Here is a 144,179-nt window from a genome sequence, read left to right as displayed (position 1 = left end):
TACCATTGCAACAAAAAGAATAAAATACCTAGGAATAAACCTACCCAGGAAGACAAAAGACCTGTATGCAGAAAACTGTAAGACACTGATGAAAGAAATTAAAGATGATACCAGCAGATGGAGAGATATACCATGTTCTTGGATTGGAAGAATCAATATTGTGAAAATGACTATACTACCCAAAGCAGTCTACAGATTCAATGCAATCCCTATTAAATTACCAATGGCATTTTTTATGGAACTAGAACAAATCATCTTAAAATTTGTATGGAGACACAAAAGACCCTGAATAGCCAAAGCAGTCTTGAAGGAAAAAAACGGAGCTGGAGGAATCAGACTCCCTGACTTCAGACTATACTACAAAGCTGCAGTAATCAAGACAATATGATACTGGCACAAAAACAGAAACACAGATCAATGGAACAAGATAGAAAGCCCAGAGATAAATTCACACACCTATGGTCAAGTAATCTATGACAAAGGAGGCAAAGACATACAATGGAGGAAATACAGTCTCTTCAGTAAGTGGTACTGGGAAAACTGGAGAGCTACATGTAAAAGAATGAAATTAGAACACTCCCTAACACCATACACAAAAATAAACTCAAAATGGATTCAAGACCTAAATGTAAGACCAGACACTACAAAACTCTTAGAGGAAAACATAGGAAGAACACTCTTTGACATAGATCACAGCAAGATCTTTTTTGATCCACCTCCTAGAGTAATGGAAATAAAAGCAAAAATCAACAAATGGGACCTAATGAAATTTCAAAGCTTTTGCCCAGCAAAGGAAACCATAAACAAGTTGAAAAGACAACCCTCAGAATGGGAGAAAATATTTGCAAATGAATCAACAGACAAAGGATTAATCTCCAAAATATATAAACAGTTCGTGCTGCTCAATATTAAAGAAACAAACAACCCAATCCAAAAATTGGCAGAAGACCTAAATAGACATTTCTCCAAAGAAGACTTACTGATGGCCAAGAGGCACATGAAAAGCTGCTCAACATCACTAATTATTAGAGAAACGCAAATCAAAACTACAATGAGGTATCACCGCACACCAGTTAGAATGGGCATCATCAAAAAATCTACAAACAACAAATGCTGGAGAGGGCGCGGAGAAAAGGGAACCCTCTTGCACTGTTGGTGGGAATGTAAATTGATACAGGCACTTTGGAGAACAGTATGGAGGTTCCTTAAAAAACTAAAAATAGAATTATCATATGATCCAGCAATCCCACTACTGGGCATACACCCAGAGAAAACCATAATTCAAAATACACATGCACCCCAATGTTCATTGCAGCACTATTTACAATAGCCAGGTCATGGAAGCAACCTAAATGCCCATCGACAGACGAATGGATAAAGAAGGTGTGGTACATATATACAATGGAATATTATTCAGCCATAAAAAGGAATGAAATTGGGTCATTTGTTGAGACGTGGATGGATCTAGAGACTGTCATACAGAGCGAAGTAAGTCAGAAAGAGAAAAACAAATATCGTATATTAACGCATGTATGTGGAACCTAGAAAAATGGTACAGATGAACTGGTTTGCAGGGCAGAGTTGAGACACAGATGTAGAGGACAAACGTATGGACACCAAGGGGGGAAAACCACTGTGGGGTGGGGATGGTGGTGTGCTGAATTGGGTGATTGGGATTGACATGTATACACTGATGTGTATTAAATTGATGACTAATAAGAACCTGCAGTATAAACAAACAAACAAACAAAAAACAACCAATACTAAACTTTCTTTGGGTTATTTGTATGGAAATATGTTAATATAAATGTTTCAGACATTACATGAAATTTCTATAAATCTTATATGTTCTGGTATAATGTTATAAGTCATAATTCTAGTTATTACTTTAAAATATATATCTCAGAAATAACTACATTTCCTTGTCAATTGCATTATTATGAACTTTCATCAAATCTTTAACCGTGGTCATTTTTAAGTCTTTTGTCATTTACAGACAGTTCTGGGTGTACTCTGATGCTTTTGCAAATATGTTCCTGTAAAAGTGTTTCATCTTCAAGGAATTCATGGAAAAGACTCTGACAAGTACAGGTTTCTGGTAACTGACTATACTGCTGAACTGAATGAATAAGCATTTTCAGAACTCTACTGGAAAACTGATGAATTCATAAAAGTGCTAACAAAGGGCTTCCCTGGCGCAGTGGTTGAGAGTCCGCCTGCCGATGCAGGGGACGCGGGTTTGTGCCCCAAACCGGGAAGATCCCACATGCCACAGAGCGGCTGGGCCCGTGAGCCATGGCCGCTGAGCCTGCGCGTCCGGAGCCTGTGCTCCGCAACGGGAGAGGCCACAACAGTGAGAGGCCCGCGTACCAAAAAAAAAAATAAAAAAAGTGCTAACAAAATATCAAGATGAAAACAAATTAATTACATGGGACTGAGTGAACTGATGAGGATGATTATAATTTTTGTGACTTTCTGTTTGAAGAAAAATAAAATCCCACAAGGACTCAGAGGAAAAAAATGTAGAAATCAATTTTCACTGCAAAGTAAAGGAGCTGTTACAGTGGAGGATTACTGGACTGAATGTCAATATTATGACATAGTATGAGTGTGTTTCATGTTTGGTAATTGCAATCATTGTTGCTTTTGTTGTTGCCATCCATTTACAATGCTTGGTGTCAGTTTATTTATCTCTTGTAAAAGTAAAATACAGTGTGTGTGTGTGTGTGTGAAAAAAAAAGAAATTAGAAAAACATAAGAAAACAATCCTAGTGTTATAAAAATTAATGAATTAAAGATAAAAGCAAAATTAATAACTTTTAAAAAAGTGTCAGATCTGAGAAATAAATCCAAAACTGAATTCTTCAAAAAGTAAAGCAAGATTAATGAACTGTTTTTTAATTTAATTGAGGTTAAAGAGTGAAATCATAAGTACATAAAATAAGAATTTATATGAGGGAATTAGATATAGATGTTGGAGAAATTAATAGATTCAGGAGAGACTACCTTGTATATCACTAGAAAAGAAGTTTGAGAACCTGGTTCAAATGAGGGATTGCCAAAACTGACCTTAGACGGGATAGAAAATATAAATAGACTGATTACCATAGAAAAATGGGGGGAAATATTAAAGAGCTATTCCCTCAAAACCACCCTGGCACAAATATTTTCACTGAACTTCTACCAAACCTTTAAGAAATAATGACTCTGTGCTGCTATGTTCTAAAGTATGGAAGGAATAGACTTCTAAATTTTTAATGAAGTGAATATAACCACAAAGATAATACCAAAAAATAAAACTATAGCTCAATATCACTTATGAATATTTATATAAAAATTCAAAACTGCATATTAGCAAACAAGGAGTACATTAAAAGAATAACACAACTTCACTGAGTGCTATCTACTCCAGGAATTTGAAGACTGTTCAATAACTCACCATTCACTACAGAAAAAGTGGGAAAATCATATCATTTCCACAAGTGCTGAAAAGCATTTGATGAAATACGACATTCATTTTTTATAATAGCTATTAATAAGATAGGAATAACAAGGTGGATTATTTAATAAATTATATTGAGATTACTGGCTATTCATCTGAGAAAAAGAGAACTGGATTTTTTCTTCTCATATTAAACCAAAACAAATTACAGACACATTAGATTAAATGAAAAGAAAAAAAGTTAAATTCATAAAATTATTAGAAGAAAATGTGGGAGAATTTCCAAAATCATTTGAACCAGGGAAGAACTTGCCCAGTAACACAAAAATCAAGAACCATGAAACAACAGGTTTATATATTCAACTACCTAAAAACAACAATAACAAAGAATTCTGCATAGCACTGAAACTTCATAAACAAAAGAAAAGGATAAATAATAAACTTGGAAAAAATATTTATGTCACAGAGTTAATTTTTCTTAAATATAGAGTGCCTATAAATTAAACAGCAAAATCCAATATAAAAATGGAAAAGAACATAAATAGTGCACAGAAAAGGAAATACAAATGGCTCTTAAATGTATAAATATATGCATAATCTCATTCATTATAAAAGATACCATTTTTTACATGTCAGATTGGCAAATATAAAACATATGGCTCTACATCATGTTGGTGAGTGTTGGAGAAAACAGCCATTCCCATATATTTTCAGTGGTAGTGAAAACTGATTTAACTTCTGTGGAAAGCACTTCAGCAATATCTGCCAAAATACAAATGCATGTACACTTTGACCCAGAAATTCCACTAATAGGAAATTATCCTACAAAAATATTCATGTTATGATATTTCACACAAACAAGGATTCACCGTAGCATTGCTGTATATATTTATTTAATAGCTAAACTTTGGAAACAACCTACATGTCCATAATTAGGAGACCAATTTCCTAATTACAGTAGATACATACAACAGAATACTGAACAGCTTTCACAAATGAAACAGCACTGTGTATACTGGTTAGGAACTACCTCCAAGATACATTATCAAATAAAAAGGCAAAACAGTGATAGTGGATGATACCATTTGTTTATATAAAACAAAAATAAACCCACAAACATGCATATTTCATATATCTATTTTATATTTACATGTTATATATATATATTTTAATATTTCTGTTAGTTTACCCAAGACACTGGCAACCCTGGTTACTTCTTATGAGTGAAATGGGTGCCTGAAGGGAAGATGCAGGAAGGAAGCTTACTATTCACTCTATCCTCTTGTCTTACGTCAGGTTCCCTAGATGCAGAGATAGGGATTCTTGAGTATGTGCTTTCAGGAAAAAGGGCATGCAGGAAGCAAGATAGGGCAGGGATCAAAAGCTAAGCAAGAATGTGTCTTACCTGGAGTCTAGCTTCTGCCTGACACCTTGAGGGGCTCTGGAGTGTTAACTGTGCCTTGAGACAGAGGGTACAGGCTTTTGTATCCTTATCAGTCAGTCACTGGTTGTGAGCTGCCTTCAGGAGGAGGAAATATCCTCTCAGGAGAAGTGGCTCGTATTGGCCGAAGGCAATTCTCCAGAAAAAGGGCCACTCTAAGCAATTCACAATCAATCTTTAGAGCGGCCAAGGAACTAGACAAGAAAAAGGGATCTAGGCCCAATAGGTGTCTACTACAAACTCATTGTACTGCCTCAGATCTGTAGAGTATGTATTTACCTCCTCAAGAAAAAAAAAATCAATTAAAAAATCAATATTACAGAAGGGTCTCTTATTGTGGTTTGTCTAGATTCTAAATCCATCATGAATGCCAAAATTTAAACAGTAATATATAGCCTTAGAAATCCTTAGCAAGTCTCCAATTTCAGACAACATGTTAGTCAATTTTCCCACTAGTATTGGAACAAACTGTTTTTCTGGACGAGCACCACATGAAATAGTTGGCTTGCATTTAGCTGACCTTCTGTTTGAAAAACCCACAGCTTTAAACACTGGACTCATATTCATTGACCAGAGTCACCAGCATACAAAGAGGAACTGAGGGAAGAGTAGATTTTTATCTCCTTTCCCAGGCTCACCCCAGGACGAATGGTAGGGGAACCAAGCATATCATTTGTCTCTATCCTTTAGTTTTCCATACTAAATATAGTTATGAATGTAGTAGATGTTGCACAGAAAAAAATTATTCGGAAATTGGACAAAAGGCAAGACAGTTAGGGACCTTTTAATATCATGTTAGAGCGTTTTCTAATAGACTCACGTGAGATCATGTCTCTCAGAAAGTGTAACTTTTTTGGCTAGCAATTGATTAGGGCCTAGATGTCTCACAACTCTGTAAGGTTAGATGTTAACTTGCAAAAACTGGTAAGATATGCTTTTTTCCCCCATCTGGTAGAGAAGACAATCCAAAGGCTTTGGTTTTATTGCTTCGTAGGAGATAAACCAGCTCCATATCTAACTCAGCAATCTGATCTCAGCATTCCTTTTCCCACTGACATTTACACCCCGGGTTCTCATATCCTTATCCAACTATTTTCTCTGTCTTCTGATTCCTTCATTAGTGAGTTAAATAAAACTTTGACATGACATGTGCTCACTATTTATATGAGGATCATGCTTTTTAAATAATTTGAGAAAATATGCTTTTTCAGTGTAAATTAATATAGTGTAAAATTATATGGTTAAATGCACAGTGTAGCTTACTATAAAATAATACATCAAGTGATAGTGAATCCCTGTGGAATAAAATGCTACCAGATTCATTTTCCATTATCTTCTCTCTTGAGGGCAGGATTGTATTTGTGTTTAAATCTGGGGTTGTGACTGTTAACCTGGCTGCTGAAATACTTAACATACTGATATAGGTAGTGCTTTGAAAAATGGTTCACCAGGAAAGAGAATAAAAATAAAAAATCTTCATATATTTTTTCCTGGTGCATTTCTCCCCCAAATCTCCTTGGCAGAGCCCTGGGGCTAGGGTTGCCAAATTTAGCAAATACAAATACAAGATAGCTAGTTAAATTCGAACTTCAGATAAACATTTAGCAATTTTTAAATATGTTCCAAATATTATAAGTATTTTCTGTGAAGAGCCTACCTGGAGCATCTCAAAGTACAGGGGTTGTAGGAAGCAGGTAAGTTGTTTCCATAGTGCCAGAAATGCAAAGGATCATAGGCAGAGTTTGAGTCCTGTGCTAGGGAATCCCAAAAGCCAGACCCAGCAAGTGGAATCCTGTTGTCAATTCCAAGGAGTGAAAGTTGAAGCCTTGGGTCAGAAGCTGGGTGGCACTGTAATAGGGCAAACAGCTAGAGCCAGGAATGGGGCCAGTCAGGGGAACTGACAAAGCTGCTTTGAAGGTTAATGTGTTTAAAGTGGGTTTTTACTGCTCAAGGACTCTGGACAGTCCATCCAGATGAGTGAGTTGACTACACATATTTTAAAAATTCAGACTCAAAGAGGACATATTTTTTAAATTGTGGTAAAATGTACATAACATAAAATTTATATGATGCCAACCATTCTTAAATGTACAGCTCAGGAGCAATAAGTACATTGACAGTGTTGCACAACCACCACCACTATCTATTTCCAGAACTTTTTCACCTTCCCAGATAGAAACTCTCTACTCATAAACAATAATTCCCTAGCCCCTGGTAACCTCTATTATACTTTCTGTCTCTATGAATTTGCCTATTCTAGGTAGCTCATATAAGAGGAATCATACAATGTTTGTTCTTTTGTGTCTGGTTTATCTCACTAAGCATAACATTTTCAAGTTTTATCCATGTTGTAGCATGTATTAGAATTTCATTCCTTTTTAAGGCTGAATGACATTCCATTTGTGTGTGTGTGTGTGTGTGTGTGTGTGTGTGTACACCGCATTTTGTTTATCCATAAAGAGGACATATTTTTGTGGACATTTCATTTTTTCAATTTGTCTATGCAGTAAGTCTCCTACGTACAATCTTTCAAGTTATGAACCTTCAAAGATGAGAACATGCGTTCGTATGTCCAATCACATAAATTAGTTCTCATGTCTGGTGTACATTGACACGTGCAGGCATCCTCTACAAGTGGTTGTGCTTTTGTGTACTTTACTGTACAGTACTGTATAGAATACAGTAGTACAGTATCTTTATTTCAAGCCCAGGATGTCTGGAAGCAAGTGTAGAAGCAGTGGTGATGAAGCTGGTACAGCTAGGAAGCACCAGGAATTGGAGGCCCAGAGAAAGGACGAAGAGAGACAAGAGGAAGAAGATGTAACTGAAGAACCAGAGAGATTCACAATGCAGGAAATGGCAAGGGGATTTTCATTCGAGGAGGCACTGTTAGTTTTTGAGGCACAGGACCCGAACGTAGAACGGTACATAAAGGTTGCAGCAGCCGTTCAGAAGGCAGTCCAGTGCTACCATGTCATCTATGATGAGAAAAAAGGATCTACTACCCAGACATCACTGGATCATTTTTTCAAGAGGGTAGACAGAATTGAATCCAGCAAGGAACCAGAACCTGTGCCATCAACATCAGGATTGAGTGAAATTGCAGCTTGCCCTCCTCCTATTGCTGATGATCCTTCAGCTCTACCATCTCCCACCTCCTCTCCCTCCTCCAGTCAGTAACTCTTCTTGCCTGCTCACCTGATGCCTGCCCTTGTATGCCTGCCGTTGTACTGTACTACTGTACTTTTCAAGATACTGGACTGTAAGATGTAAAATGTTTTCTTTATTTTTTTGTGTGTGTTTTTTATGTATTATTTTTGTGAAAAGTATTATAAATCTATTACAATACAGTACTACATAGCCAATTGTGTTAGTTGGGTACCTAGGTGAACTTTGTTGGACTTACGAACATATTGGACTTATGAACGCACTCTTGGAACGGAACTCGTTCGTATGTAGGGGACTTACTATAAAGAGTTATTTATTGCTATATACAAAAATCACACCATAATTAAGTGTATTAAAATAACAACTTAAAAACAATTGCTCTTGAGTCTTTGGATAGAGTGGGCAGTTCTGCTGATTTGGGCTAGGCTTCAGTGATCTCAGCTGGCTTGCCTGTCATATCTGCAATACCTTCTAGGTTGGCTGGGAGCTGGCTGGTCTGGAACAGCCTCATCTGGGTGGTCTGTCTCTGCTCCATGTGCTTTCTCATCCTCCATCAGGCTAGCCTGGGCTTGTTCACATGGTAGTAGAATAAGAACTGTACAAGGTATCTTTAAGCCTAGCACAATGTCACTCTTACCTCATTCTTTTTGGTCAAAGTAAGTCAAAAGGCCAGCCTGAATTCAAGTGGTGGGAAATAGATTCCACCATTTGATGGAAGGAACTAAAATATCATAGCATCTATCCATAGGTATGGGAAAGAGTATAACTGTGGCTATCTTTGCAAACAGTCTGCCATGGCCTATTAAGCTAGAGTAAAGTTATTTTAAAATTTTGTTTTGTATTCCCCAAATTGATCTACAGATTCAATGCAATCCCTATCAAAATTCTGTTTTTCTTTTTTTGCAGAAATGGACAAGTTGATTCTAAGATTCATATAAAATTTCAAGGGACCCAGAATAGACAAAAGAATCTTGAAAAAGAAGAATAAAGTTGGAGGACTCACACTTCCCAATTTAAAAACCATAGCCAAGACAGTATGGTATCGGCATAAGGACAGACATAGAGAACAATGGAATAGAATTGAGACCCAGAAATAAACATATACATCATTGGTTGATTGAAATTTGACAAGCATGCCAAGACTATTCAATGGGAAAAAAAAGTGTTTTCGACAACTGGTGCTGAGACACCTGGACATCCACATGCAAAAGAATGAAGTTGGATCCCTATCTCACATCACTTACAAAAATTAATTCAAAATGGATCAAAGACCTAAATGTAAGAGCTGTAACTACAATGCTCTTAGAAAACATAGTAGTAAATTTTCATAACAACAGATTTAGCAATGGATTCTTAGATATGACACAAAAAGCATGAGCGACAAAAGAAAAGATAGATTTCATCAAAATTAAAAACTTCTAGTGTCATGCTTCAAATGACACTACCAAGAAAGTGAAAAGACAACCCACAGAATGGGAGCATACACTTGTAAATCATATGTCTAATTAGGGATTTATGTCTAGAATATATAAAGAACTCTTAAAACTCAATAATAAAGACATAAAACCCATTTTTATTTATTTATTTATTTTTTTGCGGTACGCGGGCCTCTCACTGTTGTGTTCTCTCCCGTTGCGGAGCACAGGCTCCGGACGTGCAGGCTCAGCGGCCACGGCTCATGGGTCCAGCCGCTCCGCGGCACGTGGGATCTTCCCAGACCGGGCCACGAACCCGTGTCCCCTGCATCGGCAGGCGGACTCTCAACCACTGAGCTACCAGGGAAGTCCATAAAACCCATTTTTAAAAACGGCAATGAGTCTGAATAGACATCCAAAGAAGATATTCAAATGGCCGATAAGCTCATGAAAAGATACTCAACATAATTAGTCATCAGGGAAACGCAAATCAAAACCACTAGGATGGCTATAATAAAAAAAAGTCAGATAATAACATGTAGGTGACAGAAAATAGTCACAAAAGATCACATATTGTATGATGCCATTTATATGAAATGTCCAGAATAGGCAAATCTACAGGGACAGAAGATAGATTGTTGATTGTTTGGGCTGGGAGGAATAGTTGGATAGGAGGATCATAGCTAAAAGGTACAGAATCTCTTCTGGGGCTGATGAAAATATTCTAAGATTAACCTTTAGGATGGTTACATATATCTGTAAATATACTAAAAACCATTAAATTCTACACTTTAAATATGTGAATTGTATGGTATTTCAATTATGTATCAGTAAAGCTGTTATTTTTAAAAGGTCATATATTGTATGATTCCATGTACATGAAATGTCCAGATAGGCAAATACATAGAGATAGAAAGTAGATTAGTGGTTGCCAGGGACCAAGGGAAGAGGGAACCAAGATTAACTATTAAAAGGCAAGGAGTTTCTTTTGGGGATGATTTAAATGTTCTGGAATTAGACAGTGAGGATGGTTGCACAACATGTGAATATACTCCACTGAACTGTACACTTTCATATAATGAATTTTATGTCATAGGAATTTTATCTTAATAAAAAAATTGTAGCTTGTTTTGTTTGTGACACAGAAAGACTAATGATTCATATGCTTCTATTTAAGGTGAGCTATTGAGTAATTGATTCATTCATTAAATTGAAACAAATCTCAAAAAGTTTAAGTAAATCACTGTAGTTTTCTAACTTTCTGACTTAAACTGATTATAATTTGCATCACTATACATTCTTTTTTTTAAACATCTTTATTGGAGTATAATTGCTTTACAATGGTGTGTTAGGCTCTGCTTTATAACAAAGTGAATCAGCTATACATATACATATATCCCCATATCTCCTCCCTCTTGCATCTCCCTCCCACCCTCCCGATCCCACCTCTGTAGGTGGTCACAAAGCACTGAGCTGATCTCCCTGTGCCATGCGGCTGCTTCCCACTAGCTATCTGTTTTACATTTGGTAATATTTGTAAATCCATGACACTCTCTCACTTCGTCCCAGCTTACCCTTCCCCCACCCCGTGTCCTCAAGTCTATTCTCTACGTCTGCGTCTTTATTCCTGTCCTGCCCCTAGGTTCTTCAACACCCTTTTTTTTTTTTAAGATCCAATATATATGTGTTAGCATATGGTATTTTTCTCTTCCTGACTTACTTCACTCTGTGTGACAGACTCTAGGTCCATTCACCTCACTACAAATACCTCAATTTCGTTTCTTTTTATGGCTGAATAATATTCCATTATATATATGTGCCACATCTTCTTTATCCATTCATCTGTCGATGGACACTTAGGTTGCTTCCATGTCCTGGCTATTGTAAATAGAGCTGCCATGAACATGGTGGTACATGACTCTTTTTGAATTGTGGTTTTCTCAGGGTATATACCCAGTAGTGGGATTGCTGGGTCATATGGTAGTTCTATTTTTAGTTTTTTAAGGAACATCCATACGGTTCTCCATAGTGGCTGTATCAATATACATTCCCATCAACAGTGCAAGAGGGTTTCCTTTTCTCCACACCCTCTCCAGCATTTATTGTTTGTAGATTTTTTGATGATGGCCATTATGATTGGTGTGCGGTGATACCTCATGGTAGTTTTGATTTGCATTTCTCTAACGATTAGTGATGTTGAGCATTATTTCATGTGTTTGTTGGCAATCTGTATATCTTCTTTGGAGAAATGTCTATTTAGGTCTTCTGCCCATTTTTGGATTGGGTTGTTTGTTTCTTTGAGATTGAGTTGCACGAGCTGCTTGTAAATTTTGGAGTTGCTTTGTCAGTTGCTCCATTTGCAAATATTTTCTCCCAGTCTGAGGATTGTCTTCTTGTTTACGGTTTTCTTTGCTGTGCAAAAGCTTTTAAGTTTCATTAGGTCCCACGTGTTTATTTTTGTTTTTATTTCCATTTCTCAAGGAGGTGGGTCAAAAAGGATCTTGCTGTGATTTATGTCATAGAGTGTTCTGCCTATGTTTTCCTCTAAGAGTTTGATAGTGTCTGGCCTTACATTTAGGTCTTTATTCCACTTTGAATTTATTTTGGTGTATGGTGTTAGGGAGTGTTCCAATTTCGTTCTTTTACATGTAGCTCTCCAGTTTTCCCAGCACCACTTATTGAAGAGGCTGTCTTTTCTCCATTGTATATTCTTGCCTCCTCTGTCAAAAATAAGGTGACCATATGTGCATGGGTTTGTCTCTGGGCTTTCTATCCTGTTCCATTGATCTATAGTTCTGTTTTTGGGCCAGTACCATACTGTCTTGATTACTGTAGCGTTGTAGTATAGTTTGAAATCTGGGAGCCTGATTCCTCCAGCTCCATGTTTCTTTTCAAGATTGTGTTGGCTATTTGGGGTCTTTTGTGTTTCCATACAAATTGTGAAATTTTTGTTCTAGCTCTGTGAAAAGTGCCATTGGTAGTTTGATAGGGATTGCATTGAATCTGATAGTAGATTGCTTTGGGTAGTACAGTCATTTTCACAATGTCGGTTCCACCAATCCAAGAACATGGTATATCTCTCCATCTGTTTGTATCATCTTTAATTTCTTTCATCAGTGTCTTATAGTTTTCTACATACAGGTCTTTTGTTTCCTTAGGTAGGTTTATTCCTAGGTATTTTATTCTTTTTGTTGCAATGGCAAATGGGAGTGTTTCCTTAATTTCTCTTTCAGATTTTTCATCATTAGTGTATAGGCATGCAAGAGATTCCTGTGTATTAATTTTGTATCCTGCTACTCTACCAAATTCATTGATTAGCTCTAGTAGTTTTCTGGTGGCATCTTTAGGATTCTCTATGTATAGTACCATGTCATCTGCAAACAGTGACAGTTTTACTTCTTTTCCGATTTGGATTCCTTTTATTTCTTTTTCTTCTCTCATTGCTGTGTTTAGAAGCTCCAAGACTATGTTGAATAATAGTGGTGAGAGTGGGCAACCTTGCCTTGTTCCTGATCTGAGAGGAAATGGTTTCAGTTTTTCACCATTGAGAATGATGTTGGCGGTGGGTTTGTCATATATGGCCTTTATTATGTTGAGGTAGGTTCCCTCTATGCCTACTTTCTGGAGAGTTTTTATCATAAATGGGTGTTGAATTTTGTCAAAAGCTTTTTCTGCATCTATTGAGATGATCATATGGGTTTTTTGTTTGTTTTTTGTTTTGTTTTTGTGTTACGTGGGCCTCTCACTGTTGTGGCCTCCCCCCCCACCCCACGGAGCACAGGCTCTGGACACACAGGCTCAGCAGCCATGGCTCATGGGCCCAGCCGCTCCACGGCACATGGGATCCCCCTGGACCAGGGCACGAACCCACATCCCCTGCATCAGCAGGCGGACCCCAACCACTGCGCCACCAGGGAAGCCCGATCATATGGTTTTTCTCCTTCAATTTGTTAATATGGTGTATCACATTGTTTGATTTGTGCATATTGAGGAATCTTTGCATTCCTGGGATAAACTCCACTTGATCATGGTGTATGATCCTTTTAATGTGTTGTTGGATTCTATTTGCTAGTATTTTGTTGAAGATTTTTGCATCTATGTTCATCAGTGATATTGGCCTGTAGTTTTATTTTGTTGTGATATCCTTCTCTGGTTTTGGTATCAGGGTGATAGTGGCCTCATAGAATGAGTTTGAGAGTGTTCCTCCTTCTGCTACATTTTGGAAGAGTTTGAGAAGGATAGGTGTTAGCTCGTCTCTAAATGCTTGATAGAATTCACCTGTGAAGCCATCTGATCTTGGGCTTTTGTCTGTTGTTAGATTTTAAATCACAGATTCAATTTCAGTGCTTGTGATTGGTCTGTTTATATTTTCTAGTTCTTCCTTGTTCAGTCTCGTAAGGTCATGCTTTTCTAAGAATTTGTCCATTTCTTCCAGGTTGTCCATTTTATTGGCATATAGTTTCTTCTAGTAATCTCTCATGATCCTTTGTATTTCTGCAGTGTTGGTTGTTACTTCTCCTTTTTCATTTCTAATTCTGTCGATTTGAGGTTTCTCCCTTTTTTTCTTGATGAGTCTGGTGAATGGTTTATCACTTCTGTTTATCTTCTCAAAGAACCAGCTTTTAGTTTTATTGATCTTTGCTATTGTTTCCTCCATTTCTTCTTCATTTATTTCTGATATGGTCTTTATGATTTCTTTCCTTCTGCTACTTTGGGTGTTTTTGTTCGTCTTTCTCAATTGCTTTAGGTGTAAGGTTAGGTTGTTTATTTGAGTTTTTTTTTGTTTCTTGAGGTAGGACTGTATTGCTATAAACATCCCTCTTAGAACTGCTTTTGCTGTGTCTGATAGGTTTTGGGTTGTAGTGTTTTCACTGTCATTTGTTTCTAGGTATTTTTTGATTTCCTCTTTGATTTCTTCAGTGATCTCTTGGTTGTTAAGTAGCATATTGTTTAACCTCCATGTGTTTGTATTTTTTACAGATTTTTTCCTGTAATTGATATCTAGTCTCATAGTGTTGTGGTCGGAAAAGATACTTGATACAATTTCAATTTTCTTAAATTTACCAAGGCTTGATTTGTGACCCAAGATACAATCTATCCTGGAGAATGTTCCATGAGCCCTTGAGAAGAAAGTGTATTCTGTTGATTTTGGATGGAATGTCCTATAAATATCAATTAAGTCCATCTTGTTTAATGAATCATTTAAAGCTTGTGTTTCCGTATTTATTTTCATATTGAATGATCTGTCCACTGGTGAAAGTGGGGTGTTAGAGTCCCCTACTATGATTGTATTACTGTCAATTTCCTCCTTTATGGCTGTTAGCATTTGCCTTATGTATTGAGGTCCTCCTATGTTGGGTGCATAAATATTTACAATTGTTACATGGTCTTCTTGGATTGATCCCTTGATCATTATGTAGTGTTCCTCTTTGTCTCTTGTAATAGTCTTTATTTTAAAGTCTATTTTGTCTGAGAATTGCTACTTCAGCTTTCCTTTGATCTCTATTTGCCTGGAATATCATTTTCCATCCCCTCACTTTAGGTCTGTATGTGTCCCTAGGTGTGAAGTGGGTCTTTTGTAGACAGCATATACACTGATCTTGTTTTTGTATCCATTCAGCCAGTCTATGTGTTTTGGTTGGAACATTTAATCCATTTACCTTTAAGGTAATTTTCGATATGTATGTTCCTATTACCATTTTCTTAATTGTTTTGGGTTTGTTATTGTAGGTCTTTTCCTTCTCTTGTGTTTCCTACCTAGAGAAGTTCCTTTAGCATTTGTCATAAAGCTGGTTTGGTGGTGCTGAATTCTCTTAGCTTTTGCTTGTCTGTAAAGATTTTAATTTCTCCATCAAATCTGAATGAGATCCTTTGTGGGAGAGTAATCTTGGTTGTAGGTTTTTCCCTTTCATCACTTTAAATATGTCCTGCCACTCCCTTCTGGCTTGCAGAGTTTCTGCTGAAAGATCAGCTGTTTACCTTATGGGGATTCCCTTGTATGTTATTTGTTGTTTTTCCCTTGCTGCTTTTAATATTTTTTCTTTGTATTTAATTTTTGATAGTTTGATTGATATGTGTCTTGGTGTGTTTCTCCTTGGATTTATCCTGCATGGGACTCTGCGCTTCCTGGACTTGATTGACTATTTTCTTTCCCATGTTAGGGAAGTTTTCAACTCTAATCTCTTCAAATATTTTCTCAGTCCCTTTCTTTTTCTCTTCTTCTTCTGGGACCCCTATAGTTCGAATGTTGGTGTATTCAATGTTGTCCCAGAGGTCTCTAAGACTGTCCTCAATTCTCTTCATTCTTTTTTCTTTATTCTGCTCTGCAGGAGTTATTTCCACTATTTTATCTTCCAGGTCACTTATCCGTTCTTCTGCCTCAGTTATTCTGTTATTGATTCCTTCTAGAGAACTTTTAATTTCATTTATTGTGTTCTTCATCATTGTTTGTTTGCTCTTTAGTTCTTCTAGATCCTTGTTAAATGTTTCTTGTAGTTTCTCCATTCTATTTCCAAGATTTTGGATCATCTTTACTATCATTATTCCGAATTCTTTTTCAGGTAGACTCCGTATTTCCTCTTCATTTGTTTGGTCTGGGGGGGTTTTACCCTGCCTCTTCATCTGTTGTGTGTTTCCCTGTCTTCTCATTTTGCTTAACTTACTGTGTTTGGGGTCTCCTTTTTGCAGGCTGTATGTTTGTAGTTCCCATTGTTTTTGGCGTCTGCCCCCAGTGACTAAGGTTGGTTCAGTGGGTTGTGTAGGCTTCCTGGTGGAGGAGACTAGTGCCTGTGTTCTGGCGGATGAGGCTGGATCTTGTCTTTCTGGTGGGCAGGACCATGTGTGGTGGTGTGTTTTGGGGTGTCTGTGACCTTATTATGATTTGAAGCGGCCTCTCTGCTAATGGGTGGGGTTGTGTTCCTATCTTGCCAGTTGTTTGGCATAGGGTGTCCAGCACTGTAGCTTGCTGGTCGTTGAGTGGAGCTGGGTCTTAGCGTTGAGATGGAGATCTCTTGGAGAGCTTTCGCCATTTGATATTACATGGGGTTGGGAGGTCTCTGGTGGACCAATGTCCTGAACTCGGCTCTCCCACCTCAGAGCCACAGACCTGACACCTGGCTGGAGCACAAAGACCCTGTTAGCCCCATGGCTCAGAAGAAAAGGGAGAAAAAAAGAACGAACGAAAGAAAAATAAAATAAAATAAAATAAGGTTATTAAAATAAGAAATAAAAAAATAATTATTAAAAATTTAAAAAATTTTAAAGTAATAAAAAAAAGAAAGAAAGAAGAGAGCAACCAAACCAAAAAATAAATCCACCAATGATAACAAACATTAAAAATTGTAGTTAAAAATAAAAAAGGACAGACAGAACCCCAGGACAAATGGTAAAAGCAAAGCTATACAGACAAAATCACACTAAGAAGCATACACATACACACTCACAAAAAGAGAAAAAGGAAAAAATATATATATCTATATATAAAAAAAAAGGAAAAAGAGAGCAACCAAATCAATAAACAAATCTACCAATGATAATAAACTCTAAATACTAAACTAAGATAAACATAAAGCCAGGAACAAATTAGATGCAGAAAGCAAACCCCAAGTCTACAGTTGCTCCCAAACTGTACCGCCTTAATTTTGTGATGATTCGTCACCTATTCAGATATTCCAGAGATGCAGGGTACCTCAAGTTGATTTTGGAGATATAATCCACTGCTTCTGAGGCTGCTAGGAGAGATTTTCGGTTCTCTTCTTTGTTCCCACAACTCCTGGGGTTCAGCTTTGGATTTGGCCCCACCTTTGTGTGTAGGTCACCTGAGGGTGTCTGTTCTTCGCTCAGACCGGAGGGAGTTAAAGTAGCAGCTGATTAGGGGGCTCTGGCTCACTCAGGCCTGGGGAAGGGAGGGGTGCGGAATGCGGGGCAAGCCTGTAGCGGCAGAGGGCGGTGTGACGTTGCAACAGCCTGAGGCACGCTATGTGTTCTCCCGGGGAAGTCGTCCCTGGATCACGGGACTCTGGCATTGGCGGGCTGCACAGGCTCCCAGGAGGGGAGGTGTGGAGAGTGACCTGTGCTCGCACACAGGCTTCTTGGTGGCGGCAGCAGCAGCCTTAGTGTCTCATGCCCGTCTCTGTGGTCCGCGCTGTTAGCCGCGGCTCGCGCCCATCACTGGAGCTCCTTTAAGCAGTGTTCTCCTCGCGCACCAGGAAACGAAGAGGGAAGAAAAAGTCTCTTGTCTCTTGTCTCTTCGGCAGCTCCAGACTTTTCCCGGACTCCCTCCCAGCTAGCTGTGGCGCACTAGCCCCCTTCAGGCTGTGTTCTCGCCGCCAACCCCAGTCCTCTCCCAGCGATCCAACTGAAGCCGGAGCCTCAGCTCCCAGCCCCTGCCCGCCCCGGCCGGTGAGCAGACAACAAGCCTCTAGGGCTGGTGAGTCCTGGTCGTCACCGATCCTCTGTGCGGGAATTTCTCTGCTTTGTCCTCCACACCCCTGTTGCTGTGCTCTCCTCCGCGGTTCCAAAGCTTCCCTGCCGCCCACCCCCCGTCTCCACCTGCGAAGGGGCTTCCTAGTGTGTGGAAACTTTCCCTCCTTCACAGCTCCCTCCCAGTGGTGCAGGTCCCGTCGCTATTCTTTTGTCTCTGTTTTTCTTTTTTCTTTTGCCTTACCCAGTTATGTGGGGAGTTTCTTGCCTTTTGGGAAGTCTGAGGTCTTCTGCCAGCATTCAGTAGGTGTTCTGTAGGAGTTGTTCCACATGTAGATGTATTTCTGATGTATTTGTGGGGAGGAAGGTGATCTCTGCGTCTTACTCTTCCACCAGCTTCCCCCTTCCCGGGAAGGAATTTATTAATGAAGACAAATGAGATGTGATTTGCTTATACAGATCCAATGTCTCCCTAAGATCAGAAACCTTCAGTTCATTCCACTTATACATCACCTTCATTTACACTCAGGACAGGTTGTAAAGGCCTCTATATAAAAAAGCTTATTGCAGTAATTATATACTAAATCATAGACATTAGTCTGCAGGCTACAAAATTAGAATCTTATTGACTTGGATTTTCTTCCTTGGAGAAAAACAAGCAACTAAAATAGAATTGTACATGTGTGTGTGTTCTTCAGCCAAAGACTTTGCAACAGGTATGGAGTGACTACACCTGGGAGGGGTGCCAACTGTGGTTTCTGTGCCCAGGTATTCAAGTATGCGTAAGAAACTAACTTAGACCGGAAGTATCACAACCAGACGTTCAGTGGTGAAGGGACATCCTTTACCTCTGTGAATTGTTGACAGTCCAGGATTCTGGATCTAGCTGCTCTTACTTTTGCCACTTGGTCTCATGTAACCCTTGCCCTTCACAACCAGCTGCCTGATTCCTCAACTGCTCTTTTAAGCAGGAAAAATAATATTCACCTCCTCTCCCCGACAAGAGGAAAGGACCTTCATTTTGGTACCTGCTTATCTCAACCCAACCACCATTCTAGGCACGTGGTTTTAATTAATGTAATTACATCAATCTGAGACAGTTTTGAAAAAGCATTTACTGGACATTAAAGTGGGTGTTAATAGTTATAATTTTCAGATTTAATCATTTGGCCTAAATATCTACTTACTTTTTTTTCTAAGTGTTTAAAAATTTTTTAAATTTATTATTTATTTTTGGCTGCATTGGGTCTTCATTGCTGCATGTGGGCTTTCTCTAGTTGCGGTGAGCGGGAGCTACTCTTCATTGCAGTGTGCGGGCTTCTCATTGTAGTGGCTTCTCTTGTTGCAGAGCACAGGCTCTAGGCGCGTGGGCTTCAGTAGCCGTGGCACGTGGGCTCAGTAATTGTGGTGGGCTTAGTTGCTCTGCGGCATGTGGAATCTTCCTGGACCAGGGATCTAACCTGTGTCCCCTGCATTGGCAGGCAGATTCTTAACCACTGCCTCACAAGGGAAGTCTCTCTACTTACTTTTTACATATATAAACTACCAAAAAGAAAGAACAAATTATAGTTATTTCTGTTTTTGGAGTCCTTTCCTGGGTCCACATTTTGACAAAGTTCTTTTGTATTTAGAACAAAGAAGATCAATATAGAGTGGCTCAATACCAAATTGCTCTTGAATTACAAGTATTGTCATAGTTACTTTACAGCTAACATTACAGAGTAATAGCATACCCTGCTTTGTGTGAGAGGTTATGCAAATAAAATTTTAACTTGTTACTTTTTCCTTAACTAAAGCTTATTGTCTGAGAATTGCGTCTATTGAAACTTACCTTGCTGAATGTTTGAGCAACTATTTTATATATTTTTTAGTTCTTTTTTTAAAATTGAAGTATAGTTGACTTACAAAGTTGTGTTAGTTTCAGTTGTACAGCAAAGTGATTCAGTTACATATATGTAAGTATATATTTATCCTTTTTTAAAAAAGTATCACTGGTATCTGGGACTGGGAAGATTCTTAACATTTTGAGTAAGAAATGAATTTGTTAATTTAAAAAAATGATAATACCCAGAATTAATTATGATGTGGAAAAAATAGACACTGTTAATACTTTGTTGCTCAAATATAAATTGGTACTAAACTCCTGGAGAACAACTTGGTAGTAAGCATTAAGATTCTAAAAATTTCTGTAATCTTTGACCCAACAATTCCAATTTTAGAAATATATCCTAAGAAAATAATTGAATTAGTGTGCAACGTTCGATGTTCATTGTATCACTGTTCTATACAAAAAGTCTCTGCAAGCAATCTACGTTTCTATCAAGAGGCATTAAGTTAAGTTTGACATATTTACAAAAGGAAATACTATGTGGCCATAGATTGATATTCATTATCATGAAAAGATGTCCAGAATATATTATGATGAAAAAAGCGGGTTATCAATCAGTATTTGTCAACTAATCCCATTAAAATGCTACACAGAGTTTATACTTTTCTATTATTTTCTGAATTTTTGCAATGAGCATGTGTTACATTTACAATTCTAAATCAGTAAACTAATTGTTATCTGAAGAAAAAGATGCCTTTCTTTGCCTTATCCTCTTTAACTACTAGACACCATTTATATTCTGGGACTTCTCTGAGCTTCCCCACTACACTGCCCTTCCAGGAAGGTAAAGTAGTATCTCCCTCCTCCATGACATCTTAAGAGATGCCAAGATCAGGCCAAAGGTCACACCAGAGAAGGGCAACGATGGCCAATTCCAGGGTCAATTAGCCAGCTGCCCCATTCAGCGTTCTTCAGTAGAAGGTTGCTGCAGTGTTTCACAATTAAGTGTGGGTGACACCCTCTCAGGAACTTTAAGAAGCTAAACACAGGTCATCACACTGACCTCACCAAATCCTATGCCTCCCTCAGCCTTGGGGACTCTCTGCATCCCCCTACATCACTCTCTACTAAACTGGTCCATCCCATCCCTCCTGTTCTCCCTCCAGGGGAATCCTGCATAAGCTTCCTTCAAGGAGCCTTTAATAACAGTGTTGGCTTCATTTTGGGGTTGGGGGGGTGTAAGAGCAGACAACTCTGTTTCCATCATGCTAAGTACCAGGTATACCAAAACCACATATTAAATGCATTTGGTCACCTGGATAAAAAGTTCATTTCACCTGGCTACTCTCAGGAAGAGAAAATCCTATCCCTATGATTTTGTTCTATAAACTTAAGCATGATTTATAAAATGTAAAAGGATAGGATATTCCCAAGTTTGACATAGCTGTATTAGTCATAGCTGTCCCTCCACCCAGAAAGAAAAAAAAAAACCCAACAGAAAAGAAAAAAAAGAAGGGGGATAGTAGGGAGCAGATAGATCAGACTCAGAAATGCCATTTGTGCAACAATTGTGTGCAAGTCATCACTGTTCTTATACACTGTGGTACCCCCACTGTTTACTTTCAGTGAATGTCTATTAAATATAAATGGAGGTAACATTTCACAGAGACTTAAGATGTATTTTACATATTCAGTTGTGCACCACAGTTGGATCTTGATATGCTGAATGTTTGCAAAAAGGGCTCTACTGTAACCAAGTCAGATCCAAATCTGTAAACAGACTGACAAAATTTCTATTTATTAAGAAGAAAATTGCATCCTACAGAAAAAGACCAAGTCCATAATTCTGCAATTAAAAGCAGAATTTAGATAAGAGAGAAAAGTTTTAGTGATCAGGAGACATGAAAAAAGTGTAAAATTTGTTTGTCTCAAAATAGCCAAGCTTGGGCATATTTCACAAAGCTTCCACCAAAAATGGGTTAGAAAGCTGAAAATTAATGCAATTGAGTCCTAGATTATAAAAATGAGGCAAATCTCAGTTTTTAATGAACTATTATAAGCAGTGTCTAAGTGTGATTTTTCATGCTTACTCTGGGGCAGTCTGAAATAGGTAGTGTCTCCCTTGGGCTCCTCTAGTTTGCCCACCCAGGTATTTTCCCAGGACTGCACTCTTCATATGACCTGTGATGCACTCTTTTCCTATTGCCTTTCCTGGATAACCTGATAAACAGCCCCAGGTTAATGGAGAGTAGACTTCTTTCACCTAGTGATTAAGTGCATTTTAAGCAGATGATTGTTCTTGTCAATGATACTTTGAAGTTTGTTACTTTCAGTTTGTTTCTGGACATGGGCTCCCTATTGTGGTTCATAGGATAGGACTATGACATACAAGATATAGGAAACTATATCTTCATTTTTGCGGCTGCAAAGATTACTTGGGCTCTGATAGAGAAATGATTATAGCTGAATAGATCAATAATTTTTAAGGAAACATTGTAAAGACCTAAGTTAACTTATTTCATCCAGAATTATACATGTATAAAGACCCAGTGTGTAAGAAATTAAACCACTTGAATAAAGAAAAATCTGGCTTGTTCATCCTTCCAAAAATAATAACCAGCATTTATTGACTGTTTACTATGTTCCAGGTACTGCTATAAACATTTTATGTAAAAAATTATGTAACTTTTTATTATGGGAAATTTTAAACTTAAGAAATAAAGATCATTATGAATAAACAACAAGATCCTCCTGTATAGTACAGGGAACTATATTCAATATCCTGTGATAAACCATAATGGAAAAGAATCTGAAAAATAATATATATATCTATAACTGAGTCACCTTGCTGTACAGCAGAAATTAACACAACATTGCAAATCAACTATACATCAATAAAATTTTTTAAAAATTAAAGATCATTAAAAAACCTTTATATATGCATTGCCCACTTTATTTATTTATTTATTTTTAACACCTTTATTGGAGTATAATTGCTTGACAATGTTGTGTTAGTTTCTGCTGTACAGCAAAGTGAATCAGTTATATGTATACATATATCCCCATATCCCCTCCCTCTTGCATCTCCCTCCCACCCCTCTAGGTGGTCACAAAGCACCGAGGTGATCTCCCTGTGCATTGTCCACTTTAAATCATTACCATCAACATTTTGCCATATATGTTTTATCTACCACCATCATTCTCCTCCCTCAATTTTTTTTTCTGGAGTATTTAAAGCAAATGCCAAATGTCCTATAATTCACTCATAAATATCTTAAATACATTCTTAACTTTTAAAATATATTAGCTATTTTAGTCGTCAAAAGTAGATACTATTATTATTCCCATTTTACATATGTATAAACTGAGGCAAAGGTTATTGAGTGATTCAAACCCTGGAGTCTGATGGCCAGCCTCCAAGGTGGCCCCTGCCCCTGGCCTCCTGGTATCTATATGTTGCATACGTGCCCTCACACGTTACACCAGGGTGGGTCTGGGAGACCAATGGCGTATGGTGGAAGAGATGCTATGTCACTTCTGAGATTGGACTTGGGTGCCTCTCCCTGTTTTGCTGTGTCCCGCAGCCCCACGGCGGGGTCGCACATGGTGAAGAATGCAGGCGTCCAGCCAACAGCCAGCAAGGAGCTCAGGTTTGCCAACAACCACAGCAGAGAACTCGGAGGCAGATTCTTCAGCCCTAGTTGAGCCTTGAAATGACCGCAGCCAGAGCTGACAGTTTGACTGTATCCTCATGAGAGACTCTGAACCAGGACCATCCAGCTAAACCGCTCCTAGATTTCCGATCCACAGAAATTGTGAGATAATAAATATTCATTGTTGAAGTTGCTATATTTTGGGGTAATTTGTTATGTAGCAACAGATAACTAACACATCCTGTATTCTCAATCACTGTGGTATTCTGTCCCCAAATACAAGTCTGGGATGGCTTTTGCTTTGCCAGTACTCTGATACTTAAATGACAATGCTGAGGCAATGAACTGAAAGGATATATTTAGGGAGTTTAATATCACACACTCATTTAACTGTTATTCTAATCTGTGAGTGGTGAATGTAATAAGGGGACTAGTTAATTAAACCAAATATCCCACTTGCATATAATTTCCATATCAGCACAAACTACTTCATACTTTAAATTAAAAAAAAAAAAAAAAGGGCTTCCCTGGTGGCGCAGTGGTTGAGAGTCCGCCTGCTGATGCAGGAGACACGGGTTCGTGCCCCGGTCCGGGAGGATCCCACATGCCGCGGAGCGGTTGGGCCCGTGAGCCATGGCCGCTGAGCCTGCGCTCTGCAACAGGAGAGGCCACAACAGTGAGAGGCCCACGTACGGCAAAAAAAAAAAAAAAGACTGAAGAGTATTCTCTTTTTTTTTTTTTTGCCATGTGCCTTGCCAGATCTTAGTTCCCCAGGCAGGGATCCAACCCTGCCCCTCAGCAGTGAAACTGCAGAGTTCTAACCACAGGACCACCAGGGAATTCCCTCTCTATTAGTTATTAAACCAATACCCTATTAATTGCAATTTGATTGTTTCCAGGGTTTTTTTTTGTGGTTGTTACAAATGATGCTTCATTGAACATCTGTATACATCCTATCTTAATGAACTTTTGCAGGTATAGCCTTATGGAATATTTCTAGCAGTGAGCTTGATAGGCCAAGGGTATGTGCTTTCTACATTGGTAGTGACTGCCAGATCACCTTCACAAAAGTCCCACTAGTTACAATACCACCAATCCTATGCGAGTTTCCCCATCTTCCCACACATTTGTTAGAACTAGATACCATTAAACTTCTCAATTTTGTCAATCCAAAAGGTGTTAAATATATTCCATTGTTTGAATCTGCATTTTTTAAAAACTGTGGATGAAGTTAAGCCTCTCTTTATGAGTTTATTGATCATTAGTATTTCCTTTTCTCTGAACTATCTGTCCTTACAAGAGCTCTTTGTAAAGTATGGACATGTTAATATTTTTCTCAGTCATTTGACCCTTGACTTTGTTTATGATTTATGATTTTTGGGACTTTGTTTATGATTTATGGTTTTTGGACTTTAGGTACTACTTAGTAAGGCTCCTTCTTCTACAGTAGCAAATATATGTTCCCATGCTTTCTTCTAGAAGTTTCTGTTTTTCATTAGTTACATAACATCTTTGCTCCCTCTGGAATTTATTTTGGTTTAGAGAATGAGATAGGGATTCAGTATATTTGTCCTCCTCCCCATATATATAATAATATAGTTGTTTTGATCCCATGTACATAATAATCTCTCATTCGTCATCAATTTGACATGACACCTTTATCACAAACTAACTCTCCATATTATTTGGATCCATTTTGGACCCTTTATTCTATTCCATGGATCTACCTATTTCTTTACAAGTTCTAAAGTACTTTATATATTACAGCATCAATTTGTAGTAGGACCATCCATACCTTGTTTTGAATTTTCCTGGCTACCATGAATTATAGAACTATTTTTCAAGATAAAAAAATCCTTCGTAGGGCTTCCCTGGTGGCGCAGTGGTTGAGAGTCTGCCTGCTAATGCAGGGGATACGGGTTCGAGCCGTGGTCTGGGAGGATCCCACATGCAGCGGAGCAACTAGGCCCATGAGCCACAACTGCTGAGCCTGCGCGTCTGGAGCCTGTGCTCCGCAACAAGAGAGGCCGCGATAGTGAGAGGGCCGCGCACCGCAATGAAGAGTGGCCCCCGCTTGCCACAACTAGAGAAAGCCCTCGCACAGAAACGAAGACCCAACACAGCAAAAATTAATTAATTAATTAATAAACTCCTACCCCCAACATTAAAAAAAAAGTGCTCTATTTTAAAAGAAAAAAAAATCCTTTGTATTTTAATTGGGATTGGATTGAATTTATATGACAACTAGGGAAGAATTTATATACTTAACATATTTAGTCTCTTGATCCAAGAAATGTTATGTCTTTCAATTTACTTATCTTCTTTTATGTCCCCAAATAGAATTTTGAAGTTTTCTTCATTTAAATTCTATATATTTTTGTTTGTGAATGCTTAGATATTTGATCAGTTTATAGTTTTTAAAATAAAATGTCTTCTTCCACTAAATTTTTTCATAGTTATTGATTAGGGATATGTTGCTGATTTTTATATACTCAGTGTATAACCTTCCATTTTGATGAATTCTATGATTGCTTCTAATAGTTTTTAGTAATTCTCTAGGCTTTTATTTTTTCTAGATATATATTGTAAACACTGTTGGTGTCCCACCCAGACTCCCTTTACAAGCCCAATACACCCGTCCCCCAGCTGCTGTGAATGCTGACTACTAACTACTCACAGTTAGCCCCTTCTCTGGAGAATTGCCTTTGGTTGGATGGGAGCTGAGTTGCCTGGGAGATAACATTTCCCTCCACCGTAACCAAGCAGCTCATAGTCAATAACTAATGACATTAATTTGGGTGAAAAATAAAAGCTTGCCCCCTTGTTTCAAAATGGAACCGACTCTGTGGTGCAATTCATAGTCTAGAGCTCTCTGGGGATCAGGCTGAGTATACACTTCAGCTGAGACCACATCCCTCCTGAGTTCCTCTCCCTGCCTTACCCTGCTCCTTGAACTACCTTTGTCCAAAGAGCACTCCTCCAATAAATCACATGCTTGTGCATCCCTGTCTCAGGCTTTGCTTCTAGGAAACCCAATCAAAGATGATATACAGTTCTATGAATTAAACAAATATTTATTAAACAAATATTATCAGGCATATGTAATGTGCTAGCACTTTCTAGACACGCATCTGAACAGACCAAGTTCCCTGTCTTGTAGAGCTTACACTTTAGTGGCAGACATTGACAATAAACAAGTAAACAAAGAAATAACTATATAATAAGGAGGATGAGGGGGCAGTGTGTTCTAGGGTGGGAGCACTATTTTTAAAAGAGCAATGAAAGGTGTATCACTTATTTTACTTTTGGTACAAGGAAACAGAAAACCCAACTCAATGTGGCTTAAGCAAAAAAGGCAATTTATTTTATCACAAAACAAAAAGTCCAGAGGTAGGAAGGCTCCATAGTTAGTAAAATACAGATATCATCAAGGAACCAGGTTTTTTCTGTCATCCTGCTTTGCCATTCTTGGTGTATCAGTTTTGACCTGCCAACAAAAGAAACAAAGATTCCGAGGCAGAGTAAGTGTTAAACTGCAAAGAATACTTTGGAGACAAATTTAGTGTGAAGTCTTCGGGATTTACTCATTTATAGGTATGTAAGAGAGAACACAGCCTTCTGAGATGGTGTCTCTGATCAAGGGCAAGGAGGGGACCTATAAAGGCAGAAGTGACAAGTTTTCACAAAGAATAATGATTACGTGGTTTCAACAACTACTTCGATTGCCAGTTCAAAGTTGATTGGTGATAGTGGAGTTTGGCATAGCTGACTGCTATGCCCCAGGTCAGTTTGTTGAGTCTAGGTAGTACAGTCACAAATTCCCCATCAGGTAGCTTTTCTACTGACTGACTAGTTTTCTGAAAAGCAGTTGCTCTGGTTCCTTCTTCTGGGGAAGCAGTTGCTCTGACTCTTTGCCATATTACAAGCTCAGGGTGATGCAGTAAGCAAGTCTGAATGCATATATTCAAGGTTCAGCAAAAATTTCTTTTATCACTTTCCTCATGGTCACAAGATGGCTGCAGCAGTTCCAGAGGTCAAATCCATACACACAGTATTAGGAGGCTATCTTGTGTCATGCTGTAGCATATCAATTTATCAAGTCTTCAAAATTTCTTTCAATAGTTAAGACTAGATACGGTAGATAAAATGTGCTGGATTCAAAATTCAGTACTCATTTCCCCCCAAGCAGTGAAGCAGAAAAATATTGGTCAGAATGAGAATCATGTTGACTCATAGTTTTACAAAGAGCAGGTTGAATCATGAAAGTACAAAAGATTCTAAATAAATTGCACAAAGAAATACCCAATTCTGTTTGCATTGAATTATCTTCTTATCTAAGTAAATGTTTTTTAGGAGCTGTTGATTACACATTGAATAGTCCCTGAACCCCAGAACTTTTGTAATCACTGAACATTTTAAAAGGCTAGGGCTTCCCTGGTGCTTCAGTGGTTAAGAGTCCGCCTGCCAGTGTAGGGGACACGGGTTCGAGCCCCAGTCTGGGAAGATCCCACATGCTGCAGAGCAACTAAGCCCATGCACCACAACTACTGAGCCTGAGCTCTAGAGCCCGCGAGCCACGACTACTGAAGCCTGCGTGCCTAGAGCCCGTGCTCCACAACAAGAGAAGCCACCGCAATGAGAAGCCTGCTCACAACGAAGAGTAGCCCCTGCTTGCCACAACTAGAGAAAAGCCCGTGCGCAAGAGCGAAGACCCAACACAAGCAAAATAAATAAATTTATTTTTTAAAAGGCTATACTTCTCTGCACTGCCTCCCCTAACTAATCCATGTCAAGTTCTAACTGCACTACTTGAGGAGGGAGCTGGGCTTTCAACAAGCACACTTCTGGAAAAAAAGTAGGAAATAAAGGCCAGAAATCCCAGCTCTTTCTTCTAGGAAAAATACTGGATTTTATTTCAACTCATCAGTGATGCCTTCACTATCTATAGCCTGGGAAATTTGCCCTGAGACCACTGCAATACATGGATTGGGGGTATTTTTGGAGCTAATTTCAACCTATCACCATTGCACTTTCCTTGTAATGTTAAAAAAAAGTGGGAGAGTGGAGAAAACCTGAGGGTATTGTTAGCCTGGAAAAGGGTTGAAGGAAAGAGAAGTTTGGGGACCACACAGACAGACCAAACCAGTTTCATAGTTTTACCTGGGCCCAGGTCGAAATGGTTTACTTCAAAGCTCCTGTAACTGGTTGAACCACCTCTTCTCTGTCCTGACTCTATAATGTCTTTGGCTATAAACTGCATTCATAATTACAATGTGGCTTGTCATTAGCTAATTCAATTCCTCTTCTTAAAGTTCTTAAAGCTTCTTATCAAATCTACCTTTCTATTTTGGTTTATGTTTTTGTCTCCTTTTCACATAAGCAACACTTATCTCTTTCAAAAGATTTAAGAGCTTTATAGTCCAGTTTAAATTCTGGTTAACTAGTTATGAAGACTGTACTGGCAGAACAGATAAAACAGTTGGCATAACATTTATTCATTCAAGAAATGTTTGCTGAGTGTCTGCTGTGTGCCAGCAGGGGTTGAGACAAGCAAGATAGCTCTTTCTTTAAGGTGTTCAGCAATTATTCTTTATTGCTACTGGAGTTGATAGATAATAAATCATTTAGGAGACACCATTTCATAGTGAGTATACATCTATTAGTAAACTTCATTGTTTTGGGGCTAGAATTCAAAAGAAAGAGCGTCGTGCCAGCCTCTTCGGCTTTCCAGAGGAACTTGGTGCTTTTCCCCAAGGTATCCATCTCCATCATACAGTGAGGGCACAGCAGCAGGAAGCTTGTGCCTGAATGAAGTGGCATTATGCAGATACACTGAATAAGTCCATATTACGTATCTTTAGTTGACTCAGTCTCCCATCAAATAGTTTAAAAACTTGAATTCACACGTGGGAACTTTCATTCGTTCTTCTGTTTATTCATCCAAAAATATCTATTAAGCACCATTTGTGGATGGGTGAGAGCTATAAGCGTCATTCCCAAGATGGAGGCTTTTGGGAAACTGATCATTTCATTTCTGGTACCTCCACAGGCTGACTGGCTTTAGTTTGAGATGCTCTTTGAAATAAATGTTATCTCCGCAGGTCTGAGATTTGGGATGGGTCCCCTCAGCTTCCTGCAAATGAGTATATGGTAGTAAAAAGGAAGAGGGGGTGTTTCTGATGAAATCTTGAAAATATGCTGACCACGCATATATCATAACTAGAAAGACATTCATAAGGAAGAAATGATATGCTGGTTGTTGTATATTTTCAAGCATTATCTCTTACCGTGATGTCCCTGGTGTCCTCCAAAGACAGTTTTCCTTGATTACTGTACCCCAAGACTCAAGCTACCAGGTGTTTTGGAGACTTCCTGCCATATCCTCTTTCCGTCTCTCCTTAGTGTGGAAACCTGTAGTGATCAATTGTGTCATCATTGTCGTAGGTGCCTGGTTGTATAACCATCTTCCTCACTTCTGCTGACCTCCATCTAAAAGACACAGATGGCCAAACTGTACAAAATAACCAATCAGCATCCAAGCTCAGACAAAAAAAAAAAAAAAAAAAGGCAATGGATTTATTTGCTTAATTGTTTTCTCTTTAGGTTGTAAGAGTGAATCTTTATCTGTTCAATAAACTGTTGAGCATTTTTATATATAAGTCAAAATACTCTGCCTTTAGAAACAGTTTCACTGTTAAAAGTACCTCTTCAGAACATTTACTCCTGTATGTGGGGGGACAGCAAGAATCCAAAATGGCCTTCCAGTGATGTTCACCTCCAGGTATTCCCACCTTTGTGTAGCCCCTCCCCATAGAGCATCAGGGTTGGTCTGTGAATATGGCAGAAGTGATGGTAGGTGGACTTCCAAGGCTCAGCCATAAAAAAATTGTGGCTCGGCCTGGCCACCCATATGAACTATAACATAATCAATGTTCATTGTTTTAAGCCACTAAATTTTGGGGTAACTTGTCATGCGGCAATAGTTACCTCAGTATGGTGTGTGAGGCCAGAATTAATCCATTTGAAGCTTTAAAATGGGGTTTAGTGGGTCAAAATGATTTGCCACAGTAGAAATAACAAGTTGCTAATTGCTTATAACAAAAGTAGTTTAGCAAGCTATATAGCTTTGAACAAGTAATTTATCTTTTATTGCTAAAGATACCATGAAAAAATGACTTTTTCCTATAATAATCAACATATAGGAAGTACATAATGAAGTTATATATGACAACTTCATAGGAAAAATTACCTGAAGATTTTAGAAATTATAATAAATGGACTCTGGTTTAAAAAAGATTTTTAAAGCAGTTAATAGTAAATATGAAAGAATATCAAAAAAGAAATTTTAAGAAAATTGATTTTCAATTTTTTAAAATTTAAAAATTGGTTTTCTTCTCTTAATAATAGCTATCATTTTTATTAAGTCCTTAAAATAGCCTTGTGAGGAAAGTATTATGATGCCCAAATTTTAGCTAAGGAAACAGGTTTGGACAACTTAAATAACCGGTGTAAAGTCACCCAGATAGTAGGTAATTGAGCTAGAATTTGAACCCAGTTTTGCCTGTCTCCTTATCCTATACTTTTTCCATTATAACAGGACACTTTTCTAAAATTAGCTTTAAGGTTTGACATGCATTGAATGTCATTTAGTCTACCACTACACATGGAAAATGAGTAGACTTATCAAATACTTATAATCTGGGTTTAAAAAAAAGTCCTACTGTTAAGTGCAAAGAAAGGGGTTGTTCTTCTCAATTATTCAAAATGTCTTCATCTTTTATCCATTCCTTCCACTGGTTAATTGCTCATCTTCTTGTTTACCACATACAACTGTAAAACTGATAAGAACTTAAGCTTACATAGAGAGTACTTAACCCCAATTAACATTTAGTTGATAAAGCTACTCTTATATAACATGTATAACATATGACCTATAACATAATTTACACATAACAAGAAATTATTCCCCAGCTAACATTTAGTTGCTACACTCTTATTATCTGCCTTTTTTTTTTTGGTAGCAGATGTGATATTTTGATGCTTGGTAATCTACGCACAAGGAAACCTCAGAAGTGGCCATGTTAACCATGATATACTCATATGAATTAACAAGCTTTCTCTTGCTTGTTTACTTTTACTACTCTGAATATAATAAAACAATCAATGTCTATTCTGTAAGTATTTTTGTGAGTAACATTGTGTATTCAACAAATATAGCATAACCATAGTATATATTTCATGATTCTATTTCTACAGAGAACTTCTGTTGTTTCTGTATGATGAGAACACCCTGAAGATGATGCGCTTTGCTGAAATGCTTTGGTTTTTGCTCACAAATTTGGCTTTTACTTTCTCACAATGTGTTGTACAGTCTTCTATATATTTTTCCACACTACTTTCTCTAGGAAGGGCCCATATTTTAGTTTTTTTACATCAATCACAAGTAAGTACTTTGAAGTACACTACTATGCTGTGACATTAATATAGTTTAGAGAAATAAATAGTTTCACAGTGTTTGTGACCGTAAGATGTAATTTAAAGGCTTTTTGTTGAATAATTAGAATGTTCACTTAACATGAAACTCCTTTTCCTCCCTCCCTCCATATTTAACACCATCCATTACACCGATCCATCCCTTACTGCCAGCCTCAGTAGATGTGCGTTTTTGTTTGACGCATAAATCTGTGTGCTTGGCCTCACCTCTCCCATTTCCCTGTGGACTTTGGTTCATCAATTACCCCTTTCATTCCTTGTCCTCATTCTATCCCTCTCTGCTAGCTTTTGGACTGCTGCTTATAATTGAGCTCAAAATTCCCAGCCTGATAACAAAACCAAAGACCTCTCTACAAAAACTAACTCAAGAAGAAGTAGAAAACATTTGTAGGTCAATAACTAATAGAAGAAATTGAAAAAAACATTAAAGAAAAAAATAACTGATGATCATTAATGATAGTAACTGCATTTAATGGTAGTTAAACATTTAGCTATATTTAAGTACCATGCTGAACACAATATAAATTATCTTATTTAATCCTCAATAACAATATGAGTTAGATATTAACACCATTTTACAGAAAAGGAAATTGAGGTTCAAAGAAGTAATGTTGCCCAGTGTTAAACAGCTTTATGTATTTCACTTACTGTGAAAGAGCTGGAGTAGGACCCAAGTCTGTTGGATTCTCTTACCTGTATTTCTTCACTTGCTCCAGCCAATCTAATGAATAACTTAACACCTTTGTGTGTCTTTTGAACACAGAAAACAATAAATATCTTTCTAATTTTCTTAGGAAAACTAGCTTATTCTTCCAAAGCTATACTATATATAGATGCAAAAATCTTAAAATTTAACAAATTAAATCCAGGATCATTTAAAATGATTAATGCTGTCTAACTTGAGTTTATTTTAGGCATATATGTATATAAATCACATACCTGTCCTATAACATAATAGGTCATTCCCATCAACATTCAAATATTTTCATTTGAAACCATACACACAGACTCACACTTAGATGCACAAAGCTCCCTGTTGACATACAAATACCCATCCTCTTTTCCTTACCAGAGTCGCTGTTCTTGCCGTTTTTACTTGTCATCCTCACTATACTCTGTAGAACTCACTTAGATCAGGCTTTCAATCCACCAAAATTGCTCTTGAAGATTACACTTGATGGTATCAAATTCAATGATCAATTTTCATTCTTTTCTTTTTAATTGAAGTATGAATTACAGTTGATTTACAATGTTGTATTACTTTCAGGAGTACAGCAAAGTGATTCATATATATATATTTGAATAATACATTAATATATTACATATATTAATAATAAAATATATATAATTATAATCATGTTACAATTATAATACAATAATTATTATATATTAATTATAATGATACTTATATATAATAATTATTATATTTATAATATATTAAATAATATAATATATATTAATAATATAAAAATATATATTTGAATATATATTTATATTCTTTTTCATCAATTATCAGTCTTACTAATCGCACTTGGCATGCTTGACCATTCCCTTCTTTTTGAAATATTTCCTTCACTTGGTTTCTAGGCCACCACTCTCTTAAGTCCTCCTGTGATTCTGGCTGCTCCCTCTGTCTACTTGGCTGGTCCCTCTTCATCATCTTCCTGAGTTCTAAACATTGGAAGGGCCCTGGCTCAGGTATTAGAGTTCTCATGATCTCATCCAGTCCTGGTTTTTTCATTTTTACTTTTTAAATTAATTTTTGTTTTACTGAAGTAATATGTACATATTTAGAAAAGTCAAATAGTACTTGTGAGATAATGGAAAATGTATATATTGGCCTCTGCCCCCATTTCCTGACACACAGCTCCTAAAACTGTTGTAATTTCCTAAGTGGTAAGAACACTAGGAGCATCTCTTGTTTTACTATTTGTCTTTGATCCTGTCCTGACACAGGGCTCCTAAAATGCTTGCAAATTCCTAAGTGATAAGAGCCCTAGGAGCATCTTTTGTTCTACTGAGGTGACTCTGAGTGAGCTCTTGGCTGGCTCCTGAATGGGCGCTGGTCACCAGGATTAGAAGCTTGGAATTTCCAGCCACACCCCTCATCCCCCAGAGAGGAGAACATAGCTAAAAACAGAGTGTATAATTGATTATGCCTACATGAGGAAGCCTCCATAAAATCCATATAGTATGGGATTTGGAGAGCTTCCAGGTTTGCGAACTCATGCGCACCTGAAGGGTGACATATCCCAATTCCATGGGGACAGAAGCCCCTGCGATCAGGACCCTCCCAGACCTCGCCCTATATATCTCTTCATCTGGCTGTTCATCTGTATCTTTTATCATATCCTTTAATAAACTGGTAAAAGTGTTTCCCTGAGTTCTGTGAGTTGCTCTATCAAATTAATTGAACCCAAGGAGTCTCTAATCTACAGCCAGTTGGTCCGAAGCACAGGTGACAACCTGGGCTTGCCCCTGGGGTCTGAAGTGCGAGGTGTAAGAACAGTCTTATGGGACTGAGCCCTTAATCTGTGGGATCTGACACTACCTCCAGGTAGATAGTGCTATGACTTAAGTTGTAGGACCTCCAGCTGGTGCTGGAGACTAGCTTGCTGTTGTGGGGAAAAAAACTCACACATCTGGTGGCCACAAGTGTCAGAAGTGAAGTGTTCTCTGTGAAGGTAAAGGCTACACACAGGGAAGAAAGACACAGTAGGGAAGAACTGGGTTTTTCCCTACATAGGAAAGACAACAACAACTGAGTTTTTCCTTTTCAGAATTACAAAGGCTTATGACAAACTACAGCATTTCCCTTTTTCCATCCCTCCCTAGTTTCTTCATTCCTCTTCTCTGGAAGCAACTAAGTTTTACTCCTTTAGCTGTCTCCTCTGGCATTTACATCTCTACCTATTTGTAAATAACATTGCACATGCTACTTTAGACGTTATCTACCAACTTTATATTATGGTAGATGCAAATTTATTCTCTCACAGTGCCACTTCCTCTCCTACTATCCTTCATCTCCTTTTTTTCTTTACAAAAAATTTTATTTTATTATCTTTTTATTGAGGTAATATTGATTTATAACATTATATGTTTCATGTGTACAACATTCTACCTCTGCTTCTGTATATCCTACAGCATGCTCGCCACCTAAAATTTAGTTTCCATCCTTCACCAGACCATTGATCCCCTTTACCCATTTTGCCTGCTCTCCAACCCCTCCCCCTCTGGTAACCACTATTTTGTTCTCTTTATCTGCATGTTTGTTTTTGTTTGGTTTGTTTATTTATTACAAAAAGTTAATTTTTATTATTAGCATGGAGTCAATATTCAATAAGTTTATATTAAAGTATTTGGAAAAAATGTTAAATCAATCATTGAAAAAGACTCCTCTTAAAACTGAGCTATCAAAATTTTGATATATTAATTGAATACTTCTTTGAATATCATTTTACCTTTGAATTCTTGGAATAAACCCAACCTGGCCATGATGATTATCCAGTTTATATATCACTGCATTCAATTTTAAAATATTTTAAAAGAATTTTGAAATTTATTTGCATCAGAGGTATTGACATGTAATTTTTCTTTCTTATAACGTCCTTGCCAGATTTTTTTTATGTGTTATTTTGATAGCATAGAGTGAATTGGTAAACATTCTCCCATTTTCTATTCTTTGAAACAGTTTGTTTGGTGCTTTTTCTTCCTTAAATGTTTTCAAAAATTTACTGTCATCTGGGGCTGGAGTTTTGTATGTGTGCAGGGGGGAGTTTTTAACTGCAAATTCAATTTCTTTAATACATATAATACTATTCAAATGTCCTATTTCTTGTGTGTTTTGGTAAGTTGTGTTTTTCAAGGACGTTTTCTATTTTATCTAAAATTGAAATTTATCATAAGTTTAAAATAAACTGTTATCTTTTTAATAACTGTAGGATTCTTGGTGGTATTCATTTTCTGAATATAGTTATATTTGGTCAAATCAACATGCAGTGTTTATATTATTATATATATGCAAATGTAACTCTCACGAGACTGTTCTAGTGCTTTATGATTTGTTTTTTAACATATCTTCCAGTTTATCTGCTCGTAAACTCATTCACTTAACAAATTTCGTTATAGTATTTTTCTCTTGTCAAATTCTATTTGGTTCTTTTATAAGTGTTGTATGTCACTATTTATAGTTTCCAGTTTCCTGTTGAAATTTTCCAACATGGCTTGTGAGTCCTTTAGCATAGGAAGTGCCCTTGTTTTACTATTTGTGTTTGATAATTCCAAGATTTGGAGGCCTCCAGGGCTGTGACTGATGTCAGTTATTTCTGCTGGTTCTTGTTCATTTTATCTTGGTTCCTCACATGTCTAGTTATATTTGATTGTGTGTTGAACAATGTATTTCAAAAATTAGTTATAGAAATAAGTTAAGACTCGGAATGATGTTATCTCTCTCCAGAGAGGATTTCTTTTTGTTTCTGCCAGGCTCCTGGGACCACTAGTAATCTAGGATCACTTTAATCTGATTTCAAAGTCTTAGATTTGGGGCCCACTTCATCATTCAAAGCTGGTGACAATCTGTGTGAAGGCTGGTTTACTGTCAATTTACTCTGACTTCTAGGGTGCAGTACTTTGAGATCCTAATCCAAAGCAGGAGACTGTTTACCAGGGTACCCCACCCTCAGTGGGCTCTGAACTCTGATTTGTATCCTCTAGTTCTGGGAAGCTTTCAAAAGTGTCACAACTCAGCCACCCCTTTAGACTGGCAAATTCCCAGGATGTAAGCAACCTGAATACTATGTTCACCTTCTAGATTCCATCCTATCCTGCATCCTACTGTAACCGAGCAGGACCCTATGGGGCCTTCCCAGGACAGGACCCCACCCCCACCATGTCTTCCGCTTGCCTTTTGTCTGTAAAAGAAGCTTTAGTCAAAGAATAAATGTAATCAGAGAAGTGAGAAAATGCAGAAAGAAAGGGAAACAGTCAAACAAGACGAAATAATAATAGTTTAGCCGTTAAACAAAGTCAAGCACCTCTAGTTCCTCCTCAAGGGCTATAGAGAATATTCTGAGCCATGTCCTTTGAGCTGTTTTGCAGACACTGAAATCCTGACCAGGTGGAAGAAGTGAACTGTATGCTGCCCACAAGCACAGAGACCTCAGACCTGTTGGAACCAGAAGGTTGATGATGTTGACCCCCGGTGACCTCACCACCAACCAATCAGAAGAATGTCCATGAGCTGATCATACACCCCCCACCCCCCACCCCACCCTGTCTTTAAAAATCTTCCCCTGAAAGCCTTCGGGAGTTCAGGTCTTTTAAGCACTAGCTGCCCTGGACTCCTTGCTTGGTGCCCTGCAATAAAAGCTACGCTGTCCTTCACCACAACCCTGTGTCAGTAGATTGGCTTTACTGCACCAAGGCAAGCGGACCCACATTTAGTTGGGTAACACTACCTCAGAATGTTGTTAGCTCATTAGTGCCTTAAGAAGTTTAATTTAAATATTCTATGCAGATGTTTTATTTGTCTTTGGTGGTAGGGTTGATCTGAATAAATCAGTTCTGCTATTAACAGACACTTAAGTCTTTATTTGGTTTCCTTTCTCAGTTTTTTTCTTGGATATGTTAATTGCCTTGAAATGTATTAGTTCCAATCTTTTGGGAAATGTTTCCTCTGTAAATCTCCTTTTCTTGTCTCTGTTGGTTGCTCTCTAGGTGCTCTGTACAACCATAATCCTAGGACTTTCTTCTGATGTCAGTCTTGGAATTCCCTTTGTTTTTCTTCTGGGCTAGATTCCCTGGGTCCTTGATCTGTATTTTACATTTAGATTTATTCCCTGTTTGGTGAAGCAGATCCTCTAGAAGTTTCATCAGGTTAAAAGTAAGTTACAGGGCTTCCCTGGTGGCACAGTGGCTAAGAAACTGCCTGCCAGTGCAGGGGACACGGGTTCGAACCCTGGTCCGGGAAGATCCCACATGCCGTGAAGCAACTAAGCCCGTGTGCCACAATTACTGAGCCTGTGCTCTAGAGCCCGCGAACCACAACTACTGAGCTTGCGTGCCACAACTACTGAAGCCCGTGTGCCTAGAGACCATGCTCTGCAACAAGAGAAGCCCGCGCACCGCAATGAAGAGTAGTCCCTGCTCGCCGCAACTAGAGAAAAGCCCGTGCAAAGCAACAGACCCAACACAGCCAAAAATAAAATATATAAAATAAAATAAAATTTTAAAAAAAAGGTAAGTTACAATGGCAGAACCATGGTGAGGACCACAGTTGATCTGCCTGTCACATTGCCCCAGTCAGGACTGTTGTGCAGTTGTTATCTGGACATTGTGACTTCACCATCATTTGTGACAACATGGATGGACCTTGAGGGCATTATGCTTGCTAAGTGAAATAAATTAGACTGAGAAAGACAAGTACTACATGGTACCACTTACATGTGGAATCTAAATGCTGCTCTTCACAACATGTCCTTTAGTACAGGAGTTTGAAGGTTGATAGGAGAGGGTCAGCAAATTTTCCTAAAGCCTAAGGAGTCTTCTGGGAAGGAAGTTATTGAGATCCTGACCACTTTCTTTGGGAGGATCAGTGTTAATACATCACCTCTGATGCACTGAAGCATCCCTGACCTGAGATGGCAGCAAAAGACACCAAGGCTTACCCAGGAGAAATTCACCACGAAGGAGACGGAAGCCTGGGCTGCTTACCTGTGCTTAACATTGCTGGTTGTGAGAACAGGTTTCTAGCTCAGGCCTTATAAATTTCCCTCTAGCACCACAGGTGTGCCCTAGGAAAAAGAGTCCTTCAAGTTTGTAACTTCAGACTATAGAGCACTCGTTTTAATAGCTCCATCTTGTGAACAGTCCTGATATAGCAAATCTTCTGTGTTTCAGTAGTGACACATTGTGGGGCAGAGGTAGGAGAGACTGGGGTCTGTGTGAACTGCAGCAGTTTTCCATCTTTTAGTCTTTCATTTTTCATCTCTCCTTTTTTCACTTTTTTTCCCAGCCTTATTGAAATATAATGACAAATAAAATTGTAATATATATATATATTTTTTTATTTTATTTTATTTTATATTTTTGTGGTAACGCAGGCCTCTCACTGTTGTGGCCTCTCCCGTTGCGGAGCACAGGCCAAAAAAAGTTGCAAAAACCATGCAGAGACTCCCTGGCAGAGGTGACAGTACTACCTTCAAAAGCAGCAGTGGTGGTGGTTCAGGCCCCCCAAGGGCCCCACATTACCTGCTAGCGGGGTAGTCGCGCTCAGTGGGGAAGCAGTAGTGTTTTCCCCAGAGCAACAGGATATATTCTGCCATGTGTCCTATAATTCTCTGGCTTTCCCAGAGATTCTGTGAAGTCCCTGATATCCTTTAATAAATTCTCTTGCTGCTTAAACTATCCACAGTTCATTTCTATTGCGCACAAGAAAGAACTCTGACATACAGAAACATGTTTCCTCATCCACATCTAGGGAAAGAAAGGTCACTTGCAGAAATTCTCTCAAAATAGCAAAGAAATTCCCTTCTCTGAGACCTCTGGCAAACCTCTTGCATACCTCAATAGCTAGAATTGGGTCATTTTTTTTTTTTTTTAATTACTGAGGCTTGAGGATGGGATTATACTAATGATCTAAGGCCTGAGCCACATACTTATCTGTTAAGGTTTAAGACAAAGGACAAAGAAAAAAAAGGACAAAGAGAGAGGTGAGGATACCCAGATGAGGATTAGGATACTTAGAGAAGGGTGAATGGGTGAAGGTATACGGGAGGTAGGAAGACCTCAAAGTCTACTGGACAGAGTACAGTGGTCCCTCGGTATCCATGGAAGATTGGTTGCAGGACTCCCATGGATATCAAAATCCACAGATGCTCAAGTCCCTTATATACAATGGTGTAGTATTTACATATATCCTATGCACATCCTATCATATACTTTAAATCATCTCTAGATTATTTATAATACTTAATACAATGTAAATGCTACATAAATAGTTACCATCACGGTAAATTCAAGTTTTGCTTTTGGGAATTTTCTGGAAGTTCTTTTCCAAATATTTTCAATCTACTATTGGTTGAATCCATAGATGGGGAATGCACAGATACAGAGGGCTGACTGCATGACTGCATGATTCTCAAGAGTGACTCTCACCCTCAGTACAACTGACATTTGGGGCAGGATGCATTTTTGTTGTGTAGGACTGTCTTGTGTATTGTAGGTAACATCCCTGGCCTTTACCCACTATACACCAGTAGCACCCCCCCAATCCCCAAGTTGTGACAACCAAAAATGTCTCCAGACATTGCTAAATGTCTCCTGGGGGGCAAAATTACCTGAACTTGGAACCACAGGGCTAGATGAATACCCTGGGGGGGAGTGTGGTGGGTAAGGGCAGTGGAGTCTTCTCATACTCCCAAGTTAGGGTGGGGAACTTCGACTATTCAGATTCTACAAAGTACAAGGTAGGTGAACAAACTCACTGCTACTGGGAGTTGTAGATGAGATTCTTTTTGTTTCTACAAAAGGTGTTGCAGGTGGCTGTTGAGTCACCATCTCCCAAAAACAAGTATTATTTTTCATAGAGAATACAGCCTAACTGCAAAGTGGAAAATATATACTTTCTCAACTGCCCTATAATTTGCATGGCCCTATAATTTGCATGGCCACATCTCTCATAATGAGGTATTACACATTATTCAGAGAGGACATTATTCATCTATCTTGCCTCCAGATGTATCCTCTTTGCATCACCCCTGAGTGATATTCCTTTTAATTCTCTTAGCTACTCAAACATTTGGCCAAAAGATTTGAAATTATTAGTTCAAAATTTAATCTTGTAGTTTCTCTTTTGTGATGGTGGTTGCTGTGTTGATACATAGATATTTTGGGTTACCCAACACATAGATATTAAAAACCTGTAACTGTAGCTTTAGTTACATTTTTTTTTCTGGACCATTTTATCCTTTAGCATTATGAAGTGTCCTTAATCATATTTATATCCTTTTGGCTTGAACTGTCTGATATCAAGATGATAATCTCTGCATTCTTATTGTTTCTATGTGCCTGGCATATCTCTATTTCTATTTATCCTTTCTGAATCACTTTGTTTAGGTGTACTGCTTATATGTGCCATGTTGGGGTATCAGTTAGCTTTTGCTGCATAACAAACTGTGACAAAACTTAGTGGCTTAAAACAAGCGCCATTTATTTAGCTCATGATTCTGTGGGTTGGTTGGGCATTTGTGGTCTAGGCTGGCTCAGCAAAACTCTGATGGGCTTGCTCATGTAACTAACATCAGCTGGGGGTTGGCTGGTGGCTGAATGATCTACAATAGCCTAATTCTCTTGTCTGCCAATTAGTAGACTATTGGCTGAGGATAGGGGGATGACTGGGCCATCTTTCATAATCCAGCAGGCTGGTCTGTACAGAGATCACAGGGTTTCAAGTGCAGCAAGAAGGAACAAGCTCTGATGGCTGAAGTGTCTGCTTGCATCACGATTGCTAATGCCCCATTGGCCGAAGCAATTTACATCAACAACCCAGACTTAAGGGTGGTCAAACAGCCTGCAGTTCTTGATGAGAGGATGTACAACATCACAATGCAAAGTCATAGACAAAGGGAGAAGAATTTGTAGCCAAATTTACAATCTATCACATTTTTTGATTCAATCTAAAAGTCTTCTTTCAATGTTGATTTAAACCCAATTACATTTATTACATGACTGTTAGGTTTGATCTCAATTTGTTATATCATTCTGTGCTGTATTTATTGTGTTGCTATTTTTATTATGTTTTTGCCTGTGTGGTCTGTTTGCTCTTTTAAATTTTCTTTTGGTTTTAGGAAAGTTTATATTTTTGTTTCAATGGTTATCTTTATAATAATGCCTTTTAGAAAATTATTTGGTCCCCTTTTTCTTTACTTCCTTATGCTATTTGATTTGTCAGCTTTAAATGATATTTGTTGATATCATTTAGATAATATCTTTTGACTCCCAACTATTGCCTATTCACCAATCAAGTTACTTATTTTGCTTTTCCTGTCTGATGTTTGCAATGTACTGTGAAATGGATCTAAAAAAGTAAGGCAGATTAATGGATGGATGGATAGAGGGATGATTAGATAGAGGTGTGATAAAGATAGATATGTGTGATAGTAAAATATTAATGTTAGAATCTAAGTAGGTGGGTATGTAGGTATGTTCACTGTAAAATTCTATGCTGTGTTTGAAATTTACAAAATTAAAACGTTGGGAAAAAAAGAACATAGAAGCCAGCCTAAAGGTGCTTCCATTGGCCAACTCCTGGACAAGGTAGAGCATCAAAATAAATAATGACAGCAGTGGATTATAATCTACTGAATAAAAATCCATGAGTCTGTGCTGATATAAATAAATATGTAAATGAATAAATTAATAAATGGGAGAGAAAGGAAAAGTTTTCCTTATAGAATAACGCCTACTAATAAATATAGGAGAAATGATGGATTAGAAAATCACCATTTGGCCACTATCATAGCAATAATAGTGTCAGGTGAGAATCATCAAAGGATGCTAAAACTAGTAAAAAAAAAGTTTAATGAGGAACAACACATTAATATAGTCTCAAAGTATATTCCCACAAATTATTTAGTAATTACAGAGAAAACAGCAATTTTTCAAACAACAAGGATTTACTATATAGTACAGGGAACTATATTCAATGTCTTGTAATAGCTGTATTCAATGTCTTGTATAATGGAAAAAGAATTGAAAAAAAGAATCTATCTATCTATCCGAATTACTTTGTTGTACACCTGAAACTAACAAAATATTGTAAATCAACTATACTTCAATAAAAAATTTTTTAAAATAGGAATTTTTCTAGAAAGAAACCTGGTGGACACAACCTTAAACAATTAGTGTTTATTATGACTGTAAACACCAAGGGATGCACAATTATTTTATTTCCTTTGCTTTTCTTAGAGTGTCACAGCCTTTTGTTCTTCTTTGTAATAACTCTTAGTTTTTTCTGAAAGCTCCATCACATCAGGTATTCTATCTAATCCCCCTAATCTTTCTTTTTTTATTTTTTTAGCCACACCACGTGGCATGCAGTATTTTAGTTCCCCGACCAGGGATTGAACCCGTGCCCCCTGCAGTGGAGTCTTAACCACTGGACCACCAGGGAAGTCCCTCTCTAATCTTTCTTTTTTTCTCTATGGGACCTTCCTTCTGCAGCCCTTCATCTTCCTGTTTTAATCTGGTCTGGTTACTCTGCTGCACAGCTACCATTGTAGGGCTTACCTCTTGTGCTAGACCCCATCCTATAAACCATCTCCTGAACTATCTTCTATGAGTGTGGAACCAAGAACTTTGTAAATATATACCATAGATTGATATATTGGTTACAGAATTCTCCTGATTTAAATTTTGCTTGGCACACAGTGGAACCTGAACAGATACTTGCTGAATAACTTAGTTTGGCCATCCACATGCTATTGATACTTTCCTTTGTACCATGAAGCTTATGGGGAGGGTTTGGTTTTTTTTTTTTTTTTTTTTTTTTTTTGCGGTACGCGGGCCTCTCACTGCTGTGGCCTCTCCCATTGCGGAGCACAGGCTCCAGACGCGCAGGCTCAGTGGCCATGGCTCACAGGCCTAGCCGGTCCGCGGCATGTGGGATCTTCCCGGACCAGGGCACGAACCCATGTCCCCTGCATCGGCAGGCGGACTCTCAACCACTGCGCCACCAGGGAAGCCCTTGTTTTTTTTGTTTTTTGTGGTATGTGGGCCTCTTACTGTTGTGGCCTCTCCCATTGCGGAGCACAGACTCCGGACGCGCAGGCTCAACAGCCATGACTCACGGGCCCAGCCGCTCCGCGGCACGTGGGATCCTCCTGGACCGGGGCACGAACCCATGTCCCCTGCATCGGCAGGCGGACTCTCAACCACTGCGCCACCAGGGAAGCCCAAAGCCCTTGGTTTTTAATATATGATCATAAATATTAAATAAGTAAAGATAAATGAAATCACACGTCTGTGTACATGCATAATTTTCTTACAAGGAAACTCAAGTATGTTTAATATGAAGAAATACCAATAACCATTTACTTACTGCTCCCTGAATCTGAAACAGAGCGCTAGTGTATGCCTGAGGGAACAGACTAAAGAAACCTCATATAACTCTAAAAGCAAATTAACAAAAGCAAGGGTGAGTGGGTGAGGGAACTCCTCTTCAACTCTGGATACGACTTAAACACATACTGGATTTTAGTGAAAACAGGAGAAACCTGCCCTCAAATGTCAAGATACACACAAGATAATATGCACAGCTGTCCAGAATGATTTCTACTCTGTAAAGCAATTCTTTCAAAATAATGCTGATATTTATTCTCAGAAGTTCTCTTACCCAAGTAAAACAACTCCTGTCTGAGAGACACTGGTGGCAAAGGGCAGGTTATTGAAATAGCTGTGAATGGTATTAGAGAACTGGCAGCTGGTGGAAATATCATTAGTATATGGGATGAGAATGGGCTTGCACAGGGAATAATTCTACATTAAAAGATTAATAGTTTCCCTATTTCTCTTAAAAAATTTGAGGCCATGTGGACCTCAAAATTTACACACCCATAAGTGGAAAATGGGTAATTTACTCTTCTTGCATTTTTAATTTTTTAGAAATATGCAAACAGATTAAGGAGACAAATAGTTCTCAAGCATGTTATATGTTGCAAAAAACTGAGTGCCCTGCCCCACACCATTCCCCTTTCCATTCCATACACATGATGTGTCTCCCAGGTGACATGTGGCAGTGGGATCTTAGTTCCCCGACCAGAGATCGAACACTTCGCCCCCTGCAGTGGAAGCACTGAACCGCCAGGGAAGTCCTCTCCATCCTTAATGTCATCGGTTTCAGGAAGTCTATTTGAACTCTTCTACTGCATGCCTCCTTTCCTGTAGGTCCTCCCCCATGACCCCCCAACACCCTTAAGTTTACCCCGAGAGAGTGGAGTAGGGGAGTGAAGACACCTCATTTACCTTTTGCCCTTCACTTTCTCTCTCTTAGACTCTTCCTCTTAGCACCCCAAAGGGCTTTCTCTTTCTTGCATTGCAGGGACTTTCCTTACATCAAATCCTTGTACTATTTACCCTCTCATTTACTGTAAAAACTCTTTGTTACAATCTTCTGGGCTTGGCTTTGATAAACTTCTTTTCTCCTCAACAAGGCTTCGCTCCTCCCCAAAATCACAAGTGCTTACTTTCAGGCTACTGTCTCAACATGGACTTGAAAAGCTCTATTTTGAAACTCAAAGCTGTTTTCAGCAGGGTTCTGTCCATCCAGAGAGGTTTATTTCCATTGGTTCAATCAGTGGGGGTAATGATGGGCTCACCGGAACCAGGGATTATCAGGGAGGAAAAAAATCTATTGATTTAATATTCCCCGAAACGTTACACTGCAGATACACTCTAAGAACACATTTTATGACGTTTCATTACACAGATGGAAAATCAATGTTACCATAAGCGAGTTTGGAAACAGTGAAATGTATCTTTGGAAAGCATCACTAGGGCTCCCTAATGTCCAGTTCTCCCTTCCCTCCTGGGCATACAGAAGACCACCCTTCCTGATCCCATTCCAGTCTGATGGAGCTATGTGAGAAGTTCTAGACAGTGAAAGGTAATGAAAGTGAGAGGGCAGAGGCAGTGAACAGTTGCTATGTGATGCTACAGATTCCCTCTTCCCATTTGAAATTGGAGTCTCATGTTAAGACAGTTAAGCTACAAGATCAAACTCGTCTGAATGACTGAGACGCTGCTTGGAGGACAGCGACCCTGGACAGTTGCTTGTCCCACAGAAGACTTTGCATGAGCAAGGAACAAATGTTTATTATGTTAAGATGCTGAGATTTTGAAATTGTTTATTATCAGAACATGAGCTAGCTTACCTTTATATACAATCCTTTGGCCACTGGCCTAATGCCTATTTAATGAGGGTACCTGCTATTGAGGGGAAAGCTGTGTTATTTTGATAGCAGAAACCTTTTTATTTTTTTGCAAGCAGTGAAACTCATTGACTCATTCAAAAATATTTTGAGTTGCCTACTAAGTGCCAAGTGCTAGAGACTTAACAGTATACAAAATAAACACAATTTTTGTCCTTAAGGAGTTTACATTCTAGTGAGAAAGTCAGAAAAAAAAGTAATCAAGTAACAAAAAACTTGCTAGTTAGGATAAGTGTTATGAAGCAAATAAACAATGGCTGAGTTAGACATTAACAAGGGGGGAATCTACTTTAGACGGTGTTATGGGGAGGAGACATTTCTTCCGAGATATGAAGAAAGGGGTAAAGTATTTCAGGTCATATGAGGAAAGAAAGATCTTAGTGAGAGTTTGAGAAGCTGAAATAAGACCAACATGTCTGGGCAGTAATACATGAGGAACAAGTGGCAAAACATAAAGTTTGAGAGACATGCAGAGACAGATCAGGTTTCATCAGATAAGATCACCTTAATCTTTCCTTGATCAATGCCCCACTTAACCACATTTATGTTCATTTCCTTTTTCCCTCCATCTGCCTCAACAAATGACACATTCCTCATCTTTCTGACAGTTAATCCCTTCTTTTGTACCCTCCCTACTCTGGTTACCCTTTCCTCTCCTCTTTTCATGCACTTGGCTCCTTTGGTTATCCTCAGCTCTTCTGAATCTTCATTGTCTCCCCAGTGGATCAGTCCTGTCAGCCAACCTACAAAATACTATCTTCTGTCTTAAAAAAACACATAATCTGATATTATATTTTCTGACAGCTTCTGATCTATTTCTATTTCTTTGTGTTCCTTTCTAGGCCCAGAGGCTTAAAATTAATTTGTATGCTGACTGTTGATTCCCAAACAAATCTCTTCTTGGAGCTCTAGTCTCATATATCCAATTGTCAATTTAATGACTCCACTTGAATGCTTGGTATAAACACTTCCCATCCTCTGGGCCCATCAGTGGATTATCCATCAGTTTTTTTTTTTTTAATATGTCAGTAAATGATTCCACTGACAGCTCAGATGTTCAGGCCTCAAATCTGGGAGTCTGGCTTACTACTACTAATGCTAGCTTTCATGATCCCTTGCCTGGATTTCTGAAATGGTTTCATGATTTGGCTCCATGCTTCTACCTTGCCTTCCTTTAATACATTCTCTACATAGCACCCAGAGTGGCTAGTTTATTTATTTTAACATGGAACATTTTAACTAAAATAAACTTTTAAAAATTTAAAAAACTGTGGCCAAATAAACTTTTGTAACAAAAGTAGTATATAGTCTGTAAAAAATTACACAAAAAAGATAGGCAAAAAATAAAGAAAATAATACATTTCCACTTCCAAAGATTACAACTGCTAATTCCTTAGGGTATAATCCTTCTAGATCTTTTTTCATAGTATATAAATACACATATGTGCATTTTATAATCAAAATGAGATATCAAAATGAGATATTGTAACATACATACTGTTTTGTGACTTGCTCTTTTCAGTTAATGATCTCCACCTTTCCATGGCAATACATTTTCATCTCATATTCAGTCCATCTATGTTCAAATTTCTTCAATTGTCCTGAAAACGCATTTCATAGCTGGTCTGTTCAAATCAGGATTCAATCCAGATTCTATGTCCCTCAAATTTTTTTACAGAGCAGTGGCTTTTTTCATAACTATACTTTTTTAAAGAGATGGGATCAGTTATTCTGCCTAATGTTCCACCTTCTGGATTTGTTTGGTTACTTTTTTTTTGTTTTTTGTTTTTTGTTTGTTTTTGCGGTATGCGGGCCTCTCACTGTTGTGGCCTCTCCCGTTGCGGAGCACAGGCTCCGGACGCGCAGGCTCAGCGGCCATGGCTCACGGGCCCAGCTGCTCCGCGGCATGTGGGATCTTCCCGGACCGGGGCACGAACCCATGTCCCCTGCATCGGCAGGCGGACTCTCAACCACTGCGCCACCAGGGAAGCCCTGTTTGGTTACTTTTCATGGTATCATTTAGTTTGCTCTTCTATCCCCTGTACTTTATAAATTGTGTGTTAGATGCAAAGAACTGACAGATTCAAGTTAAACATTTTTGCCTGGAATAGATCATAGATGACGATATTGTATACTTCATATGACATCCCATCAGATTGATGCACAGGGTGGCCTTTTAAAAATGTATCGATAAATTGTATCATGTCACCATTGCTTAAATGCCATTTATAGCTTCCTTTCCATTTATTCTACAATACAAATTCTTTAACTTGGCTTACAAAGTTCTGAACGATTTGATGCCTGTTTACTCTTCCAACTTTATTTCATCCCATTCTCTACTTGTTTATTAAGTTTTTGCCACACTGTTTGCTTCCACTCCCTGAACATGGGAAGTGCTTGCTTCCTAGGGCCGTTGCCCCTTGGTCTGGGAGGCTCTCCCCAGCCACTACTCTCCCAGCCACTCTTCCCTTCTCCTAATGTCAAGCATCTTCTCAAACTGCAGGTCTTTTAAAGTTCTCCTCCTCAGAAAAGACTTCTTTAATTATTTAATAATTATTATTGTTTAAACTAGGTTCTTTCGAGGGACCCTCATACCCTACATGCCAAGCACCCTGCTTTTTGTACCAAGATATTTTTTCGGGCCACCTTAATATCTGTGTCCTTACCTGACATTAAGCTGCACAGTAGCCAGGACCTTGCCTACTCGGCTCACTGTGCACACAGTATTCATACACAGCAGCCCGCTGAATGAATTACCATAGGTCACAATAACCCTGAGGCTACCAGGTCTTGGACAGGCGGCTGCAAACTCCCTCACGTGGCAGTAACTGGAGTACTGCCCCGGGAAATTGTTAGAGCGGAGGAAGAATTATCTTTACGTGAAAGCACTCCGCCCACCTGCCGAGGAAGTACGGAGAAATGAGAAAATTCCGCCTGTGGGGAAAGCCGGCGCCGTAAGGTTGCGCGCAGGAAGAGTGGGGGCCCAGGTGAGCAGCGCCGGCGCCCGGTCTCCCTCACGTGACCGGAGGCGGCGCGCCGACTGCGCCTGCGCGAGAGCTCCCGGAAGTGGCCGGACCCGAAGCGCAGGCCGAGCGGACCTGTGTCAGCCCGTCAGTCGGCCCGTCCGGTACCCCGCGCGCCTCAGCCTTCGTCGCCGTCCCGCGGCCCCTTTGGCCCGAAGGGCGGCCGAGGCGCTCGCCATGGCGACGTTCGTCTCAGTGCAGCTGAAGAAGACCTCGGAGGTGGACCTGGCCAAGCCGCTGGTGAAGTTCATCCAGCAGACGTACCCAAGCGGCGGGGAGGAGCAGGCCCAGTACTGCCGCGCGGCGGAGGAGCTCAGCAAGCTGCGCCGCGCCGCGCTCGGCCGCCCGCTGGACAAGCACGAGGGCGCGCTCGAGACGCTGCTGAGGTGGGCCTGGGGCCGGGCGGGGGGAGGCCGTCGGCGGCCTGCCGCTCCCCTTGCTTCCTCCGCTCTTTCTGCCTCCCTCTTTTACACCCACGGCCCGGGTCGGCCGGCCTGCCCCTGCTGGCCGGGCGCGTAGGTGTGGTCTGCATTCCTTCCTGCTGAGCAGGAGCGGCCTCGAAGGCCCCGGGGACCTGACCCGCTTCCCCTAGCTGCCCGCCCTAGCCCTTGGTCCACCGAGGCTCGGTCGGTCGGCCACCTGGGAGGAACGGTCTGCCACGTACTGATCTCTCTTGCCACATTTACGCAGAACTGGTTTTCTTCACTTTTTGGTGGGGGGAGGGGGTCTCTGAGACTCCTCCCTTCCCCCGTTTTTGCGTCACTGCAAAACTTTGTTGGCCAGGTTTGGATTTCGTAATCGTAGTTGCTTGAGGGAAGTGGCAGAATTGGAACACTGGAACCCATGTTTATTACTTACTACACTGTCCACTTCGGAATGAGCCATCTCCCTAGGTTCATCGTACCGAACGACAAATGGAGAATTCCATTGGTTAGGAGCTGCCATTATTTGAAGTTAAACTTGAGTGACATTAACGTTCAAGATAGGTTGCTTTTAATCAGTTTGTTCACAGACAGGTATGCAGATATTGGAGTAAATTTGTTATCTTAGCAAATGTTTATTGAGCTCAGGCTGTATTTAAGGAGAGTTCCTTTTGTAGTTCTTTCTAGTTAGGATGGCAGAACATTTTTATAGCACTTTATAGTTAAAAAATTTCTTTCGCCCATCTTGTTAATGATCTGATTTCCTATGTGTAACATATTCTCCTTGTTTCACAGGAAAAACAGCTGTATTAGGATGCAGGTAGGAGCAGCTCAGGTTAAACTAGTTTAGTAACTGCCAAGTCAAGGAATATTTCTTCCTTATCTTTAGGCATTCAAGGAGATCATCCTGCCTCCATGATGATTACCTCTTAGGAGAGCTTTGTTTCTCTATTGGGAGAGATGGCCACTGGCTCTCCTGTAATTACAGTGGTCTTAGCACTCAGGATCTTGGCTCTCCTGTAGTTACAGTGGTCTTAACACTCAGGATCTTAGGTAAGAGTGCTTTTCTCCTACACCCTGGCGAAAGTCCATGGAGACCTCTGATTGGGTTGGCTTGTGCCCATGTATGATGGTGGGAAATGGCCTAATTTAATTGCCCTTGTCTGAGTCGCTCTGCTGGTTTAATTTCTCCATGCAGCATGGATTAAAGTAGTATTAGTACGGACTGGGGAAGAGCTGGTTCTCCAGAAGGAGGATACTGAATAGATTGCTTAGAGAGATGATGACCCCTTGGTGTCAGTTTTAAAGATAAGACTGTTGGGTTGCAAAGATCACTAGCTTGATACTTAGTATAAGCTTTTTAAAAAGTTAGGGCTTCCCTGGTGGTGCATTGGTTAAGAATCCGCCTGCCAATGCAGGGGACATGGGTTCAAGCCCTGGTCCGGGAAGATCCCACATGCCACGGAGCAACTAAGCCCGTGCGCCACAACTACAGAGCTTGTGCTCTAGAGCCCATGAGCCACAACTACTGAGCTTGCGTGCCACAACTACTGAAGCCCATGCGCCTAGAGCCTGTGCTCCGCAGCAGGAGAAACCGCTGCAATAAGAAGCCCATGCACCACAGCAAAGAGTAGCCCCCGCTGGCCGCAACAAAGACCCAACGCAGCCAAAAATAAATAAAGTTTAAAAAATTTTTAAAAAGAAACAAATACAAAAAAAAATTTTAACCTATGAACACTTAGCCATTCTTAAGAATTAACATACTTAAAAAAAATCTCCAATACAATTCTTATATAGACATGAGTGGCATTCAGTGACGATTTTTCATTAGTAGTATTAAAAAAGCATGGGTTGTGTATAATGTACACATGAATACATTAGGTTTGGTCTCAGCCCTTAAGGAGTGTGTAGTCTTCAGAGACTAAAAGATGAGAGAATAGTGGGTAGTGGTTCTGTGAAGTTTAAAACTTCATTCATTTGTTCATTCCTTTAGTCTTTTCCAAGGTGTAAATGTGAGAACTGTTCCTAGGTTCTAGGGCTGTTGAGGAGATAGTCTCTTTGAAACTGTTTCTTTAGTCATCTGTATTATCCTCATATTAACACATTCCTTCAACAACTACGCTTTTTTCAGTTCTGTTCTAGGAGAGTTAGGGTAAACTAATAGATATTAGTACAGTCTATTAAATGGAGGTGTGTACAAAAGTACCTTTGGTATACATGCTGTAAAAATGAAGCAGCTGTGGGGTGTTCATCCAATCAAGCAGATTGTCTTACTTTTAATAATTATATTTGGATAATTGTGTAAACTGAACATTAATTTACATATTTTACACTTAATGAACTTTTAAATAAAATTTTTTTTAAAAAAGGGCTTCAATCTAATTCCTAAAGAAGAGAAGCTAGCTTGGTAAGTACAGATACACAGCTCTACATATAGGTACAGTGACTTGCCTTTTTATTGTTACTAACTTCTAGATGACCTATTAAAATTTCCTAAAATACACATTTATGAGTTATAATATTAAGAGTGAATGTCATCCTTTGTAAAGTGACTTTAACTACAAATTGATTAGGAGAGCCTTGGTAAATAGTGAATTTTACACTAGGTGATCAGATGGGAACCCTGCTGGGATTTTTTTGGGGGAGGGGGAAGCTCCAGATACCACCTTCCGTGTCTTTTGTTGTGATTAGTTTCTTTAGAGAGAAAGCTTCCAGTCTCCTTCCATGAAAAAGCCTAGTTGTCAGCTTTCTGAAATTTGGTCGGGGGAATGGAGGTTGAGGATCTCAACAGTCATGTATGCAGTTTTTTATATTATCTGTCTTAGTTTTATATTATTTATGTTGCTGTGTTAGGGGTGAAGTCATCTGCGTGTGGTAGATCTCAAATTATCAGTGAGTTAAATTATGATTTTAGGGCTTCCCTCGTGGCTCAGTGGTTAAGAATCTGCCTGCTGGTGCAGGGGACATGGGTTCGATCCCCAGTCTGGGAAGATCCCACATGCTGTGGAGCAACAACTAAGCCCGTGTGCCACAGCTACTGAGCCTGCACGCCGCAATTAGTGAAGCCCGTGTGCTCTAGGGCCCATGTGCCTCAATTACTGAGCCCACGTGCTGCAACTACTGAAGCCTGCATGCCTAGAGCCCAGTGCTCCGCAACAAGAGAAGCCACTGCAATGAGAAGCCCGTGCACTGCAACGAAGAGTAGCCCCCGCTTGCCGCAACTAGAGAAAGCCCGCGTGCAGCAATGAAGACCCAATGCAGGGAAAAAATAAATTAAAAAAAATTATGATTTTACTCCATGTGAAAAGTTGGTGGATGGGTAGTTCTGGTAGCCTAGGGATGGTGTAGTGGTTCTGTGAAGTTCATCAGGCTCAGGCTCTGGCTCCTCCAGTGATCTGCTCTGTAAAACCTAGAGTCCTTGCTCTCAAGTTCCAGATAGCAGTCATACCCAAGTTTTAGGAGGATGGAGGGAGGGAGAAAGGAGGCAGAGGGCTCAGCCTCCAGGATGTTTCCTGGAAACTGCCCCGGAATACCCTGCTCATATGTTATTGGCCATTATGTGTAGGATAGGTAAAGGAATAGAAGGGTAGGATAGGTAAAGGAATTTTTAAAAAAAAATTTTTATCAGAGTATAGTCACTTTACAGTGTTGTGTTAGTTTCTACTGTACAGCAAAACGAATCAGCTATATGTATACATATATCCCCTCTTTTTTGGATTTCCTTCCCATTTAGGTCACCGCAGAGCATTGAGTAGAGTTCCCTGTGCTATACAGTAGGTTCTCATTAGTTATCTATTTTATACATAGTGTCAATAGTGTATATACGTCAGTTCCTGTCTCCCAATTCATCCCCCTCCCCGTATCCATATGTTTGTTCTCTATGTCTGTGTCTCTATTTCTGCTTTGCAAATAAGATCATCTATACCATTTTTTTAGATTGCACATATATGCGTTAATATACAATATTTGTTTTTCTCTTTTCCGACTTACTTCACTCTGTATGACTATCTCTAGGTCCATCCACGTCTCTACAAATGACCCAGTTTTGTTCCTTTTTATGGCTGAGTAGTATTCCATTGTATATGTATATATATTACCACATCTTCTTTATACATTCCTCTGTTGAGGGATATTTAGGTTGCTTCCATGTCCTGGCTATTGTAAATAGTGCTGCAATGAACATTGGGGTGCATGTGTCTTTTTTTAAAAATAAATTTATTTATTTTATTTTTCGCTGCGTTGGGTCTTTGTTGCTGTCCCCGGGCTTTCTCTTGTTGCAGCAAGCGGGGCTACTCTTTGTTGCAGTATGTGGGCTTCTCATTGCGGTGGCTTCTCTTGTTGCAGAGCATGGGCTCTAGGCACGCGGGCCCAGTAGTTGTGGCACACAGGCTTCAGTAGTTGTGGCTTGTGGGCTCTAGAGCATAGGCTCAGTAGTTGTGGTGCACGGACTTAGTTGCTCCGCGGCATGTGGTATCTTCCCGGAGCAGGGCTCGAGCCTGTGTACCCTGCATTGGCAGGTGTATTCTTAACTGCTGCGCCACCAGGGAAGTCCCCGGTATATAGTATTCTTGTTGACATTTTTTAATAGTTTGTAATTTTAGTTTTCTTTAACTCAAGAGTCCTTTATATAGATTTTGTAAAATTTCTAAATAGATTTGTGTCACTTTTTTGTGGGTTAATATTTAGTTTGCTGCATTATGGTAGTATCTTTTTCATTTGTAAAATAAAGTTGATGGAATTAGTTTCATAATTTCTGAAATTTTATCCCAGCACTAGTGTTTTACAGATCATGAAAGAAAATATTGCGGTTCCATTTTACTTCTCAAGCTGTTGCTTACATTCTGATTGTTGCTGAAGATATTGAGATAATATTAGCCCTAATGACGTTGCTACAATTTGTTAATAAAATAGTGTGGGGAATATAAAGATATATAATACCTGACCCTTGGTCTCAAGGAGTATCTGTAGTATCCAGACCTTAAATTGGCTCAGTAATTTTATTTTGCATAAATGAATAAACTTGAAAATTTAAAGGAAAATTTAAAATCTCTGCTTTTCTGTGTTCTGACTTTTCTAATGTTTAATAAATAAAATAGCTTGTCAGGACTTTCTTCATTCTTTGTAACCCTAGAGAGAATCTTCTCTCAGAATCTTCTGCACACAGGAGGTTTAAGCCACGCAGCTAGCTTTGTGGTAGAGTTAGACTAAGATCTTGACTTCTTGACTCCCTGACTATTTACTTTCTGCCATACTCTGCTTCAGTAGTGCTTCATTAGTGATTCTTCATGAGGTAAATTGGGCAAAGAAAGAAGGATGAAAATAAGGTTCAGGAGGCATCTGTTAACTCTGATCAATATCTGGCCCAGCTCTCTTGTTTCTGTCTCTGGTTGGTGGGCTGGGAGTTGCCCAGCCCTCAGTACTGGCTGGAGCTGGATGGGTTACGTGAATTTGCATTGCAGTATCACCTTGCCTAATGTAGATTGGTTGTTCTCCATCTTCACACCTTCCCCCTAAAAAAACCTTTAAAACTAGAATTTCTAATGGGAATTTGTTTTGTACCTATCACTGGTATATTAAAAGAAATATATTCATTTCCTTTTTTTTCCCATCAGATTTTAAACGTTGAGTTCTTAGATATGTGCTCTAAAGTGATTGAGTTTTATGAAATACTGGAGAACATGTAAAACACTTATAAATAGTTGTAAAATAAGAGTCTGTAGCTACCGTTTTGCCAACATGTGCAGTGTGTCCAGGCAGTATTTTAAGCTTTGAGTATATATTGTATCATTTGTCCCTCATGCTTAAATTAAATGAGGTTTTGCCCTCACTTTAGGAAGGGTTTAGAGAGGTTGAGTAACTTGCATGCAGTCACACAGCTAAGAGTTGGTGGAGTTGGGATTCAAACTCAGGGTTGTCTGACTTACTTTTTTATGTTTAGGATTTTATAGTTAATTAATTTTTTTAAACTTATTTTAAAAATAAAATCCTTAACATTCTTTTTTTTTTTTTTTTTTTTTTGCTACACCAGTACTCTGGTGTAGCATACTGGCTTTCTCTCTCCCCATTTGTGGAAAACTTGCAGCCTAGGTCTAATTTGTTAGAGGTATACCCTGGGATAGAATCTGCTGATTGAGCAAAGCATATTTAAATGATAAAGAGAGAGGTGTGGTAGATTCTCTTGTTCTGCTCTTGTTCCCTCTCTAGAGAGCTTTGATAGCTGAGAATTAGGCTGACCTATGAGGGGTCATATGTGGTGGAATTATATTGAAAGAATAGCTTACTGTACTTTGTACTGTAGGAACAGCATTTTCCCTGTGGTACCTGCAGTTAGCAATGGCTGTTTTCTTTTGAAAAGCATTAGTTGGTCTCTTTGTTGGAGTTTACTCCATATAATGAAGTCAGATATTACTGAGTTCCATTTCATACTTATATTTCATATTACATAACCTGTCTTAAGACAGCTATTTTACTTTGAAGATTCCAATGCGTATCTTCCTAGTCATTTAAATGTAGGATATACATGCACTGTTACCCCACATAAGTTTTGAGAGTTGACCCCAAAAGCTTTGGAGTAAATAGGGTAGGTATAAAATTTTAGTACATTCTCTTTAGCCTTTCTTTTTTTCCTGATTCACTTGCAGAGCAAGTAGCTTCATCTCCTCCTACTTCCTTCCTTGCTGTCTGTAGAGCAGAGGCCTACCCAGCTGCCTGTTTTTGTATGGTCCAGGGCACCACTCTAGCGTTGTGAGCCTTGGAGAGCTAGCTGGGGTGCTCCCTTCTGTCCCATCCTCCCCTTTATTCCAAGTGTTTGCCTCTCTGGCCAGTAGCCGTGTCTCACTGCTGCCCAGGGCTTGCTCAGGTGCCCTACATGTTGGGTTTTCTGCTTGGCAATGGCTTGGCAGTGAATGGTGTAATCTCACACCGGAACTTGGAGACTCAGCAAATTGCCCTCTCTCCTGCCAGCTGTACCAGCCGCCCAAGCTGAGATGGCTGGACTCTCTGGCAGGAGAGAAGGGCGTGCCGATATTTGAGTGTCACTGGGGCAGAGAGTGAAACGGACTGTATTAGCCACCACTCACCTCCCTCCCCTGGGCTTCTTGCCACCAGACTGGATCCTCTTCCCTCGGAGAAGTCTCCAGCTAATGGCAATTAGATAACTGTGTACTTAGTGTACCCACCATCTGAGATGGCCCAACCCAGGTAAAAAGCGCACAGGGCAGGGCAGAAGTTTTCTCTCTTGTTATAACAAGTACCTACATTTTATCCTTGATTTTGCCTTTTTTTTTTTGCAAAGCCTAGAATAGCCCTTTTAGCAGAAGTGTGCCAGTCTCTGCTCTATAGCCCTGTCGGCCTCCTTGCACATTGTTGCCTCAGGGTCTTGGTACTTGCTAGTCTCTCCTTATGGACACATTCTTTGGTAGCTCCTGTTCATTCCCCAAACAGAGAGTCTCAGGTTTTACTTTTCAGAGATTAAAAAAAGTTGCCTTTTAAAAACTTTGCATTTTACTGATTCATTTGTTTGGAGCTAGCGATGAAACTGAGCAAATAGACCCAGTTTCTGTTACAATCCTTTGAGAGAAAAGACGTTAAACAAAGTCCCGCAAATAAATATATTACCAACTGTGGTAAGTTCTGTGAAGGAAAAATTCAGGGGCCTAAGATTATAAATGGAGAGGGGAACTAATTAAGAAAAGGAGTGAGATTGAGTGCCTCTATCATTTCTGCCACCACCGTGGATCATCTGTTTACTGGATTACTGCAATAGCTTCCTGACTTGTCTCTACTTCTGCCCTGGCACACCTGCAAGTCAGTTTTCTACATAGCAGCCAGGGTGACTCTGTGAAAATGGATTAGCTCGTGTTACTCTTGTCCAAACCCTCTGGATGGTTCCTCCTCTTACTCTATAGTAGAAGCCAAAAGTCTTGCAAGTTGCACTCAAGGCATCATTACTTCCTTGATTTAATCTCCCACTATTTTCTCCAGTGCTCGCTCTCTGGCCATATGCCTCCTTATCATGGCAAAGATCTTTTCAGACATATTCTGGTCTCAGCTTTTTGGCACTTGCTCTTCCCTTGACTGGTAATGCTTTTCCCTCACATCCCATCACTTCCTTCATGCCCTCTCTATTATTCTTGATTGTTAAAAAAAAAATTTATTTATTTTATTTATTTACTTTTGGCTGCCTTGAGTCTTCGTTGCTGCACATGGGCTTTCTCCAGTTGTGGCAAGTGAGGGCTACTCTTTGTTGCGGTGCGCGGGCTTCTCATTGTGGTGGCTTGTCTTGTTGCGGAGCACGGGCTCTAGGTGCACGGGCTTCAGTAGTTGTGGCACATGGGCTCAGTAGTTGTGGCTTGTGGGCTCTAGAGTGCAGGCTCAGTAGTTGTGGCACATGGGCTTAGTTGCTCCGCGGCATGTGGGATCTTCCCGGACCAGGGCTTGAACCCGTGTCCCCTTCTTTGGCAGGTGGATTCTTAACCACTGCACCACCAGGGGAGCCCCCATGATGTTGTAAAATTTTTCATTTTTTACTTTTATGTAGTCAAATGACCACGTTATCTGAAAAAACTACAGCCTTCTCACCTCACCCCATACACATACCTTATCTTTCTCACTTCTTTAAGTGCCATTGCACTTAGCTCTATCTACTTTACTACATTTTTATTTTATCTTGTTTTGTATCCCCCTCAAAAAGTAAGCTTTACAAGGGTGCAAATTTTTAAATGCTTATGTTCTGCTGAATTCCTATGTCCTAGAACTGTGTTTGGTGCATAGTAAACCTGTAGTATATTTTTGTTGAATGAGTGAATGAATGAGGACAAGAAAAATGGGAAATTGTGATGGGAAAATTTCCAGGTATGGGGGAAAAAAATGGGTGAGGGCCCTGAGCCAGGAGAGAGCATAGAATTTTAGTGCCTAGAATGTGTAGTGAATATTCTGAGTTGAGGCTGGAGAGTTGAATGATGAATGATGTCAAAAGTTTTGGATGTAATTATAAGTATAAAGGGAATGCAAGAATACTCCCCTACATGACCACAGTACAGCTTTCAAAATCAGGAAATTAACATTGATTGAATATTACCATTTAATCTACAAAACTCATTCAGATTTTGCTGATTTTCCCAATAATGTTGTTTACAGGTCCAGGATCTAATCCCAGATCTTGCATTGCATTTAATTGCCTTCTTAGTCTCCTTCAATCTGGAATAGTTCCTCAGTTTTTCCTTGCCGTTCACAATGTTGGCATTTTTGAAGAGTACAGGCTACTTACTTTGTAGAATGTCCCTCAATAAGGGCTTGCCTCATATTTTCTTGTGTTTTATGCATTTTGGGGCTCTAGTACCACCCAAGTGATGCTGTGTTCTTTTTAGTGCATATTAGGAAAAACACGAGGTTGATTTGTCCCATTGCTGATAATGTTTAACTTTTACCAGTTTGTTAAGATGCTGTCTGCCAGATTTTTTGGCCTTACAATTAATAAGTTATACTAATTAGTATTTTGTGGGAAGGTACTTTGTGACTTTGTAATATCCTGTTTCCATCAAACTTTCGTGTTTTAGCTTCCATTAATGATTTTGCCTGAATCAGATATTATATTATGAAAGATGCCAAATGGTGACTTTTCTCACTTCATTGTTTCTTCTAGATTTATTAGTTGGCATTGTACAGTAAGGTAGAGCTTTCCCTATTCACCTGTTTTGTTTACTTTAGAGTGGTGTTTTTATTTTCCTTAGTGGGTTATGATTTGTTATTTATTTGAATTATTCTGGACTTGGCTAGTAGGAGCTGCTTAAAGCTAGTTCCTGTGTTCTTCTGACATATCCTCATTTTTTGAGTCCTTAACTTCCTAGCATAGCTAGATGTTTTAGGCTTGGCGCTTGAATTTTCTCAGCTGCAGCCATGGAGCCAGCAATTTCTCTAAGGACTGGCTCCGTTTAATGCATTGTACTATTTATCTGGCCTCTAGGTGTGCTTATTGCTACTTAGGTATTATTGCTTCTAGGACCTCTCAGCGTATACACTTAGGAAATACACACACACATTTATACCTCTTTTGTATCTGTATTCCATTGTATTAAAAAATGAGTTCACACTGTTACCTCCAGTTCCAATCCAAAGCCAGCGTTTCTTCTAGCTGTTCGCCTTCCCATGTTTGTAACTCCTTTCTCTGGTAGTTAAAAGCCTGACTCCCATTATCTTCATTGTATTTACCTAATTGCTCAATTCTTCCTCTATGTAACCAAACTTGTGGCCATGGCAGCCCCAAACTTGATCTCTGACATGTTGCTCCCACCCCTCTGGAAAACTTGGCCTCAGAAATAACAATTGCAAAGAGCCATGGTGATGGGGGTGCAGGAGCAGGGAGGTGATAAGGGAAGGAAGAAAGATTACAGGCCAGTTAGAAAGCTTGGCCTTGGACACCGCCCCCCCCAACCCCCTGGCTAGCTCAGAGGTCAGCCTGATAGGGGAAGACTCCCTCATGTTTGATAATCATTCTGGCTGCTGTGTAGAGAACACATTGAGGAGAATGAGAAAGGAGAAGAGGAGACAGGGCGACTGGCTAGGGAACTTTTGGATTAGTTTACTTTCAAGGGAGAGTGGAAGTGTTGACTGTGTAGCAGTGGTGGAGATGGACAGGAGAGGACATACCCAAATCATATGGGAAAGTTGGTAAACCTGTTTTTAATCAGTAGTTTACCAGAGGTGTTAATCTGCCCAATGGATATAAAGTTATCTTAATAAGAAATAGTATTTTAAGATATACATTAGTTATCCAGGCAGATACTAGTTTGCTTTTAGCCAGTAATAGTTGATAGGTATTTTTCTTTGGTGGTAAGAGTTTTTTTTGACAGTTTTTTCATTGCATGCATTTTAGATACAGGTTTACACATTAAAAGACTGCATGAGACTTCCCTGGTGGTGCAGTGGATAAGGTGCTGCGCTCCCAATGCAGGGGGCCTGGATTCGATCCCTGGTCAGGGAACTAGATCCCACATGCATGCCGCAGCTAAGACCCGGTGCAACCAAAAAAAAAAAAAGACTACGTTAATTAACTTTAAAATGGCTGATTGAAATCTGATTTGTGGGCCACTCAGAGTTAACACGTATAATTTTAGTATACTCCAGTTGTATTTACATAAATGTGTGTAATATTTAGCTTTGGTAATTTAAAATTTTGACCGATTTTTATATTTAATTAATTAATTATTTATTTTTTAAGGTTCTTTTTTTCTTCCTGTTTTATTGAGATATAATTGACACATAGCACTGTATAAGTTTAAGGTGTACAGCATAATGGTTTGACTTATATGCATCATGAAATGATGACCACAATAAGTTTAGTGAGTATCCATCATCTCATATAGATACAATATTAAAGAAATAGAAAAAATTTTCTTTTCCCTGTGATGAGAACTCTTAGGATTTACTCTCTTAACTTTCATACAGAACACACTGCAGTGTTCATTATACATATATAACATGTTGCACTTGACAGTCCCTAGTACTTACTTATCTTGTAACTGGAAGTTTGTACCTTTTGACTGCCTTCATCTAGTTCCCACTCCCCTCAGCCCCCCACCTCTGGTAACCACACATCTGATCTCTGTTTCTGTGTTTGCTTTTGGAATATAATTGACCTACAACACTGTGTTAGTTTCTGTCACACAACATAGTGATTTGATATTTTGGTACATTTCAAAATAATCACCACAAGTCTAGCTGCCATCTATCACCATACAAAGATATTACATAATTATTGACCATATTCCCCACATCGTACATTCCATATTCGTAACTCATTTATTTTGCAACAGAACATTTATACCTCTTAATCTCCTATGCAGTAAGGAAAAGACAGCCTCTTCAGTAAATGGTGTTGGGAAAACTGGACTACTTTCTCACACCATGCACAAAAATAAATTCAAAATGGATTAAAGACTTTTAAATGTAAGACTTGAAACCATAAAACTTCTGCAAGAAAACATAGTACGCTGTTTGACATGAGTCTTTGTAATACTTTTTTGAATATGTCTCCTCAGTCAAGGGAAACAAAAACAAAAAAAAACAAATTTGCTTTGTTTTTTAGATACTATGATCAGATCTGTTCCATTGAACCCAAATTCCCATTTTCTGAAAACCAGGTAAGTCATTAATTTTAATTTATTTTAAAATTATATGATAATGGTAAATCACTCATTTCCTCCTACCCATGGTATTTTATTAAAATAAATGGTGCCTCTTCACTATCCCTAGGTTTTAATGAGACTTTTAAAATACAAATTAGAAACTTTTAAGCCCATTGTAAAGAGTCTCTTGGAAATTCTATTCATGCCATTCCTTAGTCACTTCTGGGCTCATTTAGTGCATTGGACTGCATTTTTTTTTCTTGCAGTTTTTAATCAATAGGATCTTTTGACTAATATAATCTGTGGTGCCCTTTCCTTTGGTTTTTACAGAATAAAGAAGGAAACTGTATGATTCAGGAAGTACTAATCTCATTTTATGTGCTTTAAAAATTATTTGCATAAGTTATATTTGCATATGATTTTGCAGATACTATGATTAGATGTTACACTGTAAGAATGTCAATCTTACTTTCTCTTAAAGGCTAGATATTGAAAATGCTGATGATTTCTTACAGTTTTATTTGGGAGACTTGTTAATTTGTGTGACATTTCTAAATTTTAAAATAGTTTGTACAAAATACTTTAAACATTCTTGTACTAAAGTTTTTACAAGTCAAATAATATGGTAAGATTTGCTTTAAAATATTCCAGGAGAAAAAATATATGTGTAGTGGGGTTGGGGTTGGGAAGTGAGGGTAGATGAACCAAGAAGGGCAAAAGGCTAAAACTGCTGATGGGTGTATGGGAGTTCCTTGTGTTATTCTCTCTAGTTTTGTGTGTATTGAAAATTTCTCTAATCTAGAATTGAAAAATTTTGTATTGGATTGCAATACATAATTTAAAAGAGGCTAAGTTCTTTTTAACCTTCATGTGTGGAATATTTTAGAGTAGAGTGAGATGCAGTTTTTAATTAAGTAAACTTTTTATTCGTGTACAACATACATACATAAAAGTGAACAGTATCATGTGTATAGCTTGAATCTTCAGAAAGTGAATATATATGTATAACCACCACCCAGATCAAGAAATAAAATATTGTCTCATTTTATCCTGGAAAGGTAACCATTCTCCTACTTTTGTCATAATGGAATAGTTCTAAATTTTATCCTCTGGGAAACCTGTAGAGCTTACTTCGTTGCCTTTACTTCTCTTGGCTTATTTGATGATCGTTTATTAAGTATCTGTTCTGTTCAAGCCATTGTGTGTTTGTAAAGATGAGTAAGATTGTATTTTTTGAAGAAGACAATATGTATTCAGTTACTGAGGCAGAATGACCATTTGAAATAGCCTAGTGCCAGTATCTTACTTTCAAAAAAGAAAATTTTATGGTCCACAAAAAGGAAAAAGAATTGGTTGGTTAGAGAAGATAGTATTTTAGATGGGTTGAAGCTTTTGTCCTTTTCTTCACTGGATTTTTCTTTGAAAGAGACTTAATATTTAATGAGATCCAGGAAGGTAACATGAACTTCTTTTCTTTTTTTCCTCTTTTTATCAAGATCTGCTTGACATTTACCTGGAAGGATGCTTTTGATAAAGGTTCACTTTTTGGAGGATCTGTAAAATTGGGTATGTAATTTTTAAATAAAAAATGATAGGAAATTTGTTCTAAATACTTTGTATTGTTTTAGGTTTCTAAAATTGCTCTCCTAACGACTCTTTGTAAATAATAAAAATTTTTATGTCTTATTTTCTTTTTAACTTCAACTTTTAATGAAATTTCCAAATATTTATAGAGAGCCTACACCTTGCCAGGCACTGTCCTAGTTTTAAAAATGAATAAGATAGTTGTACTCAGTCAGGTTGGGAAGGTAGCTATCATTCTAAAATATTGTAGAGAGTATATTAGTCTGTGAACAAACTTCTGGGAGCATAGATGAGGAAGTAGTTAATTCTGCCTGTTTGAATGCAAGTGATGTTTGAGTGAGGCCTTGAAGGATGAATTTGGTTTTTCCAGGTAGAAAATAACATTACAGGTAGAATATTATAACTGAAAGTCACAAGGCTTTTTGATCTACCAGCTCATCACGTTAACCTTTCTGTGTGTTAACTTTCTCCTCTGTGAAGTGAGGAATAGTACTGTGAAGTACTGTTTATTTCATTGGGTTCTTCTGTGGATTAAATGAGTGAATATGTGTAAAGTCCTTAGAACAAGGCTCAATAACTATTAGTTACAATCAATAATATTAGTATTATATTACATATGAAATACATATATATAATGTGTATGCATCATAGAATATATACTATATAATATTATATAACAATGTCATATAGTATGTTACTATATGTAATACATATTGATATAATTATTGTTAAGGCTTGAAACCTTAGGTGAATTGGGGCTTATGGAGGGTGAAGACATTGGAGAGTAGATTGTGAAGAGCTGCAAGTGTACTGTGAATTTGTGCTCTTCCCTCTTATATGTTTATAGCTTATTGCACCCGGGCACTGTGGAAGGGGCTTTACACATATTATCTTAGTAAATTCCTTCTCAGCCCAATGAAGAAAGGCACTGTTATCACCAGTTGCACAAACTGGTTTACAAAGATTAAGTGACTTTCCAAGATCATATGGCAAAGATTTAATGAAGCCAGATATAACTCCAGAAAGCCTAAGTCCAGAGACTAGAGAGAAACAGACCAGTTAGACTGGTGAGAGATGAAGAGATTTGACTAGGTGTAGTGTATGTGGGTCAAGGAACAGATGGGTTTGAGAGAGGGTTCAGAGATAAAACTGATGGATCTGCTGGCTGGCTGTCAGAAGAAAGAGTAGGAGTTGATGTTTGACTCTAAGGTTTGTAACTTGGTTTGACTTGTGGCTAATTATTCCTTTCAATAGACAGGTTGAGTTTGACTTTCCTGTGTTATATCTGGGTAGAAGTTTCTCCTTGGCATTTAGAAATAATATATTTAAAGCTCAAAAGAGGTCAAGATGTAGATTTGGGAACAATTTTCATTAAATGATAATAAATTTATCTCCTCTGGTAGATTGTAGATTGGGAAAAATATGAAAGCCAAGCTAGGGAGTACAACGTTCAGGGGTACGAGAAGAAGAGGTTCCTGGGAATGAGGTTGAGAAAAGACTTTCAAATCTCAGAGGAACCAGGGTAAAATAGAGACAATGGGATTGAATGCTGGAGGAGTTTCAGAGATTGTGTGCAGTGGTTCCCAAATCTGGCTGCATATTACAGTTACCTGGGGAGAATGTTAGAAATACAGATTATGTCTTTACAGACAAAGATACAGGATGCCAGATGTGATAGGAGGACATTCCAGGGTGGGCCACTGGAATTGATATCTTTGAAAATACCTTCAGGTGACTCTGATGTTGAAATGTCATTGACAGAGTCATTGTGGCGGAGGTCAAGAAATAGAAGGTTGTAGAATTCACTGGATATGGCAGAGAAAGTGTCACTGGGGCATGCTGAAGTCAGATTGCGTCACGTCGAGGGGTGGACTGGAAGTGAGGAAGTGCAAGCAGCATGTGTGGGTTGCTCACTTCAGAAAATATACAGTAAAGAGTTGGGGACAACGGGAACGTTATGCTGAGAGGGAGGCAAGGTCAAGAAAAGGACTTCTAGTGCTGTTGTGACAAGCAGGTTGTTTGGCTGAGAATAAGGAGCAGGTAGCAGGAGAACCAGGAGACACTTAAGTGAGATAGGTTAAGTTGATGAACTGAGGTCCTAGAGGAATTTGGACACACAAAAAATTAAGAGCATAAGTAGAGCAGGAGGTAGATCATCAAGGCATTTCTAGTAGCAAATATTGGGAATTAAATGTCCATCACTAATGTTTTGGTTAAATAAAGCACAGGCTGCCCATTCATTAGAATATTGTGTAATTTAGAATATTAAGAATGATAATGCAAATATATATTTGTTGACAAGTACATCTGTGTCCATTGAATATCCAATAAAAGGCCTGTTACAGGTGAGAGCTGCTGCCTTAAATTGATGTAACTCGGGGCCCCAGAGCTGGTCTCTTTGGAACACCTTTTGTATAGAAACCAGGGTGATTGCTGCTCCCTGGAGTTGTCCATTCCAGGCACCCTGAATATGGTATAGTGTACTATTTGTGAAAAATTGGGTATGTGAACATGTATGTACTTATTTGTCAAGATATTCACCAAAAATTAGTGGGTAACTCTGGGAGGATATTGAGTGATTTTTAATTTATTTTCTTTTGTGTGTGTGTGTGTTTAAACAATTGTTTGAATTTTAGAACAACTATTTTTATTTATAATCAAGCTGTTGTCATTTTGAAAAGCTTAATGAAAAAGAGCTCAGATAGAAAAACAAGAATGAAGTTCAATATTAAGAAAAAAGAGGGCTTCCCTGGTGGCGCAGTGGTTGGGAGTCCACCTGCTGATGCGGGGGACACGGGTTCGTGCCCTGGTCCAGGAAGATCCCACATGCCGCGGAGCGGCTGGGCCCGTGAGCCATGGCCACTGAGCCTGCGCGTCCGGAGCCTGTGCTCCACAGCAGGAGAAGCCACAATGGTGAGAGGCCTGCGTACCGCAAAAAAGGAAAAAAAAAAAAAAAAGAAAAAAGAGCTCTTTGAAGGAAGGAGAGTTGAACATTTATTTTAAAAAACCCTGATTTAACTTTAGATGTGATAGAAGAAATCATAAAGGAAAAAGATTTAATTACAAGAAAAAGTTTTCACAAAATCTCTTATACGTGAGAAATTGTCAAAATAAAATGACAGACAACAGCCTGGGATGATAATGTTTATAGGAAATATAATAGGCTGGCATATATATCTTATATATAGAAAGTTTACTTTTATCTGTTGCTCGGAATATATTTCATTCTTTAAGTCCACTGACTCTCTGTCATATATGCTGGATGAGTTGCTTCATATTTAGACTGTGACTTTCTTGTATGGCTCTGTGTGCGTGTGTGTGTGTTTTTAGAAGTTTTAATTGTTCTACCACCACACACATTCTGTGCTTTTATCATATTCTCGAGACTTTCCAAACTCTCTGTCTTATTTATCTCTCTGGACTCACCTTTTCCTGAGTGACTCTTCTGTTCCCTTTGGCCTTGTCTGTTTTCTTGCTTGAATCTGGACTGTTTGCTGTCTAAATCTGCTGTATAGCTATTATCCCTTAGTTTAGAGCCATTGTTTTCTGGATATTGTGTCTTCCTCTTTTGCTGGAATATACTGTTAAGTAACTTTCTCAGAAAAGGTCAAATTTCTGAATCTCTTCTTTGTGGAAATGTCTGTATTTTGCCCTCACATGAATTTGGTTTGAAATTCTGCTTATGTCAGAAACCTTGGAGTCACTCTTGACATTGTTTCACTTCATTCCCCACATGCAGTGAATTCATCAGCAAATCCTATCAGATTTTCTTTTGAAAGATATTAAAAATCCAGTCACTTCTCAGCACCTCTGCTCGTGCCATTCTGGTCAGAGCCACCATCACCCCTCGCACCTATTGCAGCAGCTACCTGTCCTAATCTCTGGCCTCCACCAGTGCTGCTTCCCCACAGTCTGTTGTCCACCAGGTGGGCTGAATGTGTCTCTGTTCATAACTCTGTTGACTTCTTGCCTCACTCAGAGTAAAAGCTAAAGCTTTACAGCAGAGTTGGCTCTCTTACCTCCCTGACATCATTGCTTCCCATTTAGTACCTTGTTCTCCTTTTTTTTAAGCCATACTGGCTTTAATATATGTTGAATTAATTAGAATCATGTTTCTTCAGAACCTGAAGGCATTGTTCCCTTGCCTTTTTTTTTTTTTTTTTTTTGCGGTATGCGGGGCTCTCACTGTTGTGGCCTCTCCCGTTGCGGAGCACAGGCTCCGGACGCGCAGGCTCAGCAGCCATGGCTCTCGGGCCTAGCCTCTCCGCGGCATGTGGGATCTTCCCGGACCGGGGAACGAACCCGAGTCCCCTGCATCGGCAGGCGGACTCTCAACCACTGCGCCACCAGGGAAGCCCCTCCCTTGCCTTTTACTATCCAGTGTTACTGATGAAAAATCTGCTGAGTATTCTTTTGTAGGTGACCTGATCCTTTTTTCTTGGGAAGATTTTTACAATTTTCTCTTTATACTTCATGGTTAGAAATCTCAAAAGATCTAATTGGCTTTCATTTGGGGTATGGCATTTTATTGTTGGCCCTTTCAGTTTGAAGACTCATTATCTCCTTTCAGCCCTGAGAAATTTTCATACATTTCTTCGATAATTTCTTCATTTTTTCCTCTCTTCTGTTCAGAATGCTGTATTAACTGATATTAGTTGTTCTGAGCTACTCACTCACAACTTTTACACATTTCATTTTGTTTTCTCTTTATGGGCTGCGTAGATATTTTCTAACCTTTCTTTTGAAAAACTTTTAACAATCAAGTTTTTAATTTCCAGGGGCTTTTTCTTATTCATGGATTGTTCTTTTTTAAATAACATCCTGTACTTGTGTATGGATGTACCATCTTTGAATCTCTTTAAGGATGTTAATGTGGATCTTTGAGATGTTTTCTGTTATTGGAATTGTTTACTCTGGGCTCAAATTTTTAGTTCACCTTGATCTTTACTTTGCTGCATGTTCTACTCATATCCTGGTTATTCTAGATTTTTAATACATTTATTTAAGAAAGTAGGTTAGAGTAGCTGGTGTGTATGTCTGCTTTACTTTATGGTGAGGAGGCTAGAATTAGGTTAGAGGCAAGCTAAAAGCCCACCATAATTACAAGGGAGACTACTAAAATGCTACATAACAAGGAGGGTTTTACTTTATGGCACTGCTGTGTGGCACAAACACACAGCTGTAGTGTTGTTCTGATTTTCCTAAATGGTTTGTTCAGTATTTTTTGTAAGAAGCCTTCTGATTATTTTGCTTGGTGTTCAATACCTGGCACATTATGTAAGACCTTGAATGTCACTATGATTGAATTTGTTCTTTTTTTAAGATTTTTTTGTGGTTAAAAAAAACCTGTAACATAAAATTTACTATCTTAACCAATTTTTAAAAATTCTTTTTTTTTTTTTTGGCTGCACCACATGGCTTGCGGGATCTTAGTTCCCCAACCAGGGATCGAACCTGAGCCCCAGCAGTGAAAGCGCCGAGTCCTAATCACTGGACCGCCAGAGAATTCCCTGTCTTAACCAATATTAAGTGTACAGTTCAGAGGTGTTAAGTATATTCACATTGTTGTGAAACAGATCTCCAGAACTTTTTTGTTCTTGCAAATCTGAAACTCTGTACCCTTTAAACAACAACTCCCCTTTTCACCCTTTCCCCGGTACTTGGTAACCACCATTCTACTTTCTGTTTCTGTGAGTTTGCCTACTTTAGACACCTCGTATGGGTGGGATCATAGAGTGTTTGTCTTTTTGTGACTAGCTTGCTTCACTTAGTATAATGTCCTCAAGGTTCATCCATGTTGTAGCGTGAGACCCGATTTCCTTCCTTTTTAAGGCTAATATTCCATTATAAGTGCACACCACATTTTGTTTCTGTTCATGAATCAGTGGACACTTACTTGAGTTACTTCCACCTTTTGGCTATTATGAATAATTCTGTTACAAACATGGGTGTACAAATATCTCTGAGACTGAGACCCTGCTTTCAGTTCTTTTGGATTTATGCCTTGAAGTGGAATTGTTGGATTATCTAGTAATTTTATTTCTTATTTTTTGAGGGACCTCCATACTGTTTTCTACATGGTTGCAACATTTTACATTCCCACTAACAGTACACAGTGGTCCTAATTTCACCACATGCCTGCCAACAACTTATTTTCCATTTTGTTTGATAGTAGCTATCCCAGTGGATGTGAGGTGTGTAGATTCTTGGTTAGAACTGTATTTTAACCATATAATCTTCTCTACCTCGGAGAGATGTATTAGCTGGCCTTCCATGTCTCCTTTACGCTAGGAGGTGCTTGCATTGGCATAGGTTTGTAGTAGTGAGGAACTGGTTTGAATATCATGGGAAGATATCATTTTGAGAGAGGTGATGGAAAAATGGAAAGAATTTATTCTAATTGAATTTGAAATGACTTGAATGACTTTCATTTTGAATCTGACTAATAGCAGTGTGGACGTAAAGGGAAGGAAAGATTAATTTATTGATCCTTGAGTTTTAGGTGATGAGAATATTGTTGTGGAAATAGATGCCTGGCAGGGCAGCTAGGAATATGGGAGTGGTATTATGGGTCAGAAAACAGGTCTGGAAACTTGTTTTTGTGTGAGCCAGTGGGATAGAGGTCATAGTATTTCTCTTTGAAACATTCGTTTTCTTTAGAACAAAAATAATCTGATAAATTTTTCCTTCTCAATTTTTTTACAGCTCTTGCAAGCCTAGGATATGAAAAGAGCTGTGTGTTGTTCAATTGTGCAGCCTTAGCTAGCCAGATTGCAGCGGAACAGAACCTGGATAATGATGAAGGATTGAAAATTGCTGCTAAGCATTATCAGGTACGCAGAACAGTAGTTACTACGTAACCATCAACACTAAGTTGGATTAAATTGAAAATAATTTGCATTTAGGTTTATAAATGTTTCTTTACACACAGATGCTTTCTTGAAAAATAATGTACTTTTTAATGAATTGATACATTTTTTTTTTTTTTTTTTTTTGCTGTACGCGGGCCTCTCACTGCTGTGGCCTCTCCCGTTGCGGAGCACAGGCTCCGGACACACAGGCTCCGCGGCCATGGCTCGCGGGCCCAGCCGCTCCGCAGCATGTGGGATCTTCCGGGATAGGGGCACGAACCCGTGTCCCCTGCATCGGCAGGCGGACTCTCAACCACTGCGCCACCAGGGAAGCCCTGATACATATTTTTGAAGCCCTTAGATAAACTACTTACTTGTGGACCCAGCTCTGTTTTTCCTCACCATTGTATACCCAGCACCTAGCACAGTGCCTGGCACATAATAAAGGCTCAGTAGATGTTGGGAGAACAAATGATTAAATGTTTTGAGTTGAAATCCTTGGCAAGTCCCTTTTAAATAAATGACCTCATTTAAAATATTTGTATGTTGTTTTTACGTAATTTTTCTTAGACACACTAAAAATTTTTACCAGTATCACAAAAATTAAGACCTCTTAACAAGAAATTTTTAACTCTGAGCTTGTAGAGAGGTCATAGTTAAATGTGGTCAGATGTGTAATGTTCTTAAGTTAGCTAAATTTAGATTTTAGATACAATCATTTACTAATATGGCATATTATTTGGTGGCAGTATGTTATTTACTTAGCTTTTCTTTTTTCAATTTAAAAAACAGTAAGTGATTATTGTTAAGTGATACCTATAATTATGTTTTCATGTTTTATATTCCTTTATAATTTACAGAGTATGTTGATGTTCACATAAACTTTTTGATGCATGTTATATAATGCCATTTTCATTTTACAGACAAGGAGACTAAAGGACAGAAGTGTTAATAAAGTGGTAGATTGGGGTTTCAGGTGTTCTGATTCCAAATTTTATGGAATTCCAAATGCTTCTTATACTGTCCCTCATGGCTCTGGAATTTGCTTGTCTCAGCGGTGGAGTTTGATCTTTCCCGTTGTTTAAGTTTAGAAGAGAGGTGAAGAATGCTGCTCTAAGAAAGAGAGAGGAAAATGTACTTTAAGCACACAACATGCTCCCAATTTTAGATGGGCACAGATGACAAGCATGGTGCATATACCTTTCCTTTGTGAGGCTATAAATGGCAAATATTTTAAAATGTGAAAGTGAAGTAAAATTTTATTTAATTTTCCATTCATTGTAACTCCATTAGTTGGCATGTGAAATCTTAGAGGGCATTCTGAATTACTGAGGATATGTTCCATTCTGTGAGTCACCTCTGTGATTCACAGCAGGATCCCCTACTGTGATGGAAAGAGATCCTAGATCCCTGTCTGGGCTGTTTGCTGCCAAGAAGCTCTGGGCCCTTGGCTAAGTGCTTTGAACTCTGTAGGTCTCCAGTCTATATTTGTGAATGAGAGACTGGATCCCTTGCAGTTCTAGTCTGTGATTCTGTGAGTTTACTAAGCAAGTCAGCTGATCACTCCTTGGAGACATTCTAGTTTTATGATACTTCATGACTGCAGCAATCATTGATGTTTACTTCAGTACAGTTAACCTTGAGTTAGCTCTGTGTAGTGTAGCTGCATAACCCCCAGCATGTTTAAAAAAAAAAATTTATTTGTTTGGTTGCACTGGGTGTTAGTTGTGGCTCCAGGGCTCCTTCATTGTGTCACATGGGCTCCTTAGTTGTGGCATGTGAACTCTTAGTTACGGCATGAATGTGGGATCTAGTTCCCTGACTAGGGATCGAACCCAGGCCCCCTGCATTGGGAGTGCAGAGTCTTATCTACTGCACTACCAGGGAGGTGCCCCCCAGCACTTTTTAATCCCAGACTGCCACCTTTCTTTTTCCCAGGGTTATTTATTTCATAAAAGCAAAGTTATTTTAGTGTTAACCTCAGCGAAATATAATTGAGAAGAAAAATCTGATGGGAAACATTTCAGCAGGGAGCTCTGAAAGCCAAATAAAAAATCTGTAGCAATGGATAGTCATGCTGTTCCTCAGAGGACTAGGTATCAGTACTATTTAAGGTTTCCCCTAAGTATGGCATGTTTAATTATTTGAGAGATGAATTTGGGACCAAAGCAAGAGCATTTCAGGACTAAAAACATTTTAATAATGTTTTATCCCTGCCTTTGTTCTCATGTTAGTTTTGAGGAAGTATTTCTAAAAAGTTTAATCAATTTGTCCCATCAGTTTACTTTGTTTGTTACTGCACTTGACTTTAATGTACGTTAAATTTCTTGTTATTCTATAGTGTTTTAGAAAACTGTCCTTATTGTCTGTAGGTCAGATGTAAGTGGTTTTGTGTGTAGCAGTAGAAAATTGTCTTGCTCAATTCTTACAGATTTAAAAGAAATTCTTTTCTTTCCTCTAGTTTGCTAGTGGTGCCTTTTTGCATATTAAAGAGACGGTTTTATCGGCCTTGAATAGAGAGCCTACTGTGGACATATCTCCAGATACCGTTGGGACTCTCAGTCTTATCATGCTGGCACAGGCCCAAGAAGTATTTTTTTTAAAAGCCACAAGAGGTAATTCCAGTTTGTCCTATATTTTGTTGCATGTGAAAAGAAGTGACAGGCTTTTAAAATAAGAAGGTGATTGTAATATGTTCAACACAGAACTTTCATCTTTGAATTTGACCCACGGATTATTGAAAATTTTCAGCTTTCCTTTTCTGACCTTAAGGTGGTACCAATGCATATTTAAGAATGTAGGCTGTGTTTGAAGTCTTTTGTGAAATATATAATTACTGTCTTAAAACACTGAACTCTAGAATAGTATTTATATAGGTTTGTAATATGTCAAAAATTCGTTCATTCAGCAAATAAGTATTGGGTACAACTGTGTGCCAATTCCTGTGATAGGCTCTAGATAGAGTTAGCAGACAAACAAGATTTCTGTTTTCTGGAAGCTTACAATTTATTTTGGGGGAGGTGATAAATTAAGTAGCCAAGGTAATTTTAGAGAGAGATAATTGCTATGAAGAAAATAAGATGTGATAATGACTGGTGGTCTGGCCGTTGGCTAAGTATGTAGGGGGAGTCATGCTATTTTAGATTCATCATTCAAGAAGAGTTTCTTTGAGGAGGTCTTGTTTAAACCAGACTTAACTGATAAGAAGGAGCCATCCAGGCAGAGTCCCTGGTCCTGTGAATGAGGGAATAAGAGCAATTCTTTTAAGGCATGTGAGTTAGTATGAGAGCTTAGAATAAGACTGAATATGTAAGTACAGAGAAATTGAAAATAAGGGAGCAGTCCATCAGGTGGAAGCTAAATGAACTGGAAAAGTTTTTCTTTTAAAATAACAGCTTATATTGAGGTAGAATTCATAAACAATAAAATTTACCCTTTTAAAGTATACAATTCATCAGTTTTCAGTGTATTCAGAGTTTTGCAACAATTACCACTATCTTATTTTAGAACGTTATCATTACCCCCAAAAGAAACCCCATACCCACTGTCAGTCACTCTCCATTCCCCTTTTCCCCCAGCTTCTAGCAACTGCTGATCTATTCTGACTCTTTGGATCTGCCTGTGGAATAATTAAGTTGTATGCCGAAGAATTGATTTCATCAATAAGAATTTTTTAAGACAAATGTACAAACTTGTGATCTCAATGTCTATACTGAGTTATTACGATATATCAGATTACTTTATATTTATTTTCATTGTAATGGTCAATTTAATATTTTATTCCAGATAAAATGAAAGATGCTATCATAGCTAAATTGGCTAATCAGGCTGCAGATTATTTTGGTGATGCTTTTAAACAGTGTCAGTACAAAGATACTCTCCCCAAGGTCAGTTATTGTTTTTGTAAATACTTGGTTGTTTTGCATGTAGAAATATTTGGACATTTTTGTGTATAAGAAGCAAATTAAAAATTATGTTTTATAAAGAAATTTGAAATTTAAGGAGAGGCATTTGAAGAGCATATTTGTAGAAACAGTTTTTTATTTAAGATGCATGACAAATTCTCTTTCATATTTAGGGGATGCCTTTGCTTCCACTCTTTACTAAACTTGTTTTTCCAAGCTAAAACTCTTGCTGGAAAATTTTGAACACCTGTCTCCAGTAATTTTGTCAGATCAGGGCATTGTATAGTTTTGAATCACTGGTTATTTGGTACAGCATGAGTACTTGAGCATGTTGATTATTCACCCTTTTAATTATTGTCCTGTTTTCTTAAAGATGAATCTTAAAGCGCAAAAACAGACATAAAGACAAAAGGAAAAGGAAACCTTAACAAATTCATCCAGTACTTTGATTAGAATTAAGTTTTGCCAACAGGGCTAGAAAATTGGGCTGCTATTGGACAGCTAAGGAAAACAACCATCTAAAACCATATATCACAGGAAGTATTAATTGTTTTAATATAAACCTTTCTGAAGTGGCATTTGAAGAGACTAGTCAGTGATGATCATTTGTAAATGACAAAGGAGATGATTAGACTAAGACGTAAATTCAGAATGCTTAAAAATGGAAACTTACAGACTGAAATGTAGTATGATTCAACTGCTTTCTTTCAGAAATGTTCAAGGAATTAGTTTTGTCTGTATGATAGCAAATGATATTTGTTACATGCTCTTTTGTAGGGAAATTTATTGATTTATAAGTCATTCAGGAATCTTTATAAATTATGAAATTGCAGACAATTTTGTGGTGAAATAAAAAAGCATGTAAGTACATCAACACATTAGTCAGAATATGAGCACTAGGGAATTTGAAGATTCCTGGAGATTTAAAATTCACCAAGAGATCAGTAGAAATTTGCCCAGGACTCTTGGGTAGTAATAGTGTTGCTCTTAAAAAGAGACTTGGGATCTCCTCTCACCTTTTTTTCATCTGGAAGACCTCATGATCAACTGCACAGTGTACCGTTACATCCTGTTGGGCCATTAGTTCAGTCCTGTCCCGGAGAGAAGAATGTCACCTACAAAGACTTGGAAACTACCTCTGCACCAATCCTGGTATTCCTTGAAAATCTCCTGTTTAAGTACCAAGTTGCTCCAGACTTACCTTGAGAACTGGCATGAGTGCAGTTTGAGATTTAGATGTCTTTTATTTTTTTGCCTTTTTACTAATAAAGCTCATAAGTTATTTTCATATTCTAGTTATAAAACTGGAATATCTGCAAGTAGTGACCCAGGAAGCTAGGAAATTATTCACTGGGAGACAGGAAAGCTCACAAGGTAGTAATTCAGTTTTTGATTCTCTTATTTTTTTGTCTAGACAGTGATTGTCTAGTATATTTCTTGGATATTATATGGCATGTACTTCCTAAAAACAATGAGGTTATAGGCTAGGATTTGACATTTTAGAAGATCCTCTACTGCTTTTTTGGTTCATGTTTTTGGATCTTCTAAAATTAATTTTGACTGGAATTTTTTTCAAAACAAATTAGGGCAAAATAGCACTTTATCATATTAGTCATTAGCTTAGTGCATTTGTCTGTTTGCTATGTGTTTTTGAGTTCTGTGATACTGAGTGATTTTTATATGGCTAAAAATCATCTTTATTAAAAAAGTCTCTTAGGACATGAATTTAAGAGGGAACTTACTTTACTGTCTTTTGTCTTTTAAACATGTTGAAACAGTCAGCTATAGAGCAATTTCATTAGTATATGTGAGTAATGGTGGTTTAGTTAACTCTTAAGGGCTGGGTAAGGGCTCACAAGAAAGCTTCTAAAGCCCTGTGCTTGGTATTCCTCTGTGAATGTCCATTCTACTTCTCTTTCTAATGCATGCTTTCCTTTCTTCTTTGTAAACAAAATGTTGACTTCATGGCTCAATTAAAGTGAATTGTAAAAGCTTAATTGGCTTCATTTAACAGTTAAAAAAGAAAAGAACCCAAACCTTAATTCTAATTGGAAGAAAAAACCTGAATTCATTGAATCCAGTCCATGCAAAATCATGTGGTCTTCTCTGTTTACACCTGACTAACCTATCTCTAAACCATTAATGGGGTGATTCTAATTTCTGTCTCCTTTTCCTTTTTCTTCCTGCATCCCATGTTGTCTGTGGTGGTTTGTGTGGTTGGACTCTCCCCTGGTCAGTATTTTTATTTCCAGGAGGTGTTCCCTGTCTTGGCTGCAAAGCACTGTATCATGCAGGCCTATGCTGAGTACCACCAGTCTATCCTGGCAAAACAGCAGAAGAAATTTGGAGAAGAGATTGCAAGGTTACAGGTGAGTTTCTTAGAAATAAATATTTAAGTAACTTGGATTTCTCTCTTTTTTGTTTTTTAAACAAATAAATAAATAAATTTATTTATTTATTTTGGGCCGTGTTGGGTCTTCGTTTCTGTGCGAGGGCTTTCTCCAGTTGAGGCGAGCGGGGGCCACTCTTCATCGCGGTGCACGGGCCTCTCACTGTCACGGCCTCTCCCGTTGCGGAGCACGGGCTCCAGGTGCGCAGGCTTAGTAGTTGTGGCTCACGGGCTTAGTTGCTCCGCGGCATGTGGGATCTTCCCAGACCAGGGCTTGAACCCATGTCCCCTGCATTGGCAGGCAGATTCCCAACCACTGCGCCACCAGGGAAGCCCGGACTTCTCTTTTTTTTTAGTGAGATTCCCAAGTTTGCTCGTAAAAACCTTTCCCACTCATTTCCCCTGTCAACAGAGTCAGGTGATTGTTTTTATTTTCTAGGCTATACCTACCATGTGCTTTTTGAAGTCTCATATTTTATCTAAAAATTTCATGCAAAATTTGTATTCAGTTTTCTTTTATTTATCCATGTTTATTTTAATATAAAATATTCTAAATTAATTATATGCTCCAGAAAGGATGTGGAGTACTTAACTTGTGGCCTAGCCTTGGTCTAAATTGGGTCATTGCAATTCCACAGCTTGAAAAGGACAGTGGTAATAGATACATAAATAGATCTGGTAATCAGCAGAGTACCTTCTGTGCTGTTGTATCAGCACTGGGTGTGTGAGAAACTTGATATGACATCTGGGGCAACTTTGCAGCAGGGGCAAGGGCTGTTTACATGAGTTTTTTGTATTTTGAGGGTTGGTAAGCAGAGGGTAGGAAGAGGACTGTTAAGGAAATTTAAATATGGACTGGTATTAGAAGATACTATGCAAGTCTTATTTAGGAAGTTCAGTTTAATTAGTCTTTTCATGAGAAAAGAAACCCAAGTTTTATAAAAAATAAAATGTATGCTTGTATTGTGCTCCACGCCTCCACACTGACAAAATCAGAGATGGGCACACTCAGATTATCAAACATTTTATTTTTCCAGGGATTCACTTTGATTGTAATAACTTAGCATCATATGAAAGCATTATATGAAAATGCTTCTGAGAAAGGGGTTTCTGGGGGAGAGATTTTTTTCAGGGTAGCATATTTAAAGTATTAGGAGTATTAGGAGTTTTGACTGAAAGAAGAACACACAACATAAGAGTTGGAGTTTAAGTTTTATTCAGGGACTTTACTGAGGACTGTGGCCTGGGAGACAGCCTCTCAGTAGCTCTGGGGAACCACTCTGAAGAGGTAGGGGAGAAACCAGCTTATATATGATTTTGGCTAAGGAATATGTACAGTTGGTCAGGCTTACATCTCAGTAACATTACTGCTAGTCACAAAGAACAGATATCTCAAGTTAATGATTTTAGTGCTTTTCTATGTATGGGAAGATGTGGGAATCTGGGTTCATTAAAATTCTTCCTGAGATATGCATCTAACTGTCTAAGGGGCCTGTTTTTCGAAAGCACAGAGTGCCTCATCTTGTTTTTCATCCTGAATTCCTCTCTCAAGGAGCAGTGTTGGTCGGCCACTGCAGTGGATAATGACTGGGTGATGAGCACTGCTGTTTGTTTTACAGAAGTTTAGCTTTTTTATTTGGGGGGAATTCTGGGACTATTATATTCAAATAAGCCTTTATTCTCTATAAACCAGTTATATAAGAGCCTCTTTTGAAATTTTAATCTAATTTTTAAAACCCCTCTGGAAAAAGGAAACTTTCAAGCTCACATAACAAGAGATGAAGACGTTTTTCAGTTATAGACACACAAGAGTTTATAACTTGAGTTTTACACCTTTAGTCATAGGTCAGAAGTTAACATATAGAACACAAACACTTACTGATTCATATCTCCAAGGGCTGTTCCTCTTTCCATTAAGTATGAGATATTTTTCTACTTGATTTGAGCTCAGAAATAGGTAAACAGCACAAAACAGACAAAAAAGATGACCAGCAAGTCATATTCTCCATAGTCTCTCCTTCTGCCCCATGTATCTGATGGTTGCACCATTCAGTCAGCTTTGCAATCATTGTTAACAATAATGGGGAAAAGCTTATTAGTCACGAACAAACCAGAAATAAAAACAAAATCACAAGAATCAGGAATATCACAACAGTAGGTAAAATAACAAAGGGCAAATTGTTGCTTGTGATTCACTTCTGGGGCCAAGAAAAGTTGTCCCTGGACTTACACAGCTCATGAAGTGTGCTTATTGGACAGTGCAGTTCATTTGGCTCCCGAAGGTGGGTCCACTTGATCATCCTGGTGGAGTCTCTAAAGCTGCCAAGGTACGATCTTCAAAAAGACATAAAAATACAGTTGACCCTTGAACAACACAGGCTTGAATTGTCCAAGTCCACTTATATGCAGGTTTATTTCAATGAATAAATATTTGGCTGTCCGTATCTTCACGTCCTGAATTTATGGATTCAACCAAATGCTGGTCGTGTACTATGTTTAATCTGCAGATGCAGAGTCTGAGGGTACAGAGGGCCAGCTGTGGGACTTGAGAATTTGGATTTTGGTGTCTGTGGCAGATCCTGGAACAAATCCCCCACGGATACTGAGGGATGACTCTATATAGATAAAAAAAAATGTGACTCAGATAGAATGAATACATACCAGAATTTATTTAATTCATTAATGAGGGACCTAATGAGATGATAAAACTGATTTTGTGAAAGTATTGTTTTTTTCTTTGTTATGATAGTAGCTTGTAGATATTAAGGAGATTGTTTATGCTTCTGTATGACTTTTATTTAAGTATTTACTATGGAAAATTTCAAAAAAATATATATATATAAAAGTAAGAATTATCAAATATCCATTACCCAGCTTCAGTGATTATCAGTATTTTGCTTTGCGTTTCATGTTTCCCCTTCCCCTCTTATTTTTTTGGAGTATTTTCAGCTGTCTTATGTATCATTTCATCCTTAAGTTACTTGAGTATATGTAAGTCTTAAAAAAATTAAAACCACAATGTCATCCTATCTAGCACAATTAATACTAATTAATAATTAATTCTAGTAATCTAATAGTATCCAAACATAGTTTAGCTTTCTCTGATTTTTTTCTAAAATGTGTTTTTGCAGTTGGTTTGTTCAAATGAGGATTCATACATGGTCCTCATGTTGCATTTGGTTGATAGGTCTCATGAATTTTTAATTTGTAATGACCTCTACTCCCCAACTGCCATGTTGAATTGTCCTCACTTTTTCTTGTTTTGTATGTTTCTTACACTGATTTCTGTGATGTCTGTTATCTCTTTCATGTTCCTTGCATAAATATTATAGTCTTCCTTAAACTGTTTTCGTATTTTTCTTCACTTTCTTTCCTGAGTTCTGCAGGTCCCGTTTCACATTTTCTTGCTATCTATCACCCACTGTTATCTGGGGCATCTGGTCCTCTGTTCATATTTTGTGTGTCTTTGGTACCGTGATTGCATCCTTAAGTTTTTAGCTTATTTTAGTTTTTTTTAGTATGCTGTGTTCTTTGCTGTGTGGCAATATTTATTTCTTTTCTTTTCTTTTTTCTTTTTTGGCTGTGCTGCGAGGCTTGCGGGATTTTAGTTTCCCTACCAGGGATTGAACCCTAGGCCACAGCAGTGAAAGTGCGAGTCCTAACCACTGGACTGCCAGGGAACTCCCTGTGGCAGTGTTTCTTCAGTGAATTTGCATTATCTGTTGGAAAGTTAAACTGCTCTTTTTCATCCTTTTCCTTATGGTTTCTTAGTGTTGAGGCAGATGGGATGCCTTTTCAGTCACTTGTGTTTGAATGAGCTTGATTTTAGTCGGGGAATAGCAAGAGGTTCCTGGGTGGGGGAACCGCAGGGTATCTTTCCAAGCCTCCTTGTGTAGGCCCCTTCCTCCTCTCCTCCTCTCTGCTTCTCAAAGCCTGGTGTAGGAAGGATTCCACTTCTGTGCCTGTATTTCCCTGAGTTCCTCACAGCCTTTGCTTTTCCAGGTGATGCATCTACTTTCAGTTTGTATTTTGTTGACATTTGCTGAGTGCTCATCCCCTTTCCTCCTCCTCCCCACGTTCAGTCCTCTTTTCTGCTTCCCCCAGCATCCCTGCCCTTGTAATTATCTGCCTCTGTGCTCAGCAGCTCTGTGGGACCAGGCTCCTCAGTATTCCATTTTTCCTGTGACCCCTGGGTGGCTCCAGGCAGGCCATTTGGCTTTACCTTTATCTTTGAGCTGGCAGCTGTCACCTCATTGCGTTTCATTGTTTTTAGATTTGCTTAATTAAGCACTTTCCCCTCAGGGTGGGGCCCTTAGCCTTCCCGTTTCTCCTGCTGTATTCAGCATTTCTTATGCTCCTAATAATTTTTCAATTTGGGGGAGCGTTTGACCACATTTACAAATCAAATTTGATGTACAGCTCACTTTAAAAAGTGATTTAAATTTGTGCATTTTCCCATCTCTTGGTTTACACTAAAGGTATAGCTTTTGTTTTCTTTGTTTTGGTTATCCTTGTTTCTGTTTCGTGTTAATCTTGTACATATAGTTTAAAATTTATTCGTGGATATTTTGTCTTCCTGTTGCTAGTAACAATGGATTTTCTCTTTAGTTATCTTTTCAAGTTGGTGGTTGTTTATCTGTATTTGCTCTGTTGATTTTGAATCTAAGCTATCTCTTATTTAGAATAGTTAATTCTCTTAGTTTTTGCTGGTATACAAATATATACCAGCAAAAGCTGGTAAATAATAATTGTTCCTTTTCTTTTCTAAATTTTATACCTCTAATTTTATCCTTTTGTCTGGTTATTTTGACATATTCTATGTTCTGTGTTCATGACGATACTGGTGATCTTTGTTTTATTTTGACTCTAGGAATGTTTCTTTTATTTTTCTGCTAAGCATGAGATTAGCTTTGGAGGTTAAGATTTTAACATGTTAAGGAACTGGATATCTATTTTTATTTTACTAAAATTTAAAAAAATGTCAAGAGTGAATATTTTATCAAATGATTTTTCAACGTCTTTGGAGATAATTTGACTTTTTAAACTTAAATTTATTATTTGGAGAATTACATAAGTAGGTTTTCTAATATTAAACCATTCTTGTAATCTTGTAATTTTGGTGTTTTAGACTGCTTTATCTCTTCATGTGGCTGCTTTATATAGATGGTCTTTATATACCTGAGAATATTATGTATTCTCTAACTGTGGAGCCCAGGGTTCTCCATGTCTGGTAAATCAAACTCATTAATTGTGTTGTTCAGATCTTCTATAATCTTACACATTTTTTGTTTACTCCATTTATTTCTGAGACAGGAATGTTAAAATCTTCCACTCTAATGCTGGGTAGATTTATCAATTTTTCATTATAATTGTTTATATAGATAAAGGCTTTTAAATTTAATATTTAAGAGGTTTTATATCTTTCTGGCAAATTGGAAAGTGTTTTATATTGACTTTATCCCTAATAATGCTTTTGACTTTATTGTGTATCTGGTGTTACTGTACCTAACACCACCTAAGTAATTTGAACCCTAACTTTATGTGAGGCATGTGTTCATCTTATGTATCACAAGGGCAGCCTTTAAAGAAAAAATTGCTATTGGTCCTGACACAGCATGCTTCCTTGTTGATTTCCTATGTTGCATAATTTTTTTCTGACTCACCCTTTTCATCATGGGTATAGCCCTTTGAGGTTCCTGCCTTCATGTGGAGGGTGAAAGGGATGTTTCTTAGTTTTCCGTAGTTTCAAGACCCCTGTCTTAAGTCTTTCTGAGGGCTTTTAATGCATTTTAATAGCTCGTCCTTTGGGTACAGAAATACCCAACAGCCAGAGCCACTTTCCTCAATGTCAGTTTATAGTTTTGATTTCTTTTATTTTCTTGGTAATTCATTCATGTCTTTAAAGGGATATCTGCTCTGTATTATTCTTCATTTTTGATATTTTGGTATTTTGTGATGGGAGAATTTCTAGGCTGTTCTGTTGACCACATTTCTAGTAATGCCAGTCCTCAAAGATTTTTTTTTTAAAAAACAGTGCTTGGATACCTGGTTGAAAAAAAGAAATAAAATATTCTCTCTCTTTTTTTTTTTTTTACATTTTCTGAACTAGCATGCGGCAGAATTGATTAAAACAGTGGCATCTCGCTATGATGAATATGTCAACGTGAAGGAATTTTCTGACAAAATCAACCGTGCCCTTACTGCAGCAAAGAAGGATAATGACTTCATTTATCATGATCGAGTTCCAGACCTTAAAGATCTAGACCCTATTGGCAAAGCCACACTTGTGAAATCTACGCCAGTCAGTGTACCCATCAGCCAGAAATTCACTGGTATGTCAACTGTTCAGAGGCACTTTAATCTTATTTATTTCTTCTGCGGTTTAATTTACTTTTTGTAGCTAAAATCATATAATTGAGGTTGTATGCTTTGAATATAATTTGCATTCATGTTGTTCAAGGTGAATATGAGAATAAAAATTACAGTGAAATTTTAAGATGGAAAGTAAATGGTAGTAAAGCATGAAGTATATATACAGCAGAGTCAGAAAACTTGAAACTGTGTCTGAGTAATGATAATGACTTCAGTGAGCATTTATCTTTTTGTTAACATTTGTTAAGATTCTGCTAATAAAAATAAACATACATAAATATGACTTTAAACATATAAACTTTTGGAGTCATGGTTGTATCAAATGTTATAATATCCTTGAATATTGTAGGTATATGCAATATTATGGTAGCCTCTAGCTGAGATGCCAAGGATAATATTCTAAGTTATTGGGTGGTTATTTTACAGTTGGCCATCTGTATCTGCGGTTCCACAGCCATGAATGCAAGCAACCGCTGATTGAAAAATATTCACATAAAAAAAATTCCAGAAAGTTGCAAAAAGCAAAACTTGAATTTGCCATCCTCTGGCAACTATTTACATAGCATTTACATTGTATTAAGTATCATAAATAAGCTAGAGATGATTTAAAGTATTTGGGAGGATATGTGTAGGTTATATGCAAATACTGTGCCTTTTTTTTTTTTTTTTTTTTTTTGCCATACGCGGGCCTCTCACTGTTGTGGCCTCTCCCGTTGCGGAGCACAGGCTCCGGACGTGCAGGCTCAGCGGCGGTGGCTCACGGGCCCAGCCGCTCCGCGGCATGTGGGATCCTCCCGGACCGGGGCATGAACCTGTGTCCCCTGCATCGGCAGGCGGACTCTCAACCACTGTGCCACCAGGGAAGCCCCTGTGCCATTTTTTATAAGGGACTTGGGCATCCATGGATTTGGTATCTGCCAGGGGTCCTGGAACCAATCCCCTGCAGATACCAAGGGACAACTGTACTTATTTCTGTTTAACAAACACAAAGTGTCTACCATGTACCAGAAACTCTTTTCAGCACTTTACAAATATTAGCTCATTTATTTCTCAGAACAACTCCATGAGACAGTTACTATTATTATCCCCATTTGACTGATAAGGATACTGATACAGAGTGGTTAAGTCATTTACCCAAGGTTGCAGAGCCAGGAAGTGGTAGAGCTGGAAACCATAGCACTGTGGCCCACTCAATCAGTTTTATCAACATATAAGCATTGTTTTCTCCTGTGTAGATCTTCTTCACCAAAGATCCTTTAAACTTAATGACTAACACATCTTTAAAAGCTAAGAAAATTAAGTTCAAAGAAAAAGCTTTCGTTATCATTGTCCACGAATATGGTGATCTAAAAATTCTCTTCATCGTATTTTCAATAGTGATTTAGTTTTGTTCTTTAAATATCTGTAGACTTTTAATGTGAATATTGGAAAGGAAATATGAGTAGTCACTTTACAGTTTGAGTTTTTGTCTTAAAATTTTGTTGAAATTTTAATTCCTAATTTTAGATCTGTTTGAGAAGATGGTTCCTGTGTCAGTGCAGCAGTCTTTGGCTGCCTGTGGTCAGAGGAAAGCTGATTTAGTTAACAGATCAATTGCTCAAATGAGAGAAGCCACCACTTTGGCAAATGGGTGAGTAGAGCTTAACTTTCATAAATTTATCTCTAAAGTTCTGATTGGTTATTTATGAATGTTGTAGTTTTCTGAGCTCAGAGCTGAATGTCAAGGATATTTGAAATAACAAATATAGACACACACACATTTCTTGGGGACACTATATTTACTGAACCCTGGCAAATATATTATAGTTGGAAGAAATTTAATTACTGAAACAAAGTGAAAATATTTGACCACTAATTTGTATTTTAGGAGATATTTATTTGAGGGAAATGTGAAGTAGAACTGAACTTTCAAGGTTAAGATACATGCACGTTCAGTATTCTGAAACAGTTTTTGTTTTTGGTGGATTGAAGCTAAGAAAATAATACATTGTTTTAAAAAATATATTAAGTATAATTTTCACACAATAAAATACACCCATTTTAAGTGTATAGTTCAATTCTTTTTGATAAATATGTATACCCACGTAACTACCACCATCATGATCAAGATAGAGAACATATCCATCACCCTAAAAAATTCCCTCATGCCTTTCCGTTCAATTCCTCCTCCTCTACCCTCTAGCCACTACTGATCTGCTCCCTGTCACCATAGGTTAGTTTTACCTTTTATTCAATTTAATATAAATGTAATCATTATAGCATGTGCAATATGTACATGACAGTATATAGTACATTATATACAGTGTATAGTATTGCTACAGTATATATAATATGCAATACTTGCAGTATGCACAGCATGTAACAGTATATATTAAAAATGTGTTGGGCTTCTTTCACTTAGCATAATCTATGTTTTATGTATCAGTTTGATTCTTTTTATTACTGAGCAGTATTCCTTTTTATGGTTAAATAGTTTGTTAATTCTTTCACCTTTTGATGGACGTTTCAGTTGTTATGAACATTGATGTACAAATCTTTGTGTGGACTTGTTTTATTTCTCTTGGGTAAGTAACCTAGGATTAGAATTGCTGAGTTGTATGGTTAGTGTATGTTTAACTTCACATGAAATGTCCAGATGGTTTTCCAAAGTCATTGTTCCTGCACTGTTTGAGAAATGCACTTGCTCTGCATCCTCATCAGAATTTAGGATTGTCAATCTATTTAATTTAGCCATTTTAGTGTTTGTGTAGCAGTATCTCATAGTGGTTTAATTTTCATTCCCCTGATGACTAACGATGTTGAGCAACTCTTCATGTGCTTATTAGCCATTCATATGTCTTTGTGAAGTGTCTGTTGAAATCTTTTTGCTCATTTTTAGAAACTGACTTTTTCTTCTTAATAATTTTTAAAGAAGTTCTTTACGTATTTTAGAGGCAAGTCCTTTAACAGAAATGTTACTGAGAATTTTTTCCTAGTTTTGTTTGCTTTTTCATGTTTTTAATTTTGATGAATGCATAGGTTTTGACCTCATTTTACTTTTTCCAGTGAGAAAGCAACATAAGTTTACTGTAACATCCCCTCCATTATGTAAATGAAATAATAGAATAATAGTTATTGTGCCACAAAACAGAACAGATGAAGATGCTGTATTAATACATAGACCAACTATGTACTCTTGAAATTTTGCTTAGATGATATGAAATTATAACCATTTTGTGTATTATTTCTGTTTTGTCACTGACAGTATAACAGTCAGGAGTGTGATAAAAGATTGCATTTTTAAAATAGAATTTTTGACTTTTAATTACTTAGACTGAAAGAAGTTAAGTTTACCTGTGAGCCAAAGGTTTCTAGTATATTTTAATGCATATTTCTTACCTTTTAGCTTTCAGTTCTGAACTGTGAACCTAACTTAACTTTTTAATGATTTTGTTTTAATTTTATCAATCACTGATTTTCTATTTTTCCTCTATTTTTGCTTTCTGTTTCCATTGACAGGGCTTACCCACTTTTTTGGAGTGCTAACTCTGCTGCTATTGATTTGGATATAGGACATCAGTGTTTTAAAGGAATATTAGACCTCTAGATGACATACTATCTCATTTTTTCAGGGTGTTAGCTTCACTTAATCTTCCAGCAGCAATTGAAGATATATCTGGAGATACTGTACCTCAGTCTATACTGACTAAGTCCACATCTGTGATTGAACAGGGAGGCATCCAGACTATTGATCAGTTGATCAAAGAGCTACCTGAACTTCTACAAAGAAATAGAGAAATCCTAGATGAGGTATGTTTTAAGAGATTTGCTTTTCAAGTAAAAATTTTCCAGCCCCTTGGTGTCCAGCAGGGATTAGGACTCAAGGCTTCTTCCTATTGGGTTTCACAAGGTAGCACTCATCATTTAGGTGAGTTTGCTGTGGCCCAGACAGAGTCTGCTCTTCAGCCTCAAGAGGAATTCTGACTGAGTGAAAATGGGGTCATATGTGTCTTAAGGGTATATAAATGCACATTACTGAAACTCGTACGACCATTGTGTAAAACTAGTATACTGTGAGAAATAACTATCACAGAAACTGTTCAAGCTTTTCATAATTAATGATTTTTTTTTCCTATGAAAGATTAGGTCTCTGGTGAACAACGAATCAGACTAAGGAAGTTAGGCTATCAAATGTTTTATAAGCCCACTATACCTATCTTTTAGTCGAAAGGAGATTTTATCAATAAGAATGGAACGCTCAAGTTTTCTGGCTAAAGACAACTATTTGCCAATGTTATTCTCCTTTTACTGTGCTTTCACCTCTTTCCCCTAATTGATACATTTGTTTCTTTAGCTATAAATGTATTCAGGCTGGTTATTTTGGCTTTTGTCAGTTCAGGAGTCACATCTTTTTTAGATGACTTCTGTTCTCAGTGCTTTAATTCATGTTTTGATCTTTCAGTTAACTATCAGAGGATGTTGTATTTACATCATATCCAAGTACTTTGGGGCAAAGACGGAGTACTTAAGTACTTATGACAGTGTGAACCTTGGGGATAAGAATGTATACCTTCCAGGGTTATTTAAAGGATTAACTAAAATAAAACAGAAATACTAATGTGAAAAAAAGTTCATCTCATAATTAAGGAAAAACTGGCTTTATTAGTGTATATGATATGTCTGTTGTCTGCCTATCTTAATATGAGGTATTTTTATTTATTTTATTTGATGTTCCTAACAGCCTTAGAGTCAGAGTCACTGTTATTCTGTCAGTTGTACTTGGAGAGTCTCATTTTAAGTAAGTTGTTAGTTGTGAAGCTGATACTGTTTTTGAGTGTTTATCACTGTGGTAGCAAAGTTAATTTTAGTCTTGATTTTGAGAAAATTTAAAGTGTCCACTAATTTATTCTTTAAATGATAAATTTATCTTACTTGGGAGCTGTTGGGCCCTTGCCATCTTAGATTCATGGATTCTGTTTCTTCAGTTACTCTTTTTTCCTCCATGCTCTCCTAATGAATTCCTGTTAGATTGATGGTGGTGCTTCTGGGTCAGTTCTTCACATCTCTCTCTCTTTTTTAAAAAAAAATTAATTAATTAATTTGACTTCACTGGGTCTTAGCTGCGGCACTCAGGATCTTTGTTGCCACCTGCGAGATCTTCATTGCAGCATGCAGGATCTAGTTCTCTGACCAGGGATCGAACCCAGGCCCCCTGCATTGGGAGCATGGAGCATGGAGACTTGGGAGCATGGTTAACCACTGGACCACCAGGGAAGTCCCACACCTCTTAAAGTTTCTATTACTTTTTCTCTTTGTGCTCTTGTTCGTTCTGGGAGGTTGTCTCAGGCTAGCGATCCAGCTTAGTAATTGGCTGTTTAGCTGTGCCTTATTGTTTTTTCCCCCATATTTTTCATTTCCAAGATGCCTAATTGGTTCTTTTAATAAATCACCTATATTAATCTCACAACTACATGTGTCTTTTTTTTTTGAGATAAAATTCACATAACATAAAAGTTCACCATTTTAACCTCTTTAGGCTTTTAGTACATTCACAGTATTGTGTGAGCACCAACACAATCTGATTTCAGAACATTTCAGAACATTTTCATCACCCCCAAAAGAAACCCTGTACCCATTAACTCCTCATGGAGTTGAGTCACTCCTCATTCTCCCTTCCCCCTTGCTCTTGGCGACCACAAATCTAATCTCTGTTTCTATAGATGTATTTATTCTGGACATTTCAGATAAATGGAATCATGCCTTTGGAGTGTTTTTGTCATAAAAGGGTGTTGGATTTTGTCAAATATTTTTTCTGTATCTCAAGATGATTATATCGGTTTTTTCCCCTTCATTTTACTAATACAGAGTATTACATTAATTGATTCTTTGATGTGAACCACCCTTGTATTCCTAGTATATCCCACTTTGTCATGGTGTAGAATCCTTTTAATGTGCTGCTGGATTTGGTTTGGTAGTATTTTGTTGAGCATTTTGCATTTATATTCATAAAGGATATTGGTCTGTAGTTTTCTTGTTGTGTCTTTGACTTTCAACTTGTGTGTCCTTATGGTTGTGTCTTTTGTAAATGGCACATAGTACGGTTTTTCCTTTTCTTTTAGTTTGACAGTCTTCATCTCTGTTTGTAGAGGGTTAAATCCGTATATATTAGCTGTGATTATTCATATATTTGGAATCATGTTCTTCTATATTTTGTATTTTCTACTAGTCTCACTCTTTTGATTTCCTTCTTTTTTTGTCCCTCCTCACCCTCACTTTTTCCTGGTTTTATTGAGTTTCCTCCATTTCTTTCCTTTTTTTTCTTTTCTTTTTAACAGCATGGAAGTTGTACACTTATTTTTCTTCTTTAAAGTTCATTATGATGTGTCTGGGTGTGGGTTTATTTTCATTTAAATTGCTTGATATGCTGTTGGATCCAATGAATTTGAGGAGTTGTGTCTTTTATCCATCCCAGAAAGTTCTTAGTTTTCACTTCTTTCAATATTGCTTTTTCCCTATTCTAATTATTATCTCTTTCTGGATCTCTGATGTTAAATCTTCTCCCTTTATTTTCCAGGTCTTTTAACCACTTGTATTTTCTCTTGCTCTGTGCTTCATCTTGTGTGATTTCTTCTGGTCTGTCTTCCAGTTCACTGGTTCTTTTCAGTTATATCTCAGCAGTTTTTAACTATCCATTAACTTCCTAACCTTTTATTTTTTTCATTTCCAGAAATTTTATTTGGTTCTTTTTCAATTCTTCTCTTTCTCCTGTCATACTTTTATCTCTTACTCTAAACATAGTAAATATATTTATTTTATTTTCTTTATTTTATCGTCTTAGTATCTCTGGTCTTTGTGGTTTGGTTTCATGATTTGTTATTTTTGCTGATTTTTTGCTAATTGTGGTTTGTTTCCTCTTATTTCAGTGTTTTTTGTTTTGTTTTTGTTTTTGTTTTGTTTTGGTGTGTTCCTGTATATTAAGACTGTTAATTTGGAGGGCTTTTTCTTTTTTTTTTTTTTTTTCTTTGTGGTTAATCTTTTACTCTGAAATTCATCTTAGGACTTTGTGTCACACAGGTATTATGATTTCCAGTTCTAAGTTCAGGCTTTTGATTAGGAATCTTAAGGTGATACTTCTTTTCTATTTAGAGCCAAGATTCAGACAGGTAAGTTCCCTTCTCTTGGGCAGTTTTCCTTTTTAAAAATTTGTCCACCGAGTGTCACCCATTTGGAAGTGACCCAGTTTGAGGGAAGATCATGCCCTTGATCTAACCTCCTCCTCTTATTAACTCCACCTGTGTTTCTTGTCTCCTATTCATGTTCTGTTAAATTCACACTCTAAGCCATTAGAGAATGTGTAGGAGGTGAACTATGGACAGTAGGCCAGTTCTACCTTGTGGCCTGTTTTTATATGGTTCACTAGTTAAGGATGATTTTTACCACTTACGGAGAATTGTAAAAAAAAAAAAAAAGAAGAAGAAGAAGAAGAATATGTGACAGAGACTATAGTCCACAGAGCCTAAAATATTTACCCTCATGTTTGACACAAAAGTTTGCAGACCTCTGCTCTAAGCTGTCAGGAATTAGCAGATACCGTTGACTCTAGCACTTGTGTCCATTGGTGGATTAGCACTTGTGTTTCAGGCCCTGTACTATCCTGTCTTCTCAGCTATGCATTAGAAAGGCATTTTTTTAATATGTTAATTTTCAGTTTGTTGTATTGGGAGTGAAGTCTAAATCTTTTATTTTCATGAATTAATCAGTTTTCTCTTTTGTTTATGGCTTCAGTGGTCTAAAGGCTTTCTATTTGTTTTAATCTTAAAAACATCTTTGTTTAAAGTAGTCTTGGTACATGGATGTGCATAATCTCTTAGTTTTCTTTCTTAATTTTACTGAGTAAGGTAATGGCTAACCTAGTCTTAAATTTTTACAAGATTTTTTGTTAAATATAACTTGGGTTTCTGCAACAGAAATTATTGTACTAATTTATATTCTAACCAGTACTGTAGGAGCTCACTAATTCTCACCTGTATTGAGTATGATCATTTAAAAACTGTTTTAAATTTTTTACACCAGAAATATTTCATTGTTGCTTTACCTTCTTTTTAAAAGTCATTAAGACTGTTGGATGAGGAAGAAACAACTGACAATGATTTAAGAGCAAAATTCAAGGAACGCTGGCAAAGGACGCCATCCAATGAACTCTATAAACCCTTAAGAGCAGGTAAGAATGTGCATAAATGACTTTGACTTGAGTAAGTTCTCAGTTTGGATCCACGTTTTTTGCTTGATTGAAGTAGGCTCTGATGTAAACGTGTTTTTATTGAAACTGTGCTATTATGAAAATCCAGGTGTTTTTCTTCAGTTCCGTGTGAGACAAAAAATGACAAAGGTAATCTACATTCATTATGAGAAGTTCAAATTCTTAAGAAAGTAAAAATTAAAATGATCCTGTAATAACACTCATTTCCTATTCCAAGCTCTATGCATATTTTAAAAACATAAATGAGATTGTATTATATATATGGTTTTGTAATTTCATTTCACTTAGTAGTGGGTAGTAAAAGATGAGTTTTAACAGTTAGCCTGAAACCAAATTATTATTTTTAAGACTTTGAATATTAAGATTTTATGCTTATTAAGATAAATGATGTCTAGACTTGTTTTATTTCTCTGTAAAAGTAATTAATACTGTTGAGATTTTTCTAAAACTATATCCGCCTTTCTTTTAAGTCAGATTTAAGGAGTGATCCTTTGAGAGAGGAATACTTTTGAAATAAGCTGTAACAATTTTTGGAGTGAATGTTATCTTTCTATATTCACAAGTTGTAGGAAAAGATTAGACTAATGTCGATTGGCTTTTATTTGGTGGACAGTAACCGCAAATGTATTTTAAGGTATAACTGTGCTTTTGCTTTATATTTGATTTTGTCATTTTTCCAAAACCGAAAATGCAAAGACTAATAGGAGCTCAGTTTCTGTTATCTAGTGAATTGGGACTTATCGAAGGGGGAAACGAGTAAAGTTGGAGAACAGAATTAAAAGTACAACCAGCTCATATACATTACTGTTAAAATCAATACTGTGCTCTGGTAACATTTTTTTTTTCCCCCTCCACAGAGGGAGGCAACTTCAGAACTGTTTTGGATAAAGCTGTGCAAGCAGATGGACAGGTGAAAGAGCGTTACCAGGCTCACCGGGACACCATTGCACTTCTGTGTAAGCCGGAGCTGGAGCTGAACGCTGCCATCCCGTCTGCTAACCCAGCGAAGACCATGCAGGGCAGTGAGGTGAGGACATGGCGTTTTGATGTGGGTGATCATCTGCTTATGAAAACTATGTTCAAGCCATTATATACATTGAATTACCAATTTTTTTTCTTACTGGCATTTTTTAAAAAATGCTGATGTACATTGAGGTGGTTGTTTTTAGAGTAGCATGATATATACACTGTGTAAAAAGTAATTATATTAATAATACTACTATATCTTTTTTTTGTGTGTGTGGTATGCGGGCCTCTCACTGTGGTGGCCTCTCCCGCCGCGGAGCACAGGCTCCGGACGCACAGGCCCAGCGGCCATGGCTCATGGGCCCAGCCGCTCCACGGCACGTGGGATCCTCCTGGACCGGGGCACGAACCCGTGTCCCCTGCATCGGCAGGCAGACTCTCAACCGCTGCGCCACCAGGGAAGCCCAATACTACTATCTTGTAGTAATCATTTCCATTTATTGAATGCCTTCTGTGAACTGGGTACTGTATTCTAGGTACCTCATATGTTCACAGGTTTAATTCAAATTTTATAAAAGGGAGAGGCTTGGAAGTATAGGAACTTCCTTGAAGTGGAAGGACTGGATTGGCCAGATAGTCTTCTGACCACAGATTCTTTGTTTTTTACATCATTCTATACCACCTTCCACCATATTCCACTGGGAGTACCTCTGAAGGGAAAGTTGTCAAGGTGTGCTTGTTAATCTAATAAATGGATAACGTCATCATGACATTTCTACTGGTGACAGGAAGGAGAAAATCAGTAGTGGGGCGTGTGATTTGCTAAGTCCCAAAAGGGGAGAGTGTGGGCTGAACACTGTGAAGTTGTGTAGGAGGATAAGAGGAGACCCGAAGCACACAGGAAAATAAGCCAAAGGGCAAGAGATAGTGCTGAAAACTTCTTGAAAAAGGTGAATTTCCTGGAATAGTAGTTCTCAGAAGTTATCATTGTCATTCCTTATTTGTCTTTGCACAGAAGCATTTCATGTATTTACTCAGCCAAGACTTAATGGATAGCTACTGTGTAAGGCACTATGCTAGATGCTCATAATATCCAGCCTTTACGTTCAATTCACAATCCAGTGTGGAAGATGAGACGTATACAAGGATTACTGTAATACAGGGTAGAAATTGAAAAGTGTCACAACTATACTGTGAGAATTTAGGTGACGAAGTAGTTATGTTCCAGCATTTGGAGCTCCTTAAGCTTAGGAGGCTTAAGAAATTGGCACTTTATGAGCACAGTAGACAGGCAGGAAAGTGGACATGTGTAGTATTCGAGAAGACTGAGTGCGTGGGTGTGTCCAGAGCGGCTTCTGAGGTTCTGTGGGAGCAGCCCCCGAAGTGAAGAGAAGACGGCGCTGGTGGATGGGCACAGAGCCTGCGTCTCAAGGCGGGTGCCTGAGGGAACAGTGACTGTCAGTTAGATGCTTTGAGGATGTGGGGGAGAAAAGGAAGGTGGTTAGAAGATTAACTTGTGAAGAACAGAGCCTGCAGACCCATAGAACAGCAACACGTTCTGGCCCCTTTTTATTTTAGAAAAAAACATCTCTGTTTAGTATCCCCGTTTTTTCTTTTTAGTGTCACATGCATGACTCAGAACTTATAGGGCTTTTGTCCTTTTATTCTCCTGCTTTCTGTAGAAAAGCAAAAATGGTTTTTGCTAAGCAAAATCAGAATGAGCATGTACTGATATGTTATTTTATTCAGTAATAGCTGCTTTGTTAATTCACAGTGGTATTACATAGGGGAAGAAAACTTTTACAGTCAATAAGAAGTTATTTTACTGAAACTAGATTTTCTGCATAGAGGTAATCAACAATTTTCAGTGTTCTAAATATTCATTCATCATGTGCCTTTATCAGAAAAGGCAAACATCATGTATTTATTAAAGCTATTTCAGATAGTTGTCATTGTAGTTGGTGACACATTAGCCAGAGTTTTTATGAGAAAAACTCAACCATTTGAATTGCTGATTATTAAAGTGATACAAAGTACATGTTTTATTAAGAGGTCCAAGCATAACAGGTGGGGCTATTTTTTTCTTTCATTATGAACAGGCCAACTAACTAGTTTTTTGTCTTTGTTCTGTTTGGGCATCTGGTTTTAGGTACTTAGAGGATCTTCGTTTTTATACTATGTAAGAGACAGTCAGTCTATTTCAAGATAATAGTTAGTGTTCCTGACTTTCAGCTTTGTTGACTAGACTATTTTTTAAGACCAATTCTGCATATTCCTATTTCTCCCCCAGCTTTATTTCACTTGGCTACTTAAACATTTTCTAACTTTTGTTAGACATAACTTATATATAGAGGAAAATGACATTTCTTACTCTCCTAATAGCCAAGCAACCTTCACATAGGGTCATGGTCATGGTTGAGGTTCCATTATCAGTTTAAATATGCCAACAGATAAAAGTATCACAGCCTTTTCAAATTTATATGCTGTTATATCCACCCAATACAAAATGTGTCACATAGTTACAGAAATAGTTACAATTCAGCAAAATAAGGGATACTTAATTCTTGGTCTGTTCCTTGTTGTTACTCTGTTCTTGTCTGAGTGCTCAGATGCCTAAGCCTCTTTAGTCCACAATGCACATGAAGTATAGAGTTAAACCATGAAACCTAACTAACAGTTAATAATAATGGCTACTACTGACTGAGCACTTAGCCTATGTTAGAAATTACATTGAGCACTTTATATGGATTATTTCAGTCTTTACAACAGTCCTGACATATAGGTACTATTCTTATTCTTGTTTTGCAGATGAGAAAATTGAGTTTTCCAGGTAAACTGCCCTTGGTTACACAGTAACTAAGCCCATTATATTCACTAAGGGAGTGTAGTCAGAGTTGAAGTATTTTTTTCTATGTCATCATATTTCACTTTGTTAGACAACTAGTTTCATTTGTTTCTGTATTCACGTTTTGATTTAATTTTGTGTTTTGGATGTGTAAAAGAATGTTCATCATTCAAAAGGTTCATGCAGAGAAATCTCACCCCTTTTCTTTCTACCTTGTTCCCATCTGCTCTATGTAAGTAACAGTACTCATTAGTCTTTGGTTTGTGCTTAGTGCTTTTATTTTTGTGAAAAATACATATGCACACAGATACATATCATGTATTATGTGTGTGTATAGCTTTATATTCTGATTTCCCTTCTCACTCAAAATGCAACATACCATACATAACGCTTTTGTACCTTTTTTCATTTAACAATATGTCCTGGAAGTCATTTGGAAGCAAGACTTGGCTCCACTTTGTCTAACATCAAATTCTACTAGATCCCTTTAATAGACTTTGCCATGTCCATCCAGGTATGATTCTTTCTCCTCTTCCTTCCTTTTAGAGTATCTGTGGTTTAATGCTTCTTGGACCTCTAAGACCATTTCTTTGCACTGCTCTGCATGTTAAGAGACTGAATTTAAGATAGGAAGGACACTTAAGAGATACGGTGGTAACAGAGGCCAAAATGTAGAAGAAACTTGAGACTTCCTCAGGGCTTTGGTTTTCACATGGGAAGGTCGCTCTGGACCCTTTTGTCAGGGAGCTAACTAAGGCCGTGGACTGAAGAGCCGGACAGAGCTTCTTAGAAACAGGCAGTAGGTGAGCAGATCCTTTGGAGCTGGAAGTGCTGCTGGTAAGAAGACAGACAGAGGTGTAGGTGGGGTTCATGGATGGCCCCTTCTTCCTTTGTCTTTCCCCACTTTCTTTCTGTGAGCATCCCTGGGGCAAGCAGAATAGGGGGCTTGGGGTTGCTGTTCTCCCTTCTGGTCCTAGCAGAAGTGTGAAGAGATGTGAGTGAAAGGGGGCAGCTCATGTGTGGCCTTAGAGGGCGCTTGAACACTCTATAACACTGTTACTACAACGGGGTGTTTATGAATCATGTGGGTGTTAGTCAGAGACTGCCTGGCCCGAGTAAGAGGCAGAACTCATGATGCGAACAGAGATACAGAACCCTCCCGCTCATTCTCTCCCAGGATATAAAAGAAACATACAGCTATAGCTTTCTGTCTGTCTGTCTGTCTGTCTCTCTCGAGTGCTCTCTCCGTATATATCCGTATCTCTGTTTCTGTCTCCATGTCTCTCTCTCTCTCAGTCTCGCTAGGTCGGCAAAATAGGGTATCTCTTTACTTCACAAAAACATACCTTCTGGGGACTTCCCTAGTAGTCCAGTGGTAAAGAATCCGCCTTCCAATGCAGAGGACATGGGTTCAATCCCTGGTCAGGGAACTAAGATTCCACATGCTGCGGGACAACTAAGCCCGCACGCTTCAACTAGAGCACCTGTGCGCCGCAAACTACAGAGCCCACACATTCCGGAGCCCACGTGCCACAACTAGAGAGAGAAAACCCACACGCCACAACTAGAGAGAATCCTGTGTGCTGCAGTGAAGATCCCACATGCTGCAACTAAGACCCGACGCAACCCCAAAATAAATAAATTAATTAAATTAAATAAATATTAAAAATGTATATATATACTTTCCCCTACCTCGTGACAAGGATGCAGTGTCGTGTAGCGAGGTTAAGAGATTGGTTTGGAGTTAGGCAGACTTAGGTCTCAGATTTCACCTCTGCTCCTTTTAGTAGCTGTGTAACCTCAGGCATGTTAACTTAATTTTTCTGGGACGCAATTTCTCCATCTGTGGAATAGAGGTAATAAATATATACCCTATGAGGTATTGTAAGGAATACATTAAATTATATTTGTGAAGTGTTTAGGACAGTGCCTGGCACATAATAGATGTTCAGTAGATCTGTTATCATTGCTGCTGCTGTTGCAATCTGAATCCACTAAAGGTACAGCAATGTCTGTATCTAAATAAACCTGATGTACAATTTATACTTGGCTCTCTGAGAGATCGTCTCTCCCTGACCCTGGTGAACCTTTGTATATAATTCCTTTCTTGAAATTGGCTTCTGTTTTTTGGGCAGTTAAACTAAGTTTTTTAAATTGTTTAGGTTGTAAATGTCTTAAAATCCTTACTGACAAATCTTGATGAAGTAAAGAAGGAAAGAGAGGGGCTGGAGAATGACCTGAAATCAGTGAATTTTGACATGACGAGCAAATTTTTGACTGCTCTGGCTCAAGATGGTGTGATAAATGAAGAAGCTATTTCTGTTACTGAACTGGATCGAATCTATGGGGGTCTTACAACTAAAGTCCAAGAATCTCTAAAGAAACAAGAAGGACTTCTTAAAAATATTCAGGTAAAGTTTATATACTTTAATAAGATTTTTATTAAAAAAATTACAGGAAGGATAAACCTGGACTAAATCTGTATCCATTTAGGATTGTGTTTTTTGCAAATGTTACATATTAATAGAAGTCTGTAAACGTTATTGGTTATATTTTCATGCCCACTGAATTTATGGTATTTTTTACTTAAGGAAAGCTGTACTGTGTTACTCCAAAAGGAATATATTAGGTAAATATCTAGTAATAACTGCATGAAATCATATATGATTTTCATAGTTGGGAAAGTATCAGTACAAATGTCATGAGCTATAGTAACTTGATAAATAAGTGTAACTGCATAAATCTTTCTTTTAACAAGGTCTCACACCAGGAATTTTCAAAAATGAAACAGTCTAACAATGAAGCTAATTTAAGAGAAGAAGTTTTGAAGAACTTAGCTGCTGCGTATGACAACTTTGTTGAACTTGTAGCTAATTTGAAGGAGGGCACAAAGGTATGAAGCACAAAAGAAACAAGAGCTAACTAACCAGTGTGGATGTGAGGATATAGTTTGGGAAGTTAATTGGTATTTCCAGTTGGACCAAATCATTCTGTCTTGAATTTCTTAGCTTTAATGACTTTGGCTCCTGAGAGCTTTGGTATAAATGGGAGAAAGCTTAATGAAGGTGGGAGTATTTCATGGGAACTTTGCAGAATGAATTTTATATTTCACCAGGCAGAAAGAGGGTGTGTAGGCATTCATTTCAGGTAGCAGGAATTAGCACAGAGAGGTCAAAAGGTCAGTGACACTTTGTTTTGGGGTAGAAAGTTGGCCAATCTGATTGAATTAGGAGGGAACAGGAGTAGTAGTCAAAGCCGATATGTGATGGGGAAGGGGGTGTGTATGGCTTTTATATTCTGTGCTGGTGGTGTGGATTATGATAGATTTGTGATCTGCTTATGACTCAAGAGTGCTTACTAAATAAGTTTAAGTATTTTCTTGCCTTTCCTTTAGATATTTTAGGGAAATGCTTATATTTGTTTTTACCAATTACTTTGCTTTTGAGGGAACAAGTGATTTTTAAATTTTTCCAATACATAATTCCTTTTGGTACTTTAACTCCATAATGATCACTTAATAAAGTTACCTTGATGCAAATACAGTAGATATAATGTAAAACCCTCTGAAGAGAGCATAGAAATACTGCCAAAGCCTTCCAAAGAGAGAGGATAGTAAAATGCCATTTTAATTCGGTTTAAAATGCTTTGTTGAAATAGATAAGCTGAGAAAATTACCAGAGTGCCTTTGGAAATTCTTCTGAGGGTTTCTGAAATGATGCCTGCATTTCTGAAGTGAATGTGCAAATCTGATACTTAAATAGGTTTAGAGTCTTTATTAAGAAGTTGACTTTTCTCTAGGAATTGGGAACTTGTTCACGATCATGAAACTTTTAACTTGTTGCCACTTAATTTTTGGTGACAGTGCTTTCTAACGATGATTTTATTATTTTGATTTTCTTAGGGAATCTTAGGTCATATTTAATATTAAGTTACTGGACTTAAGTGGTATGACTGTCTCTCATGCAGAGGATTTTAGCTCTTTAGCTTTAACTGTTATTGACAAAAGAGCTTTAGATTGTGTTCCTCTTAGATTAAAAATTGTTCTGGTTTATCACTTGTGTTTGTTCTTTGCTCATAGTTTTACAATGAGCTGACTGAAATACTCATCAGGTTCCAGAACAAATGCAGTGATATAGTGTTTGCACGGAAGACAGAGAGGGATGAACTCTTAAAGTAAGTTTATTTTGTGTATTAAATTGTACTTTTGAAGTATTTTTCTTTAAAAAAATAATATTCTTGCTACCTCTTTTAAAAAAATCATATGTGGAGACTTTTGTGGTGAGTTGGCAGTGTGAGTTGGCAATTTCCTTCCTTTCCTCCATGGTGTTTCTTTGTTTGTTTGCTTTTTTATAAATTTATTTATTTTTTATTCTTGGCTGTGTTGGGTCTTTTTTGCCACACGCGGGCTTTCTCTAGTTGTGGCGAGCAGTGGCTTCTCTTGTTGTGGAGCGTGGGTTCTTGGCACGTGGGCTTCAGTAGTTGTGGCATGTGGGCTCAGCAGTTGTGGCTTGCAGGCTCTAGAGCGCAGGCTCAGTGGTTGTGGTGAACGGGCTTTGTTGCTCCGTGGCATGTGGGATCTTCCCGGACTAGGGATCAAACCTGTGTTCCGTGCATTGGCGGGTGGATTCTTAACCACTGCACCACCAGGGAAGTCCCCTCCATGGTGTTTTACAAAGCAACAAGGAAACAACTGCATGATCTGAGAACAAAAGGGTGAAAAGGAGTGGAAACTCTAGATGTAGGAAGAACAGTGATGCCACAGAAGTGATAGCAGAATAGCTCAGGGTAACAGATCTTATAGGAAATGCCAATAAACATAAGCAGTTTACTTTGAAGTGGCAAATAGATTCCTTACATGAAGCTAGAGGCACAGACCATGAGGGAGAGAGGGTTTATAGCTCAGAAAATGTCAGCAAAGTCACTTTCTCCAGGGGTCTATTGGGAAAGCTGGGCGAGTAACATAGGACTCATTCCATGTGGAGTAATGAATAGAGAGTTGACACAGCATCGATACAAAGATACTATACTCGTTGAGGTGAGAAAGAGAACAAAATTTTACGAAACTTAGTAGATGAAGAACATTCACCAGAATAATGTTGTCACAGAACAGATGAAAAATTTACCGTGAATTAAAAAAAAATAATAAAAGGCTAGGAAACAATCATTAAGGATCACCACAAACATGTGCCAGAACTCAAGGAAAATGGTAAGAAAACAGGAGGCGCTAAAACGTGAGGTGTCAGGATTCAGGAAACAAGTGGAAGAGAAGAACAAAGCAATCACAGGTATAAGATGAAATGGGAAGGAGCAAAACGGAGGATAGACGATGAAGAAAACACAAGAGCACAAAGTAGAAAAGAAGAAATCAAAGAAAATGAAACCAAAGTAAGGAAAGGATTAAAAAGGATTAGAGAAAGTGGGCAGAGAAGATCCAATATATGTAATATTGAATTCCCTTCAAAGAAGAAAAACCAAAACTGAACAGAACAAATATTTAATGATATTACTCAAGAACATTTTCCTAAAATAAGGCTTGTTGAAAGGGTATATCATATGGTCAGGAGAAATGAACAAGAACTGTCAATACCCCAGCATATAAATTATTAGTCTTAAAAGATAATGGTAGATGGGGCTTCCTTGGTGGCACAGTGGTTGAGAGTCTGCCTGCCGATGCAGGGGACATAGGTTCGTGCCCTGGTCTGGGAAGATCCCACATGCCGTGGAGCAGATGGACCCGTGAGCCATGGCCACTGAGCCTGCGCGTCCGGAGCCTGTGCTCCGCAACGGGAGAGGCCACAACAGTAAGAGGTCCGCATACCGCAAAAAAAAAAAAAAAAAAAAAAAAAAAAGGTAGAATCCTATGAAGGCAGTCAGGCAAAAAGATCACGTCAGTTTATAAAAGGTGAAAAAAATTCAGGCTGGCAGCACTGCATGCTAGAAGAGAGTGGAATGATTGCTTGTTGGAACTCAAAGGAAGCAAATGTGAGGCAAAGATTTTATATCCAGTCAACCTGTCCTTCTGGTGTATACAGAGCCATGTGCTCAATTAGTAATGAATGTAAAGGACCCAGAGACTATTATACTCATGAGCCTTTCTTGAGCCCTTCAGATGACCTGACCATTATTCTTGTCTCTGTCCATGTTTAAACAGTTTCCCATTGAAGAAGTGGGCGAAGTTAAGAGCTACTTTCTTCCACCCGCCAAGAAAGAGCAGGGCTGGTTGTTTTCAGTTTTTCTACTAAACCTTTAAAAAGCAAATAATTAGAATGCTTTTTAAATGGTTCTAGAGGTTAAAAAAAAAACCCTCCAAGTTAGTTTTACTGATAAGTAAATCTGACAAAGATTAAAACAAAAGTCTTCAGACCAGTTTCATTTGTGAATATGGATGCGAAATTTCTAAATAAAATACTTGCCATTGATATTCTCCAGTATATTAATAAAGAACCATGACCAAGGGGGAGTGGGTGGTTATCCCAGTAATGCAGTGATTGGTTCAGTATTTTTACATCTAAGGAGAAAAATATTCTCTTCATAGATGAGGAAAAAGCATGAGAAAATAACTATTCTGGTACTCAAAATAGGAATTAGTTGACTTCCTTAACATGAAAATATATGTGTATGCGTGTATATATACAATAGATCTATTTATCTGTTTATATCTGCACAAAACTCAGCTTCATGGTTAATGGAGAAACGCTATAAACATTCTCCCTAAAGACAAATGCCCATTATCAATGCTGTTATTTAATATTATTTTGGCAGTACCAGATACACCATTAGAAAAGAAAAAGAAATTAGAAATAGAAAAATTGGAAAGGCGGAGGTAAAACTATCACTACTTACAGACTTTATGATTATATATCTTGAAAACCCCAAAGAATCAACCCTCAAATTCTGCAAATAATAAAGGAATTGTTACTGAAGATAGGTGATTATAAAAATAATTTGTAGAGGGCTTCCCTGGTGGCGCAGTGGTTGAGAGTCCACCTGCCGATGCAGGGGACGTGGGTTCGTGCCCCGGTCCGGGAGGATCCCACATGCCGCGGAGTGGCTGGGCCCGTGAGCCATGGCCGCTGAGCCTGCGCATCTGGAACCTGTGCTCCGCGACGGGAGAGGCCACAACAGCGAGAGGCCTGCTTACTGCAAAAAAAAAAAAAAAAAAAAAAAAAAAAAAAAAAAATTTGTAGAAATCAGTAGCCTTGGGACTTCCCTGGTGGTCCAGTGACTAAGACTCCACACTCCCAATGGAGGGGGCCTGGGTTCGATCCCTGGCCAGGGAGCTTAATCCCACATGCAGCAACTAAAGAAAGGTCCCACAGTGCAGCCAAATAAATAAATATTTTTAAAAAATCAATAGCCTTCATACAAATAAGCACATAGAAGATATAATGGAGGAAAAGACTTCACTTAAAATAGCAATAAGGAAGATAAAATACATAGGAATAAATTTGTCATTTATTAGACCTGTATGAAGAAAACTTTGAAACACTATTCAAGGACACAGAAGAGGACTTGAGCAAGCTGAAAGGTGTATCATGTCCTTAGATAGGATGAGACAGCTTCATGAAGATGTCAGTTCAAAAGAAACTTATGTATTAAACATAATTTTTAAAAATATTTATTTATTTATTTATTTTTTTGGCTGCACCGGGTCTTAGTTGCGGCACATGGGATCTTTCGTTGCGGCACGTGGTCTCTTCGTTGCAGTACTTGGGCTTCTCTCTAGTTGTGGCGCGCAGGCTCTAGGGCGCATGGGCTCTGTAGTTGTGGTGTGGGAGCTCCAGGACACGTGGGCTCTGTCATTGTGGTGCGTGGGCTCTGTAGTTTGCGGCATGCAGGCTCTCTTGTTGAGGCACGCAAGCTCAGTAGTTGTGGCGCGCGGGCTTAGTTGCCCTGTGGCATGTGGGATCTTAGTTCCCTGACCAGGGATCAAACCCGCGTCCCCTGCATTGGAAGGCGGATTCTTTACCACTGGACCACCAGGGAAGTCCCTCAACATAATTTTGATTTTAAAAAGGAATCAACAGATTTTCATGTAAAACTAGACAAGTTGATCCTAAAGCTCAGGTAGAAAAACCGTTAAACAAGATTAGCCAGGAAAACTGAATAATAATAACAGTAAGGGGAAAGTAATTTGCCAGATATTAAAATATGTAATATTGTCTCTAATTAAAACACATTGATACTGGCACATGATTAGACCAAAGACAGAATAGAAGATAGGAGTAGATTCAAATACATATGTGAATTTAGTGTAAAAAAAGATCCTAAATCAGAAGAAGTTAGAAACAAGTGCCCAGCCATTTAGAAAACAAAAGTTATTTTTACCTCAGAATAAGTTCCAAAAGGGTCATAATTGAAATGTGTAAAATGAAATGAAAAAGAGAATATGAGAGAATTTCTTAGTAAAGCTGAAATAGGAAGGGTCTTTGTAATTCTGACTTAAAACCCAGAAGCCATAAAAAAGAAAAGTTCATCATAACATGATAAGAGTCAAAATGTAATAAACTGGGGGAAAATATTTGAAACTTATTCATGGGCAAAAGGCAAATTTACGTAATTTATAAAGAACTCCTAGATACTAATGAGGAGGAAAAAACTCAGTAGAAAAATTGGGAAAGGATGTGAACAGAAATTCTGCAGGTGAAATATGAGTGGTTCTTAAGCATATGAAAAAATACCTATCCTCGCTCAATATAAAATAAATATGAATTAAAATTACTCTGAAATGACATTTTTCAGGGATTTCCCTGGTGGTCCAGTGGTTAAGACTCCGCGCTTCCACTGCAGGGGGCACGAGTTCGATCCCTGGTTGGGGAACCAAGATCCTGCATGCCATGTGGCATGGCCAAAAAAAAAAAAGAAACAACATTTTTCAGATTGGCAAAAATTTGGATATTTGATAACATGCTTTATTGGCACACGTGCGGGAGCAGGTCTCATCTGTTGCTGTGAGAAGGCACATTGGGGCAGTCCTTGTGTGGGGCACTTGTGTGGGACCTGGAAAGGCTGCTTTTGAGAATTTATTCTGAGGGTGTATGCTAGAAATGACATATGCTAACATATGCTAGAAATGACATACCAGTGAATTCATTTCTAAGTTGCTTGTACCAGTAAAAGAATAGAAACAAATCAAATGTCCAGGGCTGGTGAAATAAAGCTACATCTGTACAGTGAAATACTATGCAGCTATTTAAAAAAAAAAAGAAAAAGATGTTTTCTATTTACCCATGTAGAAAAATCTCTGAGAGACATAATTAACGGTAAAAAAAAATGTTACAGACAGTGTAAAGTATGCTTCTTATGTAAAAAGGGAGAAGATTAAAACACACATTTGAATTGGTTTATTTCTGATAAGGGAGCTCTGGTCAGGTTCATAAATAAAAAATATTGGCTGTCTGTTTGTGGTAGTGAATGGTGGAATGAGAATTTGTAGATAGTGGCCTGTCACTTTTTAGTTTTTGAATCAAGTGAATATATTACCTTTTCAGAAAGTTATATTAAATTAATCTAAATTATTGTAGGGATTTCATGTTTTTTATAGTACCACCAACTAGTCTAACTTTATTTTTGACATTGTATCTGTACTCCTGGCCTTTTTTTGTTTTTTTAGCCATAGAACCCTTTGTTCAGACTCAATCTTGCAGAGAAGCCCAGTTTGTGAAACAAACAGAAATGGCTCTGTGATGTAATAGCTTTGATTTATATAATTAGTCAGTGGACAGGAAATTCTCATTTGTCCTATAAATGTGTTATTTACTGCAACCATCTCTGGAGTCTATCAAAGGAAAAAATATTATGTCTTATATGCTTTATAATATATTATAATTATACATGCTAGATACTGTGTTTATGATTAAATATACTCAAAATCTAATTAAATAGTTGTAAATGTAATAAATAAAATATTTAAAATATTAAATATAATTATATTTACTATATGTGAGTTACATATATACACACATATATTAGATGTTTCAAAGTTCGACCTTTTTCAAATTTTAATATTAACTAAAAACTTATAGTTTATATTGCAAGCATTTATTACAAATTTACAAACATTAAGAAGTAGTTTTGATTTCTTGATGAATGTGTGTAAGTTTTCTTTCTATGTGGAGAGTCTAATTTATCTTACAACTGGGATTGTTTTTGACAGTGGAAGTGTGGTCTGGGGGACTCAGAGTTGCTGTTAATTGTTACATCAAGACAGTAGGTCTTGTTGCAGACATTTCAGGACACGTCATGTTTACTGCTCTGTGCATGTGAATCAGCACAGTGAGAAGTTGATCAATACCAAGTATTTCATAGAGTGTATTTTACTTTAGGGTTTTTGTTTAGTGAGATTCCAATTTACTGTTAGAGGAGACTTTAAAATATTAACAAAATTTTTAATATTGTATTTTAATAGTCCTTTCAACCTCTATCTTTAATGAATTTACCTTAATAGTAGATTGAGGTATCTTTTAACATAAACTATCTTGGTGCCACATTTCGAATATCTTTCAGAAAGTTTTCATCAAGAAATTTGCACAATGGTTTTAAAGTTTTCATCAAGAAATTTGCTCAGTGGTTTCAAATAGGTTGTTGTTTTTTGTAAACACTGATACGATACAGCAATTAAAATATTAGCTAGGTAACTATGTACAGTTGTAGTTTTCTGATAATTTTTAGATTATTATGTTATGAGTTTCTCATCTAGGGGACGACCTCCTGTTCGAGAGAGGGCAATTTCTTAGGCTCACTTGCTCAGTTTGACATGTTCCTTAGTCTGGCTCTAACTATGATCTCTGAAAAAGTTTACCTTTTTCCCTGGTCTTCAGAAACAGAATAAGAACTAACTTTATTTTATTCAATAGTAGGAAGAAAGAAGATTTCAGTTCTAGTCAAGAACAGAAATGTAGTATATTTTAAAATACCATCATTGTTTTGAGTATATTTTCTGTATTTCATACGTGAAGAAAAGAAAGTAAGAAAAACATCTGGTATTTTGTATGTGTTGGTTTTCAAAATTGTGTTAATTTCTAACACTTCTGTCTTTTAATAAGGGACTTGCAACAAAGCATTGCCAGAGAACCTAGTGCTCCTTCAATTCCTACACCTGCGTATCAGTCCTCTCCAGCAGGGGGACACACGCCAACGCCTCCAACTCCAGCACCGAGAACCATGCCGGTCAGTAAGCAACCACATTTTTAAAATGCAAGTTTTACATGTTCTTGACAGCTTGCTTGCTGTAAAGGATAACACAGACTTTACATTGTAGAGGTCTGGTGGTCACCACTTTGATCAGGTGACCAACCTCAACATTCTGATGTTTTGCAGTATAAGGAGTACAGCATCACTCATGGATTCTTGCCTATAACTAAATCTAATGAAGTCTTTAGAATCACCTTTCAGTTCATAGCAAATACAGTGATAAAACAAGAAATTAAATTGTGCTGTTAGGAACAGTTGGACAGTCTAGAACTGGAATATTCTGTGAGACACCTGGCTTGGTCTTTTCTAAAAGCAAATGTCATAGAAAAAAATAGACAGGGGGCATATTCTAGATTAAAAGAGAGGAACGATTCATAATAATCAAATGCAATACATGAACCTCAGCTGGATCTTGGTTTATAAAAACGCCTAGAAGAGCTTTTGTAAAAAATAGGGAAACTTGAATGTGGAGTGGATACTCAATGATATTAGGAAATAATTATTAATTTTCTCAGGTGAAATGGTATTGTGATTATGTAGGAGAATATTAGGACTTGTATGCTGAAGTCTTTCGCGCTGGTGTCCTGAGTTTGCAACTTAACTTTCAAATGGTTCTGCAAATATATAGATAGATAAATATATGGATATAGCTATAGATAAAGCAAAGATGGCTAAATATTAACAATTAATTTAATTGGTAAAGTGTGATTGTTTATAATAGTATTCTTTTATGTTTTCTGGTGTTTAAAAATTTTCATATGAAAATTCATGGGGCCAGGAAGAGATAACAGGAATAAACTGTACCTGACCTGCTCCGTCCTCTGACCTCAGATGTCTAACCATTGACGGGAGCAGTAATGAACAGTAAATGATTAAATATTAGGCATCAGGGAAAGAGCAGTGGCTATGGAGTATCCACAAATTGGAGAATTATTTTTCAGCTACAGTACATTTCTGGAGTAATAAGCCCACATTTAAGAATGGGAATTAGAAATATATTTGGTTGGATTCTAGAGTTTCTCATATGCCCTTTTATTTTGATTGATAGCAATTTGACAGAAACCTGACACATTTTGTCAGTGCTGACTTTTTCTTGCAGCCTCCTAAGCCCCAGCCCCCAGCCCGGCCTCCACCTCCTGTGCTTCCAGCAAATCGAACTCCTCCTGCTACTGCTCCAGCTCCAGCTCCAGCGAGCACTGGGACCACTGCACCAGCTCCATCACAAACTCCTGGTTCAGCTCCCCCTCTGCAGGCCCAGGGGCCCCCATACCCCACCTATCCAGGGTATCCCGGGTAAGGCTGAAACTCAATGAATTGGCTAATGTTTCTAGCTCTGGTTAGTCTTTTAAAAACAAGCTCACCCCTTCTCTGAATGGAGGTGTCATGAAAGAGTAAGCTACATTGTCAGCTCACATAGAAATAAAAGTAAGTTATAGTCACTTTTTTTGAGTCGTTGAATAGCCATTTCCCAGGCTTATTTAATTTTAGTTTTTATGTACTGGGTTTATATTAAATATATCTCTTCTGTATGGAATTCAGAATGTTTCCTTGGTCTTCTTTATTTAGGTGACAAACATGTAGGTGCCTTTTCTGAGCTTAGAATAGCAAGGTTGATAAGGCCTTCTTTACATACCTGTACTTTGATGTCTTGGCATTCTGATCAACTCTTAAATAGAAATCTATCTAATTATGGCATGTGTTTTCTTAAAGATCAGCTGCCTTTGTGATAGTTTTTTTAGTCTTAAAAATCCAGACATTTAACTGTCTTTTAAGATGTCTTCCAAACTTAGTAAGTACATTGTATCTTCCAAATGTTAAAACTTTGTAAATAGTAAATTTTTGAGCCTTACAGTGAACATTGAATCTTGTGAAACAAAAGTGTACTTAGATTGCCACATTAGATTTAAGGGCCTCCGTTTTTATTCCTTGTTCATAGTTGAATATTTAGTCTTATTTCCTTCAACAATCTTATTTTTGGGGTATTCAACACTTTTTTCTTGAATTTCGATTAATAACAAGATAGAACACTTTTCTCTAGCAAGTACCTTGAAACAGCTGTTTTTTTCTCGCCATTGAATGGCTTTCTTGAAAAAACTTCATTTTAGAATAATTATTGTATGTTTCATTTTCTAGTGTTTGATTTACCAATCCAGCTTTCTTGTGTTCTTCTTCCCATCAGGTATTGCCAGATGCCCATGCCCCTGGGCTATAATCCTTACGCGTACGGCCAGTATAATATGCCATATCCGCCAGTGTATCACCAGAGCCCTGGACAGGCTCCGTACCCAGGACCCCAGCAGCCTTCATACCCCTTCCCTCAGCCCCCACAGCAGCCTTACTATCCACAGCAGTAGTGTGTCAGCTCAGAAGCTCAGCTGGTTCAGCTCAGAGGGAAAGAAATACCAACCCTGCAATAAGTGTACTAAACCCTACGCTCTGGTTAATATAACGTACTCTGATGTACTGAGTGCAGTGTGTAATTTCTGTCTGCGGCTAGAAGCTGTGCCCCAGTTCCACATTTGATTGCACATGGGCCATTTGCTGCTGTTGCAGTATAAAGACTAAGTGTAATAGGATTTGAAATAAATTACATTACAGTTCATAAAAGTTGAAAATGAGAAATTAAACCCACAAGTGAAACGTTTGAAATTATTATACTTAGTTCTACATAAGACATTATTGGAACATCAGAGGCTTACAATGATGATTTCAGTACTGATACTCAAGAAAACTAAGTTCTCTTTCTCTTTTGGTTTATTGATTTGGTTTAATTTTCATTATGCTATTTTGCATAATCAAAACATTGTAAATCTTATAATTTAAAAATAAATTCCTTAAGAACAGTTGTCATTGTTATGTTTTGTCATTGATTCTCATTCCTGTCTAATTTCTTTCTGGTATTAGTCTCTCATTTTATGTGTACACAAGTTAAACAGATCATGAGTTAAGTGCATGATTAATGCAAGTTAATAGGTTCAAGTACATTTTATAGGAAAACCAAAAGAATAATAACCATAATTTATCTTTCATATGCTGATTAGTAAATTAATTTTGACATTTATTTTGAAAAATCCTATAATGTGGAAGAAACACAATTGCTACCAGATTCTTCAAATAAATATACAAGTATATATGTATATTTAATGTTTTATTATTAGCTTCTCCAAGAAATTGATACGAATTCTGGTAATAATTTTTTTTCTTTTTTTCATAATCTGGTTAAAATAAATACATGTCATTAACAGTGCTGTCTGATGTAATGGAATTGTTTAAAGAAAATTTACTGTACCCTTCCATTTTTTTCACCTTACTGTCTTAACCTACTAACATTTAATGCACAATGTATATGAATAGATCTAAGCCCTTTCATTTTTATGCTCCTAAAAGATTGGACTATTTTATAATTCAGGGAGTGCACAAAACAGTTGTTGGGAGCATATACCAATTCTGGAATAGGCTGTGTATTTAATATTAGTCTCCGCTGTTAGGATAAACTAATCACTGTACAAACCTCAGTGAGACTTGCCTAGTGGAATGCATCGACATGCCTCATGGAATGAGAAAGAAAGGAATGAGTTGTCTCATATCCCAGTGGGGTCTGTTCTGTGTGAGGTTCATTCCAGAACACACCAGGCATATGAGTAGATGTCCAATGAATCTGTTTATTTTCTAAGTTTTAATGCTAACCTTCTCTTGAATTATTGTTTCATTTAAATGATACTATCAGTTGGTCCACTGTTGTTTTCATTTGACAGTTTGGGTTTATATTTTAAATGTGGGACGGAAGGTGTGATTGTAAAGGGAGTGAATTGGTTTAAAATATGTGTATATTTTTAAAAATCTTACTTTGTTGTTGTATGTAGAAAACATGAAGGCATGTTACTTCAATATAAATGACCTTTACATGGAATACTGAAATTGGTTTAAAGTTCAGTAGTTAAAACCTTGGCAAAAATAGTTTTTTACATATCATAGCTAAGTTTTATTAATGTGGAATCATCAGAATATGACATGGGCTTGTTTGACTTGTGTAAATGGCACTTAAGTTCCTTCTTCTTATTACTCAAGTTATCATTTCTATCGTAAGATACTCAGTGAGATTAGAGGTATTCCAAATTGCTAGTTTATAATTCTCACTAATGCAGAAAAAACAAAAAACAAAATTGGCCTGAATATTCTCTTGGGGAAAGAAGGCACTAAAGAAAAGAGTAAGTGCATGGGAGGGCCACCAGAGAAGTTACAAGGCCATTTAGCCCATTCCCTGTGCTAGACTAGGCCTCCTCTGTGCTCTCAGAGGGCTCAGGAAGGTGGTTCAGAAACTTTAGGGAAGGAGGCTCCGCAGCCCCTCGTGGTAGCCTCCTCAGCATACCCAGCTCGTTCAGCTCTGTTAGCAAACCCAGGCCTATTCCCTCTTGTTGGTTCACCCATCCTTTAGATGATTGAGGATGCTTTCCTTTGGTCACCTAGTGTCTTAGGTACAGATGACCAAATTTCTGCAGCCCTTCATTGCTGGATGTGTCTTCATAGGACTCTAGTTTCATTAAGGTGGCTCATGGAAAGAAGTTTCTCTTATGTCTGTTTTGCATCCTAGCAAAGCAAGCCCTCACTGGGATGATTTTTGTTACCAGACTTTTTTATCCTTTGCTTAACTTCCTGTATTCCACAAAATACCCTAAAAAGTTGTTGTGGATAATGCTTTTTATTTAGAGGTAGGAGAGTTATCACTCTGGTTCAGGTATGTTGTACCTATGTTTATAATTAGGCTTTTTGATTATCTTCCTAAACTAAAGAAAGGACACTTTATTTATTTATGTCAGGCTTTGGAATACTTTTTTAAAATGGACTATAAGTAATGAAGCTCTGCATAAAGGAGCTGGTCTGAAGTGGGGAAAAAACTAACATGGCTTGACTTCTCAGTCTGGTGTAAAGTATTGGTCTACTCCTGTGCCTCTTGGTCTTTATTCACATTTAAGAAAAATAGTCACGTCACTGCAAACCAGTCAATCTTTGTGAGATCTGTGCACCCAACTTCTTTGCAATTTATAATCTCTCCCCAAATTTAAGTAGTTACAAAAAAAAAAATTTTCACAGAGCCTCTGTCCCTAATTTTCTGTACCAGCCAGCAGCCTATCTAGTCAAAAAAGATTAAAAAGGTATTTTCCATTAGAGCTTTACAGTTTGCAAAAGTGCTTTTTGTACACATTTTCTAATTTCATAAACATGGCAAAATGCAATTTGTTAAGTAGACTTCAATTTGCTGATGGGAATTTTTTTTTTTTTTTCGGATCAGTGTATCTTGGAAAATCTTGCTACAACCTAGCAGCATCTTTTTTTTTGTTTTTTGTTTTTTTTTTACACTTCTGCAATTATTGATTCACAGTACAGAACAGGATACAAAGTAGGAGAAAAACAGTGCTATAGCATTATAATTACTAGTTTAAAAATAAACTTTAGAACTAAATGGTTGATTATAAGATTTACATGGAAGAGCAAAGAAGGAAAAATTATATTTTTAGAGAAAAAGAGAATATTCAGGCTTTATTTCTGGTATGAAGTTTATATTTTTTAAGAAATCCTATATTATCACACCAGAGATTTTAGATTCTTTTCTGCTTACAAATATTGCTGGTAGATGGATGATATTTTTATTGTATTCATTTCTCTTAGGGGGAAATTGTAAAGAAAACAAAAGGTTCCGGATGAAATGTATCCTAGAAATAAAAGTTGAAAGATTCTTACTTCCTTGTAGTATGAATTCTTATTTAAAGTGTTTATCCTTCAGCTTTTATATTTCTCTAATTTCTTTGACAAACAGTGGGTTGGGAAATAAAAAAATACCCACTTTGACTAACTGCATGAGACAAGAAGATGGTGTTGTTTAAATGGTTTCTTACAGCTGTCAACCCTATCTATACTTGATCATGGATGGACCATTATTTTCATCACTTACAATTTGACCCAGATCTTTCAGATGAGTAATCTCTACAGGTGTCATTTTTGGGGTTAATGTTTGGAAATGTTTGGCGAGATTACCACAGTCAATTCATCAGGGAAAGGGGGATGGTGAAATGTGTTCGTCTTTTAAAACATTTTTATTTTCTTATTTTCTTCCTACTTCTCCCATGTTTTAAGGTTAGATGCAGCTGTTTTTCTATGTAGCTCAGGATACACAATTTATCAGAGAATGTGTTGACTTTGTATGTCCTTGAAGTAGGTTGAAGTTGAACAGGCTACCTCCAGGAATGAAGCTATAGTCTGAATCCGTATTATATACATTTAAGATACATAACTATTGGGTATAGTTAAATCTTTTTTGTTTGTTTTCACTTATCTGGCATCTGGGTTGGACAGTAGAGTTCTCACGGAGGGGCTTGGGAACCTAGGCATGTGGGGTGGGAGGACATGGGAAACTAAGGGACCCTCCCTGAAACGAGTTCAGCTGCAACCTAAATCTAGGACAGTGACTTGAGCAGCTCTGCTGCTGGGGTTGTTTCAGTTTATGACCGCAGGGCGGGTGGGGTTGGCCTGGGCACTGCCTGTGAGCAGACAGGAACTTGCCTAGAACCTGTGTACCAGAGAGCCGCCAGCCCCTGCTAACCAGGGTCCCCATCCACTGACCCGTCTTGCCTTTGTAGTTAATTCATCTGGGGCACATCCAAGTTGCACATCCAAGTCGTTTGCCTTAGTACTCTGCCTGCCAGTGATCCTGGCTCGTGTCAGCTCTGTGGCTCCCGATAGCCGCCTTTTTTGCTTAAAAGCTGCTTACGTCCTTTTCAACTAGTGACGCCAAGTGATACAGGTGGATATGTTCAAGTCTATTACCTTTGTGTTTCTTTTTAAGTTTTCCTGTATTTGTAACTCTTCTAGTCTCTACACATTTTGAAACCACGTGATTGATATTCAAGCCAATTATTGTGAACATGAAGTGACCCTTTTTCACTTTTTAATATATATTATTATTAATATCTACACTTCTTTTTCTATCAGGATACATTAGTGTTTTTTGTTTTGTTTTTTGTTTTTGTTTTGTAATCTAATAGGAAAGTTTAAAATAATTTACAACTTTGTTAAAATTATAATCATATAATCTTTTGACATTTTGTCTGTTTGGAATATTTTTGTCCTATTTCCTTTTCCTGTGTTTCATTGCTTGGATTATATTTTCTTTTTTTCTAGTTATTTAGAACACTAATACTCTTATTTTCTTCCCTCCCATCCTCAGCTAAATCTTGTCTTTTTTATGTATATTTTTGTAAACAGGGTTTGGACTTATATTGTTAATGTATTATTTTCTTATATTTTGACTTTTGGAATGTCAGCTTGGTTGCTTCTAGTTTTTGGTGATTATGAATAAAACTGTTTTGTGCTCAGGTTTGTGTTTTCCTCCAGGATTCTGGCTCCAGTGGTTTCTGCTCCCAGTAACCTGTGATTCTCTGTCTTCGTCTGTGTCTCCAGTTTGGGAGTTTTGCCCCTAATGACTTCATATCTCATCTTTACATTCTGATGCACTCTGTACTGATCTCACCTTTCTCTTTCTAGTCCACTGCTGGCTGTGTTCCACTGATAGCATGGTTGCCTACTCTTATTTCATATAATAACTTGCTCAACATCAACTGTGTACTTACTGGTTCTAAGGACTGTACTGAGTCTTCAAATAATAATTCATTTGTTGCAGAAGAGCCCTATGAAGTTGATATTTTTATTCATACGCTACACAGAGGAGTCAACTTGTTGGAGAGAAGTTGATCAACTTGTCCGTGGTCACACGGCTGCTGAGTGGCTGAGCTGGGGATCTTTCAGCGGCCGTCTCTGATCTGAACATCTACAGTGACAAGCATAGCTTCCTCTTGTGTGCTGTTGTTACTGCTAAAAGTAGCTGACATCTACTGAGTGCCTGCCACGTTCCAGGTCCTCTTCTAAGCATTTAAATTCCATTAACTTATTTGAGCTGAGCAGTCACTAGTGAGATGGCCAGTGACTTCATCCCATTTTGCAGGACAGGAGGAAACAAGGCACAGAGGAGTTGAGTGATGGAGCTGGGATCTCACTGAGATGAAAAGTTAAAAGGCTTTCTAAAGTTTCTCCTGTCTCTTGGAGTATTTGTTTTATAGTAGGGCATTTGCTCTCATTCCTCACATCCATCTCTCCATTCATCTATTCATTTTTTTTCTCCCCAATAATTCAAAATTATATATTGAGAGATTATTGATTATTCTAGGTGCTGCGAATACAACTGTGCCCTCAAGGAATTAATATTCCAAGGAAGAGTGAAATTGAACTGGGAACAATGATAGGTTTAAGTGTGAATTTGTGGGAGTTCTCCATTTCCTTCTCCCTCCTTTCAATGCCAACCAGGTAGCTAAACCCCTTGCATGTTCCTGTTCCAGGGGTTGTTTGCTGGGTGGAGTCTCTGGGGCCAGGAGTTAAAGGAAGCAGCATCTCAGAGGGGATAGCTTTTTTAGAGGGATCACAGCAGGCCCAGTGGGTGTCACACTCCAAATGAGGTGGAGCTTCCGTAACTGAAGGGACCATGAGTCTGGGCAGCATGGAATGGTGACCCAGGACCTAGCACCACATTGGGTATTTGTGTGGGAAGCCAGTAATGACTGAGACTGAATTTCTCATCACCCTGTGGGATGGGCTTCAGAGTCAGAATTGAATCAATCAATAAATAGATATTTCTTATGTACCTGGGCTGATCAGCTTCAATTCATAGCTCCCTATTGCATTCAGGCCATCTCTGGGAGGGCAAAGAATGTTCATGTCATGCATGCCATGCCGTGCTCCAACAATAGCACTGCATTCGTTTGGTTGAATTGGCTGAGACCCCACTGGAGAACTGGTGAGCAGAAATAACAGGGCTCCTGGAAGCCTCTGCTGATGTTTAAGAGTTATCTGAATGCTTTCACCTGCTGGTCAGATATGGGGGTTGGCAGGATGGAGAGAAGGTAAATCACTCATTAGACAGTGCTGAGGAGATTCATGTTTCTCATTCCCAGCAGAAAGTGCCCTGTACCTCAGAGGGAGTTGCCTGAATCCTAAAATGGCCCCAGTCTGGTCATGCCATGTAAGGCCCAGGCCAAGGGGTTACCCCAGTTGTGGGGAAGGCTGTTTTGCTATGGTAGAGATGAGCCCACTAGAAGCTGTGGGTGCTGGGGGATGAAGCTCCAACTTGGTCCCAGGAGAAGAGTCTGCCTCGCTTTGGGGCTCATTCCTGAGATGCAGCAGGTTGGTAGCTGAGAAACTGTAGAGTTGAATGAAATCCCAGGGGTGATGCCCTGGGCCTCTGGGGCTCTCGGAGCAAAGGAGGCTCAGTGGGTGATGCGGACTCCCCAGCAGGCTTTCAGGGGCTGCAACCCTTATGAGCACACAGCAGTCTGCTGGAACGTGTCTGCACCTACTGGTCAGGAGAGGAGGTCAGAAGGGCCTTCTTCTCCAGAGCTCTGGACTTCACAGGCAAGGCCTGGACACTCAGAACAGGTGTTGACAGATCTGAGTCGCACCTCCCATCCCAAGCTCTATCTGACCAACCCTCACTCTCACACCTTCTCCAACCACTGGTGCCATAAAGGCTGGTACTAGTGGGTGGGGGGAGCCAGGCCCTGCCACTGAGGCCAACACATGGGGATATGTCTCAGACTCTCAGGAAATGAGTGTGGAGCCTGCATCTCAAGTGTGAGGGCAGCCCTCAGCCCGTCCTCATGGGGTGACCTGGGCACTCTGGGGAGAAACCTGCTTAGGACAGACAGGGGGGTGAGGCAGGTAAGGGACACCCTGCTTCAGAAAGGGTGTCCTAAGGAGGCAACCGTGTGCCTGTAGGGAGGCCCTGGGGCATTTCACGGGGTTTCAGCCATGGAGCTTGCAGCTGGTGAGCTGGCTGAGGAGGACTTGGGGTGGATCAGGAATCCAGGGGGTGCATGCAGAGCGTGGGCAGTGGGGTACCACTGCTGTTACTTCCCGCCATGCTTATCCGAGATCTTGGCTCATTTTTACTATAATTACTCTGAATTCTTTATCAGGTAGATTGCTTATCGCCCCTTAACTTAGTTGTTCTTCTGGGGTTTTATCTTGTTCCTTCGTCTGGAACATATTTCTCTGTGGTGTTTTTCTAACTTTCTGTGTTTGTGGTCTTGGTCCCGCAGGCTGCAGGATCGTAGCTCCTCTGGCTTCTGGTGTCTGCCCCATGGTGGGTGGGGCTGGTCCAGGGGCTTGTGCAGGCTTCCTTGTGGGAGCGGCCAGTGCCTGTCCACTCTTGCGGGGAGCTGGGTCTTGTCCCTCTGGTGGGCAGGGCTGTGTCAAAGGGTGTGTTTGTTTAGAGGCGGCCTTGGGGTCAGGACGACTTTAGGTAGCCTGTCTGCTGATGGGTGGGGCTCTGTTCCTGCCCTGTTGGTTGTTTGGCCTGAGGCGTCCCAGCCTGTTGGGTGGAGCCAGGTCTTGGTGAGAAAATGGTAACCTCCAGGAAAGCTCACGTGGAGGAATATTCTCTGGGGCTTCTGCTACTAGTGTCTTTGTCCCCACAGTGAGCCACAGCCACCCCCGCCTCCCCAAGAGACCCTCCAAGACCTGCAGGTAGGTCTGGCCCAGGGTCCTTTGGAGTCGCAGCTTTGCCCTGGATCCCAGTGCATGTGACACCTTGTGTATGCCCTCCAAGAGTGCAGTTTAAGGGGAAATCCTTGGCGGTCCAGTGATTAAGACTCCACGCTTCCACTGCAGGGGGCACGGGCTCGATCCCTGGTCAGGGAACTAAGATCCCGTAAGCTGTGTGGCATGGCCAAAAAAAAAAAAAAAAAGGAAGCGTGGCGTCTCTGTTTTCCCCAGTCCTGTCAAGCCCCGCTGGCCTTCAAAGCCAAATGCTCCTGGGGCTCCTCCTCCCGCTGCTGGACCCCCAGGCTGGGAAGCCAGACGTAGGGCTCAGAATTCCCACTCCCTTGGGAAAACCTCTGCAACAGAATTATCTTCCAGTTTGTGGGATTTGATTATATTGCAATTGTGCTCCTCCTACAGTCTCGTTGTGGCTTCTTCTTTGTCTCTGGAGGTAGGATATCTTTTTTGGGTAGGTTCCAAGTCTTTTTTGGTTGATGGTTGTTCAGCAGTTAGTTGTGATTTTGGGGTTTTCGTGAGAGGAGATGAGCTCAAGTCCTGCGACTCTGCCATCTCATCTCCATCCCTTCCCACCGTGTCTACATGGCCAAGGGAGAGCCCCCTCACCCTGTGTGTGTGTGTGTGTGTGTGTGTGTGTGTGTGTGTAGCCGGCAGGCGGTGGTGGGCTGGTTGGGCAGTGTTTAGACAAAGGCAATGTGTGAGGAGTCCAGGGGTGAGAAAGGGCAGCAGTGAGAGAGCTCCGTTGGCAAGAGGCCCCAAGAAGGTTTGGGCAGAAGAGGGGTGCAGGCAGGTGAGGTCTGGGGAGTCCAGCAGGGAGAAGGGGCACATTTGGACGGGCTGTGGAATTGCTTGGCAGATGAGAGGCTTGTGGAAAGTGGGCCGGACACTCCAGCCAAGGGGTCCTTGGTTGCCCGTGTTGTTGTGTCATTCTCCATGGCTGGGAGGCCCTCCGCTGAACTCCAGGTTCTGCTCACGTGCTGCCTTTCCCAGAGGACACACTTCCCCTTCAACTTCTCATTCCATGTTGTGGGTATCACTGGGGTCTCCTGGGGTCAGGGTCCCTCCCACTGAGGCAGCTGTTGGGGGGGGTCATCTAGAGACCGGGACCTGCAGTTGAGCCGGGCAACAGGAGGTTCCTCACCCCCTCCAGTCCTTGAAATGCACGCACCACCTGTGGTTCCCGCAGTGGAGAGGGTTTCAAGGTTGCAGCCTCGAGAGGGGACGCGGTGTTGAGACCCTCTAGACGGTATACATGATTGAACCCAGTATGCCTCCACACAAACGTGTAAGATTCTGGTGGGTGGATGTGCAGACCCACTCACCCTGCGGCGCCCAAGATGGACCTCTCAGGTAAGCTCCTCCGCTTGCTAACACACCGCCTACGATCTGGACTGGCTGCCGCTTTGTTTGCTCTTCCCCTGCCCTCGAGTTCGGGGCTAGTTTCAGATTTCACCCCTGAAAGTCCCAAATTTACAAACCACCAGCAGCGCTGTGCGTAGGCTAAAGGCTGGTTGTTAGAAGCAGTCTGACCTGGGCTTGGTCCTTTGTGATTCTGGGCTGTAAGCCTCCATCTCCCTGATGGTGCAGCAGCAAAGGAGCAGAGCCTGAAAGACCGACCCGGGTAGGTGCTCAGAGCTGCTGGCTGTTATAATTGTTCTCAGCACCTGCAAACTCCCCATACCTTGGGGAGAATTTGGTGAGATGGTTGGCCCTTCTCTGACTTTAGGCTTATATGTATTTTATCTTGCTGAAATTCGCTTCCATTTCTGCCAGTTTAGCCAGGATGGAAGAGAAGCTGGTGTCCTGGTTTTCAGAGCAGTGTTGTTTCAGTAACGTGAAGTGTTGGAATGGCCATTTCATTCAGATTCCCCAGTTCTCACACCCTGGAGGTAACAATAGCATTTTTCCCCTGAAATACTACAAAATTGGTAACCTCCTTGCCTCAGGTGGGGAAACTGCTCCATGAATAGATTAAGGTGGAGAGACTAGCTGGGCTCCACCAACCCCAAAGGGGTCCCCAAGGGGATGGAATTCAGGAGGTTTCCTACTCTACTAGAATGGGAAAAAACTGAGGCTTTGTGTTTACTACGCTCTAACTGAAATATAGAATTCTTTCAATTATAAATGGTGACAAAAGGTCAAATATTGACCTTTAGTATTACTAGAACCTGTGATTTTGTCCCGTCTTGAAATCCTAGCTATTTGTATATCACATTACAGTTGCCACTGATTTCTCAAAACGTCATTTATGCTTATCACTACTTTGCATTTATGGTAAATAGACCTGCCACTAGGTCTTGTTATTCACTGTCGAAAAAGCACATATATTAGTATAGACCCCACTTGTTTAATAACTGGATAAATAAATCTAAATATAATTGGTTTCCTTTGTAATTTTATGTATTTTACTTTATGCATTTGGGAGGAGGTCCATAGGCTTTACCTGATTGCCCATATGGTTCATAGCAGCACACAAAATTTATTAACCTCTAGACATTGGAAAACTTTCCAATGGGTAAGAGCGGCAATTTCCACTTACACCACAGGAGGGAACTATTTCCCAACGAATGCTTTAAAAGATCACAGCGGGGATTTTTATTCCTCTTAACTCTTGTTCTAAAATTGGTTCAAGCTTTCTTCTTTACTGTTAACAATGTAATTGGGGTCCTGTGATAAGGCTCTGAAGCTGATACACCGCCAAGAGCTGAAGCATCCTTTATTTTGAGTCCAGAAAGACGTGATACGAAAAAGTGTCTCCCAGGCACCAGATGAGAACTAGTTCAGTGCCCACAGCTCATTTGCTGTCTCCCCCCGCCCAAAGAAAAACAAAAAAACAAACAAACAAAAAACACCCCCAAACTTGTGAAGCAGAGAGCATACTTGGTTTGTTATTCTGGTAGGAACAGATCCGCTGTTAGGGTAGAAACAAAGCTGAAGGGTTTTCATTAAGTCAGCGGCTGTTGGAAGTGGCTGCACTTGTGTGGGGGAGGGGAAGGGGCAGAGGCGGGAGATGCGGCAGGAGAGACGGACTTTATAAAACCGGAACTTCACAGGCGCAGAGAGACCGCGATCCTGTACTACAAACCGAGGACCCAGCCTGGCCTGCTACTTGGTGACGCGGTGGTTGCCCCAGGGCCGATTTTAATGGGAACAATTTCACATGTTCCTCCTTCTTTGGCTACATCAGCGCATAGGTCACTGTATATATTTAAGGGCTCAGAATGGAGGTCTGAGAGTGTCTAATTGTAAAGGGCAGCAGCCACTTTTACAAGTCAGCCTGGGACAGAGGAACAGCTCTGCAAACCCTCACTCGCCCCGAAGTAGGTCGGCCTGGAGGGAAATGACTTGGTGGGCGGGGTGATTCTGTGTTCCCACCTCCCGCAGTGACTCTAAAATTAACTTTTGTTACACTTCCTGCTCTTCTGACCTTTAAGGATTGTTGGCTGTTAAATTATTTTTTAAATTATAAAATACTAGCTTTATTTAATATCACAACATTAAATAATCTCTAGGATGTGGGTACTCTGTACTTTTTGGTTCAATGTAAGCTCGAATTTTTCATTTCTTTTTCTGTTTTTAAAAAATTTTTTATTGGAGTATGGTTGATTTACAGTGTTGTGTTACTTTCTGCTGTACAGCAAAGTGAGTCAGTTATGCATATACATATAGCCCCTTTTTTTAGACTTTTTTCCCCATATAGGTTACAGAGAATTGAGTAGAGTTCCTTGTGCTATACAGCAGGTCTTTATTGGTTATCTATTTTATATATAGTAGTGTGTACATATCAATCCCAATCTCCCAATTTCTCTCTCCTCTGTTTCCCCCCCGGTAATCATGATTGCTTTCTACATCTGTAACTCTATTTCTGTTTTGTAAATAAGTTCATTTGTACCATTTTTTTAGATTCCACGTATAAGTGATATAAGATATTTGTCCTTCTCTATCTGACTTACTTCACTCAGTATGACAATCTCTAGGTCCATCCATGCTGCTGCAAGTGGCATTATTTCATTCTTTTTTTATTCTATTGTATATATGTACCACAGCTTCTTTATCCATTCATCTGTCAATGAACATTTAGGTTGATTCCATGTCCTGGCTATTGTAAATAGTGCTGCAATGAACATTGGGGGTGCGTGTGTCTTTTCTAACTATGGTTTTCTTCAGGTATATTTGGCTCTTATTTTAATTATGAGCAACACTGTTTCATTCAGTCATTCATTCCTTCCTGCAAGCATGCATGCCTTCATCTACAGGAGCTGATCTTTCAGGCTCCATCCTGGGTGCTGAGGCCACAGCACAGACCAGACCCAAGGACTGTGGCTTCTAGCTCCTTATAGAACTCAGCACAGGTTGGGTCCAAGTGACCACTCTGAACAGGATCTTTTCAGGTGTGTCTATTGCATGCCCATCAGGCAAGTTGTTGATCTGCTCTGAGCCTCAGTTTCCTCTTGTATAAAGTGGGAACAATATCACCTACCTCATGAGATTATTGTGAGAATAAAGAAAACCAAGTGTGTACATGGCTGTTACCACTGAGGATCATAGCTTTGTCCTTGAGCGTGTGGTGTACTTGGGGCATGCAAATACCAGTAGCCCAGAGTGTGAGCGGCTGCAACTTGTGCTTGGCTTTCTGGCACGGGTACCCCAATAACCCGGGGAACTTAACAAATGCTCTTCACTAACGTGCCCTAGATTTATTTTGTGAGATGACAGTGTGACAAAATGGCCAAAGGCATGGGCTCTGGGGCTGGGGGTCTGACACTTTATTAGCTGCAGGACATGAAGCAAATGACTTCGCCTCTGTGCTTCCCCAGATCCAAAATAGGCGCAGTAATGGCACTTTCTGCCTGAAGTTATTATGAGCTAATGCATGAAAAGCTCTTAGAATGGTCTCTGACACATAGTAAGCACTCAAAATTGTGAGCTATTATTATTATTATTGCCCTAGGCAACTTGTTAAATGTTCTCTGATGACAAATGTAAAGGTTTGTGTGAATCTACTAGACAGTCTGGACCAGTGGTCTCAGGTCCCTGGACCCTGTTTCCTCTGAGGTTGACATGAGAGCTGCACCCCCTCCCCTACCTCCCCTGTCCTTGGAATGTACCTTCCGCTCGCCATCCCCCAGTGGAACTGGTTTCAAGGACACAGCCTTGAGAGAGTAAGGTGTTGGAACCATCTGGACAGTATATGTGACTGAACCCAGTTAAGGTCTCTGTATAAACTTGTAAGATTCTGGCAGGCGGGCGGGAGATCCCCTTGTCGTGTGGTGCCCAAGACCAGCCTCGTGTGCAAGTTCCCTGGCTTGTCACACCCGCTGCCTCCCCATCTGGAGTGGCTGCCTCTAAACTTGATCTTTCTCTGCCCTCCGTGTGTAGGGTTAGTTTGCGAACCAGCATGTGCTGGTGGGGGTGGGGAGGTGATGGTGGGTGATGAGGGGTGTGGGTGGAGTGATGGTGGGTCTTTGCTGGTAGTCTAGGCGGGGATGATGATGAGTAGTTGGTGTTGATGGTGAAGCGATGAGTCAGCAGCAGTGGTGCTCAGGCACCAGGAGGACTCAGTGGTGAGGTAGGAGGACGGACCCTCCCCTCTGACTCCCTGGAGGCCCTCCATGCTGTGACTACAAAGCAGACCCATGTTCAGGAACCAGGTTTGTCTCCGATTCCAGTGTAGTTCAGGAGCAGAGCTCTGCGGGACGCTGGGCAGTGCTCCCCAGGAGCCCAGGTGTTTCCCCAGCTGTGGTCAGTTGTGGCCAGGCTGGCATTCTGAGCAGCAAGGCCAGTGTGGCATGTAGTCTAAGAACTTGTTTCATTTGCTTTTGGACAGGCCTATGCTTTATTTTACAGTCCCACCTCATATTCAATTTTTTTTTTTCTCTGAGAAATCACAAGCACTTTAAAGATATTGTACCAGGGCTTCCCTGGTGGCGCAGTGGTTGAGAGTCCGCCTGCTGATGCAGGGGACGCGGGTTTGTGCCCCGGTCCGGGAGGATCCCACATGCGGCGGAGCGGCTGGGCCCATGAGCCATGGCTGCTGAGCCTACGCGTCCGGAGCCCGTGCTCCGCAACGGGAGAGGCCACAGCAGTGAGAGGCCCGCGTACCGCAAAAAAAAAAAAAAAAAAAAAAAAAAAAGATATTGTACCAGTGTTTCTTATAACATCCCTTTGATGTTGGGGTCAGATAAAAGAACCCAGCTTTACAGGTGACAAAACTGAGATGATTCTCCAGATCACATGTTTCTTAAACTATTGAGAGGAGGCATCTTAAACTATTGAGAGGAGGCATCTTCCTGTGGCTGCAGAATTAATTTTTGTTTGAAAAAAAAAAAAGAGGCCATTTTGTTATATTTCAACTTCCCCTCAACAATGGCAAAAGAGACAACAAGAAAAACTCTCTTCTTTTTCAGAGAGTCATCCTGGGCCCCTTCTCTCTGGTGTGTGTGTCTGTGACCCTATTTCCTTTCTGAGGAGGTACTGGAGTATGGGGGCTGATACTGCAGGAGTGAGTGGGGAAATGGGAGCAGACAAGAAATTTTCTTTTTTAAAAAAAATGTATTGGAGTGTAGTTGATTTACAATGTTGCGTTAGTTTCAGGTGTACAGCAAAGTGATTCAGTTATACGTATATATACATATTCTTTTTCAGATTCTTTTCCATTATAGGTTATTACAAGATCTTGAGTAGAGTTCCCAGTGCTGTACAGTAGGTCCTTGTTGATTATCTTTTTTTTTTTTTTAAAGTTTGCATTTTCTGATTGTGGGAATTTGTAAGAATAGCTGACCGTTGAAATTGGAACTCTTTTTTTTTTTTTTTTTTTTTTCTTTTTGCGGTATGCGGGCCTCTCACTGTTGTGGCCCCTCCCGTTGCGGAGCACAGGCTCCGGACGCGCAGGCCCAGCGGCCATGGCCCACGGGCCCAGCCGCTCCGCGGCATATGGGATCCTCCCAGACCGGGGCACGAACCCGCATCCCCTGCATCGGCAGGCGGACTCTCAACCACTGCGCCACCAGGGAGGCCCTGGAACTCTTTTTTATTTTTATTTATTATGGCTGTGTTGGGTCTTCGTTTCTGTGTGAGGGCTTTCTCTAGCTGTGGCAAGCGGGGGCCACTCTTCATCACGGTGCGCGGGCCTCTCACTATCGCAGCCTCTCTTGTTGCGGAGCACAGGCTCCAGACGCGCAGGCTCAGTAGTTGTGGCTCACGGGTCTAGTTGCTCCGCGGCATGTGGGATCTTCCCAGACCAGGGCTCGAACCCATGTCCCCTGCATTGGCAGGCAGATTCTCAACCACTGCGCCACCAGGGAAGCCCGATTATCTATTTTATATATAGTAGTGTGTATCTGTTAATCCCAACCTCCTAATTTATCCCTCCCCCACTCCTTTCCCCCTTTGGTAACCATAGTTTGCTTTCTATACCTGTGAGTCTCTTTCTGTTTTGTATATAAGTTCATTTGTATCATTTTTTATGTTCCCACATATAAGCGATATCATATATTTGTCTCTCTCTGCCTGACTTAAGAAGTTTTCATTTTAAGCTTTGGTAAGTGAGTGGTGTTTGCACTACCCTTGTCATCTAGGGAACCATTTTGGAGAGGGAGAAAAACCCCAACCAAACCTGTCAGAAAAACCAAACCTTTTTTTTTTTTTTTTTTTTTTTGCAGTACGCTGGCCTCTCCCGTTGCGGAGCACAGACTCCGGACGCGCAGGCCCAGCGGCCATGGCTCACGGGCCCAGCCACTCCGTGGCATGTGGGATCCTCCCAGACCGGGACACGAACCCGTGTCCCCTGCATCGGCAGGCGGACTCTCAACCACTGCGCCACCAGGGAAGCCCAAACCTGTCATTTTTTTAAAAAAAGTATTTGTTCCACATTCCATAAGGCTGAGCAAAATCACATTTTCCTTGGTAAAAGCAGATGCGGTTTCTTGCAGAGAGCCTTTGAAGATGGGCTGCCGCCGCCGTTCCTGGTGGTGTCCTGTCGTGCCAGGGCCAGGACAAATGCAGCTGGCCTCCACATCGATGTGTTTTAACTGAAAAAGAAATAGAAAGGTACACTTCAGGACATACTGATCTCTAAAAGGCTGCTTCCTAGAATTGCTGTTTGCTAGGCTGCCAGCAGCCCCTCCGACTCCTCTTTGCAGATGTTTTATGGACGTGCTTTAAACCTCAGGACTCTTCCTTTCTTCCCTCTGGTGAAGGAGCTTGGTGCTCTCAACTCATTAACTTATGTTCCTGTTATTTGCCTGCCGTTGCAATCCTCTGCTTGCAATAATGTGGCATCGCACTGTCAGGGGAGGTTCATGTCACAGAGGTGGCCTCGATGGGCGATCAGCAGTGATGGCAAATTTGCAAATTTAAGAACAGCGCACACGGCAAAAATGAGATGCAGTATGGGAAGTGCTGATGAAGACAGACTTTCTAATATTCCCGTCCTGTGGTTCCACGTGATATGTGGTCCGGGAAGCGGGAAGAGTTATGAACATTTTGGTGCTTGGGGTTGAGACTCTCGGGGGCCTAGCCATGCTGATTTGTGGTGTGGGGTCTTGGGACATTTGTTCCACAGACAGCCGAGGGACCTGCTCAGTGCAGGGGAAGATGTGAACCCTGTCATGACAGGATGAACAGGCTTTGGGGAGAGAGGTAGTGAGACAGTGGAACTGAGGAGAGATGTTCCAGCAGAGTGTTCCAGCAGCTGGAGGTGTGCACAGGGGATGTAGATGTCCATGGGAGAGGAGGTTTGCTCTGCTGGATTAGAGCAGGTCAGAGAGGAAGAGATTGTCACTGACCACCTGCCAAGGGCGCCAGGAATACACATGTAGTTGAACTTGGGTTTGTAACCTGCTACATGAAAAGAGAACATGCACCCCATGGAACCATGGAGTGTCTGGGTAAGAGCAGTTCGGAGGGGCTTCATAGAAGTTTGGGCTTGTGTCTGGTGATTTGAGTACAAGGAAGTGGGGTCTCTTCTGGGTCAGTCTTGTTAGAAAGAGGGACAGTTTGGTGACTGGGCATCTTAATACTTTTAGTCTAGGAGGTGGGATGAATGGAGTGGGGATAGAGATGTCCTTGGAAAAGAAGCCATGGCAGCTCACGTCAGCCGCAGGAGGGGAGGGGTGGTCCTTCTCCTTGTTGCACAGTGTCTTTGTTTTCAATTTCTATTCAGGTATGATTCCCAAGTGGTATCATTTGTGTCTTGTTGGAGTTCTCGACTGGCGTTGATAGTCTATGAAATTGTTAATTTCATCAGGGGACCATCACAGCCTAGCTGGTAGCACCTGGGCCAATGACTAGCTGCTTTTATTTTTCTCAAAATGCTTGGTCTGGGCACTGAAGGGTGAGTAGGATTTTTCCAGGTCAAAAAGGGAAGGCATCTCCCGTGGAGAGAGGGTATAGCTGGAGGAGATTGAGGGAGGCGTGGAGTATCACAAGAGGCTGAGGGTGCTGTGAGCAGCTTGAGTGTCAGAAGTGAGGATGTGTGTTGGGGACAGGGGGAGAAAGGCCCTGGATTAGAGGGGGCCGGGTGGGGAGGACTTTGCCCCTGGCTACGGAGCTTAGACTGTATCCTTTGGCCATCTTCATCAGAGTGCTCAATTCAGAGCAGCTGGTCAACAGATGTTTATTGACTTGGGATGGCCTTCATTTTCCCTGCACGTGCTTCTTTTCTTCACACCATGGATTGCCATCAAAGCCAAAAAGGAAGGCTACCCAAAGCGGGGATATCCTTCTAGGAGTCCAGATATGCTTCTCTTGCAGTAACGCTTGGACTACTATAGGAACTGAGATGGAAGGCTTCTTCCGGCACGTTTGATCTGCTCCCCTCTTTCACAAAGGGGGACCTGAAGCCACACTTGGAAATGTACTGGCTTGAGATTCCACAGCAAATCATGAAAGGATGAGGACTTGACCTCACATCTCCGGCTGCCTTGTCTCTGCTCTTTCAAAACTTCTCTGAATTGATGCTTACATAACCCTAGTAAATCCTGGGGCTCCACATGGCTGGGTCACTGCAGAGACACCCCCCCCCCCCGCCAATTCACAAAAATAAAATGAAGCAGCCAGAGGTAATTGAGAAGGAATTCCATTGTTACAGGACTCTGTTGAAGACCTTTAAGGAGATGTGATTCCTGAGCTCTGGTAACACTTCCAAAGGGCTTTCCTCCTCTCCCCTCTCAGCTTCTCCAGGTGGCCTCTGTGCCAACACCCACATGGCTCCCTAACCACAGACTGGGGCTGGATCTTCTCTCGCTCCTTCCTTCCTCTCATCTACTTCTTTCATAAATGGATTGGCCTGGCCTCTCTGTCCATACCCTCTGTCCCATCCTCCTTTTTCTCAGTGCCCATCCCACCTTTATATCAGTCAGGGTTGTGTCTGGTTACATGTTACAGAAACCTCACTACGGTGGCTAAAACAAGTAAGAGGTTTCTTTTTCTCCCCCCAAAAAAGTCCATAGCAAGGTGCTCCACAGCTGGTCCAGCAGGTCCTTCTGCTTTTCTGCTCTTCCATTTATGCTGTGTAGCTTTCTTCATTCTCACAGATGGCTGCTGCGTCCGTAGGCATCGTGTTTGCATTCCAGGCCAGAAGAGGGGAAATGGACAAAGGCAGAAGACATGTGCCTGATGAATAGTTTCTTTATTTAAAAAAAAATTTTTTTTATTGAAGTATAGTTGGTTACAATGTTGCATTAGATTCTGGTGTACAGCAAAGTTATTCATATATATATACATGAATATATATATATGAATATATATATTCTTTTCCAGTATGGTTTATTACAGGCTATTGAATAAAGTTCTCTGTGCTATACAGTAGGACCTTGTTGTTTATGTATTTTATATATAGTAGTCGGTACCTGCTAGTTCCAAACTCCTATTTTATCCTTTCCCCACCCCCTTTCCCGTTTGGTAACCCTAAGCTTGTTTTCTATGTCAGTGAGTCTGTTTCTGTTTTGTAAATAAGTTCATTGTGTCATACTTTAGATTCTACCTGTGTTATATGATATCTGTCTTTCTCTGTCTGACTTACTTCACTTAGTATGGTAATCTCTGGGTCCATCCATGTTGCTGCAGATGACATTGCTTCATTCCTTTTGATGGCTGAGTAGTATTCCATTGTATATATGTACCACATCTTCTTTGTCTCTTTATCTGAATGGTTTCTTTATATTGGGAAAACAGTTACTTTCCCTGAAGCCTCATCCAGTAGATTGATAATTACATCCCACTGGCCAGAAATGGTCACATGGCTATCACTAGCTGCAAGGGGTCCTGGGGAAGTAAGTATAACTGTCACCTTGCAACCCTGGGAAAAAAAATCAGGGTCCTGGGCTTCCCTGGTAGCGCAGTGGTTGAGAGTCCGCCTGCTGATGCAGCGGACACAGGTTCGTGCCCCGGTCTGGGAAGATCCCACATGCCACGGAGCGGCTGGGCCTGTGAGCCATGGCCTCTGAGTCTGCACGTCCAGAGCCTGTGCTCCGCAACGGGAGAGGCCACAACAGTGAGAGGCCCGTGTACGGCAAAAAAAAAAAAAAAAAAAAAAAAAAAAAATCAGGGTCCTGTTAATAAAGATGGGAAGAAGAGATATTGGGTAAGAAGTTGGCAATGTCTGGTATACTCATCCTCTAGATTTTGCATCACAAGAATTTTGAGGGCGGATTTGGTAAAAACAGGGCTCTTGTCCACGTTGGGATGGGGGAGAGAAGCTGATGGAGCAAAGTTATCCACACGTGGATTAGTATTTGCTTAAATAAGCAAGATCTATTCTAGAACACATTGACTTTGTTTTCATTTTGTGACTTTTTAGCTTTTAAAAGTAAGTTAGAAATCTAAGTAGACATTTAGGATATATTGCCTATAGGAAACGAAGTATTTTTTTCTTAATGCATTCTACTCAATGTCAGGACTTTGCTCTGAGAAAATTCAATTCCAAGAAGACAAGTTTCCAAATGCATTCTACTTAGAAAGATTAGAGTTGTTTTTGTCTTATTATGCACTAGAATAAAATAATTACAGAGAACAAAAACACCAAGCTCTTGGTACTATAATTTCAATTCTCATTTTTGTCATTGTGTACATAGACATTTGATGTTATTACAGTGGGTGCATACCAATTGGTAGTGATCCGTTCTTTTCCATTTAACAGTATTTTATAGACAGGGTTTTACGGACTGACAGTTCCTATGGTTATATTTAGTGACAATGTAATATTCTGATATGCTATAGCTCACTTAGTCATTCCCCTTTGATCAGAGGTTATTTGAAAAATATTTAACAACTGATACCTCATTAACATCAATTAGTCAGAAGAGACCAGACTATAGAAACAGAGCATATACTGAAGACCCCTGCTGGACCTGGCATTAGCTCTTGTTGCTGGGTGTAGAGTGGTCAGGGGTCCATTTGTTGGTGGTGGCGAAGTTGGTAGTGGATATTTACTAACTGTTATGGAAGGACTGCAACAATTCAATAACCAGTTGTAAATTAGCTTTTGCTATATAGTAAGCCATTCCAGAACTTAGTGACTTAAAAAAAAGCAGTATGCTTAGCTCATGATTCTGTGGGTCAGCAATTTGTGCTGGGGTTTGGGTGATTCTACTGGTCCTGACTAGGGTTAGTTGTATGCCTGTGGTTTGCTGCTGGTCAGTTAGACAGTCTGCTACTGGGTGCTGCAGGGTCACCTGGTGTGATGGGGTTGACTTGACTGTACGTATTTCATCTTCCAGAAGGCTAGATGGAACTTTTCACATGGCTGGATGGAGTTCAAAGAAAACAAGCAAAAAAACATGCAAGGACTCCTGAGGTCTGGGCTTGGAATGGGAACAGTGTGTCTTCTGCCATGCTTAATTGGCTAAAGCAAGTTCCAAGGTCAGCCACAAGGACTCCACCTCTGTATGGAAGATGCTGTAAAATCACACTGAAAACAGGTATGGATACAGGGAAGAGCATAATTTGGGCCATTTTTGCAAAAACTACCATGCTGTTGTATACCAGAATGGAGGACTGAGTATCACTCTGTTAGAAATGAAGCATTTATAGTGTGCATTACTCTGCACATTACATGTATCACTGCTATGAACATCACATTCTTCCTGATGATTTTACCATTCTCGGCATTAGAAAAATGCTTACTAAGGGAGCAGGGTGGGAAGATCTTCACTCATTCTGGAGTCATTCATTCAGCGTCCCTCTGCACTAGGTGGGGGGAGGGCAGAAGCAGCGGGCACATTTGTCTGGAGTCCAGCAGGGAAGATACACAGTAGTGGACAGCACAATGTGGAATGTGGCTTCTGCTTTGGTAGTGATGTGTGTGGAGGGGTCTGGGGCATGTGCCTGTGGCCCAGAGGGAGAGATGTGGGTGGGGAATGTGTGTGTGTGTGTGTGTGTGTGTGTGTGTGTGTGTGTCTTATGTAAGGCAAGGCAGCTCAGGGGTAGGTAATGACTGACTTTTTTTTTTTACATTTTATTTATTGGCCACGCCACAAAGCTTGGGGGATCTTAGTTCCCCAACCAGGAATTGAACCCATGCCCCCTGCAGTAGAAGCGCCGACCGCCAGGGAATCCCCTGTAATGACTGACTTTAGATTTGAAAAATGAGTTAGCCAGACAAAGAATGTGGTGAAGAGTGAACCCCAGTATGCACAAGGCATTTTATCCAGATAATGAATGAGGGTGCTCTGGGGCAGGGAGCCAGCCAGAGGGAGATTGCACTGAAAAGCAGGGCAAGGTCAAAGTGCTTTCAGCCTGGCTTTGACCTTTATCTTGGAGGCAGTGCAGGGCCACTGGTGACTGCATGTTTTATTGTGAAGATTCTCAGGATTAGAGCTGAAGAGGTGACTTTGACCAGTGCAGGCTGTTTGATTCTCTGCAGTTGGGAGCAGATTCTTGTCCTAGAAGCAGAGGAAGAATCACTTCTCTTTTCTGAACGCACCTTGGTTCTCTGAGAAATCACACTGGGAGAAATAAACTTGGCCTCCTGTCACATCTTCCATTAAGATAAGATCTAGATGGAGCAAAGATTTAAGTATTAAAAAAATAAGGTCATAAAGTATTAGTAGAAAATACGAAAATAATTTTAATCTCAAAATGGGCAAGACTTTCCCAGAAGTCATAGTAAAAGAGATTGATGTATTCGACTACATAAAGCAAAATAGAAATAAAAAACATCTGCACTGCAAAAAAACACCACATACAAAGTAAAAAAACCAACTACAAATTAGGAAAAAATATTAGCAATGTGTGGCAGCCTTGCTATCTGGCTATTTAGTTTTCCTAACATTATTTTGTTGAAAAAAAATCTTTTTCTTACTGATTCAGAATATCATCTTTATCATATGTTAAATGTTTATCTATTTATACACACATTTATTGATGGATATTTTGGGGGGCTTTAAATTCTGTTCCTTTCATCTATCTGTCCTTTCATGTGCCAGCACCGTATTAACTTAATTACTGTAGTATTGTAATATATCTTAATATCTGGCAGTCCTCTCACATTGCTTTAATTTCTTTATTGAAGTATCGTTGATTTACAGTGTTGTGTTAGTTTCAGGTGTACAGCACGGTGATTCAGTTACACAGATATATATACATACACACACACATATATACTTTTTCAGATTCTTTTCCATTATAGGTTATTACAAAATATTGGGTATAGTTCTCAGTGCTATACAGCAGGTCCTTGTTGGTTATCTATTTTATATATAGGAGTGTATGTTAATCCCAACCACCTAATTTATCCCTCCCTCCCTTTCCCCTTTGGTAAGCATAAGTTCATTTTCTGTGTCTGTGGGTCTATTTCCATTTTCACATTGCTTTAAAAAAAAAATAACCATTAAGACACACGATTCTACTTTTCTATAAAAGGCGTTGGTCGAACAGCCCTGAGTATGCCGACCTGGAGCACACCCAGCGCCGCCTGGGCCTCACCTGGCCGCAGCTTTGCCCGGTGCCCTCCAAAGCCCCCAGAAGCCCCAGGGCCAGGCCCACCCTGTGCACTGTTTCGTGACCCGGGGCTTCTGCCGTGGGGTCTGAGCCGTCCTCCCGCCGAGCGAAGGGGGCGGGGCAGTGATTCTGCGCAGAGTAAATGGTTCTACGAGGAACACAGGTGTTTACACTTGACCCAGCTGCAGCCTCTCAAAATCAGGTCCTCCCTTCAGTACGGTGAATACCACGGGGAGAATCCTCCACGCCCCAGGTTCTGCCCTCGTGGTCCGACACTGGCCCTACCCTGGAGGCTGCTGTGGGGAGAGGGGCCCCCCGCCGGCGCCTGGGTGTCTCTGAAGGCCCCCGCGGTCCGTGGAGCTGATCTCTGGTAAGTTGTTTTTTTGGGGCAGCACCTTGATGACCCGGCCTTGAAAGACGCCCTTGTTCGGCTCCACGGCGGCCTGGGCCGAGCCCTTGGTGGCAAACTCTATGCAGGCATAGCCCTTGGGGGTGTCGGGAGAGCTTGTTGCACAGGATGGCCACCTGGCGTATCTCGCCGCAGTGGTTGAAATAGGCCTTCAGCTCCTGGGCCGTGCCGCCGTAGTCCACATTGCCCATGTAGCTGGATCTGTGGTCGGCCTCCACCTTCTCCATGGGGCTGTCTGGCTCGGCGCTCAGCAGCTGCCCGGCCAGCAGGGCCCCGGCGTCTTCCTCTTCCCGCTCTGGGCCCTGGGCCTGCTCCATGGCCCACGGCTTCAGTTTCATGGCCTCCAGCTCCCGGTCTGGTACCGGGCACTCGGCCAGGTCCTCCCTCTCCAAGAGAGACGGCAGGAAGCCCGCGTCTTCCTCGTCCTCTTTCCCCACTTCCCCTGTCTCCTCATCCTCCCTGTCTCCGGCCCTGGGGCCCAGAGGGGTCTTCCCGGCCCGGCACCAGACCCCCCAGCCCTGGGCCTCGGGGTTGGGAGCCCTCCGGAGTCAGGCCTCGGGGGTGTGCGGGAAGAGAGCGCGGCTGAGGAAGGGCCACATGGCGGCCGGGGCAGGAGGGGAGATAGGCCAGGCCTCTGCTCGCCTCCACGCCCTCACATTGCTTTTATTTATTTTTCTAATTAAAAAAATTATTTATTTTATTTATTTTTGCCTGCGTTGGGTCTTCGTTGCTGTGCTTGGGTTTTCTCTAGTTGCCGCGAGCTGGGGCTACGCTTTGTTGCGGTGCGCGGTCTTCTTGTTTCGGTGGCTTCTCGTTGCGGAGCACGGGATCTAGGCGCGCCGGCTTCAGTAGTTGTGGCTCGTGGGCTCTAGAGTTTAGGCTCAGTAGTTGTGACGCACGGGCGTAGTTGCTCTGCAGCATGTGGGACCTTCCTGAAAGAGGGCTCGAGCCTGTGTCCCCTGCATTGGCAGGCGGATTCTTAACCACTGCGCCACCAGGGAAGCCCGCTCACATTGCTTTTAAAAGGAGGCTTTTCTTAAAAACGTTTGCTTGGGTTTTTTGTTTGTTTTGTTTTTTGCATATGAGGTATTTCCTATTTAAGAATATGGCACATCTTCCCATTAATGCAAGTCGTTTTTTGGTGTGCATCCCTCAGGGGTAATTTAAATTTTCTTCACATCAATTTTGCACATCTTAGGTTATTTCTGTATATTTTATCCTTCTTGGTTACTATAAATGAGATATTTTCTTCCTTGATAATTCTAACTGGCTGTTAAATTCTTTATATTAATTTTGTATCCATCCAGCCTACAAAATTTTTTTAATTGTCTTGGACTTTTATTGGTTGATAATCATACCAACTACAAATAACTTTGCCTCCACTTTAAAATGTTTTTATACTTTATATTTCTGTTTATTGTTGATTGCTTTGATTAGTATTTCCAGAACCATTGTAAATAATAAGGGTGATAGTGGACGTTCTTATTTTGTTCCTGGCTTTAATGGGAGTGCTTCTTGTGTTTTCCCATTAAACGTGAGGCTGGTTTCAAAAATAGATATAGATATATACCTATTACATTAGGTAAGCATCCACCATTAGTGTCCTTCAGTATAGCCAATTCTTTGGGCTAGCCAAGTATCTGTGTGTGTACCTTTTCCCTATGTAGAACACCCCCACCCCCTAATGGGAACAGAGTCCCACTTGGGTCAGCTTCTGGGTGAACAGCCAGGATCTGTGGGTGATGCTCAGTCCTGTCCATCAGATCAGGATAGTCTTCCCTTGATTTGTTTTTCAGAAATTGTCAGTTGGTCCTATCTTTATTTTATAAGAGATTAAGTTTTTTTCAGTCCACAGTATGAGAAGATCAAATTTAGAATCATAATTTATTTTGTTGAGTTGTTTTGTTTTTAAAAAAATAAAATTCATTATTGAGGTTAATTGTGTCATGGAGGGAACAATATATGCTAGGAACCAAAATAATTAAAAATTTTAAACTTTTTACAAATATATAAAATATTCAATTCTTTATTGAAGAGGTTTGGCTCTGAATGTCACAGCACAAATCATACAGACTCACTAGGTGGAGATATCTGAGGACCAACAGAAAGCAGGCTGTTTCCTCAGAGCATCTCCCACCCATCCTTCCAAAAAGATAGTCTTCCCTTGATCTGGTGGTCTTTAAACTAAAAGGGAAATGATCTAATCACAGCATGGCCAATATGTAGTAACTCAGTGGACACAGGTTAATCACAACAGGAACTCCATGTTGAAAAGGGAAAATGGGAGATATGATAGACATTGGTCCATGGCAGAAATTACACTGGGCGGTGACAAATATTCCCTTTTCTGGCTGTAGAACACATTTCACTGGTTAGTCCATTTGGACCACCTCTTTCTGCTCCCTGGGAAAAAGTCATTGTCCTCTGAAATCCCCAGCTCTTCCTGTGGGCAACTGTCTTCCTTGTCTTTTATGGTTCAAGGCCATAAATGTACTGACTTCCAGTGAACTTATATCGCTAGCCACAGACAAGAAAGTACCTCTCCTAGCAGAATTATGTCCTCTTCCATCTGTGTTTGTGACTGGCTGGCTTTAGACTGAGTTAATCTCCCTTGTAATATTGGGTGGAAGGAAAGAAAAAGACAGCTAAAGTCCATCAAAATTTGGAATTTTCCCCAATGCTTCCCCTTCATGGGAAGGTTGTCTGTCTTCCAAGGTACCACAAGTGATGGTTTAACCAAGAGCTCTGTGTGGAATAACAAGTCATCATATGACCAGCTTGTGATGCCATATTTTATGTGCGATGTTAGTAATTGCTGGGTACCTCTTACTCAACAATGTTAAAATGTAAAAAACCACCCATGGCGATTGTAATGTGCCCTCAATTATAAGATGAAAATCAATTTCAGAAATGTTAAAATGTACAACAAATGTGCACCTTAGATATGATGAGATATCACGTCTGCACCTTTGCCATCGGCTGTCCCACCGGCTCCACTTGGACAGCGTCTCATTTATGCTTTGCTCTCTGAGGCTCCCCGCCTGCGGGTACCAAATTCTGTTTAAATGAGAATGAACTGGTGTTGTTCTGTCATCTACAAGGTTCCTTTTCCACTTGTGGTCCGAGGCAGCTGCTCCAGCTCCAGGAGTCGTGACCACTTTTCCAGCAGCAGGAAGGAGAGAAGGGGATAAAAGGGACATTTTCTTTCCCTGTAAGTATATGTCCAGGGAGTTGCTCAGACCATTTCTGCTTTATATCCCATTGTGTGGAACTTAGTTACATAGTCACACTTAGCTGGGAGAATGTAATTTTATTCTAGGTAGCCAAGTACCCAGCCAATATTCAGGTGTTTGATTACTGTAGAAAGAAAAGATGAAACCTGGGGAGAACTAACTGTTTCTAAAGATTTGTAAGATAATCTGTAAAAAAGTTCCTCTTTTTTTTGTGGGCAGGGGGTGCCCATGCCATGCGGCTTATGGGATCTTAGTTCCCCGACCAGGGGTTGAACACGGGCCCTTGTCAGCGGAAGCGTGGAGTCCTAACCACGAGACTGCCAGGGAATTCTCAAAAAAATTCCTCTTTTTATTAAGAATGAAATCATCCTAAGAATGTATGTAATTTTATTACATGCCTTTTAAGCATCTCTGGAGATGATTAATCCCGAGCCCCCGACTCAGTCTGGGTCACTTGTCCTGTAGTGTAGGACACAGGCTGTCACTCTGAAGTCCATAGCAGCTTTGCACAGTAGAATCAAGCTTTTGTTTTTGTGATTCTTGATTCAAATCCGGCCCCACCAGCAGCATGCGGAGCCCACCAGGGAGAAAAGGGATCATGTTTGCTTTGCTCACCACTGGTAGTCTAGCATCTAACACAGAACCCTGCATATAGTGGGCGCTTGGTAAATTTCCAAAGAATACATGAGTGAATGAACAGTTTCCGTTTTGTGTGAGGTTTCTTAGGAAAATAGCGAATATCTCTCTGCTCCCTGCCCCCCATCCCACGGCTCCTTCCCTCATGCAGTAGCTCTGACGAGACAGTTAATAGGACAGGTGGGTGGCTTCTGGTGTGAAGGCTGCAGCTTCCAGGCCCACCTCCCAGGGTCTGTGTGGACATGAGGAGCTTTGAATTAATGGTGGAGGGGAGCCCTGAGAGCTTTTGCAGACAGTTCTGGGGAGAGTGCACAGAGCCGTCAGCAGGGCCAGGCTGTGAGGCCATTAGCCCTGGGGACAGGGCCTGCTGGAGAGCCCTGTCCAATTACCGGGAGTGCAGGTGGCAGGACGGTGTGGCCAGGTTCACATGAGTCCCAGGCTGCTGGCGTGTCATCTAACGTGGCAGGCCCAGCGTGACCCTCCTGCCTGTGGAGCAGAGTGATGCCAGTTAGCATTTTTTGACTCTGGCAGGACCAGCAAACCGGGCCAAGGCATCTTTTTTTTCTTGCCAACTCATTAAGGATTGGGCTGGGGCCGCAGGAAACCTGCAAATTCAGGCCTCTTAGCAGGAGAGAAAGCCTGAGGCATTTCCTCAGCTGCTCATCCTCTCCCTTCTTTGTGGCTTCCCTCTTGCTCTCTTGGGGTTGGGGGGGGGCGCTCCAGGGGAGGCTGGAGAACAGAGAGAGTGTGGGCTGGTAGGGAAAAGATGGCAAAGAGGCTACTTCCCTGAAGTCTCAGTGTCTGCCTGCCTTTCTCAGAGACCCACAGGTCTGAGGGGCTGTGGACCTGCAGCTGCAGACCTCTTATCAATCCAGAATGTTCTCTTGCCAAGTTGGTTCAGTGTTACCAGCATTTATAGAACTTCTGCTGCGTACCAGGCCCTGTGTTGGGCTCCGGAGGTCCCGCAGTGTCCAGACATGTCATCAGGTGTCCTCGATGTGATGAGACATGGGAAGTGATAGAGGCATATCCTTGACAGCAGGTATACCCAGGAGAAGATGCTTGGGTCGAGGCAGATATCCGGGAAGCTTCTAGGGAAGTAGGGACTTGAGCAGGCGTCACAAGATGAATGACGCTTGGCCGATGGACAGGGGTGTCCAAACAGAAAAGTCACAGGGGAGCCAAGCAGCATGGCACACTTTGAGAACTACCATACCCTGTGCTGCTCCAGGTTAAAGTGTACTGCTCACTTACCAAGCACCAGGGAGGGGAAGGTTCTCAGTGTTTTCAATGCTCCATCTCTTCTAGTCCTCACAGTATCCCTGAGAAGGAAGAACCATTGTCCCATCTCACAGTTCAGGGCCTGGGGCATGGGGAGGTTAAGTGACGTAGCCAGGATTCATCATTAATTAGTAGTTAGTAAGGAGTGGACTAGGCTTGTTGGACCTTAAAGCCCATAGTGATGATAGTGATGGCAGCAAGAATCTAACAATAGTAGTTAACACTCACTGCATACTCACTAAGCGCCAGATACTGTGCTAAACATTATTTCACTTAATTCTCAACACATGCAAGTCGGTCCTGTTTTATCCCCACCTCACAGAAGAGGACGCTGGGGAATGGTTAAGGGATTGAAGCCCTTTACCAATGGGTGAAGGTTTGCTCCCAGGCAGCCTTAAAGCAAAGCCCGTGCTCCTAACCACTGCCCTTTCCTGGCTGTCTTTTCCTGGAAGGGCACAGTGAGGGAAGGCGAGTCTGGAGAGGCAGGCTGATAGGCCCCAGACCCTGGAGGGCCTTGTGGGCAGCACACAGGCCCACAGGCCACGAGGCAGGGCAGTCATGGAGTCGGGCTGCCTGCTGCAGGGCCCACGGCTGCAGTGGGGGCCTGCTTTGGAAGGGCGGCCCCAGGATCTCTTCCATGAGTCCAGCTGGGGTCCAGTGTCCTTGAGTTCCACTTTTCTCCTCTAACTAGACTGTCAAGATCTGCCGGGGTGCGGGCTGTGCCGTCTGCTTCACCATGGTCTCTTCAATGGCTGGTGAGCTGTTAGGGTCACATCACAATCTAGTGATGGAATGACTGCAAGGGTAGAAGCAACCAGCCTCACTGCTCAGGCTTCCCTAGGTTGCCTTGGTCCCGGCCAGAGCAGCCTCTGCCCATTGAGCCTTGTGCTTCCTGAGCTCGGCACCTTAGCTCACAAGCCTGCTCCTCCAGCCTCCCCATTTCAGTAACTGGTAGCACCAGTGTGATGGTTAATTTTATGTACCAACTTGACTGGGCCACAGGGTGCCCAGATATTTGGTCAATCATTATTCTGGATGTTTCTCCAAGGGTGTTTTTGGATGAGATGAACATTTTACTTGGTAGAGTAAAGCAGATTGCCCTCCGTAATGTGGGTGGGCCCCATCCAACCAGCTGAAGGCCTGAGTAGAACAAAAGGACGGACCCTTCCCTAAGTAAAAAAAGATTCTCCCGCAGACTACTTTGGGCTTTATCTGCACCGTCGGCTCTCCCGGGTCCCAAGCCTGCCCACCCACACTGCAGATCTGTACTGTGGCCCCCATAATTGCATGAGCCAATTCCTTAACATAAATCTCTTTCTCTCTCTCTCTCTCTATATATATATATATACATTCTATGAATTCTGTTTCTCTAGAGAAACCTGACTAACACAATTGTCCTCCCAGCTGCTCAAGCAGAAACAGAGGCGTCATCCTCTCTCATTACCTACAGCACTGAATCAGTCACCAAGTCCTGTGGCTATCCCTTCTCAAAGCGCTCCCGTGCCCGTCCACTTCTCATCACATCACTGACACCTGCTAGGCCAGGGCAGCATCCCCTCCCGCTGGGTGGCATCAGCACTCACTAATTGGTCGCTGAGCTAGCCCTGCCCCTTCTCCACCCAGTGTTCACACAGCAGCCAGAGTAGTTCTTACAAAGGCACATCTCACCCTGTCACTCAGCTGTTAAATCCCTTCAAAGGCATCCCATGGATCTCAGGGTAAAGCTGTGATATCAGTTAGGTTTTGCTGCCTAACAAATGGTGCCAAGCATAGATACTAACAGGCATTAATAGCTTATGATTGGTAATTTGGTCTGGACTCACCAGGGTGGTTCTTCTGGGCTTGTCTGGGCTGACTCATGATTCTAGGGCCAGCTGGGAACTGGCTGGTCTAGGAGGGACTCAGCTTGGATGGCTGGGCTTTGTACCACATAGTCTCTCATGCTTCAGGATCTGGGAAGTGTTGTAAGAGAAAGAGAGAGTAGAGGCTCAAGGCATCTAGAGGCCCAGGCTCAGGACGGGCATATCGCTTCCTCTGCATTCTTTTGTCTCAATCAAGAGAAAAGTCCGGGTCAGATTCAAGGGATGGCGAGGTGGATTCCACTTCTTGATGGGAGGAGCTGCAAAATCACATTGCAAAGGGGCTAGACCCTGGGAGGGGAATAACTGTAGCCACTTTTGCAACCGACCACAGCCCCAAACCCTTACCCTGGCCTATACAGTTCTTTGTGATTTGGTCCCTGTCCTGTCCTTCTTGGCATTCCAGCCCCAAAGGCTTCCTTTCAGTCCCTTGAACCTGCCCAGCTCTTCCCACTCCTGAGACTACACACATGCTGATCCTTTTGCCTGAAATGCTGTTCCTTCATTCAGCTGGACAATTGGTCATCATCTTTCAGGTCTCAGCTCAAATGTTGCTTTTTTGGGAAAATCTTTGTTGACTAATCTGGACTAAGTAGATCAGGTTCTCCAGTTATAAATTCGCAGTGCACATCATTCTTTTCTCAGTGGCACTTACAACAGTTGGAATTAAATAATTATTATTTTGAATGTTTGTGTCATATCTGTTTTCTCCTAGACTATAGACTCCATGGACTTTAATTAATTAACTCATCTATTTACTGAATGTCTATTGAATGCTGGTTCTGTGCTAGGCATTGTGCTAAGGTGCTGGGGATATGGGTGGTGAAAAATAGACCCAATTCCTTTCTCAGGGAATTTATAATCAGATGGGGACCCCAACATTAAGAAGTAATTAGCAAAGCAAAAGTAAAATTGCAGTGGAGATAGTTCTACAAAGAAGGGTTACATGATGCCATGGGGCAGCTTGACAGGTAGGAGGGCGGGGAAGGTTTTGCTGTGGGCTGAGATGTGGAAAGTAAGTGTCAGTTAGGCAGAGGTGGAGGGTGGAGGGGGTGGAGTGAGACAGCTGTGACCCTACTTCTGGTGGGAGGGAGAATGTGGGGTACAAAGGACTGACAAGGGAGGCTGGAGGGCAGAGGCAGAGGGCCGGACATTGTTACAGCACAAGCCTGGGGAGTTAGACTGGGTGTTCTCTGCTGGGTTGGGGGATACCATGAGCTTGGCTTTGAACATGATGAGTTTAGGGTAACTTGGAGATATTCAAAGGTTTCTCTTGAGCAGGCAGTTTTACAGGTTTGGAGTTCAGAGGAGGGGTCTGAGCTGAAGATATATGTGGGGTGGTCATAACTAAAGCTGCAGTCATACATAAGACCCTCTATGGGGTGGCATATGAAGGGTGGCAGCTCTTCGTTTTTTGTGTGCCTTGGATTCCTTTGGTAGTCTGGGAATGCCTATGATTTTCAGTGAGTGAGGTAAAATGTCTAAGATAACAATGGAAACCAATGATGTTGAAATACAGTTATCAAAATACTAAAAATAAATTTGTGATATAGAAGTATAGATGCTTCTTTATTAACTCATTAAATAACAATACCCAGTGGCAGTTCTAGTAATTACTATAATTGTAAAGTAGTGATGAATACAGATTTCGAGAAGTCTGCTACAGCTGTTGTGTGGGATGAAGATCCCTGGAATTTTTCTTGGGGACGAGGTGACAGGTCCTGCTAATACTGCTGTGGTTTGTTCTTTGCATTCATAATTGAAGGAATTGCTAAATGTCAGTAAGAGGAAAGTGAAAATGAAGATGCAGTTTTTTTCACATCCAAGTTCACTGACCCCCTAGGGGCCTGGAGACCCCAGGTTAAGACCCTTGGTCTAAATCAAGAGGAAGAGAGTGCTTAGGATGCTAGGATAGGGTCTTGGGCCAAGTAGAGGAGGATAAGGCTGAGAAGGGCTGGAAGGGAGACCTGGCAGGTAGGTGGGAAAATGAATTTTGTCTGTAAAATCCATGGAAAACCAGTGATCCATGAAGGGGGTGGTCAGTTATGTCAAATGCTGAAAGTTCCATGACATAATGACTGATAAATATCTGTTGGATTTGGTGGCTTTGCAGGGAATATTTGTCTTGCTTATTGCTTAATTCCTGGTGCATTTCAGGGCTCATGGTAGGCATTCAGTATTTGTTGAAGGAGAGGATGAGTTGCTATCTCTCCTCATCAGGTCCTGTGGGAACTTGTCTGCCTGGGGGAACAGTCAGTGGAGCCTGCAGACACTTCCTGAAATCGATTTCCTGACCAAGGGCACTGTCTACAGGGATCAATGAACCCCCAGAGTTTTGGAGGCTCTCATCTGTGAGCCACGCCCTTGGGAGGGAAGGTAAAGTGGCCCCTCCCCATCTAGGATGGTTGGGTTTCAGGCCCTGGCCCTCAGGATGGCGCTCACTCTGCCCTGTCCACAGCCGCCAGGTTCTCCCACAGAGTTACTGATACTCAGAGCTGGATGTCTCCCAGTGGAGGTGACTTCCTCTGAGGACTCACCTTCGTCTCTGCGTTCTCTGCTAGTGCCTGGTGGCTGCGGGGTGGACCCCTGTTTTTGAGAGGTGCTCTGTGTGTGCTGGGAGGTCTGGATTATCACTGCAGATCTCAAGCCATTTGTCCAGTCTCCCCACTCAACGGCATCTTCCTGTGAAGTGGGTCACTTCTGCTCCAGTGCTATGGGGTGAGGGAACCTCACTGAGTCGTGCAGGGTCACGGTAAGTGAAGTGGCCATTATGAGTTTCTGTCAGGAAGGTTTTGCTTGTAGATCTGAACTGTTTAAAACAGCAGAACAGCCTAAGATGGTGGCTGGGCCAGTGGAGGCAAGAACTTGGCAATGAGAATAACACAGCTTGGGATTTGGTAAGGATTTAACACTCATTCAGTTCAGAGGTTTCAAGCTGTGCTCCAGCGATGCCAGAGGGCTCCAGGATGGGGATAAGAGAGACCCACCAGGTGGGACTCAGGACCTGCACGACCCACTGGAGCATCTCCCTTATATATTGGAACATCTCTTTTATACACTAAGCACCTCTACAATCTCATTGGTCTCTAGAGAGAATTCTGCTGCTCAAAATTTTGAAAATCACTGATTTAGTCCAACTCCCTTATTTGATACAAAAGGTGACTTAAGCCCAAAGAGATAGAAAGCTGAGCCCAAGGTCATGTAGACAGTTGGCAGCAGAGCTAGAACTGGAACTCAGGTCACACAGATAGTCTTTTTTCTTTTTTTAACATCTTTATTGGAGTATAATTGCTTTACAGTGTTGTTAGTTTCTGCTTTATAACAAAGTGAATCAGCTATACATATACATACATCCCCACATCTCCTCCCTCTTGCGTCTCCCTCCCACCCTCCCTATCCCACCCCTCTAGGTGGACACAAAGCACCGAGCTGATCTCCCTGTGCCAAGTGTCCATCAATAGATGAATGGATAAAGAAGATGTGGCACATATATACAGATGGTCTTTTTTGTGGTTTGATTACATAAATACTAATGAAGTCACACATATTACCATTTATTTGTGTATGTAGACACCATGCTTATACCTGGATCATGCATCATTTCTCCTAACTGCATGCCCCCATGGTGAGTTTGTTTGCTCTGAAAGGTGTTTGGGGAAGGGTGCTTAGGAGTCTTAGAATCTGGAAGCTCTTTTTGACTTTTCTGGCTGAAGAAGCACAAGGTAAATTGAGCAGATCTATGAAGATGTCGAGTATTTTCCACATACAGAGAAAAGAACCCCCAAAGAAAATGGTCCCACAAGGTTAATAAAGGTCCAGCATTCCTTGGAGACCTGGGAAATTAATCTGACAGCTAAAACCTCAGAGGGGTTAATGGAAATTGTGAAGCAACAGCTCTGCATATTGAAAAGTCTAAAAGTAGCTCCAGAGCCACCTCCTGCACCTGGGATAGCCTCCATACTAACTTCAGCTGCTTTGTGCCAGGCTGGCCCAACCTGGATTTCTTCAAGCTACATCCAGAAAACCCCTGCAACGCCCTCAGCCATGAGCAAAAGAGCTAGATGGAATGTGCCTGGTTATGCATTATGTGCCAGATCCCTTCCCACAGCAAGGGGGCTGTGCCTGTGTGTGTGTGTGTGTGTGTGTGAGAGAGAGAGAGAGAGAGAGAGAGAGAGAGAGAGATTGAGATTCAATGTGTGTGGTATCTCAGTTGGACTAGAGCATACAGGCGTCCTGAGTCTTAGAATCCTATTTTTTTAAATCTTCATGAGCCTAGGGCTTGTCTCGTACAAGCCCCTTATTTTTCACACCAGGACCCTCTGGACCAGAGAGGGCTTATGGAGTTGATCCCCTTCCTCTGTGCTTCTGTAGCTTCCTGTCCTGCTCCATCAAAGCCCATCTCAGCTGGTACCTGTCTGTCTCCCACGAGTCTTGATAGTGGGCACTCTGTCTCATTCAACTTTGATGCCCAGTGCCTGGCGGAGGGCCTTGGCACATTGGAGGTGTCAGGAAATTTTTGGTTTTGTTTTTAATTAATTAATTAATTTTTGGCCACGTTGGGTCTTCATTGCTGCGCGCGGGCCTTCTCTACTTGCGACGAGCGGGGGCTACTCTTCATCGCAGTGCGCGGGCTTCTCATTGCTGTGGCTTCTCTTGTTGCGGAGCACAGGCTCTAGGTGTGCAGGCTTCAGTAGTTGTGGCACGTGGGCTCAGTAGTTGTGGCTCGCGGGCTCTAGAGCGCAGACTCAGTGGTTGTGGTACACGGGCTTAGTTGCTCTGTGGCATGTGGGATCTTCCCGGAGCAGGGCTCCAACCTGTGTCCCCTGCATTCGCAGGCGGATTCTTAACCACTGCGCCACCAGGGAAGTCCCAGGAAATTTTTGTTGATGGATTGATTGACTGAATGAGTGAATGACTGAATGAGTGAATGACTGAATGAGTGAGATTTCTTAGGAGAAATCTTCTAAGAGTCAGATTTTCCACAAGGAGAGGCAGAAGGTCATGGGAAAATTTTTTGAGCTGAAGCCAAGCGCTGCTTCCTTTTTACAAATTAAGAAACAATAATGGGGACTTCCCTGGTGGTCCAGTGGTTAAGACTTCACCTTCCATTGCAGGCCGGGTTTGATCCCTGGTCGGAGAGCTAAGATCCCACATGCCTAGTGGCCAAAAAACCAAAAAACATAAAACAGTAGCAATATTGTAACAAAGTCGATAAAGACTTTAAAAATGGTCCACATCAAAAAATCTTTAAAAAAAGAAACAATAATGCCTTTCATTTCCATAACATTTATGATTTCAAAAAATGTTCATTTGATCCTCCTGATAACTTGCGAGAAAGACTGGAGGTGTTTGTTACCCATACTGTATGGATGAGGAAGCTGAGGCCCTTGGGAGAATCAATGCTTCCTCAGAGTCACACAGTTGCTGAGAGGCCAGGGTTAAGTCCTCTAGGCATCAGC

The 144,179-nt window shown here is 39.9% G+C and overlaps 1 protein-coding gene across 1 annotated transcript; it reads left to right on the top strand.

Annotated features, from left to right (window-relative positions):
• The first annotated feature begins 48,894 nt into the window (after positions 1 to 48,894).
• PDCD6IP (programmed cell death 6 interacting protein) lies at positions 48,895 to 111,498 on the top strand. The gene is made up of 18 exons (XM_081245125.1): positions 48,895 to 49,255; positions 61,377 to 61,431; positions 62,913 to 62,982; positions 69,706 to 69,833; positions 72,313 to 72,466; positions 73,638 to 73,738; positions 76,009 to 76,125; positions 82,255 to 82,477; positions 84,024 to 84,147; positions 86,129 to 86,306; positions 90,606 to 90,717; positions 91,614 to 91,783; positions 96,730 to 96,978; positions 97,326 to 97,460; positions 98,646 to 98,740; positions 105,613 to 105,736; positions 106,860 to 107,053; positions 107,940 to 111,498. The coding sequence occupies exons 1-18, from the start codon at positions 49,047 to 49,049 to the stop codon at positions 108,112 to 108,114; spliced, it is 2,613 nt and encodes an 870-aa protein (XP_081101251.1). The 5' UTR covers positions 48,895 to 49,046; the 3' UTR covers positions 108,115 to 111,498.
• The last annotated feature ends 32,681 nt before the right edge of the window (positions 111,499 to 144,179 follow it).

The sequence above is a fragment of the Mesoplodon bidens genome (genome assembly GCF_964165515.1).
Source record: "Mesoplodon bidens genome assembly, chromosome: 10".
NCBI lineage: Eukaryota > Metazoa > Chordata > Mammalia > Artiodactyla > Ziphiidae > Mesoplodon > Mesoplodon bidens.
The sequence above is the reverse complement of the archived record's forward strand: the minus strand, read 5'-3'. Positions and strand labels throughout refer to the sequence as shown.

What these genes read in the sequence shown, in the direction of transcription:
- PDCD6IP (XM_081245125.1), top strand. Translation starts at nt 49,047, where the DNA reads ATGGCGACGTTCGTCTCAGTGCAGCTGAAGAAGACCTCGGAGGTGGAC. An exon ending in AAGAGATTGCAAGGTTACAG is followed by an intron (nt 76,126 to 82,254) that starts GTGAGTTTCTTA and finishes TTTCTGAACTAG; the next exon opens with CATGCGGCAGAATTGATTAA. An exon ending in CAGCACCGAGAACCATGCCG is followed by an intron (nt 105,737 to 106,859) that starts GTCAGTAAGCAA and finishes TTTTTCTTGCAG; the next exon opens with CCTCCTAAGCCCCAGCCCCC.